At 39.1% G+C, this 144179-nt stretch overlaps 1 protein-coding gene, 1 non-coding gene and 1 pseudogene across 4 annotated transcripts; all 3 read left to right on the forward strand.

Annotated features, from left to right (window-relative positions):
- Nucleotides 1-20286: 20286 nt before the first annotated feature.
- Nucleotides 20287-116503, forward strand: IFT81 (intraflagellar transport 81). Of its 2 annotated transcripts, XM_086347660.1 has the most exons (19): nt 20287-20371; nt 25504-25668; nt 26196-26299; nt 26834-27014; nt 32041-32130; nt 34777-34842; nt 35156-35266; nt 36348-36432; nt 42788-42951; nt 44216-44311; nt 54672-54818; nt 81478-81627; nt 88736-88864; nt 89831-89920; nt 106694-106780; nt 107804-107875; nt 107953-108038; nt 112501-112546; nt 115773-116503. In XM_086347660.1, exons 2-19 carry the CDS (start codon nt 25525-25527, stop codon nt 115953-115955), a joined length of 2031 nt encoding a protein of 676 aa, XP_086203786.1. In that variant the 5' UTR covers nt 20287-20371; nt 25504-25524; the 3' UTR covers nt 115956-116503. The 2 variants fall into 2 exon arrangements, with proteins under 2 accessions (XP_086203786.1, XP_086203787.1); XM_086347661.1 differs by lacking the exon at nt 89831-89920.
- LOC147355419 (small ribosomal subunit protein uS14 pseudogene) lies at nt 31477-31812 on the forward strand (annotated as a pseudogene). Its single transcript, XR_015144483.1, has one exon. The product of XR_015144483.1 is annotated as a small ribosomal subunit protein uS14 pseudogene (transcript).
- An 8202-nt stretch (nt 116504-124705) lies between the features above and the next one.
- Nucleotides 124706-124778, forward strand: TRNAD-GUC (transfer RNA aspartic acid (anticodon GUC)). Its single transcript has one exon. It is a non-coding gene; the product is annotated as a tRNA-Asp (tRNA).
- Nucleotides 124779-144179: the final 19401 nt, after the last annotated feature.

Raw genomic sequence — 144179 nt, forward strand, 5'->3', positions numbered from 1 at the left:
TTAGACACAGTTAGTCTTCAATTCCAGGATCAATTTGTTCCCATTTCTTTGAGGCCAGTTCTCAGAACTGTGGCAGCTTATGTCGTGGGTACAATCTGGTCATCATATAGTTAATGTCTTCACCCTGGTGTTCTAGTATATATAAGACAGGTCACAGGATGTGGCTCAGAATATTATTTATAGCCCTTGAGAAAGAACTAAAGGTCCTGGACTATGTTTAATGACTACATTATTATTTTTTGGTCTCCATTGTTTTCCTTTGTTTCTGTATTTCTCATTTCTCTAATTAAACTTATTCTTTGACTAAAGTTTTCTACAGACAAAAGGCAGACAGAGGACATGGGGTGGTGGGGGTGGGGCAGGAAGGACCACAGGGTCCTGTTCCATTTTAGAAGATGACTTTTAAAAAATTTTTATTTATTTATTTTGGCCTGTGCTGGGTCTTTGTTGCTGTGCTCAGGCTGCTCTCTAGTTGTGATGTGTGGGCTTCTCGTTGTGGTGGCTTCTCTTGTTGCGAGCACAGACTCTAGAGTGCAGCCTCAGTAGTTGGGGCTCCCAGGCTTAGCTGCCCAGACGCATGTGGAGTCTTCCTGGAGCAGGGGTCAAACCCATGTTGCCTGCATTGGCAAGTGGATTCTCAGCTGCTGGACCACGAGGGAAATCCAGAAGATGACTAAGTGAAGACCTTGGGAGGTGAGGGAGCAAGCCCTCTGGATGCCTGGGAAGAGCATTGCACACAGAGGGAACAGTGAGTACAAAGGCCCCGAGGAAAGTCATTTTCACTTGTCTTTAACTCTATTTTCCTGTCTGTTAATGGGGAAGAATAAGACCATGAAGACAATATCACATAAAATATTGGCAAATTATCAACACCTGGGTTTGCTCACACTTGAATAAGGTACAGCTAACCCTTCAATGGGGGCTTCCTAGGTGGCTCAGTGGGTAAAGAACCTGCCTGCAATGCAGGTAATGCCAGAGATATGGGTTCGATTCCTGGGTTGGAACGATCCCCTGGAGGAGGGCACGGCAAACCACTTCAGTACTCTTACCTGGAGAATCCCATGGACAGAGGAGCCTGGCGGGCTACTGTCCATAGATCTCAAAGAGTTGGATGCCACTGAGCACAGCACAGCACACAGCCCTTCAATAACACAGGAGTTAGAGGCACCGACCCTGTGCATAGCTGAAAATCCCAGTGTAACTCATAGTCAACTCTCCATATCTGTGGTTCATCCACATCTGCAGGTTCAATCAACGACAGTATTCACTATTGAACAAAGTCCTCATGGAAGTGGGTGAGGGCAGTTCAAACCTATTCAAAGGTCAACTATACTTCACAGAGCTTCAATCTGTTCACTTGTAAAACAGGAATAATAATTGCTATCAACCTCACAGTATTCTTTCAAGAATCAAATGAAATAATATACCCAGTCAGGGCCTGGCACATAGTCATGCTCAGAAATGGGTTTGAACCTAGATCAGGAGGACTTCAAATCCTGAAGCCTCCAGGAATAAAATGATTTGTAGGAGAGTCTGAGGGGTTTCGTGGCTGAAGGCCTGCAGTCGAGCCTGACACAGACTACCATATACCCTCCTCTGTGCTCCTTATGTTTTTAAGAATGTGATTTGTTTATATACTAACACCAGTCAGGGGGATTAGAGTCTGAATGCTAGCTTTTACCAAGTGACTTTAGGCAAATTTCTTAATCTCTTTGAACTCAATTTTCTCATTTGTGCCTCAATATTGTCAACAGAATTGAAGAGCATATGTGTGTCATAGGAGAATTGACAGATAATGTATATGAGTGTCAATGGCATGTGTTAGGTGCTCAAATAATTTCTTTCTTTCATTGCTTCATCCTGTGTCTGTCTGCCCAGCAAATGCCATCTGAGGCATTAAAAAACGCCACAAGATTACCTTTAATCATCCCTTCAATACATGTTGCCATGACGTTTTGCTTTGTTTTTTTTTTTTTTGTGGCAGGCATACTGCGGGCTTTGGGGTCTCACGTGAGAGTTGAGATCACGGTTCCTGTTCTTACCAGCTGTTGGACCTTGAGCAAGAGTCTTAACCTCTCTGAGCTTTAGTTTCCTGGCCTACCTTACAAAGCAGTTGTAAGGATCTGAGATAATTTTTTGTAAAGCATCCAGCATCCAACAGGACTCATAGCCTCAGGGCCAATGGAGGGCACCTTAGTATGAAGAAAAGCTTGGGAGTTCCAAGCAGTTTGGGTGGTGAGGGAAGAACAGGAGAGAAAAATCCCAGACTGTCTAGAAAATCTGAGAACCTAGCAAGACTGAAGCATAATGAATGAGTTTCTAGTCCTCATTTTTCTCCCTTTGGAAAAGGCTAAGAATCAGGAGTCCCTAGTGTTCTGTCCAAGGCTAGCTCTGTGCCCTCAGGCAAGTTCGGTTCCCTCTCTGAACCTCAGTTCCCTGGGGTCGCTCTGGGACCCTCTTCTCTTTATCCATCTGTGGCACCACTAATGACCAGTAGAGGGTAGCGGTGAACTGTGGAGTCTTTGCCTCCAAGTCTGTTTTGCTTGCCTTCTTTCTATAGTCCCACCTGGGACAAGAAAATTGTGGGAAGTAATAATAGTAATATGTTTCTCTTTTTCAAAGAGCCACATTTTATCCTCAGTGCACAGTCAGAATGAGGTCTTGCCATAGTACAAAAACGAGAAAGCAGAACCTCAGAAGCATAAGAAATTTAATCAACAGAAAATTTTGGTCATACCACATCTGAAATTTAGAACATTCCAGTGCTAGAAACAGCTTTGCTGTATGTCTTGTCTGCTTAGTATTGATAACTTACTACCTACTTTATGGTTCAGGAAATGTTTTCTGATCCTCAGTATCAGGGGATTCTCCTCTTGTTCTCCCCAGCTTACAGATTAGCAAACTGAGGCGTCTAGAGGTTATGTTATTTGGCTTAGTATTTTCTTAACTTAAAAGCACCATCTGAGAGACTGTTTGGTAGACTCCCAAAAATATTAGCTTAACAACTATAGACATTGGTGTTTTGCAGCAGTTTTCATATGGTGGGACCTAGTGGGTTCAACTCTAGATATTGCTCGTTTTGCAAAAGAAATTAAGCTCCTCTCGTTGTCTCAGCATCTCTACAGGTTATCAGCAATTTCACATGGCACTAGAAACTGTTTTAGATCAGCAGTGGTACTCAAAAGAGGCTATCAAGTGATACACCTGTCCCAAATTCCAGATTCTGATATTTACCCTCAACCACCCTTTTGGCCTTACCCCGTGGCATGTGGGATCTTAGTTCCTTAACCAGGGTTGGAACCTGCACCCCCTGTGCTGGAAGCACAGAGTCTTAATCACTGGACCACCAGGGAAGTCCCCAGATTATCACTTTTTGGATGGGCCTTTTATTGTATGCGTGTGCAGTGTCTTTAACAGACCCCTGGGTTGGTTAAGATGCTGTAACAGAAAAGCACAACTCACATGCTTAAACATTAAGGAAAGTTTTTACTTCATACAACAAGTAAACTCCAAGTTGGCACATGCAACAACTCAACATTAGCAGAATTATCCTGCCTCCGAATATCAGTAGTGCTGAGGTTGAGAAACCCTGGGTTGGACTGATCAGTGCAGGGCTTGGGGCTGGAATCTTCTTCCATGAAGCTCGTGGCAGTGAGGAAGAGGCAAAGGACACCGCATAAAATCGAGGTTTGGAGAGTCTGAAGGAGGAAAGGAGGACTGGCTTTGGGGAAGGGAGTGGACAGTCTCTAAGCCCTGTTGCTGTTATTACTAACATGGCTTCCAGTGAGCTCCAACTAGCTCTTACACTATCTGTGCCCTGTTGCGGGGAGTTAGGAGGCGTATCAGAATTAACCTTTAGTCCTTGCCTTCACTGTGCTTATAGTCTAGATGTTTAAACCAGACTCACATTACTGCCTTTTATCATCATCTTTTTCTTAATTGTAGAAAATACTGAAAGGAATTAAGAAAAGCCAGAATCACCCATAACCCATCAAAATAGCTACCACTAACATTTTTGTTTATTTCATTCTAGTCTTGACCCCGCTTTCTAATTATCACAATTCATGTAAATTATCTCTGCATTCATTCATTCAACAGCTATGGAGTTGAGTGCGTGTATGTTTCATTCAGATCCTCACTGTATTAGGAGTTCCCAGAAGAACAATTTCACTGAAGCCCAGAATGCTTGAATAGGTGAGGCTTTACCTGGGTCTTGAAGTCAGTTTGAATGAAGAAAGAGCGTCTGAAGATGGCCTTCCAGTGAGAGGAAGGGAATGACCCAGGAAAAAGGCAGGGCAGGTGGGAGTAGAGAAGAAAACTGATGCATATTAGGAAGGCTAGAGGGAAGGAGTCACTGGTGGGGAAGAGCCTAGGTGTAATGAACATGGTTCTTTGTCCGTCTAGAACTCATCTCCTTTCTGATAACAGCACCTGCTTTTCCTTTGGGGCATCTCTCCTCCACTGTCAAACAGAAGCTTCTGTTTGGTTGTAGCTAACCCACCCCCTTGTTTGGAGGTGGTCAATCAAAACACCACATTTCTCTGGCCAGTGATTGGCTCAGGGGTGCATGGCTAGATCAGGCCAATCAGGATCAATGAGACTTAGTTCCTGTTTGTCCCTACTGGTCTCAAAAAAGCAGCTCCTTTTCCATTGGATTGGAAAGTAACAGATGAAGCTTATCTTGCCGTTTTGAGTGGAATGGCTGCCTGAGAATAAAGGCAACACAGTAAATCGTCGATAAAGAGAAATGGAGAAGGATTGACAGAGTCCTTGGGACAACATTTGAGCTCCTACATCCAGTTATGCTTAAAGCCTATGGCTCATTTGGATTAGCTCATTAGTTACATGAGCTAATAACTTGTCTTCTTGCTTAAGCTGGTTTCAGCAAACTTTCTGTCTTTTGCAACTAAAAGCTGTAAAACACTTTGCAGCCTAAAGTAATGGATAAAGTATCAAACTTAGAGTCAGAAGGACTTTGCTCTGCCACTAAGCAGCTGTGTTCTTGGGCACTGCCCTTCACCCCTCTAAGACAACTCCTATCAAAAATGGAGAAAATAGGACTTCCCTGGTGGTTCAGTGGATAAGATCCACCTGCCAATTCAGGGAACACGGGTTCGATCTCTGGATTGGGAAGATCCCACATGCTCTGGGGAGTGGGCCACAACTCCACATGCCCTAAAGCCCATGCCCTGCAACAAGAGAAGCCACTGCAGAGAAGCCAGCGCACCATAGAGAAGAGTAGCCTCCACTCACTGCAGCCAGAGAAAACCTGTGTGCTGCAACAAAGACCCAGCACAGCCAAAAAAATTTTTTTTTTAAATAAAGAAGTATTTTTTTAAACTACACTTAAATAAATGGAGGAAATATGAGCCTCTTGGGTTATTAGAAGTGAATGACAGTGCTTTGCCAACTGAAAGGAAATAAAAATGTAGAGACCTGTTATAAAATTGCAGGGACAATTTTAGGAAGAAGATTTGAGAAGGGCTAAAAAAGGATGACAAGCTTAAAGGTAAGCTTGGATGCTACGGGCAGCAGAAGATGATTTAAGTGACTGATATAGGAGCAGGTACAAGAAAGAACGTAGGGTTCCTCGCCTACACTCTCCGCTTCAATAGGTGCATGAGACGAAGGAATGTCATTCTGTGAAGAACGGCAGCACAAAGGTGATGGTAATCAGCAACTGACAGCAGCTTCATGGTAGGAAGTGACGGGCACTGTGACAAACAGGTCAGTGCACGTCCCATCTGAAGGAGGCAGCCTCTTCTCAACTTCAGCCAGTCTGCCATACAGTATATCCCGATTTCCTAAAATTTCAATGGAACCCAGAAATCCAGACAGTCCCAATGAATAGAACTGAGTGTCACTGGTTTTGACTCTTCTCTTCCTGAAATATCTCAATGTTGGTTTGTTTGTTTAGCATTCTGTGAGCCAAAGACAACTAGTCTATCTGTCAGACTTAGCCCTGGAGGTGCTAGTTTTTTGTTTCTTGGGTAGATGCCAAGATGAATCTTAGTGGGAAGGATGAGAGGGTGGCTAGTAGGGAGATATCTGTACAAAACAGAAAGTTTGTGCAGGAGGAGCTCCATCTTCTCTTGAGAAGCAATTCTGTGAACATCTGTTGAATCCTCACATGAACCTTATGAGATAAGGCAAGTTAATTCTATTACGTGGATGGGGAAACTGAGGCTCAGAGAGTGCTCACATCCATAGACTACAAACTGGACCCTCAAGGCTGCACTCTTTACCTCCTCACTGATGGTACCCAAGTTGAGGCTGACTTCGAAGTTCACCAAGAAGCTCAAGACATTGCAGAGAAAAAGGAACCCTTTTGTTTCAAGGATGCCCAGCTGGAATTGTTACCCACTGCATCTCCAGTGCCTTTTCAATCTCCTTGTCTTAAGGAGAATGTAGCTACTGGGCAGCACTTCTCTGAGGACGTGGCAGCCATGGAGCGCACCGCTCAGAGCTCCTTCAGGAGAGCTCTGCTTTGAAGAGCATGGTTGACTGACAGCACTAGTTACCCCTCTGGATCCACCATGTTCATGCCAAGGTCATACCTCCCCGGGGCTGCTCCCAGACAATGACGGTGCTAGTGAAGCCTCACTGCTGCCTGACCTGGAATCCCTCTTCAGCTGACTGTGGCTGGGGAACTCCCGCTGAGCATGGCCAAAACTTTCTTAGAACCGTGCTGCTGTCCAAGGCTCTTCCTACCCTATCCTCCCGTCCCCTTCTCCTGCCAAAGGTATCAGACCAGCCTCACAATCTGAACAGTCTCTTGCCTACCCTCCCTCCCTTCCCCTTTATCCTTCATAGGCATAAATAAATAAATCCTCAGTACGTCTCTTGCAAATCTATGCCCATCTTAGCACCTGCTTCTCAGGGGATCTGAACACAGATGACTTCCATTTTGTGAAATGAGCCAGTGAAGTCTACAATCATATAAATCGAGAGTCATCTGTTAGAACAAGGAAACAGGGTTTTGCACTGTAATGATTAGGCCCATGGGCTTTGGAATCAGAATGATCAGGGTGTAAGCCCTACTCTCCAGTGGTATGACCTTAAGGAAGTTTTATAACCCACTCTGAGTCTCTACTTCCTCATCTGTTGAAAAAAGTGATTCTCAAAAAAAGAAGTGATTCTCAACCGAAGTGATTTGTCCCCCAGGAATATCTGACAATGTCTAGAGGTGTTTTTTGGTTGTTACAACTGGAGGAACTGGAGGGGGGTGAGTATCGCTACTGATGTCTAGTGGGTAGAGGCCAGCGTGTGCATGCTAAGTCGCTTCAGTTGTGTCCGACTCTGTGCAACCCCATGGACTGCAACCTGTCAGCGCCTCCATCCATAGGATTCTCCAGGCAAGAATACTGCATTGGGTTGCTATGCCCACCTCCAGGGATCCTCCTGACCAGTGTCTCCTACATCTCCTGCACTGGCAGGCAGGTTCTTTAACCACTAGCGCCATCTGGAAAGCCCTGGGTAGAGGCCAGGGATATTGGGAAGTATCCTACAGTGCAAAGAGCAGTCTCCCCAACAAACACACAGCAAAGAATAATCCAACCCCAAATGTCCATAGCTCTGAGGCTGAAAACCCTGTATGCAATGGAGATGGTAAGGGTAGCTAATTCTAAAAGCTGTTGTAAGAATCCAGTGGGATCATATGTTCAATATCTGTCATTTCTGTTCCCCTCAGTTCAGTTCTGTTCAGTCGCTCAGTTGTGTCCAACTCTTTGTGACCCCATGAATCGCAGCACACCAGGCCTCCCTGTCCATCACCAACTCCCAGAGTTCACAAACTTACGTCCATCGAGTTGGTGATGCCATCCAGCCATCTCCCTTGTAAACTCCACAATGGCAGGGACCGGATGATTCAAGATCAACATTCGGTATCACTAATGACTAGAACATGGAAGGTACTAAGTAAATTATTATGAATTAAAATACTTATCAGATGAGTGCAGATCAACAAATGGTAACTGTTATTATTATTGATGTTATTATTTTTACAATTATCATCATCATCAACACAGTCTTTTCAGACCTTGGCTCAATGCATGGGGCATAACTGGTCCTCAGTATTTGTTGAATGAGTGAATGAATGAATGAATGAAAAGTGAAGGGTTATTTACTCATTAACTGCTAATTTATGTGCTTTGGAGAGATATTGGAAACTCTTGGGAAATAAGCCCAGTCTTTTTTTTTCCAAAGAGGAATTTCTGTTCGTCAAAGAAATGACTTGAGAGGATTGAGACCTCAGCCAGCCAGAGTCACGGGCCTGACTCAAAGTCATGTAGAGTTTAGGACGCACATCTTGCTTGGCTTAGGCAAAAAAGGAAAACGGGCCAGGTTTTGTGCGAACTTGCTGTGAAACAAGAGCTGTTTTCAGGGCTCAGGAACACGCTCTGTCCCATGTTTAATTTCTTCCATCTGTCTGGTATCTGACCTCTGCTGCCCTCTAAGCCATTGCCACATATTGTCTGCGCACGTTCCCATATAAGGTGATCTCTCTCTTTCTTTCTCTTCCTCTCTTCCCCTCTCCCTCTCTTTCTCAGGGTTGGGCTGCCGCAGCACTTCCTCCACCCTGCTCTCTCTCAGCCTTCCCTGGCAAGCTCTGCAGTGAGGATGGATGGCTGGAGAGCGGGAAGGGGCAGGGGGCTGCCAAGGAATGTGGCAGGTTTATTTTTGTTCGGGCTGCATTCTTTGCCAGGCCTGCAGTCCCCAGCCACTTGGGGATGTCACATGCCGATAAGACAGTGGGGGGTGACTGAGACCTGTGGCTCAGATCTGCAACACCCCAGGTGTGAGACATCGTCACGGAATGGGGAGGGCAGGGAGTGGGGTAGGCAGGGACTCTGAGGTCATGGGACTTGCCTCTTCCCACTGCCCTGTGCCTGATTCCCGGAAAGAAGTCTAATCCTTCAGAGAAGCAATTGCAGGAATTGAGATCTGTAACCACGTAGGCCGATCTCTGGGCAAAACCCAACATCTGTGGCTGAGTGGAGAAGAGCCCGGTGTCAGGGTGAAATTATTAGCTGTGTGACCTTGGGTAAACTGACTGACTTCTCTGACTCTCAGTTTCCTTATCTGTCAAAATAATATCAACAAATCTACTTGATAGTATTCTAGTATCATAGTGTAATGTAAACTTCATGTGGCAGCAATTATTATCTATTTTGTTCACTGTTGTTTCACCAGCACACAATAGCAGCTCAAGTGCATTAAACAAATTAAGTGACATAGTTCTTTTAAATGCTCAGCATCCAGTAAATGATAACTTATTATTATTCAACAACAGATGCTTATTAAGCACCTATTAAGAGCCAGGCCTTGATAGGTACTGGGGATATAATGGTGAACAAGACAGACAAGGTCCCTGCCCTCAGAGAGCTTATATTCTAATGGGAGAGATATGTAGAAAAGTAAATTAAATTCTGAGAGTACCAAGTGCTATAGAAGATATTTAAAAAAATGAATGTGGAGAAGTGTGGAGTTTTAAAATATATGTATTTACTTATTTGGCTGCGTCAGATCTTAGTTGTGGCATGAGGGCTTCTCTCTAGTTGTGGCGCGTGGGTTCCAGAGCAGTTGGGCCCAGTAGTTGCAGCATGCAGGCCTCATTGCTCTATGGCATGAGGGATCTTAGTCCCCTGACCAGGGATCGAACCCAAGTCGCCTGCACTGGAAGGCGGATTCTTAACCACTGGACCACCAGGGAAGTCCCAGAGTGTGTTTTTTTAAACCTTTTGACCGTGACTCACAGTAAGAAATATGTTTATTGTGTCACCCAATGAACACACATGCACGTTTACTAAGCTGAAATAAAACTTTCACATAGTTGTGGTAGATTGTCTGTGAAGATGTCTACCAGGAATCTGGCGAACATCATTCCTGGTATGCACATGCCACTCCTGAGTCAAGAGGTGGAGTCTAGAGAATTCCCTGGTAGTCCAGTGGTCAGGACTCTGCACCTAATAGGGTCCTGTGACTAAGCTTTGACCAATAGAATGTGATGGAAATGACACTGTACTTGTTCTGGGCCTCAGCTTTAAGAGGCCTGGTGGCTTTCACTTTTGTGCCCCTACTATACAACTGCCATGTGAAGAAGCCCAGGTTAGACCACTGAATGGTGAGGGACCACAAGGAGAAAGAGAAAGTCCACTTGAGGGAGAAATGGTAGCCAGTACTGAGGCCTCAGAAGGAATGTAAACCATCTTGGATGTTCCAGCCCCCTCCCAGCTGAACTCAGTAACATGGTGACCCCAGGAGATACTACACGGAGCAGAAGAACTGCCCAGCTGAGCCCAGCTGACTCACAGACTTGTCGGGGGGAAAGGTGTTGTTTTTAAGCCAATAAATTTGGACTGGTTTGTTATGCAGCAAGTAATATTTCTGACCAAAGAAGCATTTGCCCTTGTTCTGTGTGATATGTTCTATTTCACTTCATTTCAGTTTTTTAAAATTTTAATCAAGACCCATTAACCCAGGTTTACCTGGTGGTCCAGTGGTTAAGAATCTGCCTCGCCGTGCAGGGGACACCCATTCCACCCCTGGTCAGATAAGATACCACATGCCCCGGGGCGGCTAAGCCCATGTGCAACAACTACTGAACCTAAGCGCTTGAGCCCAGGAACCGCAACTACTGAGCCTGTGTGCCGCAACTACTGAAGCCCACACGCCCTAGTGCCCATGCTTTGCAACAGGAGAAGCCACTGCAACGAGAAGCCCGCTCACTGCAACTAAGAGTAACTCCCTGCTCTCTGCAACTAGAGAAGGCCCGCACAGCCACAAAGACCCAGCGCAGCCAAAAATAAATTTTTCTTTTTTTTTAAAGAGCTGGGCATCCCCCTTTCTTAAAAAAAAAAAAAAAAAAAGGCCCATTAAACTGATTTCAATACCCACTAGTAATGGGCCATAACCGACAGTCTGAAAAACACAGTGAAGGAAAATGACCCATAGATGTATCACTTTAAGTAACGGCATCAGAAAAGGCCTCCCTGAAAATCTAACATCTGAGCTGTGATCTGGATGGGGAGAAAGAGCCAGGCTGGTGAAGATCTGGGGAAAGAACAACCAGGCGCAAAGGTCTTGAGATGGGGACAGGTTTGGTGTGTCTGAGCAACTGAACGGAAACCAGTGGTCAGAAGAGCAGAGAAAGAAGGGAAGTCTAGTGTGAAATCAGACCTTATACCAGGCAGCACCTGAGACTTCAGCCATTGAGAGCAAACAGCTTGGAAGATGTAGGGTGACCTCCTAAGGGCCTAACTGCCCATCATTTTCTTTAAAAAATTGAAGTGAGATCCATGTAACATAAAACTAACCTTTTTAAAGGGAAAACACAGCAGCATTTGGTACATTCACAATATTGTGCAACCACTACCCTGGTCTGTTTCCAGATTTCCATCACCCCAAAGGAAATCCTGTCCCCAAGAAGCAGTTGCTCCACAATCTCTCTAGTTCCCAGCCCCTGGTGATCACCAGCCTGCATAGTGTCTCTACAGGTTTGCCTTCTCTAGATATTCTGTATAAATGGAGTCATACAATAGGTGGCCTTTGGTGTCTCTAGCTTCTTTCACTGAAAGTGTTTTCAGGGTTCATCCCTGTTGCAACCTGTATCCATACTTCATTTCTTGTTGTGGCTGAATAATATTCTGCTGTGTGGTTATACCACCAGTTCTTTAGCCATCCATCCATTTGCCTGTCATTTTGATTCTATAATTTCATCTGTAGCACTCTTATAGACCTTGATTTGACGTCATCAGCCCAGAAAGGAGAAAAGGTCTTGGCAACATGAAGAAGCTTCATGCCCTGCTGCTCCTGGCCTTTTCTTGTCCCCTCCCATCAACGTTTTCCTGCATGATTCTGAGCTTTCTGATGGCCCAAAATGCAGCTTCACTGCTGGTTACCCTTAAATACTCCCCCTGAATTCTATAAATACACCAACACTCAGCTGGGAAAAAAAGAACTTGAAAGGCATCTGAAATGAAAATATACTTTTTTCCCATCATCAGCCAAGCATTTTCCCTCCATCTTCTCTCTCTCTTTGATTCCAGGATAAGTGCTTGGATTTCAAACCATTAGCCCTACCTGGGAAAGAAAAGAACTTCCTTGGCAAAGCCCTCATAGGCAGAGAAAGCCAGACAGCGTGTTAACCCTGGCCCTCCCACACAGAAAATCCCTTTGCCTCACACAAAAAATCATTTTGCCTCATCAGTGTGATTTATGGTCCTTCTTCCAGACTCCACTGATCTGGTTTTGAGCCAGTTTAGCCAGGCTGGTAACAATGGCTTTGGGATCAAGCAGACTGGTGTTCGAATCTTGTGTGACCTTGGGCCTTCTATTAACTCTCCAGGACTCAGTTTCCTTCGTTACAATGGACTCTGTGGGAGAGGGAGAGGGTGGGAAGATTTGGGACAATGACATTGAAACATATAAAATATCATGTAAGAAACGAGTTGCCAGTCCAGGTTCTATACACGATACTGGATGCTTGGGGCTAGTGCACTGGGACGACCCAGAGGGATGGTATGGGGGGGGAGGAGGGAGGAGGGTTCAGGATGGGGAACACATGTATACCTGTGGCGGATTCATTTTGATATTTGGCAAAACTAATACAATTATGTAAAGTTTAAAAATAAAATAAAATTTAAAAAAAAATGGAAAAAGCAATACTGTCCTTGCAAATCTATCATGAAGGTTAAATGAGATGATGTGGGTGTGGGCAGTGTGCAGAAATGAAATTAGACCTAACTCAAGGAGATGCCTGGAACTTCAGCTGGAGAATCAGGGCAGCTTGGCCATGTGGAGGTGATTTGGTTGACCTGACAAGGCCTTTCTGCCCATCATTTTGATTGTATAATTTGCTTTATAATTCAGTCCATCTGCCCCTCCAGATCTCCACCCTGCCATTTTCTCCCTTGGAAGGCCAGTCTACATGGATAATCTCAAGTGGTTGCCTGCTCCTTTGGTTCCCTGTCAGGTTTAGCCAACAGGAGGCCAAGCAGGAGATCAGAGGGTGGGAGGAGACTGAGGCCAAGACTGGCTGCACCTAGAGGTTGCTCCTCTTGAGCAACCTTACCCCCACAGGGGCCGGGTTGGGCTTCTGGTACCTGGTCCCTTCTCTCGCTGCTTCAGGCTTAGGGACGCATGACTGCCTTTGTTGCTGGATGTTTGTTGGTTTCCCTAAACCCTGCCCACACCTTTATAAATAGTCCTTTGTTAAGCTCTCCACCATTGCCCAGAATGTGCCATCTTTATCCTGCCAGGGAACTGACTGATACAGAGGTCACCCATTTTAGTTCACGTCTCAGATTTGTTGGAGGAAGTATGTTGTTTGATAATCAGCTGAAATCCAACTCTGAGCCCCCATTCTGTCAGTGCTGAGTTTCTCTGCCTCACACAGTTCCTGGGGGATGCCAAGGTTCTGGGTTTTTTGCCGTGACAAAAGCCTCGGGGAATCACTCATAGTCTTTTGTCAATGGCCCATCACGGTGACTTACTGTGAGGTCACCCACCCATCATCCTGGGGTGCCTGGTCCTTTTAGGTCCAATGGAATTGATGCTTCCATGGGACAAGACCTGGGACAAGGTAAGCTTAGGTCACACTGGAAGCCACCAGATGGATGAAGTGGCCTCCTTGCGGGTATTTCCACCTTCTTAAGAGCTATCCCAAACCTACCACCTGTGCTGCTTTCCCAATCTTCTCAGCATCTCTCTTCTCTATTCTTACTCTGAACTTCCCTGTCTGCACTCACCCTGAGGACAACCAGTATAAGCTCCCCTAAAGACTTCAGACCTTTATGAAAGATGTAAGGGCAACTTCTAATTTTGGCCTGTAAAACTCAAGGTGATGCAGATTGTTTCAAGAGGAGGGGAAACAGAAGGAGTACACACATAAATTAATATTTTAATAAATTCTGACACATACATGAATTATTTAACAAAGTTCCTAACATACAGTAAGCACTCAATAAGTGATGCTATACTTATTATTTGAGCCCAGTAAGAATGTTAGGTGCATTTTATATTTCAAGCCATAATTATAACCAAGGAACTAATATGAATTGCATATTATTTTGGCTTCTCTGCATTCCCCATTAATCTCACAAAACCCATTTTAAAAAAACCATGTGACAAAAATGTCGTACCAGGCATGCACTTAATAAGATCTCTGGAATCTCATCCATTCAGTTTAATGTTTCACATATGATTTACCTTTTAACCTTTCAGGAAAGCACATTCTGCTACTAAACATACCCACAAGATTAAATTGCCAGAGCAGAGACAATTTAGCCTCTCTGCAAAACTGAATAGGTTTCCATTTAATTTTAATTTCTTTCATCTCCAAATAACCTAGATGGCAAAGGCATTAAATGGATAACATTAATGGATAACAGAATACCCCACTTCCGAATTTGTTCCTGTGTCTGGGTCATTTTTCTCCGGTTTAAGAGAATGAGATAAAGTGGGCAGTATGCAGAGTAGCCCCAGATGGGATAGCATCTTGAAAACTGGCATTCACTGAATACTCATGAAGAATCCAGAAATATCTCATGGTCAGAATGAAAGGTCTAAATTTAATACCCAAAACAGAAAATTGGCTTGGCTTCCCTGTACTCTGCACAGGAAAGTTCTTGTTGGAAAGTTCTGAAATGAGAAGGGGCTGGAGACATTAAGTTCATAGCATTGTCAGATTTTTATGGGGATGTTGAGGGTCTGCTGTTATCCCAAGATCTCATTTGGCCCATGCTGGCAGCTTGCATTGAAGGAAGATAATTTGTTGGAAGGAAATCAGGGAGAAGGTTTACACTGATACACAAACACCCCACAATAAGTACAGACTCATTTCTTCCTCTTCTGGTTGTGCTTACCCAGCTTTTAAGATTTAACCACCTTCCCAGACCACCTGAACAGGACATCTGTTGTTCTTGTTTGAACAGTATCTATACCTCTGGTAAGAAAATCCAGCCCTTTCTTTTGGGAAACTGCCCTTACCCCATCTATTACTATGTTTATCAGAGCCATAACAACTGATTCAAGAATGATCAGACACACTTAAGACCATTGAGAGTTTGCCCTGGGAATTTTCTGGAACCATGGAAGCAAAGATCCTCCTTTTTTTTTTTTTTCTCCCCTACCACACTATGTGACTTGTGGGGGAATGGCTTGTGGGATCTTAGTTCGCCGACCAGAGATCAAATCTGGGTCCGTGGCAATGAGAAGACCAGGGAATTCCCCTAAAGATTCTTTTATTGAGGTTGCTAGGTTTGAAGAATGTAAGCCTCTTGCTACTAACAGCCCATTCAGAGAAAAGTGGGAATGAGAAACAGTTAAGACAGAGTGAGAAAGAAAGTTAAGATGACATCATTGAGCTCCTAGATCAAGCCATACCTGATGGTAGTAATTTCCTTGGACTTCACAATTACATGAAATAATGACCAATCTCCTTATTTTTAATTTAATATTAAACTCAGTCTTGAAAAGGCACTTGACTAAGAGTGATTTTTTCCCCCTCTGAATAACCAGAGCAGAGGTGCATAACTGTTGATGGACCTTGTAGTATCTAGGTTAAATAAGGGAGCTAGAAGGGGCAGCTTCCAGTTTCTCTCTCATCTCCTCCACACTTCTTCCCACCTTCTCCTCCACTGGAGGCTGGTGATAATACCAAATAATAGCATTTTCTTATTAGGGGACTTTGAGAAGCAGATTGGGAATTTTAGTGCTTTGATAGCAAGGGAAGAGTAGGTTTCAACAACAGTCTGTTTTACAACCAAAAACTCTAAAGAATCTACACCTTGGGTCCTATAGTCTGCAACAACGAGCAACCAAGAGGCCAAAATTAACAATAATTGAAAGGAAAAGACAAATCCAAGAAAGGCCACCCCTTCATTAACCCATGTCCCCGATGTGCATACACTGCTTACCTGATTTAGCCAATGGAAGTGCTTTATCCATGAGAGTGGAGGTATGTACATACATGTTCATAGCAACACTGTTTATTGTAGCCAAAAAGTGGAAACAATCCAAATGTCTATTAATAGATAAACAGATGAACAAAAATCCATACCATGAAATGTTATTCTGCCATAGAATGGAAGTACTGATATTTGCTGCAATATGGATGAACCTTGAAAATACTGCAACTAAGTGAAAGAAACCGGACACAAAGAACCACATACTTTATGGTTCCATTTATATGAAATGTCCAGAAAAGACAAATCCATAGAGAAGGAAAGCAGATGGATGGTTTCCAGGGGCTGAGAAGTGGTGGGTTGTTTTTTTTTTTAATTGCAAACTGGGAGATAATGGCTAAAGAGAATGGGGTTTCTTTCAGGGACAGTGAAAATGTTTTGGGGTTGGATAGCAGTAATGGTTGCACAACTTTGCAAATATGGTAAAAGCAATGGAATCGTATACTTAAATGAGTGGATTGTATGTATGTGGGCTTTATCTTAATAAGCTATTAAAAAGAGAAAGGGTCAGGGTAGGAGCAGGAATCTCTCAGAGAGGCTGTCTCATGTGACTGGGACTTCCTTTCACTTATTAAAAATGTCAACTATAGTTCAGCCAAGTGGCATCTTCTTTACAGGGAAGACTCAATATAGAACCTAAGGGGAAAAAAAGAATACATGTGGGTGGCTTAACTTGGGATATAATCAGCAATGCCTTCATAGTTGTGAAATTATTGCTGATAGGTTCTTCTTGGATCCCTCAGTGAATCTTTTTATCTTAAATGAATCAAAGGATGGTTGCAAAATCTTCCTTTGTCCTGTGTGTGGGCCTGATAGATAGGCGGGGACCGAACATGTTCAAGGCCGCTCTATGCCTGTCTTCTTTGCTTCTAGTTGGAATAATAACTTCCCAGTATATGGATCCCAGGCAGCATGCAGACTGGCTTCAAATTCTTTCCTGTGTTTCAAAGCAATCACATTAAGCATAAAATCAATTCAAGTTTGAGTACAAAGAGTAGATTCCATTGCTCACTTGAATTTACACAGGATTGCATTCTTTTTAAATATCACTTTATTTCTTTATTTACTGGCTGGGCTGGGTTTTTGTTGCCACGTGGGCTTTTCTCAAGTTGTGGCAAGCCTGGTACGAGGGTTTCTCATGGGGGTGGCTTCTCTTGTTGCGAAGCACAAGCTCTAGGACCTGTTGGCTTCAGTAGTTATGGTCCCTGGGCTCTGGAGCACAGGTTCAATAGTTATGGCACACAGGTTTACTTGCCCTGAAGCATGTGGGATCTTCCTGGACCAGGGACCAAACCCGTATCTCCTGCATTGGCAGGCAAGATTCTTTACCACTGAGGTACCAGGGAAGCCCAGGATTGCATTCTTATAACTGACATGTATAGTGTTTTCATAATAGCAGCAGTAGGCAGAGAAGGAACTAAAAACTACTGGAAAAGTCACTCATCTTTGTATAGCCTACATCCGTAGACTATAGAAGGAGCAAATCTAACTGTATCTTTTATTTATTTTTTTAAATTTAAAAAAAATTTATTTAATTGGAGGCTGATTACTTTACAATATTGTAGTGGTTTTGCCGTACATTGACATGAATCCACCACGGGTGTACATGTGTTCCCCATCCTGAACTCCCCTCCCACCTCCCTCCCCATACCGTCCCTCTGGGTCATCCCAGTGCACCAGCCCTGAGCACCCTATATCATGCATCGAACCTGGACTGGTGATTCGTTTCACATATGATAATGTACATGTTTCAATGCCATTCTCCCAAATCATCCCACCCTCGCCTTCTCCCACAGAGTCCAAAAGACTGTTCTATACATCTGTGTCTCTTTTGCTGTCTCACATATAGGGTATCTTTAAAAAAAAAAAAAATTGGTGGGGGGTGGTAAGATGTCTTTATCTTGGGCTTCCCAGGTGGCACAGTGGTAAGGAATCCACCTGTCAATGTAGGAACCTCTAGTTCGACCTCTGGGTTGGGAAGATCCAACCCAGAAGGAAATGGCAATCCATTCCAGTATTCTTGCCGGGATGATCCCATGGACAGAGGAGCCTGGTAGGCTTCAGTCCATGGGGTTGCAAAGAGTTGGACACGACTGAGCAACTGAGCATGCATGCATGTACTTATCTCTTCTAATGTCAGGCACTGTTCTAATCTCAAAACCCATATCAACTCACTTAATCTTCACATCAACCCTTTTAGGAAAGAATTATATGGCCACATTTTATAGATGAGGAAATGAAATCTCAAGTGAAGCCATACAATGGCAATCCAAGCTCCAAATTCAGGTAGCCAGGAAAATCTCCTAACATACCCAATAGGGTCAAGTAATCACATCATCCCTTGTATGCATCTTTTGGGCTTCTCAGGTGGTGCAGTGGTAAAAGAATCTACCTGCCAGTGCAGGAGGTGCAGGAGACATGGGTTCGATTCCTGGGGTGGAAAGATCCTCTGGAGAAGAAAATGGCAACCCACTCCAGTATTCTTGCCTGGGAAATTTCACGGACAGAGGAGCCTGGAGGGCAATAGTCCGTGGGGTCGCAAAGACATGACAATGGCATGCATCTTTTATTGTTGTTTACCATCCAGAGTTAACTTTTCAAGGTTAACTGTCCAGAGTTAACTTTTCAAGGTTTTCAGTGTTGCCTTCTTTAACTAGTCTTGAGCATCTGTGAGCTGGGACCTGTCTTTAATTTCTCTCCAAGCGCCCTGCAGCCAGTGATGTACCCATCTTGGAATGTTCTGTTCCCTCTGCCCAAAAAAACCTCTCCCCTTTCTTGTTTGGCTACTTTTTACTGACCCTTAAACATCTTTTTGTCTGATGGAACCTCTCCTGACAGTACAATCCCTTCAGCTCCAAATAAACTCAAGACCCTTCATCTGGACTCTCCCATCATTGGATCCTTCTTTATAGCATTTATTGTTGTTGTATTGGTGTTGCCCATTTAACTGTCACTCTTCCTGCATAGACTGTCAGCTCCATGAAGTCAGGGGCCAGGTAATTCCCTGCCCTCCATTGCATTCCCAGAAGCCAGCACAGAGCAGGGCATACAGGAGATGCCTAATATGGAATTTGTTTTGTTTTGCTTTATTTTGTAAGTCTGATGCTAAATCCGTAGTTGGTTTCTTCCAAGATGTTTGAGCGGGCTATTAAGTTTTCAGAGGGTGAGGAGTTTCATTTTTTTCCTTCTTCTTCTCATTTCTTCACTGCCAGCTGACATCACAAAGTACAGTGGTGTCCATTCTGATAGGCGCAGTTCAAAATACCATTCACCAACTAAGTTCTTTCCTAACACCAGTTAGTAAAATCCTAGGGTTCTGTCTGCTTCTGTAGACTTCCTGGCCTCCTCTGTGATCTGGGCATTAAGATCTCCTCTCCCCTATCTCATAGAATGTGAACTCCTTGGAAAGGTAAGGAGGACTTTATTCATTTCTGCAGGGGCCTAAAAATAGGCTCTCAGAAACCAAAGAGCCTTAGGCCATTTACTTTTTTTTTTTTTTTTGGTTTCTCTCCATATTAAATTGTGGAAGAAAAAAATTAATTCCCAATACAGGCTATGTGGCCCAATAATGTGACAAAGAAGCAGAAATCTCTATGATGAATGTGTCTTTTGTTAATCCCACCGGAGACTCTACAATTATTCCATGTATAACCCAATTCGGAGATATTTATGTCAAAAATCTAAATTTGAAGCCCAGGCCAAATGCTTCCTCAACCCAAATCCTGCTGGCCCTGCCTCAAAGAAGTCATCACCAGATGTTTGGTGAAGGAAGGAGGGAAGGCAGGAAAGAGGGAAGGAGGAGAGAGGGAAAGGGCACAGGAATTTAAAATGGGTTAGTAATGAAGAGGGGCTTCCCTGATGCTTCAGGGATAAAGACCCTGCCTGCCAATGAGGAGACGCTGGTTCGATCCCTGGGTCGGGAAGATACCCTGGAGAAGGCGATGGCAACCCACTCCAGGATTCTTGTCTGGGAAATGCCATGGACAGAGCCTGTCCATAGGGTCGCAGTCCATAGGGTCCAGTCCATAGGATTGCAGAGTCCGCAAGACTTATGGACTAAACAACATAATAATAATGAAAAGAGTATTTCGTAAACTGCAAACTGCAGGACATTTGCGAAAGTTTATTGCCACCGTAACAACTCCTAATTCTCTAGGCTGTCTGCAGTGGCTCAGAACCTGCGAAACGCTTTGAACTTGGGCCCCGCACTCTCCGCATTTCGCATCCGGAGCTTCGGCTTCACTGCGCGCGCCCGCCAAGGGCCTCGCGGAAACGCGCCAACCCTCCCCTCCGGAAGTGACGTGTCCACGGCCTAGCAACCGTTGCCAAGGAGCTCGTCTCTAGGAACCCACTAGAGCCTGGATGCCTCGTGTGGGGGTAAAGTGGTTTCGTGAGGAGAATTTGAGGTAACGTCGCCAAGTCGCGGTCGGAAACTCCCCTGAACCCCGGAATAGGAGAGAACTTCCTCCCCCTTCCCTTTCGCTTTCCAGTGCGGCACCTCGAGAGTGGAGGGGGTCGCAGCAGTTAAACCCCCCACTTCGGGGGTCAGCTCCTGTGGGGCCTCGCAGTGATCCAGGCGGCTCCCCAACAAGATGAACCGTAGGGGAGCCCAGAGCAGCCCTCGCGAGGTGCCTGGGTCAGACATGGGATCTTCTGTCCCCTCTCCCGAGCCCCAGGGGCGGGAAGCGGCGGGGGAACTATTTTGGGGAATCTTAGGAGGCTCGTGCCAGCCTGGGACCCGGACAGCGCTGATTCTGTCCCGAGTTGTGCCAGATAAACGCACGTCCTGGTTTTAATTCTCCCCCACCCCCTCGGGTTCTTATGTGGGTGAGTGCTTGTGAATTAGTGAGGCGACTTTCCGCTGGAACAGGGAGAGTAATTGCTTTTGCTAATTTTAGAGCGGAGAACCCACTGGGCATAGACAACCTACCTATTCAGTACATCTTTGTCCTTAGCGGGTGACCATCTGAAAGCTGGTGGGCAGCTAGGAGTGAAAATCAACTGGTTTCTTTTCCTCTCCTAGTAACGTTTTATGTGTTTATCCTAGTATTTTGGGTTTTGGAAGGGGAAAAAAAAATATATGTGTGTATGTGTTATGTTTTATATACATACAATTTTTACATATATATAATTTCTAAAGAATGAAAAATTGAGTATATCCATGTGTGGAGGTTGTGACGTGAACTTTTACTTAAAATACACAGTGGAAAATTTGCATCTCCAGTGTGGATTTTTATTTCTCTAAAGGTTTTCCTTTTATAGCTTAAAGGAAACCTTAAAAATTTAAACCACATTGGTTATCCTTTTTTTTTTTTTTACCATCTTTTGGCTTATTTTTCAAAAATAATACAATCATTTACTCATAATTTTATCTTAATTATGAGAAAATGATGATACTTGTACATTTTGATGTTTTCTAAGTATCCAACTCTACCTACCCAATTTAAAAAATCTGTTTCAGAGCAAGATGCATGCAGCTCCAACTAATGTCTTAAGTAAATTAGCATCTCTTCATTTCATGGTTAAAAACTATTAGGGAACACTGAAATATCTTTTTCCTTATTTCTTTTTTTTGGCAGTTCACTGTTACATTCATTTTTTAAAACTGCTACTCTAAAAAACTGCCTGTCTGCAAATTTCTACCACTTTCCCCCATACTAAACACATGATGTCTGTATGCAAGAAACACTAGAAGCCATGGTTAAGTTGTTTCAGCCATTAAATAATCAGATAATCAATTTTAAAAAGTTACAATCTTCCTCACTACCATCTTGTTTAGGCTTATGCTTATTTTCTGGCCTTGGGCCTGTGAACAAATTCATTCTAGTGGAAGAAGTCGCTGTTTTATATGCCATATTCAAAGATAGAATTAGGCACAGATATGTCTTCAGGTGGGCTTCCTGGTGGCTCAGAGGTAAAGAATCCATCTGCCAATGCAGGAGACTTGAATTTGATCTCTGGGTTGGGAAGATCCCCTGGAGAAGAAAATGGCAACCCACTCCAGTATTCTTGCCTGGCCTTGAACAGGGCTTGAAAAATGGTAAGGTTTTGCACCTCTGGAGATGGGGGAAAGGGAAAACAGCCCTAGGCAGAAAAAGCAGCATTAACTGAAGGCAAAGGTGGAAAAACTATGTAGGGAGTAGTGCTTATTTCTGTCAGCTGAAGTTTGAAAGGATGTAAGGAAAAGAAATGCAAAAAAGCAAAATGGCTGTCTGAGGAGGCCTTATAAATAGCTGTGAAAAGAAGAGAAGCAAAAAGCAAAGCAGAAAAGGAAAGATATAAGCATCTGAATGCAGAGTTCCAAAGAATAGCAAGGAGAGATAAGAAAGCCTTCCTCAGCGATCAATGCAAAGAAATAGAGGAAAACAACAGAATGGGAAAGACTAGAGATCTCTTCATGAAAATTAGAGATACCAAGGGAACATTTCATGCAAAGATGGGCTCAATAAAGGACAGAAATGGTATGGACCTGACAGAAGCAGAAGATTTTAAGAAGAGGTGGCAAGAATACACAGAAGAACTGTACAAAAAAGATCTTCACGACCCAGATAATCACAATGGTGTGATCACTCACCTAGAGCCAGACATCCTGGAATGTGAAGTCAAGTGGGCCTTAGAAAGCATCACTACAAACAAAGCTAGTGGAGGTGATGGAATTCCAGTTGAGCTATTTCAGATCCTGAAAGATGATGCTGTGACAGTGCTGCACTCAATATGTCAGCAAATTTGGAAAACTCAGCAGTGGCCACAGGACTGGAAAAGGTCAGTTTCATTCCAATCCCAAAGAAAGGCAATGCCAAAGAATGCTCAAACTACCACACAATTGCACTCATCTCACACTAGTAAAGTAATGCTCAAAATTCTCCAAGCCACGCTTCAGCAATGTGTGAACCGTGAACTTCCAGATGTTCAAGCTGGTTTTAGAAAAGGCAGAGGAACCAGAGACCAAATTGCCAACATCTGCTGGATCATGGAGAAAGCAAGAGAGTTCCAGAAAAACATCTATTTCTGCTTTATTGACTATGCCAAAGCCTTTGACTGTGTGGATCACAATAAACTGTGGAAAATTCTGAAACAGATGGGAATACCAGACTACCTGACCTGCCTCTTGAGAAACCTATATGCAGGTCAAGAAGCAACAGTTAGAACAGGACATGGAACAACAGACTGGTTCCAAATAGGAAAAGGAGTACGTCAAGGCTGTATATTGTCACCCTGCTTATTTAACTTCTATGCAGAGTACATCATGAGAAACGCTGGGCTGGAAGAAGCACAAGCTGGAATCAAGATTTCCGGGAGAAATATCAATAACCTCAGATATGCAGATGACACCACCCTTATGGCAGAAAGTGATGAGGAACTAAAGGGCCTCTTGATGAAGGTGAAAGAGGAGAGTGAAAAAGTTGGCTTAAAGCTCAACATTCAGAAAACTAAGATCATGGCATCTGGTCCCATCACTTCATGGGAAATGGATGGGGAAGCAGTGGAAACAGTGTCAGACTTTATTTTTTTGGGCTCCGAAATCACTGCAGATGGTGATTGCAGCCATGAAATTAAAAGATGCTTACTCCTTGGAAGGAAAGTTATGACTAATCTAGATAGCATATTCAAAAGCAGAGACATTACTTTGCCAACAAAGGTCCATCTAGTCAAGGCTGTGGTTTTTCCAGTGGCCATGTATGGATGTGAGAGTTGGACTGTGAAGAAAGCTGAGTGTCAAGGAATTGATGCTTTTGAACTGTGGTGTTGGAGAAGACTCTTGAGAGTCCCTTGGACTGCAAGGAGATCCAACCAGTCTGTTCTAAAGGAGATCAGTCCTGGGTGTTCCTTGGAAGGACTGATGATAAAGCTGAAACTCCAATATTTTGGCCACCTCATGCGAAGAGTTGACTCATTGGAAAAGACCCCGATGCTGGAAGGGATTGGGGGCAGGAGGAGAAGGGGACGACAGAGGATGAGATGGCTGAATGGCATCACCAACTCGATGGACATGGGTTTGGGTGGACTCTGGGAGTTGGTGATGGACAGGGAGGCCTGGCGTGCTGTGATTCATGGGGTCGCAAAGAGTCAGACACGACTGAGCAACTGAACTGTAATGAACTGAACTGAAGGTAACAATTTGGAAACAAAACTGAGGAATGCTAAATTGAGCTTGAGTTTCCCAGGTGGCGCTAGTGGCAAAGAACCTGCCTGTCAGTGCTGGAGAGGAAAGAGATGTAGGTTTGATCCCTGGGTCAGGAGGAACAGAGGAAGGCATGGCAACCCACTCCAATATTCTTGCCTGGAGAATTCCATGGTTGGAGGATCCTCGTGGGCTACAGTCCATAGGGTCGCAAAGAGTTGGACACAACTAAAGTGACTTCAGTCAGTTCAGTTCAGTCGCTCAGTTGTGCCCAACTCTTTGCGACCCCATGGATTGCAGCATGCCAGGCTTCCCTGTTCATCAAACTCCTGGAGCTTGCTCAAACTCATGTCCATTGAGTCGGTGATGCCATCCAACCATCTCATCTTCTGTTGTCCCCTTCTCCTCCTGCCTTCGATGTTTCCCAGCATCAGGGTCTTTTCCAGTGAGTCAATTCTTTACATCAAGTGGCCCAAGTATTGCAGTTTTAGCATCAGCTTCAGTCCTTCCAATATGTGAAGAGCACATACTGTTTAGTCCCTAAGTCATGTCTGACTCTTTCATGACCCCATGGACCTCTAGGCTCCTCTGTCCATGGGATTTCCCAGGCAAGAAGACTGGAGTGGGTATCCATTTCCTTCTCCAGGGGATTTTCCTGACCCACATCTCTTGCATTGGCAGGTGGATTCTTTACCACTGAGCTACCTGGGAAGCTCAAAGAAGGCATACCTAAGGCTGAAGTTTGTAACCTCTACCCAGCTTCCCTTGTGGCTCAGCTGGTAAAGAATCCACCTGTAATGCAGGAGACCTGGGTTTGATCCCAAAATCCCCTGGAGAAGAAAAAGGCTACCCACTCCAGTATTCTGGCCTGGAGAATTCCATGGACTATATAGTCCATGGGGTCGCAAAGAGTTGGACATGACTGAGCAACTTTCACTCACTCACCCAGCTTCAGTTGATTGTGGCCATATAATGGGTCCAGGGTTCCCAGATCTGATTATCTAGAGAATTTGGAAACTTGGATTAATGTGGGCTGCTAATTAAAAAAAAAAAATTGAAGCATGTCTATAGGCTGAGTTTTACCCCTGAGTAGAAATTGTGGAGCTGAATGGAAGAAATGTTAATGTGGGTGGGTTTTATATTCACTTGTCCATGTTAATTCAGATGATTGCTATCAGATGCATATACAAAAACGTGTTGTTGAATATTATCAATATGTACTATAGCGTTCCTAATAAAGTCCGCATACTCTTTGAACAAAATAACTCTTTTCACAGCATTTTGTATTCCATGTAGAATATATTCCATGCCTACTTCCTATGAACTTAATATTGACCTTCTGGTGACTATATTTTGTTAATACAGAATTTTTGTTTCCAATATTGAGGATTTTTTTCCTGTATTTTTACTGTTTAGTTTAAATTATAAGACCTAATTATGAGTGATCAAATCAAATTCATCGTGGACAATCTCAATAAGGAACCTTTTAGGAAGAACTATAATTTAATCACATTTGATTCCTTGGAGCCAATGCAACTATTACAAGTTCTCAATGATGTTCTGGCTGAGATTGATCCAAAGGTAAGAGTTTTCTTTTTCTCTGTGATGAAAAGGGTGGCAAGAAAGCAAGTTTCTGCCACTAAATATCTGTAACTTTGGGGCAAATTATTTAACCTCTCTGGGCCTAGTTTTCCATTCCTATAAAGTGATAGTAGATGATCTTTAAAATTTCTCTACTAGCTCAAAAATTAAATTACCTCCTTGTACCTTACTTAGAAATTATTTGTGCAGTTCCAAACATAAATAGATTTGGTTCCGGAATGAAAATGCTTTTACAAAAGGTTTTATTGTGTTGCAAGTTAGCTCATGTCTCATATACACTGGTCTTTTCCACTGGAGACTTTCTTAAGCTTGGCATTCTTAGTATGAATCCTGATCTAGCTTGTATGTACCCTCCCTTGGAATCTGGAAGCCTCCATACTTAATCTGTTTTATGAAGAGACCATTGTGACTGTTATGCTCTAGCAGAACAATTTTGTCAGTGAGTTTCAATATTGTACTTTGCTATATTTGCATAATAACATTTTTTCAATTTCTTTATTTGTTAGCAAGTTGTTGATATCAGAGAGGAGATGCCAGAGCAAACAGCCAAAAGGATGTTGAGCCTTCTTGGTATCCTTAAATACAAACCTCCAGGAAATGCTGCAGACATGTAAGGAGCTGACCAAGTGTTGCTTTCTTAGAGCTGTACTTTAATATCCAAACCTTCATAGTCAGTCTTTCTGACAATGCTTGTTTTCCCTAAGTCAGTGGCCTCATGAAATCACTGGATTTCAAAATAATCTTGATTTTTTTAATGTTATTTTGTCATGTAGGAGTCTTAAGTGAGTCAGTTCTTTCTCTTAATCAAAAAAGTCAGGCAAATCCATGTTTCTATTTTATCATTTATCTGCCATCCTATACAAAAGCTACAATTTAAACCTGTCCAGTCAGTGAAGTGAAGTATTAGGGCTGACCAGTTAATGGTTCCAAAACAACCTCCTCATATATTCCAGTGATGTATTAAGGGACTAATTTTATGATTATTGTCAATGTGCAGACTTACTTTAGAATAGCCTTGGTTTTATCTTTTTAAAATAGTCAAGGAAAAGTGTAAATTGGATTTGAGCAAATATTAACTCTTTTCAAGGTTTACTTATAAGCCTCTGTGTGTGTGTGTGTGTGTGTGTGTATTTTCTTTTTATAGGAGTACCTTTCGTCAGGGTCTGGTGATTGGAAGTAAACCTGTAATTTACCCAGTGCTCCACTGGCTTCTTCAGAGAACTAATGAACTGAAGAAAAGAGCATATTTAGCTCGTTTTTTAATAAAACTTGAGGTACCAAGTGAGTTTCTCCAGGATGAAACCGTGGCTGATACCAATAAACAGGTATACAATATATAAATGGTATTTTTAAGCTATATGTAATGACTTTCAAGGTTTCAAATATATATTGATCTCACTTTAGTTTATTTGCTGTTTCTGTATTTCCATTGGATATAGTATTATCCAAAAGGATAAATTATTATCAATAATTTTCACCTGTAATTACTCTATGAAAATATTGACTTCTGAACACCAGTACCTTTTTGGTGATAGAGTATGTGGATAGAAAAAATCCTGAAATTAGGATTTTAGAATAATTTATTACTTAGGAATTGTGCATAGTTAAATGAACTTTTTGACCAACTCAGTACCATGAGGGTGGGGGTTCAATAAAGGGCATGTGGACTTTCTTTGTACTGTTTCTTACAACTGAATCTGCCATTACCTCAAAAGTTTAACGAAATTTTTTAAATGTCCTTGAATGAATAAACACATGGATTTAAAAAAAAAAAAAATTGTGGGTAGATAGGATCCTGGGCTTGGAACTGCAGAATACTTTGTTAATTATTTAGGTGATATATAATTTGTCATCCAAATCATAATAATTACACCAGAGCAAAAGGTATAAATTGGCACTATACCAGGTGAATTGGGACTTGTGAGCACCTTCAAAAATTGTGTGTAGGCAAAGAAGCCGGGGTTATGATCTCAAAGGATGTCCTAATCAGGCAAAAGGTAGAGAAAGAACCAGGAATTTGCAATTTCAGTTTACTTTCCTCACCAGAGTGTTGATGTGATATTGGGTTTCTGGCCTTAAGACGTTAAAGCTCTTCACTATACAGGATTTTGGCTGGTCAGGCTCCTGGTCCTGGGATTTCAAAGCATGTTGCTGATTGAAGACTGTCTAAACCACTCTATGGAAACAGACTATGGAAGTTAGAGAATTTAGGCTTGAGATTTAAAAGAAAAAATTTGCTTCTCTTTAGCATTTGTACTTTTGTTTTATAGTAGGTCTTTAGACCAATTTGTGCCAGTTTGTTGTGAATTTTAATAGTTTGTCAATCTGTCTCTCCCAGTAGATTTATGAGATCTCTAAGGACAGGTGTCATGTCTTATCCATCTTTGTTTTCCTCCAGAATTTTGTAGGGTTGCTTCTGTATGATATGGCTCAAAATTTGGTTGAGTTGAAACAATCTACTAAATGTTTTTTATCCATGTATTTTGTTATTTTGGGTAGCCATGACGGTAACTCAAAATAGAGTCAGTATTGATCTCTTAAGACATTTCAAGGGTTGAAAGGTTTATGCAAATAATTACGTCAAATAATACAGTAGACGCCTTGAGAAAGCACAGCACCATTGCAGCCCCTGCCTTTGAAGGCTTTACACAATGTAAGCAGTAGAGAGTGTACACATGAACTATTTTCTCCTCCCTACCCTCCCCTATCAATAAATCTGATAGAAACTAATTCCTCTGAAGGAAGTTTATTAATAGTTTTTATCAACCATGGCAAACTAATTATTAATGGAAGAATTAATAATACTAAAGTCATATTTGTTCTTGAAACATGTTTGAAGTGTATGTATGAAATGATTTACATGTTTAGCCAGTCTTTTAGCGGAGAACCTAATAAAAAATTCACATTGCCTTTCTAAATGAAGAGTTTTAGAACGATTGATTTATAGACTTGCAGAATATATGTCAAGAAAAAATATTAATTTTCTGTCACTATCCACAAAAAAACCTATTTTAAAAAATTTGGGGGTAAGTGTTGTGACTTTTTTCATTCCTTTAACTGCTTTTTTATTGAACACCTGTATTGGTTAAGTACGATGCTAGGCCCTAGGAATACAAAAGCCTCCACAAGTAATATGATTCTTATCCTCCTGACTGTCAGTGTCCAAAGGTGGAGACAGATAGTTCAGTCGCTCAGTTGTGTCCAACTCTTTGCGACCCCGTGAATCACAGCATGCCAGGCCTCCCTGTCCATCACCAACTCCCGGAGTTCACCCAAATTCACGTCCATCGAGTTGGTGATGCCATCCAGCCATCTCATCCTCTGTCGTCCCCTTCTCCTCCTGCCCCCAATCCCTTCCAGCATCAGGGTCTTTTCCAATGAGTCAACTCTTCGCATGAGGTGGCCAAAATATTGGAGTTTCAGCTTTATCATCAGTCCTTCCAAGGAACACCCAGGACTGATCTCCTTCAGAATGGACTGGTTGGATCTCCTTGCAGTCCAAGGAACTCTCAAGAGTCTTCTTCAACACCACAGTTCAAAAGCATCAATTCCTTGACACTCAGCTTTCTTCACAGTCCAACTCTCACATCCATACATGACCACTGGAAAAACCATATCCTTGACCAGACGGACCTTTGTTGGCAAAGTAATGTCTCTGCTTTTGAATATGCTATCTAGATTAGTCATAACTTTCCTTCCAAAGAGTAAGCGTCTTTTAATTTCATGGCTGCAATCACCATCTGCAGTGATTTTGGAGGCCCAAAACATAGAGTCTGACACTGTATCCACTGCTTCCCCATCCATTTCCCATGAAGTGATGGGACCAGATGCCATGATCTTAGTTTTCTGAATGTTGAGCTTTAAGCCAACTTTTTCACTCTCCTCTTTCACCTTCATCAAGAGGCCCTTTAGTTCCTCATCACTTTCTGCCATAAGGGTGGTGTCATCTGCATATCTGAGGTTATTGATATTTCTCCCGGAAATCTTGATTCCAGCTTGTGCTTCTTCCAGCCCAGCGTTTCTCATGATGTACTCTGCATAGAAGTTAAATAAGCAGGGTGACAATATACAGCCTTGACGTACTCCTTTTCCTATTTGGAACCAGTCTGTTGTTCCATGTCCTGTTCTAACTGTTGCTTCTTGACCTGCATATAGGTTTCTCAAGAGGCAGGTCAGGTAGTCTGGTATTCCCATCTGTTTCAGAATTTTCCACAGTTTATTGTGATCCACACAGTCAAAGGCTTTGGCATAGTCAATAAAGCAGAAATAGATGTTTTTCTGGAACTCTCTTGCTTTCTCCATGATCCAGCAGATGTTGGCAATTTGGTCTCTGGTTCCTCTGCCTTTTCTAAAACCAGCTTGAACATCTGGAAGTTCACGGTTCACACATTGCTGAAGCGTGGCTTGGAGAATTTTGAGCATTACTTTACTAGTGTGTGAGATGAGTGCAATTGTGTGGTAGTTTGAGCATTCTTTGGCATTGCCTTTCTTTGGGATTGGAATGAAACTGACCTTTTCCAGTCCTGTGGCCACTGCTGAGTTCCAAATTTGCTGGCATATTGAGTGCAGCACTGTCACAGCATCATCTTTCAGGATCTGAAATAGCTCAACTGGAATTCCATCACCTCCACTAGCTTTGTTTGTAGTGATGCTTTCTAAGGCCCACTTGACTTCACATTCCAGGATGTCTGGCTCTAGGTGAGTGATCACACCATTGTGATTATCTGGGTCATGAAGCTCTTTTTTGTACAGTTCTTCTGTGTATTCTTGCCACCTCTTTTTAATATCTTCTGCTTCTGTCAGGTCCATACCATTTCTGTCCTTTATTGAGCCCATCTTTGCATGAAATGTTCCCTTGGTATCTCTAATTTTCATGAAGAGATCTCTAGTCTTTTCCATTCTGTTGTTTTCCTCTATTTCTTTGCATTGATCACTGAGGAAGGCTTTCTTATCTCTCCTTGCTATTCTTTGGAACTCTGCATTCAGATGCTTATATCTTTCCTTTTCTGCTTTGCTTTTTGCTTCTCTTCTTTTCACAGCTATTTGTAAGGCCTCCCCTGACAGCATTTTGTCTTTTTGCATTTCTTTTCCATGGGGATGGTCTTGATCCCTGTCTCCTGTACAATGTCACGAACCTCCATCCATAGTTCATCAGGCACTCTATCTATCAGATCTAGTCCCTTAAATCTATTTCTCACTTCCACTGTATGAAGTGAAGTAAAATGAAGTGAAGTTGCTCAGTCGTGTCTGACTCTTTGCGACCCCGTGGACTGTAGCCTGCCAGGCTCCTCTTTCCATGGGATTCTCCAGGCAAGAATACTGGAGTGGGTTGCCATTTCCTTTTCCAGGGAATCTTTCAACCCAGGGATCGAACCCGGGTCTCCTGCATTGCAGGCAGATGCTTTATCCTCTGAGCCACCAGGGAAGATACCCCTCCACTGTATAATCATAAGGAATTTGATTTAGGTCATACTTGAATGATCTAGTGGTTTTCCCTACTTTCTTCAATTTAAATCTGAATAAGGAGTTCATGATCTGAGCCACAGTCAGATCAGATAAGTAACTAGCAATTACAAGTTTATATGATATTTACTCTGATATCATGGTACTCATATAGAATAGGTACAGGGCTAAAGAAGGCTTCTTTGGGGATACTGAGATCTGAAGGATGAGTAAGTTATCCAGGAAAGGGATGAGGGAGTCATAGAGTGTTGTTCTCAGACGGAATAGGGTGCGTAAAGTGATGTGGATGGAATAGGATGTGTAAAGTGAAAGTGGACTATACCAGGAATTTAAAGAAGGTCAAGCCCTTTTACTTCATTGCAGCCGAGAAGGCAACATGGGTCACCAGCAGCTCTACTGGAGCCATCCGAGAAAGTTCGGCCAGGGTTCTCGCTCTTGCCGGGTCTGCTCAAACCGGCACGGTCTGATCCGGAAATACGGCCTCAATATGTGCCGCCAGTGTTTCCACCAGTATGAGAAGGACATCGGCTTCATTAAGTTGGACTAACCAAACTTCCTTAGATGGCTCATCCAGCACATCAACCTTAGGTGGAAATAATACTAGCTCTTTGTATATAAAATAAAAGTTTTCAAAACTTCAGAAAAAAATAAATAAATAAAGAAGGTCGACATAGCTGGCATATGGAGTGTTGGTTAGGAAAGTAATCAGGGAAGTCTTTAGAGGCCAGATTATATACACCAAAATTTTTGTGTCCCGTATGAATATTTAAGGATATATTTTAATGGTGTTATATACTGATTAAATAATAACTATAAGTTAGTAGATGACCTGATTAAGGAAACCTACTGGATCTAGTCAGTTTATAATTTTTTAACTTGTTCTTTTAGTATGAAGATTTGATGGAAGCCTTTAAAACTTTGCATAAAGAATGTGAGCAGCTCAAGATATCTGGATTTTCTACAGCAGAAATAAGAAGGGTAAAGAAAAAACAATAATGATTTTGGTGGGGATTTGAATTAAATTCAGAATGTCTTAAGACTATAGAAACTAATGATAGCAAATGGCAAATTTTCTTTTGTAGGACCTTTGCTGATTCTTTGCTGATTCTTTACCGAAGAAATTAATGAGGCCAGGGTTAATTCATAGTTAATTCTTATGTTATTATATACTATATATATATATTATATATATAAATTATATATATAATGTATATACTATATATAGTATATATATTATATACTATTGTTATATAGAGCACTTTGTTGTTGTTCAGTCACTAAGTCATGTCCGACCTTTTTGCAACCCCATGGACCAGAGCCCACCAGGCTCCTCTGTCCATCGGATTTCCCAGGCAAGAATACTAGAGTGGATTACCGTGTCCTCTTCCTGGGGATCTTCCCAATCCACAGATCAAACCCAAGTCTCCTGAATTGGCAGGCAGATTCTTTACCACTGAGCCACCAGGGAAGCCCGTATAGATCACTGCCATGGATTAAAAGTAATTATGTTTTGGGTCTTTATCTAATATATATGTGTATACAAACACACACACACATATATATATGAAGTCTGTGTCATAGAAGAAAGAAAAATAGAAGGAAAAAAATCTAATTGTTAACATTGTTGCACTATATCCTTTTGGATTTTGTGTGTGTGTGTGTATGTATGTATGTATGTATTTGGGATCACACTATACATAATTATTTGTATCTTGTTTTTTTAATCATTGCATTGTGAATATATTCCCATTGTTATCTTTCTACAATGTGATTTTCAATGAGTAAATAGTATTCTATGGTATGGATAGTTTTACAGTTTTTGGTGTTTTGTTTTCATAATTTGCTATTATAGATAATGCTATAATTTATCTTCTACATAAATTTATTTTGGGCTATCTGTGATTATTTCCTTAGAATAAATTTCTAGAAGTAGAAAGCATATGAGGATTTTTATGTCTTTCTTGATGCATGTTATTTAGTGTTCTCCAAAAAATATTTTTGTACGCTCACCAGACATATAAGTTCTTTCTCTAGAAAATTGCTAATTCTCGCTTTCTTGAATTTTATATTTTTAGAAATAACATCTTTATCTTCTCAAACAAGAATCATTAGAAGTTGCTTCCTCAGGGAGGCCCTTCCCTGATTCTCTAGATGGATTAGTTCACCCCAATTCTTTTTGTTTTATAGCACTCATTGTACTTAAAATTATTTTAATGTCTGTCTTCCCAGACATTTTAAACTCTGTGAGGGCGAGGACCATGTCTATATATCTTATTTACCACAATATCCCCAGTCCCCTGCATGTAGTATGTCTCCAGTAAGAGTTTATTGACTGTATTAGAAATGAAAGATGAAGTCACATCTAATAGAAAAGAAAGACCCATAAGTAGATACTTATCACGAAGTATGGAATAAGGGTGATAGATACCCATCTACTGTTCCTCCATTATGCCATGTGAGTAACCAGAAATGATAAAATAACCTAGAGTCTGTGATTTTAATTTTATTAATTATTACCAGAGTGTTTTTGAATATATTCTTTGTAAGGAAATACGATTAAGCAAAAAATAGAAACTAATTCACTTAAAATCTCTTGGTCTTGTGATAACTTTTACTGCGATTTTAGTGACTATATGTAAACTTTTTTCTTGGTATTGTATTATATATAAATGTCATAGTCTGCTTTCAAGTAATGCCGTATCATGACTTCTTCTCATGTTATCCAACATTTTTCTGAATAATTTTTAGTAACTTTCATTGTGTTGTGCCATAATTCACTTAGTAGTCGTTAGACATTTGGGTCATTTCCAAATTTTAGATATAATTAGCATCTATGAGAATCCTTATAGATTCCCATGGGTAAAATTACTGATCCACAAGGTATGTACATTTATTTTAAGACTTTTGAAATTATTCTTCAGTGCAATATCACCAATAGTAACAGTCCCTGTTTCCCCAGATCCTGGCAATCCTGACCACCATGTGTATTTTTCCTTTCATTATTACTGTGAGAGTTAGCCTGTTAGTTTTTGGGGTTTAGCAAGGATTTTTTTGCTTGTTTTGTTTTCACTAGAAAATATTGTGGAGCTGGTGGAATTTTTTTTTTTTTTGAAATCTTTTATTTTTAGAAAGGGAATTGGTTAATTGACAAAACCAGACACAAATTTATATATTGAAAACACCATAGCCTTAAAAATAATTTCCCTGGAAAACTGACAGAATATAAAGTCTGGTGTTTAACAGAGCACATGGGACGTCAGCAGCTGTTGCTCATGATTTTAGACCTGCACACTATCCATTATAAAAAGTTTTTGACAAACCGTGTGTCCATATTGGAATTAGAACACAAATGGGCTGGTTGGCAGCTTCACCTTACTATTTTATAACCTGTTGCTTTTCTAAATGAATACCAAGCTACCAAATAAATTACTCTGCATAAAGAACCCTGGAGAGGAAGGGCGGGTGGTAAATAGAAATGCACTTCTTCCAAAAGAGGATCTTTGTTTCTTACTGCTCTGGTTATAAGTGATGGAAGTGCTAAATGTGTAATCATATAAAAACCTTATCTGAATTCTACAGACAAAGAATATTTTTTCTTATAATGTCTTCTTGACTGCTTTTTAGGATATCAGTGCAATGGAGGAAGAAAAGGATCAGCTTATTAAGAGAGTTGAACGTTTGAAGAAAAGGGTAAGGCAAGAATTAGCACTGTAAAACTTTGACCCTCAGTCCCAAGAACTTGCAAAGAATTAGGAATTGCAAGTAAAGATTAAGCAAGACATAAGTGTACATCTGAAGAGGGAGTCAAATAACGTGAACGGAAAGGGAATCTCCCTAGGCAGTAGCCCAAAGCTTTCAAGGACCGGAGTTTGAAACTTTAGTGTCATCTCTAGGGAATGCTGTTTACCAAAAGGAAATGATAAGTGAATGTCTGAGTCACATGACATGCTAATGTCTCTCTTAAATCTGACAGTAACATATACTACTTATTCCCTTACTGTAGGTGGAGACAGTTCAGAATCATCAGAGGATGCTGAAAATAGCAAGGCAACTTCGAGTTGAGAAAGAGAGAGAAGAATTTCTTGCACAACAGAAACAGGAACAAAAAAATCAGGTACCCACATAAAAGTTTATATTGTCATGATGAAAGAAATAGTTCCTTCTGATCATTCAAGTGTTAAGAGGAAGATTTTTAGAATTGAGGACGTTCCTGTTTCCCTTTGTTAACATGATGAAATACTCTTTTTAAGAGTATTGCACAGTACCAACAGCAAAAACAAAACCATCTTTTGGGTTTCTATTCTTCATGCGTATCTATGCACTATCTCTTGGGCTGTGCTTAACTCATGTTGTTCCAGCATTACAGAATATCCATTGTAATGTTAAGCAGTAAGATTAACTGTTAATAGAACTTCTAGAATCTCTGCTGCTGGGTCACTTCAGTCGTGTCCGACTCTGTGCGACCCCATAGACGGCAGCCCTAAAGGGTGTCTTAAGATTCAGACTGTATGAGAATGTCTATTTTATTCCATGAATCATGGTATTTTTTATGTTTTCCTCCAGTGGCAAATAAGCAAATCATGAAAAGACTCAAAATCACATATACTCCACATTTTTAGATTTTGCCTTAAAGAAAAAAATAATTTGGCCAGAAAGTATTTATTTTATTTTATTAAAAATCTATCTTAAAACTGAGTGGACTTGTGTATTAGAATGATATTTCAAATCAGCTTCATTTCCTACTAAATGGGCAGTTTAGGTTTTTGGCTCTTCTGGATCTTGGCTTGGCATCATAATATTAGTGCAGTAAGCTGCATTTGCCCGTGTCCTGAATGGTTACTTAGCTTCACTTTCTGATTCTCAAACATCATTTCTGAGAATGTTAGCATTCCTTGGAATTGAGAAAACCATGTTCTAACAGAAAAGCCTAGTACAAATATTTCTTTAACATGCATTTTTCCTTGATCACCAAATTCAACAAATAACTAAATAAAACATTTCTGAAAGCTTTTTAAGTTTTACTTGAAAATGTATTGAGCAAACCAGTTACATTTTTGGCTTAGCTTAGTAATTTCTTAGTTATTATTTATTTTCTTTATAAGAATTATGTAGAATTTGTATTTTTCATTGCTTGTCTATATAAATGGTAGGTTTCAGCAGAATAAGCAAGTAATAGATGTAATTGTATTTTAAAGCTATTTCATGCAGTGCAGAGACTGCAAAGAATACAAAACCAGCTGAAAAGTATGCGACATGCAGCAGCAGATGCGACACCTGAAAGTAAGTGGAAATTACTGTATGATATAGGTGATCATATTAGTGAGAATATTAGTTTGAATCAGTAGTCTTCCTTACTAATGGGAATTGATTATTCTCAAGCGATACGTCAGCATTTTGGGGCATCATTTCCTAGCTAGTAAGGGACAGCCTGGTGAAGACACCCTTAAGTGTTCACCTAGGGTCTTTTAATTCCCTTTCAGTGTTTTGTCAGAGAGTGAAGGTAGTGGAAACCATGGTGGAGGGAGGCTCTCTGGTGTGTGAATGTATAAAATACTTAGAATGGATGCTATGAAAAAGTTGGACAGAAAAAGTGTAAATATCATTTTATAGCCAGGGCTGTAAAGAAAAAGAATAAAATGCTAGAGCCTTAAAACTGAGTGCTTTTCATATTTTGGGTTGTGCCAATGAAATGGGTATCTCTGGCTCTGTTATCACATTAGCTTTATATAGAGGATGGATGGCAGGAGAAGAAGGGGGCAACAGAGGATGAAATGGGTGGACGGCATCATCGACTTAATGAACATGAGTTTGAGCAAACTCTGGGAGATAGTGAAGGACAGGGAAGCCTGGCGTGCTGCGGTCCATGGGGCTGCAAAGAGTTGGACATGACTGAGCGACTGAACAGCAATCCCAGATTATACCACCAAACCCATCCTAGGCATTTTTAAAACCATCCTAGGTTTTTGTTCATCAGAAGGGAGATGATGTAAACTGACAGAGCAGTAAAAAATTCTCATTTGTACTGGAGAAATATTTCAATGTAAAAATCCAGCTCTTGGAGGATGTTTTTCAAGCGTTCTAGGAAACATTCTACTCTAATATATAATACATAGAATGACTATAATAAAAAAGACAGTCAATAACAAGTGTTGACAAGGTTGTGAAGAAATTGGAACCTGCATACAGTGCTGGTGGAAATGTAAAATGATTCATCTACTTTGGAAAACAGTTCGGCAGTTCCTCGAAATGTTAAACCTAGAGTTACCATGTGATTCAGCAATTTTATTCCTGGATATCTACCCAAAAGAGTTGAAAACATATGTCCACACAAAAACTTGTACACACATGTTCATAGCAGCATTGTTCATAATGTTGTTCAGTTGCAAAGTCATGTCCAGCTCTTTGCAGCTCTGTGGACTGCAGCACGCAGGCTTCCCTGTCCTTCACTTTCTCCTGGAGTTTGCTCAAATTCATATCCACTGAATCAGTGATGCTATCTAACCATCTCATCCTCTGCTGCTCTTGGTTCTCCTCTTGCCTTCAATCTTTGCCAGCATCAGGGTCTTTTCATAATAGCCAAATATAAAAACAATACCAATGTCCCTAAACTGATGAATGAATAAACAAATTATAGCATAACCATACAATGGAATTTTATTCAACAATAAAAGGAATGAAGTATTGATACATGCTACAATGTGGATGAACTCTCAAATCATCCTAAGTGAAACAAAGACAACTTATTATGTGACCCCATTTGTATGAAATTTCCAGAATAAGCAAATACATAGAGACAGAAATCAATGATGAGTGCCTAGGGCTGGGGAATTATAGGCGAGGACAACTGTGTTGGTTGGTGGGTGGGTGACGGGGATAGGAGACTGCTAGTGGGTATAGAGGCTTCTTTTGAAACCTGATTGAGATGGTGTAAAATTGATTGTGGTAGTCATACAATTCTGTGAATATACTAAAAGCCATTGAGCGTATGCTTTAAGTAGATGAATTTTATGGCTACATGGTAAATTATATCTCAATAAATCTGTTAAAGAGATAATATAGTACTTCCTTGATTCTAGACACATGGTCTTTAACATTTTAATTGTTTTTGCAGTTGGGGTATATCTTGCACTTTATGTATACATTTCACAAGGTATTTGTTAATTTAGTTGATGTCTTATAATTAATTGCATCTTAAAATCAAAGAAATATGGCACATGTAATTGATATGTAAGAAACCACTATAGTATTCCCCATAAAATGTATGGTTAATACATGTTAATTAATGACTTTCCATAGAATCTCTTGGGCTTCCCTGGTAGCTCAGATGGTAAATAATCTGCCTGTAATGCAGGAGTTTGGATCCCTGGATCCCTGGATTGGGAAGATCACCTGGAGAAGGCAGTGGCTACCCACTCCAATATTATTGTCTGGAGAATTCCATGGACAGAGGAGCCTGGGACACAACTGAGTTGTTTAACCATATGAAATCTCTCACTCCTCTCAGTCATAAATTCAGATTCAAGCAATACCTGGAAGTTGCTGTGCATGAAGTTGTTGGCATCATTTGATTCTTTATTCACTAGGTTTTCACTTTTTAGGAGAATGTTTAGGACAAAAGAAAATAATTTTTAGTGCTTTTTTACTCCTTAGTACAGTATACAGTATAACTTTTTAGTATATGTTCTCTGGATTTGATGTAGGTTCCTTCACATCTTTAGTGTAAAAAATTAAGATAAATCTTCAAAAGAAATTCATTAAATTATACACATTTAAAAATGTGTGGCAAAACCAATACAATATTGTAAGGTAAATAAATAAATAAAATAATCTGTTTAAAAAAATGAATATCAACAAAAAATTTGTTTGCATAGTCTATCTTTGCTAAGAAATTTTTAGAACTTACAATTAATAGTGAATTTTTGAAAAGGAAAGCAATGTGTAGAAGAATTGAAAGATTTAGTAAGCAGAAAAATAACTTATTGATCAGCACAGTTTACTACAATTTAAAATGTTAGCTTGAACATGTGTTTCTTCAGTGTCTGTTATCCTCAATTTTATTAGGTTAAATATTTCATGCTATTATGGTTTAATTCTGGTAACTAAGAATATCCAAAGGTATTTATAGTGTTAGTAATATTTCATTTTTTATTTGAGCAGATAGACTTTATTTTGCTTTGGCTTTATAGACTAAATAGAATTTTGAGGTCAGGAAATACATATTTAGTAATAAAATGGACGAATAAAATTTGTTCTCTTTGGGGGCATCTCTTGAGATGGTTTAGTAGATTCTGCTAAATAATAAAATCAGTTGTATTGCTAAGTAGTAATAGAAATAATTGGCTCAGAATCAGTCCATTAATTCAGTGTTTATTGAACATCTGCTCCATGTCCAGTACTGTGCTAAGTACTGGGAATAGAAAGGAAAGCTATGTCTGTTAAAGTGCTCACAGGCTAATGGTGAAATGACAAGCAGTAGACAATGATAATGCAGCATGACAAATAAACTGATGGAGCCAGCTTCGATGAAAACAAAGAGGCAAAGCACACCAAGCTCCAGCACGTCTGTTAGTTGCTCAGTCATGCCGACTCTTTGCAACCCCTGGACTGTTACCCGCCAGGCTCCTCTGCTCATGGAATTCTCTGGACAAGAATACTGGAGTGGGTTGCCATGCCCTTCTCCAGGGGATCTTCCCAACCCAGGGATTGAACCTGGGTCTCCTGCATTGCAGGCAGGTTCTTTACCGTCTGAGCTACTCTCACACAGAGTCAATGGCTTCCTGGAGGTGTGGTGATTGAGTAACTTAATGCTGCAGAGGTGGAGGAATGGAAGACATTCCATGCTAAAGCACAGTGACTGAAACAACAATGCTGTGGGCTGAGCAGATGATGGAGGAAGTAGAGATAAAAGGCCAGGCTTATTCTGACTGCTTGTCTTTGAAAAGAAGGCAAGGGAGGGAGTGTGGGAATGATTGAGAAATCTGTGCATAGATTGAGGGACGGTAGTGGTGTAGTGGTGTTTACATTACTGAAGAGTCGGTCAGACCAAGGAAGATGTGAAGATTTGGGAGGAAAAGGTGAGAACCGGTAGCAACCTTTCCTGTGTGCTCCCATTGTATCCCAGGTATGTCATTGAATGTTCTATAGCAGTTACCATAACATGTTAATTGTTGGCATGCCTGACTGACTCAGCTAAACTCTGGGCTAGTCACGAAGTCATAATTATTCTATTTTCAGGCCTTAGCACACAGATTTGCACAGTAAGCATTTAGTAAATAATCTGTTAAATAGTTGGGAGGAGGAAGTAGAGACCGTAACCCTGCATAGGAAGGAAATTATCTTTTCCACAGGTAGGAGGGGAATCAAAGAAGAAAGAACTGCTAAAAATATTGAAATAAGGTATTATTTGTGCAATATGTGTTTTTTGTGGGTTGACAGGGAATGGGGAGCAGGAAGTTCAGTCCCTGCTTTGTTGACATTTTTCTGGGAAGCAGAGTCTTAAGGATTATATTCAGCAGACTAGGAAAAGAGTAAATTAAACAGATGTTCAATTGCTTCAGGTATTTAGTTTAATAAGGTCCATCTAAATATTTTAGTAACAAAAAATGGCTTACAAAAAATTCTATTTGCTTAAATAACATGAAAGTATTTTTAGTGTCACAGTGTAATTTGTATTTTTTCCAAGTAACAGCCATATTATAAAACATTCACTGAAGTTAATTAATCTTTATATTCTACATATTCCTGAGATTTGTTATATAAAAGAAGCTTCTTATTCAGTTGTAAAAGGATCAGCAAGATGTTTTCAGAGGGTTTTTAATCACAATGTTTGCTGAGATCTTAGTGACCTTATATTTATCTCATTAGCATGTTTTTATCGAACTTTTTGTTTTGTATTGGGGTATAGTCAATTTACAATGTTGTGGTAGTTTCAGGTGAACAGTGAGGGGACTCAGCCATACATATACATGTTCACCAGGATTTTGAAAGATAATTTTTTTAAAACTGCTTAGAAATATGCCCACTTTTCAAAGTATAAGTTAAAATTTTTAAGAGAAGGATTTAAAATGTGACAGAAACTGTTTTTATGTTGACCTTATCTCAGCTTTACTGAGGTTAAATGGATATATTATAAACTGCAAATGTTTAGAGTATACACTTGTTAAGTATTGACATATGTGTACCCTGATGAAACTCTCACCTTAATCAAAATATAAATATTGCTATATCCATCACTGTAAAGCATTTCCTTTGTAATGTCTCATTCCTGTCCCTCTCACCCTCCTCAGACAACCATTGACCTGCTTTCTGTTACTATAGATTAGTTTGTATTTTCTAGAATTAGGAACTTTTTTAAACAGGCAAAATAATATTTAAGAATTTAAAATCTTTTAAAAACATTTTAGACTTTATTTCTTGCATCTCTGGATTATATGTGGTATGTTTTAAGAACTTGAAGATGGAAAAACTGGTCATCTAACACCCAAAGAAGCCAGGGTGTAGAGTTAATTGGAAACCATATAGGAATGATTGCCTAATTATAGTGATTCATGAAACACTCTCTTCCCTTCCATTCCCCAGTCCCTAAAAAAAGAAATGGGAAATTGTAGGGATGAATGGAAAACTCATGAATTTGCCATTAATAAATTTTTACCCATTAATACATGGTTAGCTCAGGAAAACTAAAAATAATTTTAAGGCTTTGGTCCAAATTTATTATGCAATCTACGTACGTAGATTACTTAAACCGGAAATCCAGTGTTTTAAAAAGTCAAGCCAGAATTTGTAGATGTGTAATGGAAAGATCTGAAATAAACTTTTTAAAGCTCTTGAGGCTGGGAATTTATAACAAAATCATTATTCACTGAAAATCTGTGTATGTGTACAATTGTGCTCTCTGCCAGAATAAGAAAACTATCAAATCTTAAAAATATAATTTAAGTTGTCACTTAACTGTAAACTTAATACTTTGTGAAATCAAAACTACCAAATGTGGAAAACTGAAAATGCTTATGAATGTAGATAATTTCTCTTTTTCAAAATTTAACTTGTACCTTTAATAATGTCTTCATTAGTTTAAACCTAAAAATTACGATATATTATTACTGTTATTATTACTGAAGTATTAGAATAGAAATATAAATTGCATAAGTACTGCAAAAGAAAAAGAATAAATGGCTACTTACAGAGGAAGTAAGCTGGATTAGATTTCATTTGTGTTGTCATTTGGTTCATGGGTTCCTTAAATACATAGAAGACAAAATATGATCCAGCAATATATTTGGCTCTGTAAATGTTATTTTTGCATAATGTGGAGTATAAAAGAATTAGATAGTAATTTGGGAATATCATAATATTACTTTTTCTGTAATTTAAATATTCTTCTATGTAAATTGTCCTTTATTATCATTCTGATTAACCTCAAAAAGTATCAGTGGCCAATCCTTTATTGTTCTGTAATGGCAGCCCACTGCAGTATTCTTTCCTGGAAAATTCCTTGGACAGAGGAGCCTGTGGGCTACAGTCCATGGGGTAACAGAATCAGACCTACTCTCTCCAGGTTTTATGTTTTAAAATGTAGAAAGCATCACTGTACCTACTCTGTTGGGCTGAATAATCGCTTATTTAATTTTCATAGGTTTAATGAAGAGGCTAGAGGAGGAGATAAAGTTTAATTCATATATGGTAACTGAAAAATTTCCTAAAGAATTAGAGAACAAGAAAAAAGAATTACATTTTTTACAAAAAGTGGTCTCAGAGCCTGCTATGGGCCATTCTGATCTTCTTGAACTTGAATCTAAAGTAAGTAACAATCACCTTTTTTTTATAAGCTCCCAATTTTATCTCATCTCCAGTCCCATGAAAATTATGTGAACTGCTTCTATAGTGTTCTGCTCTTGACTCTGAAATTAACCTGTGCTAAGAGTTGACAGCTCTTATAAGGAATTGTTCTTTATGAGAAATTATAACACATTATGTTGTTTCTTAATCCACAACTGATTAGGAAACTGGGTAACTTGGAGAAATAAATTAATGCATATGGTTGACTCATAGGTTTATATGTTTATAATATAATAGTTTAGATGACAAATTTTAAAAAATATTTTAAATGATTACTTTTTATTTCCAAAAATAATATAGCAATTTTGTACTTAAAGCTAATGTTTTTTATTAGCTTTTTATACCTGCTTTGGAATTATTAAACTTTCTTGTAATGTTCATTGAAATCTAATATCATAGTATTTTTGTTTCTTAAAAGTAAAATACTAATCAAGTGTTTATTTATTTAAATAATAATTAAATATCATGAAAATTGATTGAAGGATTTTGACATTAATAGGCTTAATAGCCACTGCAGTTAAATAGATAATTCTTTTAATTTATGTATAGAAATTAGTTGTCCAACTCAGATTTGGCTTAAATTTAATGTTATAGGATTAGCAGGAAAATTCTAGTCTTTTCAAAGGATAGTTATACTGAAAGTCATATAATTAAAAAAAAACTTATAGGACTATATGCTTCTGTTGCCTTTATTCAGTTTTATTACATTTGAGAAAAGTTTAGATTAATGAACAGGATAAATGACAGCTGTTATAGAATCACAGATCATTCATTCAAACAGAAAGCGTTTTTAGATGTCATTCAAGTCAACTCTCAGCTGGATTCATAAATTCCTTGTACTAAATCCCTGGGTAATATTAGTCCAGATCTGTTTTATCACTTAATTACTTGAAAAGTCACAGCCTAGGTGAAGGGATAACTTCAGATTTTTAGAAATTGTCTTTCAAAATAATTTAAATACTTCATGTAGAATAGGATAATTTAGACATGGATGGTTAAATCCATGTAACTAATCCAATTCTGTAAATATGTAGCATGAACCATGAAATGCAGATTGTCTCAAAGTAATTGTAACAACCCATCAATGGTATTAATAGGACTGATCCTCCTATCAAAATCACTGATAATAACAACTATCAATTCAAAGCTTTGATTGACCAGATGTCCCTTAATTTAGGTAATCATAGCCATAGTTTTAACCTTTTTTATTTTCATACTGTTTTAGATAAATGAAATAAACACACAGATCAATCAGCTGATTGAAAAGAAAATGATGAGAAATGAACCAATTGAAGGCAAACTGTCACTATATAGGCAACAGGTAAGACCTCTCTTTTTGACTCACAAACCCATGTCTCCTGCATTGCAGGTGGATTCTTTATTGTCTGAGCTACCAGGGAAGCCCAACAACACACTTAAGTGAAGTGAAGTCGCTCAGTCGTGTCCGACTCTTAGTGACCCAGTGGACTGTAGCCTACCAGGCTTCTCTGTCCATGGGATTCTCCAGGCAAGAATACTGGAATGGGTTACCAGTTCCTTCTCCAAGGAATCTTCCCGACCCAGGGATCGAACCCGGGTCTCCTGCATTGGAGGCAGACACTTTAACCTCTGAGCCACCAGGGAAGCTAACACACATAAGACCACTCTTTTTGGCTCACATACTTTGATCTGTAATCTTGTTGGTGAATATCTTCATAAACATATAGTCTTAAAATGAGAAGGAAGTAAAGAATAAATGTTCTTCTGTCATTGTTAATCTCCAGATTAAATCAGAGAATTTCTGGAAAAGCCACAAAGATGCATGTTCAAGTCTGAAATCTGATATATCTGATAATGCTCAGCTTCCTCAGTTCAGTTCAGTTCAGTCGCTCAGTCGTGTCCGACTCTTTGCAACCCCATGAATTGCAGCACGCCAGGCCTCCCTGTCCATCACCAACTCCTGGACTTCACTCAGACTCACGCCCATCGAGTAGTGATGCCATCCAGCCATCTCATCCTCTGTTGTCCCCTTCTCCTCCTGCCCCCAACCCCTCCCAGCATCAGAGTCTTTTCCAATGAGTCAACTCTTCGCGTGAGGTGGCCAAAGTACTGGAGTTTCAGCTTTAGCATCAGTCCTTCCAAAGAAATCCCAGGGCTGATCTCCTTCAGAATGGAATGGTTGGATCTCCTTGCAGTCCAAGGGACTCTCAAGAGTCTTCTCCAACACCACGGTTCAAGAGCATCAATTCTTCGGCGTTCAGCCTTCTTCACAGTCCAACTCTCACATCCATACATGACCACTGGAAAAACCATAGCCTTGACTAGACGGACCTTTGTTGGCAAAGTAATGTCTCTGCTTTTGAATATGCTATCTAGGTTGGTCATAACTTTCCTTCCAAGGAGTAAGCATCTTTTAATTTCATGGCTGCAATCACCATCTGCAGTGATTTTGGAGCCCCCCAAAATAAAGTCTGACACTGTTTCCCCATCTATTTGCCATGAAGTGATGGGACCAGATGCCATGATCTTAGTTTTCTGAATGTTGAGCTTTAAGCCAACTTTTTCACTCTCCTCTTTCACCTTCATCAAGAGGCCCTTTAGTTCCTCATCACTTTCTGCCATAAGGGTGGTGTCATCTGCATAACTGAGGTTATTGATATTTCTCCCAGCAATCTTGATTCCAGCTTGTGCTTCTTCCAGCCCAGCGTTTCTCATGATGTACTCTGTATAGAAGTTAAATAAGCAGGGTGACAATATACAGCCTTGATGTACTCCTTTTCCTATTTGGAACCAGTCTGTTGTTCCATGTCCAGTTCTAACTGTTGCTTCCTGACCTGCATACAAATTTCTCAAGAGGCAGGTCAGGTAGTCTGGTATTCCCATCTGTTTCAGAATTTTCCACAGTTTATTGTGATCCACACAGTCAAAGGCTTTGGCATAGTCAATAAAGCAGAAATAGATGTTTTTCTCGAACTCTTTTGCTTTTTCAATGATCCAGCAGATGTTGGCAATTTGGTCTCTGGTTCCTCTGCCTTTTCTAAAACCAGCTTGAACAACTGGAAGTTCACGGTTCACATATTGCAGAAGCGTGGCTTGGAGAATTTTGAGCATTACTAGCGTGTGAGATGAGTGCAGTTGTGTGGTAGTTTGAGCATTCTTTGGCATTGCCTTTGGGATTGGAATGAAAACTGACCTTTTCCAGTCGTGTGGCCACTGCTGAGTTTTCCAAATTTGCTGGCTTATTGAGTGCAGCACTTTCACAGCATCATCTTTCAGGATTTGAAATAGCTCAACTGGAATTCTATCACCTCCACTAGCTTTGTTTGTAGTGATGCTTTCTAAGGCCCACTTGACTTCACATTCCAGGATGTCTGGCTCTAGGTGAGTGATCATACCATCGTGATTATCTGAGTCGTGAAGATCTTTTTTGTCAGCTTCCTCAGTATCTGCCAACTGTGGAGAGAGCGTGAAATTTGATTTTTTTATGTGAATGCTTACCTCAAGTGATAGAAATAAATATTTAAAATCTTTGATGAACTAAAGTCAAAGTGTTAGCAGCTCAGTCGTGTCCGACTCAGTGATCCCATGGACTGTAGCCCACCAGGCTCCTCTGTCCATGGAATTCTCCAAGCAAGAATACTGGAGTGAGTTGCCATGCCCTTCTCCAGGGATCTTCCCAATCCAGGGATTGAACCTAGGTGTCTCCTACAATGTAGGCAGATTCTTTACTGCTTGAGCCACAAGGGAAGTCCTAATGAACTAAAGGCAATATACTTTTTCAGGTTTAAAGTTAGCTTGAAATAATACAGAATAAATTAAATTTTAGAGCTAAGGCATTTATCATTTTATACAGAAGTATTAAACCATGAGGATATATATTTTGTTATGTATTGCTAGACAGAAGATTCAAATGACAGCCAATTTGAAAATACTGAGCTACATAACAAAGCATTATTCAAGGATGCTAGAATTTTTGGAAAACCTTTTTATAATGGAAAAATTTGATCATATACAAAGGTAGAGAAAATAGTCTAAATAAATCCTTGTGTGTCCTTCAGCTATAGCTATTATGGCCATTCTTATTCCATCTATAGCCCGCAGCCGCATCTGGATTATTTGAAATAAATCTAAGATTTCATATTATTTCACATGTAAATATTTCAGAATGTATCTCTGAAAAATAAAAGCTTTTAAAAAGCTTAACAACATACCATATTTAAAATTTTTAATAATTCCTTAATACTGGCAAATATCCAGTCCATGTTCAGATTTCCTGATCTCTTTTTCTTTTCTTTTTTTTTTTTAGTTGCTTTTTTTAAGTAGGATCCATACAGGATTTATACATTGCATTTTTAATGTTTGATGTTTAAATATCTCTTAATCTATAGACTCTCTTCCTTCCTTATTTATCCATTTATTTAATAATTTTTTTGTAATTTTTTATTGAAGAAATTTACTTTTCCTATAGCATTTCCCATAGTTGATGTTTTGCTGATTGCAACTGAATGGTGTCCTTTTAAAATGTTCCTCTGTGTCTTGTATTTCCTATATATTAGAACTAGAAACTTGAACAGGTTTTTTTTTAAGAATACTTTCTAGTTGGTATTTTGCCATTCCCTGGAGTATAGAGGAGTTGAAGTTAGGCCAGCCTCTTTTTTATCTTTACTTTGCTGTCAGACAGGACTATTCTGACCAATATTTGTTTATAGAAAAGCAGTCTTGCTCAATTATTTATGGCGAGCAGTCTTTTTGATATAGCTTCTCTGAATAAGACTAAATTCCACGATATTCATTCCTGCTGAGTAGATGGCCTCATATCAGAGCAGAGAAGCACGGCTCATGATTGGAATAAGACATCGGCTCCTCAGAGAACAACTTTAGAGTGAAAGAAATATGTAGAAGAGTATATAAAGCTCTATCCAGAAAATATTGGGAAATTATTATGATTCTTTTCTAAGCACTCTTTCACTGACTGCTTAGAGGATGTTTGTCCTGCAGGATAGAGTGTGGAAAAGAGCCAGGATGGTTAGGTTAATCTCTCTGTGGTTTATGACATCCCACAGTAAACCCCACTTCCCACTTGTTTACTCTGGAAGGAAAAGCCCCACCCACTTTAATGTGATGGTCCCTGGCCTCCTGTAGTGTGACCAACTGTGGATATTCTTCATCCTTTTAAATTGACCCATGACTAGACACTGGAATCTGTGTCTTGAAAGTGCAGGGTTGTCTATTCTCCTGGGAACGAAATCCCCTAATGACATCAACATTATTCATCATTTGCTTTAGTCCATATGTTACACACAAGTTTATTATTATACTAAAAATAATATTATATATACATATATTCATATATTTCCATCCTTAGAGGAAGAAGAGCATATTATACACACTTTTGTTCACAGTGCTTTTTTTCTCGATATATGCTGTTGAATAGTATAGTAGAATAATCTTTATTCCTTTATAACTTTGTTGAGATACAATTCGTATACTATACAATTCACCCTTTTAAGGTGTAAATTCAATGATATTTAGTATCAGAGCTGTACAACAATTACCCAATCAATTTTAGAACATTTTTATCATGTCAAAAAAGAAACCCTGAACCCATTAGCAGTCACTTCCCATTTTCCCCCACATCCTCAGCCCCAGTCAACTACAAAAGACCAAACTAGCTCTGTAAATTTCCCTGTTGTGGACATTTCATATAAATGGAATCATATGATATGTCGTCCTTTGTGACTGGCTTCTTATACTTAACATACTGTTTTTAAAGTTTCTTCATGTATGGTGACTCAGACAGCAAAGAATTTCCTTCTGTGTAGGAGACAGGGTTCGATCTCTGGGTCAGGAAGATACCCTAGGGAAGGGAATGGCAACCTAGTCCAGTATTCTTGCCTGGAGACTTCCACAGGCAGAGGAGCATGGCAGGCTACAGTCGATAGGGTTCCAAAGAGTCGGACATGACTGAACAACTGACACTTTCGCTTCATGTTGTTAACATGTATTTCTACATGCTTAAACCTTTTTATTACTGAATAGTATTCCATTATACAGATATATCACATTTTGTTTTTCTGTTCGTCAGTTAATGAGCATTTGGGTTGTCCCTACTTTTTTGGCTATTATAAATAATGCTGGTAGGAATATTCTTATACAGGTTTTTGTTTGAAAATAAATTTTCACGTCTCATGAGTATACTTGTAGGAGTGCAATTGTTGGTTCAATGATAATTCTGTCTGTAACATTTTGAGGAAATGCCAGACTACTTTCCAAAGAAGCTATACCACTTTACATTGCCACCAACAGTGTATGAAGGTTCTGATTTCTCCACATTTGTACCAACACTTGTTATTATCTGTCTTTTTTGTATCCACTGTAGTGGATGCTTATTTCTGTTCACAGACATACTCCATTGGGTATGGAGTGGGTATATCACAGTTTATTCAACCAGTCCCCAGTTGATGAACATTTGGGTTGTTGCCATTCTTGTGCTGTTGCCAATCATACATCAATAAATAGCTTTTTGTTTATGTCTTTGCATTTTTTGTCAGTGTGTCTTTGGGATATAGTCTCAGAAGTGAGATTGCTACATCAAACAGTAATTGCGTATGTGAGTTTGCTAGATATTGCCAAATTTCTTTTCATAGGGTTTTAGCATTTTACATCCCTGTGGCAGTATATGAGAGTGCCTATTTCCTTACAGCCTCACAAGTAGAGTATGTTGTCAAACTTTTAGATTTTTGCTATCCTTGTAGATAAGAAATGGTATTTTATGATAGTTTTAATGTTTATTTATCTTACTATAAATAAGTTTGATCATCTTTTCACATAATCTTACTATAAGCAAGGTTGAACATCTGTATTTTCATATCACGTGTATTTTCATTTTTTAAACGGAGAATTGTTTAAAGGGTTTGCACTAAAGATTTCCCTCTCATAAAATTTGTTTGATAAAAATATTTGTACTATTTCACTGGAGAAGACAGTTTGGCTAATGTCTTTCTTAAACTAGTACAGTCGTGGTTCATTTAAGGAAATCCCCCACAAGTTGCTAATGCTACATTATCCATAAATGCTGCATTTATGGCTAAGAGCAGCCATCTGGGTTGTGTAAACATTTGCATAATTCTGGTGAATCAGATGTTTAATTTTCAATCTGCATTTCATTTATTAGAATGCCCCAATTATAATAAGTATTTTAACATTTTATTTTAAAAGTATGGATATTGAATTTAGATAGGATGATCTGTATTGTAGTTTTGGGAATAAAGCATTCTTGTTTTATTCCTGTGAAAGGAAACCAACCATACAGAAAAACAGCAGACTTAGTGTTAGCTTCTGGGTTTACCTAGAAGGTATTTTCATTAGCATTTCAATGTTAGTTGACAAGATTTTAATATTTTTTTTATTACTATTGCATTTCTGTTTCTCTGCTGATATATTCTATATTTTGCCTTCCAAAATGCTTTAAGGTTGCTATTTAATGCACATTGCAGGGGATTCCCTCATGGCGGTGCGGAGTGGTTTGAACTTGGTGCTTTCGCTGCCGGGGCCCAGGTTCAACCCCTGGTAGAAGGAAATGGCAACCCACTCCAGTGTTCTTGCCTAGAGAATCCCAGGGACAGCGGGGCCTTGGTGGGCTGCCGTCTATGGGGTTGCACAGAGTCGGACACGACTGAAGTGACTTAGCAGCAGCAGGGAAGATAAGATCCCACAAGCCATGTGGTGCAGCCAGATACATATATAAATATACATATATGTGTATATTATTGTTGTTGTTTAGTCGCCCAGTTATGTCTGACTCTTTGTGACCCCATGGACTGTAGCACGCCAGGCCTCCCTGTCCCTCAGCATCTCCCAGAGTTTGCCCAAGCTCATGTTCATTGCATCTCATCCTCTGATGCCCTGTTCTTCTGCCCTCAATCTTTCCCAGCATCAGAGACTTCCAATCAGTCGTCTGTATGCATCAGATGACCAAAATACTGGAGCTTTTGCTTCAGCATCAGTCCTTCCAGTGAATATTCAGAGTTGATCTCCCTTAAGATTCACTGGTTTGATCTTACTATCCACGGGATTTTCAGGAGTCTTCTCCAGCACCATAGTTTGAAGGCATCATAGTTCTTTGGCATTCTGTCTTCTTTACGGTCCAGCTCTCACAACCAAATGTGACCACTGGGAAGACCATAGCCTTGACTATATGGACCTTTGTTGGCAGAGTAATGTCTCTGCTTTTCAACGCTCTCTCTAGGTTTATCATTGCTTTCCTGCCAAGAAGTACGTGTCTTCTGATTTCATGGCTGCAGTCACCATCTGCAGTTATTTTGGAGCCCAAGAAGAGGAAATCTGTCACTACTTCCACCTTTTCCTCTTCTGTTTGCCATGCAGTAATGGGGCTGGATACCATGATCTTAGTTTTTTTAATATTTAGTCTTAAGCTGGCTCATTCATTTTCCGCCTTCACCCTCATCAAGAAGCTCTTTAGTTCCTCTTTGCTTTCTGCCATTAGAGTGGTATCATGTGCATATCTGAGGTTATTGATGTTTCTCCTGCCTGTCTTGATTCCAGCTTGTAACTCATCCAGCCCAGCACTTCTTGTGATGTGCTCACAAGAAATAGATTAAACAAACAAGATGACAGCAGACAGACCTGTTGTACTCCTTTCTCAATCTTGAACCAATCATTTATTTCATACAGGGTTCTAACTGTTGCTTCTTGATCCGCATACAGATTTCTCAGGAGACAGGGGAGATGGTCTGGTATTCCCATCTCTCTAAGAACTTTCTTTTTTTCCCACAGTTTGTCATGATCTACATAGTCAAAGGCTTCAGCTCAGTCAGTGAAACAGAGATAGATGTTTTTCTGAAATTCCCTTGCTTTTTCTATAATCCAGTGAATTTGATCTTTAGTTCCTCTTCCTTTTCTAAACCCAGCTTGGACATCTGGAAGTTTTTGGTTCACATAATGCTGAAGCCTAGCATGCAAGATTTTAAGCATGACCTTATTACCATGGGAAATGAGTGCAATTGTCTGATGGTTAGCACATTCTTTGGTACTACTCTTTTTGAGAATTGGGGTGAGAGGATTGACCTTTTCCAGTCCTGTGGCTCCTGCTGGGTCTTCCAGATTTGCTAACATAATGAATGCCAAGGGCTTCCCTGGTGGCTCAGATGGTAAAGAATCTGTCTGCAATGCAGGAGACCCAGATTCGCTCCTTGGGTCAGGAAGATCCCCTGGAGAAGGGAATAGCAACCCATTTCAGTATTCTTGGCTGAAGAATTCCATGGACAGAGGAGCCTGGTGGGTTACAGTCCATAGAGTCACCAAGAGTTGGACATGACTGAGCAACTAACACAGCTATCTGGGGCCAGCATCCTACATTTTCCCATCCCTTTGTCCTTAGGGAATGGCAGCAGCTATATTGCAGGCATTGTTCTGCAATGAATGCCAAACCTTGATGGCATCATCCTTTAGGGGTTTGAATAGTTCTGCTGGAATTTCATCGCATCTACTAGCTTTATGGCAACCCACTCCAGTACTCTTGCCTGGAAAATCCCATGGACAGAGGAGCTTGGTAGGCTGCAGTCCATGGGGTCGCTAAGAGTCGGACACGACTGAGTGATTTCACTTTCACACATTGGAGAAGGAAATGGCAACCCACTCCAGTGTTCTTGCCTGGAGAATCCCAGGGATGGGGGAGCCTGGTGGGCTGCTGTCTATGGGGTTGCACAGAGTTAGACACGACTGAAGCGACTTAGCAGCAGTAGCAGCAGCAGCTTTATTAACAGCAGTGCTTCTTAAGGTCCACTTGACTTCACACTCCAGAATGTCTGGCTCTTGGTGACTAACCACACCATCATAGTAATCCAGTTCATTAAGATCTTTTTTATACAGCTCTTCGATGGATTCTTTTCATCTCTTCTTGATCTCTTCAGCATCTACTCGGTCTCTACCATTTTTACCCTTTATTGTGCCCATCTTTGGGTGGAATTCTTCCTTGATGTTCCCAATTTTCCTGAGGAGATCTCTAATCTTTCCTTTTTTGTTGTTTCCTTCTATTATTAAGCATTGTTCATCGAAGAAGGCCTTCTTGTCTCTTCTAGCTATTTTTTGGAACTCTGATTTTAATTGAATGTACCTTTCCCCTCTCTCCCTTGCTTTTTCACTTCTCTTCATTCTTCCGCTATTTGTAAAGCCTCCTCAGATAACCACTTTGCCTTCTTGCTTTTCTTTTTCTTTGGGATGGTTTTGTTTACCGCCTCCTGTACAATATTACGGACTTCAGGCACGTCGTTAGCTAGATCTAGTCCCTTGAATCTATTGGTTACCTCTACTGTGAATTCATATGGATTTAAGGCTGGCCTAGTGTTTTTCCCAGCTTTCTTTAGTTTAAGCCTGAATTTGCTGTGAGAAGCTGATGATCTGAGCCACAGTCAGCTCCAGGTCTTGTTTTGCTGACTGTATGCAGCTTCTCCTACATCTTTGTCTACAAAGAATGTAATCAATTTGATTTTGGTATTGACCATTTGGTGGTATCCATGTGTAAAGTTGTCTTTCGTGTTGTTGAAAAAAGTATTTGCTATGACTTGTGCATTCTCTTGGCAGAATTCAGTTAACCTTTGCCCTGCTTCATTTTGTTCTCCAAGGCCAAGCTTGCCTGTTACTCCAGGTTTATCTTGACTTCCTACTTTTACATTCCAATCCCTGATGATGAATAGAATATCTTTTTTAGGTGTTAGTTCTAGAAGATCTTCCAGGCCTTCATAGAGCTGATCAACTTCAGTTTCTTCAGCATCGGTGGTAGGGGCAGAGACTTGAATTACTGTGATATTGAATGGCTTGCCTTGGAAACAAACAGAGATCATTCTGTCATTTTTGATGTTGCACCTAAGTACCATATTTTTGACTCTTTTGTCGACTATATGGGCTACTCCATTTCTTCTATGGGATTCTTGCCCACAGTAGTAGATATAACGGTCATCTGAATTAAATTCACCCGTTCCCGTCAATTTTAGTTCACTGATTCCTAGGACGTCGATGTGTATTCTTACTGTCTCCTGCTTGACCACATCCAATTTTCCTTGATTCATGGACCTAACATTCCAGGTTCCTATACAGTACTGTTCTTTGCAGCATTGGATTTTACTTTCATCAGCAGACACATCCACAACTGAGTGTTATATCTGCCTTGGCCTAGCCTCTTCATTCATTCTGGGTCTATTGGTAATTCTTCTCCATTCTTCCCCAGTAGCATATTGGATACCTTCACACCCAAGGGACTCATCTTTTGGTGTCATATCTTTTTGGCTTTTTATACAGTTCATGAGGTTCTCATGGCAAGTATACTGGGATGGTTTGCCATTCCCTTCTCCAGTGGATCACTTTTTGTCAGAACTCTCTGCTAAGATCTGCCCATCTGAGTGGCCCTGCATAGCATGGCTTATAGATTCAGAGTTATGCAAGCCTCTCTGCCATGACAAGGCAGTAATCTGTGAAGGGGATATGTGTATATATATGTGTGTGTGTGTGTATATAGCATACTCATACTAAATATAAAACTTGTGATAGCAGGTGGTAGGGCAAAGGAGAAGTTAACCTGATATTGAAAATTTAGCTCAGTCAGTAAAATCTAAAAAATACATAATTTCAGAAAATAATAGAAAGTTGATTGTCTCATTTTACATTCTTATTTAATGCTTAATTAGGCATCTATCATTTCTCGTAAAAAAGAAGCCAAAGCTGAGGAACTTCAAGAAGCAAAGGAAAAGTTAGCCAACCTAGAGAGAGAAGTGTCAGTGAAGACAAGTCAGACCCGTGAATATGACGGCACTGAAGTTTTGAAGGGAGATGAGGTAAGTTGAGATATCTAATGGGACGAGAATATGGTTATTGCTTTTGTTTGAAACCATTAATGTTTTTTACTTTTTAGCTTGTCAGTAATGGGATATTCATCATGTTGATGTTTGGTAGAAACCAACACAATTCTGTAAAGCATTTATCCTTCAACTAAAAAATAATTTTAAAAAAGAAAGATAAAAAAATAGGAAGTTCATTTATTTTATGAAACTTATTTATTTAAAACTGAAAACTCTGCGACTTCCCTGGTGATCCAGTGGTTAAGACTCCATGCTCACAATGCAGAGGGTGCAGGTTCAGTCTCTGGTCAGGGATCCCACATGTGCAACTAAAGATCCTGCATGCTGCAATGAAGATTCTGCATGCCGCAGCTAAGACCTAATGCAGCCAAATAAATAAAATAAAAATAAATATTTTTTAAAAATAAGAATAAAACTGAAAGCTCTTTTCAGTAATACTGAGATATGCTTGATATATAATGACAGAGATTTTAGTGATTTTATGAAATAATGTTCCAAATTTTCACTTTTTAAGTGGATTTATATTGGATTTATTATAAATATTAGGTTATAAAAGTGAAACCAAATGAGTAGGAACTGTCAGGTAAGCAAATATTCATATTTTTTGATAAATATAATTCCATAAAGAGCTGAGAAAGTATTACTAAGTTGCTTCATCAATAATGTGTACTTGGCCTGTGGGACTGGCATCATTAAAATGACTTCATTTAAAAATAATTACAAATTTAAAAAATATAATTATGTCTTACATTGCTGTCTCTTTACATTTGGAACAATGATTTGGCAGCTCTTATTTTACTTATCCTTCTGTCAGACTCATGAAATGAGTAGGACAAGTAATATTGTCATTTATAGATGGTGGAAGTTAAGCATCAAAAATATAAACCCCATCTCCTTTTTATGAAGTTATCTCAAGAAAGAGTAAATAAATGAAGCAAAATATCTTGCCTTCAGCTCAGTGCTTTTTTTTTTCTTTTAGCAAAACAAGTGATAGGTCATATTTTAATTCATAAACATTGCATCTCTTTACCACCTCTAACAGCTTTTTTATGTTATATTAGCTACTGCTGCTAAGTCACTTCAGTCGTGTCCAACTCTGTGCGACCCCATAGACGGCAGCCCACTAGGCTCTTCTGTCCCTGGGATTCTCCAGGCAAGAATACTGGAGTGGGTTGCCATTTCCTTCTCCAATGCATGAAAGTGAAAAGTGAAAGTAAAGTCACTCAGTCATGTCCAGCTCTTAGCGACCCCATGAACTTCAGCCTACCAGGCTCCTCCGTCCATGGGATTTTCCAGGCAAGAGTACTGGAGCGGGTTGCCATTGCCTTCTCTGATATTAGCTACTAGTTCTCAGCAAAAGCTACTTTGAAAAGCTGCTCTGGTCCAGACCTCATTTTTGGCTTTGAAAAGTTATTGAATTCATACTGTTACAAATTGGCAGTGAATCTTCACTATGCCAAACACAAATGAATTGTTTGCATAGCACCACTTTCCTCTGGGGCTTTTGATTGTAGCTTCTCTATATGCCTTCTAGTTTATTGGGGAGGTAGAATTCATAAATCAACACCTGATTGAAAAACTTCTTTGGATTTTAACATCCACTTCCAGGGGAATTCCCTGGCAGTTCAGTGTTTAGGACTGAAGGCTTTCATTGCAGGGGGCATGGGTTCAATCTCTGGTCGGGTAACTGAAGACTGCCTGCCGAGTAGTGAAGCAAAAAAAAAAAAAAGACATTAACTTACAGATTGCTTTAAGAAATGGGAGTGTTTTACACCTAAAACAGCTGGAAAAAGAACTTAAAAACCCCAAAATTAGCAGAAGGAAAGAAATCATAAAGATCAGAGCAGCAATAAATGAAAAAGAAATGAAAGAAACAATAATAAAGATTAATAAAACTAAAATCTGGCTCTTTGAGAAGATAAAATTGGCAAACCTTTAGCCAGACTCATCAAGGAAAAAAGAGAGAGAAGAATCAAATCAACAAAATTAGAAAAGAAAAAGGAGAGGTTACAACAGACAGTGCAGAAATACAAAGGATGATAAGAGACTGTTATGAACAACTATATGGCAATAAAATGGATAACCTGGAAGAAATGGACAGATTCTTAGAAAAGTTCAATTTTCCAAGACTGAACCAGGAAGAAATAGAAATTATGAACAACCCAATTACAAGCACTGAAATAAAAACTGTAATCAGAAATCTCCCAAAAAACAGCCCAGGACCAGATGGCTTCACAGGTGAATTCTGTCAAGCATTTAGAGTAGAACTAATGCCTATCCTTCTAAACCTCTTTCAAAAAATTGCAGAGGAAGGAACACTTCCAAACTCATTCTACACAGCCACCATCACCCCAATACCAAAACCAGACAAAGACAACACTAAAAAAGAAAACTACAGGCCAATATCCCTGATGAACATATATGCAAAAATCCTCAACAAAATTCTAGCAAACATAATTCAACAACATATTAAAAAGTTCATACACCATGATCAAGTTGGGTTTATTCCAGGGATGCAAGAAATCTTCAATATATGCAAATCAATCAATGTGCTACACCATATTAACGAACTGAAAGATAAAAACTATGTGATAATCTCAATGGATGCAGAAAAGGCCTTTGACAAAATTCAGCACCCATTTATGATTAAAACTCTTCAAAAAATGGGCATAGAAGTACCATTTACTCAACATAGAAAAGGCCATATATGATAAGCCCACAGCAAACATAATTCTCAATTGTGAAGAACTGAAAGCATTCCTCCTAAGATCAGGAACAAAACAAGGGTGTCTACTCTCACGACTATAATTCAACATAGTTTTGGAAGTCCTAGTTACAGCAATCAGAGAAGAAAAAGAAATAAAAGGAATCTATATCAGAAAAGAAGAAGTAAAGCTCTCACTGTTTACAGATGACATGATACAGATGACAAGAAAACCCTAAAGATACTATCAGAAAATTACTAGAGCTAATCAATGAGTTTAGCAAATTCACAGGACACAAAATCAATACACAAAAGTCACTTGCATTCCTATATACTAACAATGAAAAATCAGAAAGAGAAATTAAGGAATCAGTCCTATTCACCATTGCAACAAAAAGAATAAAATATCTAGGAATAAGCCTACCTAAGGAGACAAAAGAACTGTATACAGAAAATTATAAGACACCCATGAAAGAAATCAAAGATGACATAAACAGATGGAGAGAGATTCCATGTTTCTGAGTAGAAAGAATCAATATTGTAAAAATGACTGTACTACCAAATGCAGTCTACAGATTCATTGTGAACTCTATCAAATTACCAAAGGCATTTTTCACAGAGGTAGAACAAAAAATTTCACAATTCACATGGAAGCACAAAAGACCCCTAATAGCCAAAGCAGTCTTGAGAAAGAAGAATGGAGCTAGAGGAATCAACCTTCCAGACTTCAGATTATCCTGCAAAGCTACAGTCATCAAGACAGTATGGTACTGGCACAAAAACAGAACAATATAGACTAATGAAACAACATAGAAAGCCCAGAAATAAAGCCATGCACCTATGCTGCTGCTGCTGCTAAGTCACCTCAGTCATATCTGACTCTGTGCAACCCCGTAGACGGCAGCCCATCAGGCTCCCCCATCCCTGGGATTCTCCAGGCAAGAACACTGGAGTGGGTTGCCATTTCCTTCTCCAATGTGTGAAAGTGAAGTCACTCAGTCGTATCTGACTCTTTGCAACCCCATGGACTGCAGCCTACCAGGCTCCTCCGTCAATGGGATTTTCCAGGCAAGAGTACTGGAGTGAGTTGCCATTGCCTTCTCCACATGTACCTATGGGTACCTTATTTTTGACAAAGGAGGCAAGAATATACAATGGGGCAAAGACAGCCTCTTCAATAAGTGGTGCTGGAAAAACTGGACAGCTACATGTAAAAGAATGAAATTAGAACACTTCCTAACACCATACACAAAGATAAACTCAAAATGGATTAAAGACCTAAATGTAAGACCAGAAACTATAAAACTCTTAGAGGAAAACATAGGCAGAACACTCGATGACATAAATCAAACCAAGATCCTCTATGACCCACTTCCTAGAATGATGGAAATAAAAACAAAAGTAAACAAGCAGGACCTGATTAAACCTAAAAGCTTTTGCACAACAAAGCAAACTATAAGCAAAGTGAAAAGACAAGCAAAGTGAAAAGACAACCCTCAGAATGGGAGAAAATAATAGCAAATGAAACAACTGACAAAAGATTAATTTCTAAAATATACAAGCAGCTGATACAACTCAATACCAGAAAAACAACCCAATCAAAAAGTGGGCAAAAGATCTGAACAGACATTTCTCCGAAGAAGACATAGATGGCTAACAAACACATGAAAAGATGCTCAACATTGCTCATTATTAGAGAAATACGAATCAAAACTACAGTGAGATATCACCTCACACCGGTCAGAATGGCCATCTTCGAAAAGTCTACAAGCAATAAATGCTGGAGAGGGTGTGGAGAAAAGGGAACCCTCTTGCACTGTTGGTGGGAATGTAAATTGATACAGCCTCTATGGAAGACAGTATGGAGATTCCTTTAAAAAGTAGGAACAAACCACCATATGACCCAGCAATCCAACTCCTAGGCATATACCCTGAGGAAACCAAAACTGAAAAAGACACATGTACCCCAGTGTTCATTGCAGCACTATTTACAATAGCTAGAACATGGAATAAACGTAGATGTCCATCAACAGATGAATGGATAAAGAAATTGTGGTACATGTACACAATTGAATATTACTCAACCATAAAAAGTACCCATTTGAGTCAGTTCTAATGAGGTGGATAAATCTAGAGCCTGTTACACAGAGTGAAGTAAGTCAGAAAGAGAAAGATAAATATTGTATATCAATGCATATATATGGAATCTTAGAAAGATGGTACCAAAGAGTTTATTTGCAGGGCAACAATGGAGAAACAGACATAGAGAACAGACTTATGGACGTGGGGAGAGGAGAGGGTAAGATGCATGGAGAGAGTAACATGGAAACTTACATTACCATATGTAAAATAAATAGCCAATGGGAATTTGCTGCGTGTCTCAGGAAACTCAGAGGCTCTGTATCAACCTAGAGGGGTGACTAGGGATGGAGAGGGAGATGGGAGAGAGGGGATATATGTATACCTATAGCTGATTCATGTTGAGGTTTGACAGAAAACAACAAAATTCTGAAAAGTAGTTATCCTTCAATTAAAAAAAAACCCAAACCAAGAAAAAAAAGAAATGGGAGTATTTTAAATGATACTTGGAAGCCAACAGAGTGTGCTTCATGATATCCTTGCTATCCAGGAAATAAAGATTAATTATGCAGCAACTTTGCTTTATAAGAGAACAGTCTATCTCCTAGCATTTTTATCTTTTCTTAGGAAAATACTGCCTGTTTGACAAATACCAATTGCTATGGCCATATTTGGCACTGAATAGTGGTTATAACTCAGTATTAAATATTCCCTCTATGCAAATGTGATGGAAAAGAACCTCGTGCCAAGCTATTAGCTTTTATCTTTGACAAATTATAGTGAATAGGAAAAGTATCTGATGACAGAAAAGAGCACATTTTTTAAGGGGAAAAAGATAATTTTGGATATGGATAAGGTCAACTTAATTTTTAAACAATGTTTGGTCAGAAACTAGAACAAATCAAGTAAATCATTTGGCAGTTACCTAAAAGAACAGAAGGTATTGGGGAACATTAAGCATAATTTTATTAAGAACAAATCTTGGTAGACCAATTTTGTTTTCTACTCTGATAAAGTGGTAGACCATATGGACAAAAGGGAGGAAGTTTGTTCTACTTAAAATTATATAATACAGCTGGACTTCACTGAGGTTTCATTTGGTATCACATGGTAATTGCCAAAAAATCATGTTCTTTGCCACCCATCTGTTAACACAGTTGGTGAGAGGGTATCAAGAAATGGTAGCATGGTGTTCAAAAAGAATATTGTGCCCAGAGTCACAAATAGAAGAATGAGGAAAGGTAGGGCTAACATTTATTGAGCAACTTTTATGTAAGGCTCTGTGCTAGATGATTTGCAAACATATATTTCCCTTCTTCTTGAGAGAGAGATTACTATTATTTCCATTTTTACAACTAGTTGAAACTCAGGAAAATTATAGATTTACACAACTAATAAGTGGCCACGCAGGATCTAGGTCTCTCTCACATGTTCCTGTTGACCTTAAGCAAATCACTTCTCCATTTATAAAATAATGGATGTCCAAGCTTCTGAGAAACTCAAAGGCTAAGTCAACATGTAACATCTGGCATCCAAAAGTGATCATTCCTCTGGGACCCATGTTGGTGCACCTGGAAGAGGCAGGGTGGCAGACTAGTTAAGTCATGGTCTCTATAACTTGGTCTGAGTGCACATCCTGGCTTTCTCAGCCTACTTACTAGCTGGGTGACCTTGGCCAGCTTCCTTAATGCTTAGAGAGAGTAAGTAACTTGCCTGAAGTCACACAGTGAGTTGCAGAGCAAGGATTTGAATCCAAATCTGAATGCCTCTGCAGCTGTGCTCCAAAATGAATACTGAACTATTCTTCAAGGTACTATTAGAATGAGTTAATTTTAAAATTCATATTTGACTCTGAATAGGACCACATTGTACACAGTCATTAACTGGAAACAATAGTTTGCTAGAAACTGTATGACAGCCATTTATTTGGAAATAAACCTTCATTCCTTGATTGTCCATATGTAGTTGTTTGACTAATCTTTTCTTGGAAAAATTGAGGAATGTGACTGTGTTAGGATGAATGTAACAAATATTATACATATAGTAATTTATATTCCTTTGTCATTTTTTTCTTTAGAGATCATTTAGAGTTCATTTTTAAAATTCAGTATCAAAGTGTGTATTTTGATGCTTCCTACTGCCTTTAAAGTCAATATTCCAGATGTTACATTTTGTCTAAGAATTTTAGCTCTTCTAATTGCAGATGACAAGTGCTACAGGCATTTGTTCTTTACTAGATTTTTCATTTGTGTTCCTTTGATTTTTCTTATTAAAAAAGATGGGGACCTCCCTGCCCGTCCAGTGGATGAGACTCTGTGCTCCCAATGCAGGGGGCCTGGGTTCAATCCCTAGTCAGGGAATTTGATCCTGAGTGCTGCATCTAAGACCTGGAGCAGCCAAATAAATAAATATTTTTTAAAAAACAGGTGAAGAGCCTAAAAACACTTGTTTTTTTCCTGATACTTTGGTTAACAGTTTATTTTCAATGATTTACTTGGCAATATATAGGGGTAAGCACAGCAAAATCTTATTCTGCCAGACTTCTGACATAGGTAGGAATTTCTTGCACAGTTGGAAGTATCTTCTTAGTGATAGAGATTTTCTTGCCAGTCTCGTCTATCTTGATTTCTTTCTCTTCAAACAAGTGTTTGGTAGGTGATAAAGAGGTTAAGTTTAGAGACTACAGTTTTTAACATAGCTGAAAATTGATAATAATAATGAGTCTCTAACTCTCCTTTATATTTTGAAGTTTTCTGTACTGGATTTAAGTACATAAAGTACATACATAAGTACATAAAGTAGAAGTCTCACTAAATGATATTCTCAAAGAATTTTGATTGCTTTCATCTCTGAGAGAAGTAACCCCCAAAATGCCATGGAACTTTGCCCTTGATCCTAACCTGCTTATTATTCTCATCAGTAATTTAAATTAATAATGTTTATTATGTAATTGAATGTGCCAGACACTATATTAGGTTTATTATGTACATTATCTCATTTATTCCACTGAACAACTCTATGAGATAGGTATGATTATTATTCCTAGTTTTTACAGATAAGGAAACCAGCACACAGAGGACTTAGGCTAACTTATCCAAGGTCATATTGCTAGTAAGTTTTGGCACCATGATTTGAATTGAGGTAGGTCGCACAGAGTCAGACATGACTGAAGCGACTTAGCATGCATGCATGCATTGGAGAAGGAAATGGCAATCCATTCTAGTATTCTTGCCTGGAGAATCCCAGGGACAAAGGAGCCTGGTGGGCTGTTGTCTATGGGGTCACACAGAGTTGGACACAACTGAAATGACTTAGCAGCAGCAGCAGTCTAGCTCCACAAACCTTAATAATTTTCACATGGCAGAAAGCTAGAAGGAACAGTCAGTCTGAGACAGGTGATAGCATTATAATTCAAAATCATCTTGGTAGTTAGGAGCCTTGTACTTAAGCAAACAAAATGCCATTAATGGGATTATAAATAATAATAATGTAGAATCTGAGTTTTATCTGCAGCTCAAAAATTATCCATTAGTTGTTGTTGCAGCCTGTATGGGAAGGGAGTTTAGGGGAGAATGAATACATGTATATGTATGACTGAGTCTCTTTGCTGTCCACCTGAAACTCACAATACTGTTAATCAGCTGTGCATGTATGCTCAGTTGCTTCAGTTGTGTTCAACTCTTTGTGACCCTATGGACTGTAGCTGTTAATTAGCTATGCTGCTGCTGCAGCTGCTAAGTTGCTTCAGTCATGTCCGACTCTGTGGGACCCCAGAGATGGCAGCCCACCAGGCTCCCCTATCCCTGGGATTCTCCAGGCAAGAACACTGGAGTGGGTTGCCATTTCCTGCTCCAATGCATGAACATGAAAAGTGAAAGTGAAGTTGCTCAGTCATGTCTGACTCTTCGAGACCCCATGGACTGCAGCCTACCAGGCTCCTCCGCCCATGGGATTTTCCAGGCAAGAATACTGGAGTGGGGTGCCATTGCCTTCTCCCGTTAATCAGCTATACTCCAATATAAAATAAAAAGTTTAAAAAAATCATCCAGTTGTAATGCAGCTTTAAAAAGACAAAATGCTGAGAATTGCCCGACAGTCCAGTGGTTAGGACTCAGTACTGTCACTGCCAGGGCCCCAGATTCAATCACTGGTAGGGAAACTAAAATCCCATAAGCTACCTAGCTTGGCCAAGAAAAAAATTTTTTAAATTATACTCTGTTAATAAAAATGTAATATCCCATTTATGTGAAATTATGCTTAGAATATTATTTTACATTTTTGGCATCATGTTTTAAGAAAGACATAAAAACAAGCCAGAATCCAGATGAAGGTGACCAAAACAAATGAAAAGTCTGGAAACATTCATGTAAAGAATTCATTATGAATTAGCTGAGAACAAAAAGCTAGGATTATGGAAGGATCTGCAGAAAAGAGTTAAAACAGTGGACCTGAATCTGCTATTTTTAGAAAAACTTGCTTGCAAGATTGGCCCTTGGCTGGCATCTAGGAAGTTGGATTTTAGAAGAATTCCCACCATTCCTTGATAAGAGTGGCTCACGTGCCTAAACTATATGTACAAAGAGTGTGGTTTATGTTGAACACCTGCTTTCCTTCTTGGAGTCTGAAATTTTGGTATGGGCTAGGCAGAATATGCCTACGTGATCAGCCCCCAGTAAAAACTCTGGGCTCTGAGTCTCTAATGAGCTTCCCTGGTTGGCAGCATTTCACACGTGTTGTTTTACCTCTTTGTTGGAGGAATTAAGGGAGAAGACTCTTGGAAGCTTGCCCCTGGTTTCCTCCTGACTTCACCCCATGTGCCTTTTCCTTTTGCTGGTTTTGCTTTGTACCATTTCACTGTAATAAAGCACGGCCAAGAGCATGGTTTTATGCAGAGTCCTGTGAATTCTCCTGGCATATCATTGAACCTGGGGGTTGTCTTGGGGGCCCCTGATTCAGATGGATTAGTATTACTCTTGTTTTGGGATGGAATGTTCTTGCTAGATCTATTAAATCCATCTAGTCTAATGGGTCATTTAAGGCCAGTGTTTCCTTATTAAATTTCTGTCTAGATGATCTGTCCATTGATGTAGGTGGGTGATAAAGTCCCCTACTATTATCATGTTACTGTCAGTTTCTCCTTTCATGTTTGTTAATATTAGCTTTGTATATTTAGGTTCTCCTGTCTTGGATGCCTCTATGACTGTTGTATCTCCTTGTTGGAGTGATCCCTTTATCATTATGTAATGTCCTTTTTCTTTGTTTTAAAGTCTATTTTGTCTGATATTAATGTTGCTACCTCAACTTTCCTTTTGTTTCTGTTTGCATTGAATACCTTTTTCCATCTTCAGATCAAGTTGAATTCAACAACATAGTGTACATCATACACCATGATCAAGTATGATTTATTCCAGGGTATATAAAATAATAATAATAAAATAATATTTTGAAAATCAGATTGTGCAACTAATATCTGGATACATTTTCATGAAATGAAAAGCAAACAGCATACATAAAGCAGAAGTCCCCATTGATTACCTTCTACCTCCAGTCCTCAGACTCTTTGTCAGAGAGAAACCACTGCTACTAATTTTGTAAACCCTTTTAGTCCTTTCTTTGGAGAGAGACACAGATTGGATAATACTGCTTTGTGGGTTTTTTAAAATGTGAATGGTATTGTACTGTGTGTGTTGTGCGACTTACTTTTAATAACATGTGTCAGAAATTTTTCCACGTAAGTAAACGAAGAGGCTTTTCTCTAGAGGTTTAGAAAATCAGCTCTGGAGGCAGAACACCTGGGTGCAGAACTCAGCTTTGCCACCTCTCAGCTGTTCAACCTAACAGCTAATGTCAGTAGTTACCTAACTGCTCTGTGCCTCAGTTTCTTTATCTGTAAAGTGGGGACAATAATAGTACCCACCTTGTATGGTGGCTGTGAGGGCTAAATGATTTAATATAACTAAGCAGTATACAATAGTGGCTGGCTTATAGGAAGTACTTCATAAATACAAACTACAGTTATAATAATTATTGTCATGTACAAAATTTAATTGCTATATTGTGTTCTATAGAATGTACAATTTTTTTATTCCAACCAAGAGTGTACAAAAGGATCTGTTTCCTCTGTTATTTAAAACAGCACTTGATCCTCATTCTTTTGATTTTTTTGTCATTCTGACAGTATTATGTTTTAATTTTCGTTTCTCTTAAGATTGAACAGCTGTCCACATACATGTTTGGTCATTTATATTTCTTCTGTCATTTGCCCTTTTATTGTCTTTCTTCATTTTTTTCTAATGGAGTGAATGTTTTTTATCTCTTTATCATATTTTTACCTGGATTTTAGTTGTTAATCTGGATAATTGTTCTAGTCTGTCATCTATCTCTGAACTTTGTATATGCTGTCTTTTGTCACACTGAGGGTTTCCTCTCCTTTTTTCCAAACAGTTTTATTGGTATATAATTTATGATAAAGTACAAATTGTTGCTGTTGTTCCACTCTATGATAACTTCATATATTGGAACAGAATTTTAGTAATAAATGACCTTGGTTTTCCATAGTTTGAGGTACTATAAAAATGTTTACATAGAATTATCTTGCTTTATGCAAAATTCAGTGTCAGAGGAGATTTAAAAAGTGTTAGAGCAGAGTATAATAGTAAATGTTCATAATTATGAATCTGAGTTGTCAATAAAAGGTTGATGTGATCAGTACGATTTTAAGATAACAAAGCTGGAATAGCATCTCTCCCAGTAATCATACCATGTTATTATTTTCCCAGCTCACACCCCACAACCCTGAAACATTCCCATACCACTCTGTTCACATGTGTTCCAAGATGTGCATGCTCAGTCACTCAAGTTATGTTCAACTCTTTGCAGCCTCATGGACTGTAGCCCTCCAGGCTCCTCTGTACATGGGATTCTCCAGGCCAGAATACTGGAGTGGGTTGCAATGTCCTCCTCCACATGGTCTTTCCAACCCAGGGATTGAACTCATGTCTCCTGCATTGACATGCCAACTGTTTACTACTGAGCCACCTGCAAAGCCTGTGTTCTAAGATACAGCTCATTTAAGATCACTTGTTAAATTTCTGCCTCCCCTAAGAAACCAGTAAGCTCCATTATGGCAGGGCCATATCTCTTTTTCGCCACCATTTACTTAATAGCTGGCATGTAATAAACACTTGGTAAATGTGTAGAAAACCTGAATAGAAGTGTATAATCTAATCTACATACAGATTTTTTCATTAGAAAATTGATAATATTTTAAAATGTTACGGCACTTCAATTGATAAGAAAAATTATTTTTATAAAGTCTTCATCCTAACCATAGTTGTTTATTATATGAAGTTATTTTTAAATACCTGATCAAAAACCTAAATTTGCCATTTAATACAGTAGTCCTCAGTCACTTCTTTTGTTAAATATGATCTTTACCCTTTCACGGGCAATAATCTGAGCTTGGTGACTTTGTCTCACTAAGGGAAGAGCAGAGAATAGAGGCTGTCCCTAAGGTAGTATTGCCACATGGCTTCCAATCTTTACCATCTCTGCCACCTTGATATCTCTGAATGTCTGCTTTAATTATTTGAAAAGCAAAACAAAAAACTAGCCACAGTGATTCAGTGCTAGTACCCTTCTCGGAGCTGTCATTCAAATGAATGCATGCCTTTTGAATCTGAACTTTTTTTATAGCAACAACTGAACCTTTGGTTAAGGTTGCATTGGCATTTCATGCATTGAAAGATCACTCCTGGTTTATGGTGTACGGGTTTAGAGTTCATTATATTTTCTTTCCTAACCGTTAAAAGAAGCTCAGCTGTTTTGCAGTTAATGGCTACTTTAAAAATGTGCTTGATCAAATAATATGTATAAGTAGCTTTAGAAAGAACCAACCGGCTCATTCTACAGCTACTGACGGAAATCCTAGAGCTAAATTGCAAAGATTATGAAATCTTTAAATACTTCAAAGAGAAGCACAATGAAGATAAGGGAATCCTGGCAAGATTAGCTGCAGCTGTCAGATCCTGAAAAATTAGGAATCAAATTTTGACACTTGTAATTGAATCATCCACCCTTCTAAGTGAGTCCAGGCAAACTTGTGATATTTTTAGAACCTTTCAAATCACATTACCCTCTTTAGAGTTCATAGCAGGACTTGAGGCCCCTAAAATTTCCCAGGAGATGGAACAAAACAGAATCAAATAAATTTGCCTCATTTCACTGCAATAGAAGGTAGACTATTATATATGCAGTCCATGTAATCCCACATCTTTAACTCCAAATGTGAAAACTTTTCATAGAAAATTTTTTTGAGAGTTAACTGCTTGGACAGCAGTTGAAAACCCCATTAGAGATATAGTAACAGCTGTGTGGTGGTGATTTGATTTATAATAGAAGCACGGAGACCTTGGATGATATGATTAACTGTGTTTCCCAGATGGATATTCCTATGCCACAAGTTTTTATTAAGACAGATTTCTACTAGCATATATCACATTGCTTATTATAGACCCTCCCAAGAGAATCAGCACTTACCTATCCACTACCATATGTAGGTAATTATGTTGTTTACGCTTGGCTTAGTGAGATTTTCTAATTTAAAGTTGAAAACATAAAACTAACAGGTTGGAAAAGGTTAGAATAGTGTTTGCATGTCTATATTTATATATTGCGCTAGTTACGATGAGTGATTTGAAAAGACTAACATTTTAGCAGAAAACAAAGGTTGCTTAAAACATTTTTTTTCTTGACTTAAAACAAATAACCACTCTGATACCAGACTTCAGGGAATCCAGATGATTTATGACATGAAGCATGACTTGAAAAGATGGCCTTTTCAGGTTTTCTGCAAGTCTGAATTCAGACAGAATAGAAGTGGGCAAAAAATTATGGCCATTTGGGCATATTCATTCTACTCTTGAACAGTTGGTGTTATCCATCTCACATATAACTTTCTTGGGCCTATTTCTATAGTTTTCTATGGCTAAACATCATTTGATAAAATAACTGACAAAGATGTGATTTAATTAAGAAATGGATAATATCATGTATGAAACGAGTTGCCAGTCCAGGTTCGATGCACGATACTGGATGCTTGGGGCTAGTGCATTGGGACGACCCAGAGGGATGGTATGGGGAGGGAGGAGGGAGGAGGGTTCAGGATGGGGAACACATGTATACCTCTGGCGGATTTATTTCCATATTTGGCAAAACTAATACAATATTGTAAAGTTTAAAAAAAAAAAAAAAGAAGTGGAAAATAGCATGGATAGTGCACTAACAGGATTTGAGGACACAAGTATTCATTCTAATCCAGTTTTTTTCTAACTTTCTGAACTTCGGTGAGTTGCTTTAATTTCTAAATAGGTTTTCTCCTCTGTAAAAGGAGGAATAGTGTTAAAAAATAGCTCTTTGTGATTCTTGACCATATAAAGTGCTTATTATACGGTTGTCTTATAAAGTCTTCACAGCTTAAGCACTGTGAAAATAGCTTCATGCCCGATATTGAGTTGGAAATTTGCAACAGAAGCAGCGATTCTTGTTTCCACATAAATATCCAGAATGATATCTGGAATCCAGTAATACTTTTGAGTTCCAGATAAGCTTGAAAAATATTTGTAAATGATTACATACATAGGAAAATAAACTGCCTTGTCCTTTAAAAAACTTGCTCAGATTTTGACCATTACTATTAAAGGTTCCAAAACATATTAAATGGGCAAAAGGAAAAAGAAGATCTGTCAAATTCCATTTTGATCACAAAGGAATTGAGTCTGTAAAATTGGTCCTGAAGCCAGAATCTAGCACTATTAAAACATTAATCTTACTAATCTCAGCATCTGAAATGATGACTGCTCTTTCATAGATGACAAATTTAGATTACAGTTGTGTATTGGACCAAATGATTAGTAATAGCTGCTATAATGGGCCTTCCTGCACAGTGGCAATCTTTATAGTTTACTTTCATGACAAATTGACTTGATTGGCCTGCTCTATGTGGTGCACTTTGAAAGCTTTTTCCTTAATGTTCTAAGGATTTATTGTTTATCTTGTGCCAAAGTTCCTTCAAAATATTTTTAATTTTTAAATATCTAAGAAATAAATCTCAAAGAATTCACATATGACCCTACATACCCAACACAACATTTATCTTTATTTCTTCATTCTTTCCCAATCTCAGTTTATAAACATACATACAAAAATTTTAGTTGTACTCAGAGTATGTAGATTTGTAATTTCTTGCAGTAGTGATTGTTCTGTTTTACTTCTAAAGAGCACTATATTACACCTAGATCTTTACTCTTCTGTTCGTCCTAATTATTTGACATTTCTTTGTTTCTTAGTGTTTAAAAGGAATAGTAAATTATCTCATCTTCCGTGTAATCTTTGTTGTTATTGTTCAGTCACTACGTGTCCAATTCTTTGTGACCCCATGGGCTGCAGCATGCCAGGCTCATCTGTCCTCCACTATCTCCCAGAGTTTGCTCAAATTCATGTCCATTGAATCGGTGATGCTATCTAACCATGTCATCCTCTGCTGCCCCTTTCTCCTTTTGCCTTCAATGTTTCCCAGCATCAGAGTTTGTTCCACTGAGTCGGCTCTTCACATCAGATAGCCAAAGTATTGGAATTACAGCCTCAGTAGCAATTCAAGCAAAATGACAGACATTATTAATCATTATCCATCATTCAATTTTGTAGAACATTAGTACATTTTATGGATCTTATTTAAATACCTCCCCAAGGTCACTTTAAGTGGTGTAGCAAAGATTTGAAATTGTTTCTCTGATTGCAAAGCCCGTGATCTCAACAATTCTCTGAACTGCTTCTGCAACCCTGTTGTACTTCTCCTAGGACTTTTAATGATTAATTTATAAGTTTATAAATTTTTGCCCAGATAAGTCATTATAACACAATTATGAGTAAATTTAATTTTTAATACTCAGAGTCTATTCAAATTAAAGTCTATCAGCTGTAAGGTTTTTGTTGGTGATGGGCTTTTTTGAGGTGGAGTGTTCTTTTCATTATAATTTTTTAGAGTAACACAAATATGTGGTTTAAAAACTAAAACAGGGGACTTCCCTGGTGGTCCAGAGGTTAAGAATCTGCCTGCCAGTGCAGGGGACACATGTTCAATCCCTGGTCTGGGAAGTAAGATCATACATGCTGCAGGGCAGCTAAGCCCATGCACCAGGACTACTGAGCCTGTGCACTGTAGAGCCAGTGCTCTGCAACGATAAGCCCACACACTGCAGCTAGAGAGTAGCCCCCACTCACCACAACCAGAGAGAGCCTGTGCGCTGCAATAAAGACCCAGTGCAGCCAAATAAAAGTACCACAGTACTACAAAGCTCATAATGAAAATAATGATACCCTTCCATGCTCCCAAGTCATGCTTCCTGGAGGCAACCACTTTTAATGCTTTTAGTTGTTTCTTCTAATATTTACCTTTGTATTTCTAAACAACAAAATTTCTTGATTTTTAAAAAAATTTTGGGCAGGCTATGACCAACCTAGACAGCAGAGACAATACTTTGCCGACAAAGGTCCATCTAGCCCAAAGCTATGGTTTTTCCAGTGGTCATGTATGGATGTGAGAGTTGGACTATAAAAGAAAGCTGAAAGCTGAAGAATTGATGCTTTTGAACTGTAGTGTTGGAGAAGACTCTTGAGAGTCCCTTGGAATGCAAGGAGATCCAACCAGTCAATTCTAAAGGAAATCAGTCCTGAATATTCATTGGAAAGACTGATGCTGAAGCTGAAACTCCAATACTTGGGCCACTTGATGGGAAGAACTGACTCACTGGAAAAGACCCTGATTCTGGGAAGGATAGAAGGCAGGAGGAGAAGGGGACAACAGAGGATGAGATGGTTGGATGGCATCACCAACTCGAAAATGGACATGAGTTTGAGCAAGCTCCAGGAGTTAGTGATGGACAGGGAAGCCTGGTGTGCTGCAGTCCATGGGGTCACAAAGAGTTGGACAGGACTGAGCAACTGAACTGAACCATAGGAAATGAGGATTTAGCTCTACATTCTCCATTTCCTGTCTACCCTCCATATCCACCCTTATGTTCTTTATAGCCTCCCAATATAATTATAATTTCTGGTTATGTCACTATTTACTATATTCATTATGATGATTGTATAAACATGTTGTTTACAGCTAAGCCACACAGCATATTATGATTACATATCCTTTCTTGTACACTTTTTTTCTTCTTAATACTGACCTCATTTTTTTGTTTTTGTTTGGTTTAGTTTTTTATATACCTATCACTCACTTAACTCTAAACTTTCTGGTAGAACTGTACAATTTCTCAGTATGGGATTATGGTCATCCACAGTAATCTAGTAATTATATTTCTTAAACCTTGGGACTAATTCTTTCTGGAGCCCCTCTCATTCTTCTGTTCCAGTGTAGGGAAATTAATTTCTAGGCTTGCTATACAATGGTAATCCCAGGCTTCACAGTTGTAATCCTGAAAATTTCTTTTACCACTCTTGTTTTGGATCTCCTGTTTGCCAAACCTCAAGTCTTCTCTTCCTTGGTTTATTTCCTTGTTATAATAGAGAATGTTCCTGAAAATAGGAACTTGGATAATACGTTTTTGTGAATCTTGCTTGTTTCAAATTGTCTTTATTCCGTCTTTATACATGATCAATAATTTGACTAAATAATGAATTCTGGTTGAAAATCTTTTTCCCTGAGAAATTTGAAGGCATTATTCTATTGTCTTCTGGTATTCATTGGGCTTCCCTGGTGGCTCAGTGATAAAGAATTGCCTGCCAATGCAAGAGACTAAGAGACTCAGGTTTGATCCCTGTGTGGAGAAGATCCCCTGGCGGAGGGCATGGCAACCCACTCCAGTATTCTTGCTTGCAGAATCCCATGGACAGAAGATACTGGGCGGCTACAGTTCAAAGGGTCCCAAAGTGTAGGACATGACTGAAGCAACTGAGTATGCGCACACTCGCTAGTATTCATTGTTGGTATCTGAGGCTCTTCTGATTCCCAGTCCTTTGATGTGATCTTTCATTGTTATTATTGCCATTTACCTCTTCTTGAAACTTTTAGAATCCTCTCTTTATCTCTAGTTTTCTAAATTTTTAAGATTGTATACTTAAGTATAGCTCTTTCTTTCATTGAACTGTGCATTCTGTTCGCTCTTCTAATTTAGAATCTTTTGTTCTTCGGTTTTGGAAAATTTTCTTGTATTATTTCTACCTTTTTTGTTTCTGTTGTCTTCTGGAACTCATTGGTTAGATTTGGGACCTTCTTGATTGATTCTTTAATGTTTATTTACTTTCAAAATGTTTAATTTTTTAAAATTATGTTAAGAATAGTGAAAGTTCGTGTTTGTGTGTGCATGTTGTGTATGAAAGGCATCCCTTATGGCTCAGACAGTGAAGAATTTGCCTGCCATGTGGGAGACCTGGGTTCTGTCCCTGGGTTGGGAAGAGCCCCTGGAAGAGGGCATGGCAACCCACTCCAGTATTCTTGCCTGGAGAATCCCCATGGACAGAGGAGCCTCAGTTCAGTTCAGTGGTTCAGTCGTGTCTGACTCTTTGCAACCCTGTGGACTGCAGCACTCCAGGCTTCCCTGTCCATCACCAAAAAACTTTGTGCACATCAGGACTCAGGAGAAAGGAGCAGTGACCCCACAAGAGACTGAGCCTGTGAGTGTCCAGCAGTCTCCGGCAGAGGCGTGGGTGTGGCCTGCTGTGAGGTCAGTGGCACTGAATACAACAGTCCTGGGAGCCTTGGGGCATGCTGGCATAAGTCCTTTTGAAGGAGGACTGCCATTGCTGCCATTACCCCTACCATAGTTTGGCCTCAGGCCAAACTACAGGGGGGAGAAGAGTTCTACCCATCAACAGAAAATTGGATTAAAGATTTACTGAGCATGGCTCCGCCCATCAGAGCAAGGCCAGATTCCCCCACAGTGAGTCCCTCCCATCAAGAAGCTTCCACCAGCCTCTTATCCTTATCCATCAGAGGGCAGACAGAATGAAAACCACAATCACAGAAAACTAACCAAACTGATCACATGGATCACAGCCTTGTCTCTCTCAATGAAACTATGAGCCAAGCCATGTAGGGACACCCAAGATGGATGGGTCATGGTAGAGAGTTCTGACAAAATGTGATCCACTGGAGAAGTGGCAAACCACTTCAGTATTCTTGCCTTGAGAACCCCACAAACAGTATGAAATAGACAGGGACAGAGGAGCCTGGCGGGCTACAGTCCATGGGGTTGCAAATAGTTGGACACGCCTGAGTGACTAAGCACATACTTTTATTACTCAGCTTAAAAAAACAACACTTTTGAGATTCCTTTTATGCCTCTACCTTATCCCTGCCTACAGCCTGAAGCAGGCATCTTCACTGCTCAGAGGAGTTCAGGGTTCCCGTTCTCTGGGTGGAGGCAGCCATCTAGGGTTCCCACTGCTGTGGCCAGGCTTGACTGGGGCCATCATTCCAGAGCTGGGTGAGCTTCTGACCCTGTTTACTGCTTTCCTCCAAGCACACACTGTAAACAGTACTGACAGCTGGGGGCAATCTAAGCAAAGGGACATTTAAATGTTTTGCCATTCCTTAATAAAAACACCCAGAAAAGAAAAGCAAGCAAGTATAACCTCTAGATAGAGAGGAACTTCTCACAGACACTTTGCAAACATCACACATCCTCTTTCCTCGCTGCAACACCTAGATTGTCTTCTGAGAAAGATCACAGATCTTGGTGAAATCTACTTAAGAATAAGAACAAGTGAAAAGATCTTTTTTCTACCTGTTTCTCACGGGAAAGGGGGGGAAACCAATGTGGGAGCTGTCAAAGAGTCCTCGGAGCTTTCCTGACTGTCCCCATAGCAGGACTCTGGCCTGGCAGTCAGGAGACGGGGGTGAGGAGTTGGTGTGACTGTGGAAAAAACGCTTCCCTTCCTAGGCACCATCGGCACAAGGAGGTGACCCCAGTGTTCCTCTGTAGAGGTTGGAATTAAACAGGAGTAGTAGGAGGTCTTGGAGAAGACAATGGCACCCCACTCCAGTGCTCTTGCCTGGAAAACCCCATGGACGGAGGAGCCTGGTGGGCTGCAGTCCATGGGGTTGCTAAGAGTCGGACACGACTGAGCGACTTCACTTTCACTTTTCACTTTCCTGCATTGGAGAAGGAAATGGCACCCCACTCCAGTGTTCTTGCCTGGAGAATCCCAGGGACAGGGGAGCCTGATGGGCTGCCGTCTATGGGGTCACACAGAATCAGACACGACTGAAGCAACTTAGCAGCAGCAGCAGCAGCAGCAGTAGTAGGAGGTCTCAGAGAAGGCAGTGGCACCCCACTTCAGTACTCTTGCCTAGAAAACTCCTGGACGGAGGAGCCTGGTGGGCTGCAGTCCATGGGGTTGCTAAAAGTCGGACACGACTGAGTGACTTCACTTTATCCCATCCAGTTTCCACCCCTCTCAGAGGTTACTCCCATCATGAGTTAGGTTTTTATTCTTCTGTGATTTTTATTTACTGTTTGACAACCCATTTGTATCCCTAAACAGTATATTATTTAGTTTCCCTAAGCAATACTACTAATGGGAGCATTCTCTGTTTATTCTGTAACTTGCTTTTTTGGCTCTACATTATTTCTTGAACCTATAATTGTTTATTTTGATTGTATATACTATATTGTATGAATATAAAACAATTAGTTATGGCATGTTTTCCGACTTTTTGGTATTGCAGGTTTTTATCAATATTATTATGTATGTCTCCCTGTGACTATGAGCAAGGATTTTTGGAGGGTAATGTTTCCTAACTTTTTTCACAACATGGCACTTAAAGTAAATAGTTACTGTTTAGCATACTGAGATCAAAGGACAAGGCTGCTTATAGCTGAGGATGACTGGCCTGGGATTTCTTTATAATATCTTGCCCAGCTGCTGCAGAGGCTAAGTTGATTAATATGTGGGCACACCTGTACTGTTTGTGCCACATGAGTGTCCTGGAGCACACCCCATTTAGGAAGACCTGCTCTGGAGCAGTGCTTCTCAGAGTGTGGTCTGAAGACCTGTTCTAGTACACAAACCGTTAGTTACTAATCCACAACCATGTAAATTAGGAGGAAGCATTTAGGAACATCGAAATAGGAGGTCAAGAAACACCTGGAGTAACAGGCAAATTTGGCCTTGGAGTAAGGAATGAAGCAGGGCAAAGGCTATTAAAGTTTTGCCAAGAGAACGTACTAGTCATAGCAAACACCCTCTTCCAACAACAAAAGAGAAGACTCTACACATGGACATCACTAGATGGCCAACACTGAAATCAGATTGATTATATACTTTTCATGCAACCAAAGATGGAGAAGCTCTTTACAGTCAGCAAAAACAAGACCGGGAGCTGACTGTGGCTCAGATCATGAACTCCTTATTGCCAAATTCAGACTTAGATTGAAGAAAGAGGGGAAAACCACTAGACCATACAGGTATAACCTAAATCAAATCCCTTATGATTATACAATGGAAGTGAGAAATAGATTTAAGGGACTAGATCTGATAGAGTGCCTGATGAACTATGGACGGAGGTTCGTGACATTGTACAGGAGACAGGGATCAAGACAATCCCCAAGATAAAGAAATGCAAAAAAGCAGATGGCTGTCTGAGGAGGCCTTACAAATAGCTGTGAAAAGAAGAGAAGTGAAAAGCAAAGGAGAAAAAGATATACCGAAATGAATGCAGAGTTCCAAAGAATAGCAAGGAGAGATAAGAAAGCCTTCCTCAGCGATCGATGCAAAGAAATAGAGGAAAACAACAGAAAGGGAAAGACTAGAGATCTTTTCAAGAAAATTAGAGATACCAAGGGAACATTTCATGCAAAGATGGGCTCGATAAAGGACAGAAATGGTATGGACCTGACAGAAGCAAAAGATATTAAGAAGAGCAAGAATACACAGAAGAACTGTACAAAAAAGATCTTCACAACCCAGATAATCACGATGGTGTGATCACTCACCTAGAGCCAGACATCCTGGAATGTGAAATCAAGTGGACCTTAGGAAGCATCACTACAAACAAAGCTAGTGGAGGTGATGGAATTCCAGTTGAGCTATTTCAAATCCTAAAAGATGATGCTGTGAACGTGCTGCACTCAATATATCAGCAAATTTGGAAAACTCAGCAATGGCCACAGGCCTGGAAAAGGTAAGTTTTCATTCCAATCCCAAAGAAAGGCAATGCCAAGGAATGCTCAACTACTGTACAATTGCACTCATCTCACACGCTAGTAAAGTAATGCTCAAAATTCTTCAAGCCAGGCTTCAGCAATATGTGAACTGTGAACTTTCAGATATTCAAGCTGGTTTTAGAAAAGGCAGAGGAACCAGAGATCAAATTGCCAACGTCCACTGGATCATTGAAAAAGCAAGGGAGTTCCAGAAAAACATCTATTTCTGCTTTATTGACTATGCTAAAGCCTTTGACTGTGTGGATCACAATAAACTGGAAAATTCTGGAAGAAATGGGAATACCAGACCACCTGACCTGCCTCTTGAGAAACCTGTATCCAGGTCAGGAAGCAACAGTTAGAACTGGACATGGAACAACAGACTGATTCCAAATAGGTAAAGGAGTACGTCAAGGCTGTATATTGTCACCTTGCTTATTTAACTTATATGCAGGGTACATCATGAGAAACGCTGGGATGAATTAAGCACAAGCTGGAAGCAAGATTGCCGGAAGAAATATCAATAATCTCAGATATGCAGATGACACCACCCTTATGGCAGAAAGTGAAAAAGAACTAAAGAGCCTCTTGATGAAAGTGAAAGAGGAGAGTGAAAAAGTTGGCTTAAAGCTCAACATTCAGAAAACTAAGATCATGGCATCCAGTCCCATCACTTCATGGCAAATAGGTGGGGAAACAGTGGAAGCAGTGGCTGACTTTATTTTTTGGGGCTCCAAAATCACTGCAGACGGTGACTGCAGCCATGAAATTAAAAGACGCTTACTCCTTGGAAGGAAAGTTATGACCAACCTAGACCACATATTAAAAAGCAGAGACATTACTTTGCCAACAAAGTTCTGTCTAGTCAAGGCTATGGATTTTCCAGTAGTCATGTATGGATGTGAGAGTTGGACTATAAAGAAAGCTGAGCGCAAAAGAATTGATGGTTTTGAACTGTGGTGTTGGAGAAGACTCTTGACAAGAGTCTATTGGACAGCGAGGAGATCCAACCAGTCCATCCTAAAGGAGATCAGTCCTGGGTGTTCATTGGAAGGACGGATGTTGAAGCTGAAACTCCAATACTTTGGCCATCTGTTGTGAAGAGCTAACTCATTTGAAAAGACCCTGATGCTGGGAAAGATCGAAGGCAGGAGGAGAAGGGGACGACACAAAATGAGGTGGTTGGATGACATCACCGACTCAATGGACATGGGTTTGGGTAAACTCCGGGAGTTGGTAATGGACAGGGAGGCCTGGCGTGCTGCGATTCATGGGGTCATAAAGAGTCGGACACGACTGAGCAACTGAACTGAACTGATAGACACTGAACTGAACTGATAGATTTGGTACTGTATAAACATTTTTATTATTTTATAAAAGTATGCAGTTTACAAACAATTAGAAAGTTTGAAAAACTGGTCAATCACCATAGAAAAGTGTGAGAAACACTGCTGTTTATGGGAGTGGTGGGGGATGGGAGGTACATGATCAACCTTAGTAGCTATGCCCAGTTGACTTCCAAATTATGGTTCCAAATTTATATCCCTCACTGTCAGTGGTGTATAGGTGTTCTACTTCCTCCACATCTTCAACAACACTTAGTATGGAAGGGCTTTTTATTTCTACTAATCAGATGGGCATTATAATGGTATCTTACTATGGTTTTAATTTGCATCACTGACTATAAATGAGGTCAGACATCTTTTAATATGCTTATTGGCCACTTTGGGTTTTGTTTTCTATGAAGTGACTATTCAAGTATTTTATCCATTTTTCTATTGGGTTATTTGCCTTTCTCTCATTGATTTGTGGGTTTAATTTATGTATTTTTGGATATAAATTCTTTATTGGATTAACATGTTACAAATATATTCTTCCGAACTTGTGGCTTATATTCTTAATCTCTTAATATATATTTTGATGAACAGAAGTTCTCAATTTTAGCAAAGTCAAGTTTATCAACATCCATTTTCAATGTGTGTTTTGTTTCAGAAATCCTTTCCTATCTCAGTAATCATAGTGATATTGTCCTATATTCTAGATTTTTAGTTCTCATTTTCACATTTAAGTCTATATAATCCAGTTGGTATTGATTTTTATACATTATGAAGTAAGGGCTCCATTAATTGAGCATTTTATTCTTTTCTTAAATTGAAGCATAGTTGTTAGTTTCAGTGTTAGTTTATTGTATAGCAGAATGATTCAGTTACACATATATTTTCAGATTCTTTTCCATTATAGGTCATTATAAGATATACTCAATTTATCCCTGTGCTATAGTAAATCCTTGTTTTTTATCTGACCCTGACTACTTTTCCCCTAGGTAGTTTGTCTAGTGAATGTCAAATAACCAATCAACATAGAGCACATTGAGTAATCAGTAGGTTTGTTCTTTCACAAAACATTTATAGCTTTTAGCTTTTAAAAATAGTTCCAGAGCACAGCAAGACAGAGAAAGGGAAGATTGGCCTAGATAATACAGAGGATAGCAGATGAACAGGATTGATTTCATTTTGGGCACTTTGCCCAGGACACTTTTAATAGAACATATAGTTACTCTGAGGATTCTGAATTTGTGGTTGTGTCAGACTTACACATTTATTCTTTTAAAGGAAAAATTGCAAGTTATTAGATTCTAGGTACATTGGTCTGACTTAAATTTTTTAAAACAGTTTCTGTAATCCAGCCATTGATAATTTTGCTGTGTGTGGGCTAGATTCCTTAATATTAAAACTAACTCAATCATGGATAGAGAAATATTTTGAACTTCCTTCTTCTAAATCACAATGTGTTCGTCATTTCTTTCAAAGTTTAAGTCATTTAAAAAGATGTCTAAACAATGAATTAGCGGGTTATTTTTATGTGAAGAATTTTTAATCTTACTGGTTTTAAGGACTTTCTTTGCATATTCAGGAATCAATCAAGTCTTTAAGGAAAAAAAAAACAAACCTTAATTTTAGAAATGTTCTCCTTCCTGTTTTGCTACCTTATAGTTTATTGGGTTGGCCAAAAAGTTTGTTTGGATTTTTCCATAACATCCTAGAGAAAAACCCAAACTAACTTTTTGACCAACCCAAGAGAATTACTGACCTTGGATTTAGCCTATTTTTAGGAGGTAAAATGCCACATGGTAATAGAGTTTGCATTAAATAGTGGCTTTGAATGAATTTTCCTTTTTTTCTGTTTTCTAAAGCTTCAGTAATACATTCATTTACTTTTATTACTTATAAAATTATTTATTACCCCCCTAATTATCCTTATAAAGAACTGGGCATTACAAAGGTTAAGATTATTAAAGAATTTTCACACTGTAGGTAATATGGAGGTTTACTTTTGTTTTGAAGTGATACATTTAAGTATAATAGGCCAGATTCTTACTATGAACATTTTTAAAAGAATGTAGTTAAAAGGTTGGAGCAGAAAAATTATTTTATGTAGTAAAAAAGAAATCTGAAAATTCTTAGTACTAATGGTGCATAAGAGAAAGTGATTTTTAAAAGTATTCTGTTCTGTTTTAGAAATACCAGAAAATTTTTGCATTTGTCTCTTATATTGAGCAATACTTTTAATGAGCCAGTGCCTCAGGACCTTTACACCTGCTGTTTCTACTACTTGGAATGCTCTTCCCTGCTTCTTTTTCCTTTCTCTAACATACTCCTGCTACTTCAGTCTTGCTTAAATTATTTTAGAGAAATTTGTCATAACTCACCTCTCTAAAATTCCAACACCCCCCCCCCCACCTTTTCTACCTTGGTCCCAACCCAGGTTAAACTCCTGTTATTTATTTTCAGGGCCCCTTCACTGTTTCATAATGTTCATTGTGGTTGTGAACATCAGTTCAGTGTTCATTTTCCCCACTACTTCTTAAGTTTGTTAAGGGCAGGATACGTATCTTGTTTAGAGTTGTATTCTCAGTGTCTGCCCAGTGCCTATGTAATAGTTAATAAGTAGTACTTGATAAATAAATTCCTTTAAATATTCATTTCATGTGCTTTTCTGAACTCTAGTTGGTATTGTTTAACAATGGAGTCTTTCCATTAGAGTAGTTACAATTATTAGTAGGTCAACAGCTGAATTAAGCAACTATGAGTTCCCACTAATTTGGAGTATTTTTAGCTTTTGAACATTTGGGATGAGTTTCAGATGCTTCTTAGGGTATATGGTCATAGTACCTTTCTTAAATGATAAATGGTAACTGCAAATGTTGACTGTTCTGCTTGGTTATATTAATCCCAGTAGATCCAGGGTCACCAAAATAGTACAATGCGTAAGAGATAAAATGATAAGACCATAGCCAGAATTGGTCTTCCACTTTTTTCTTCTTCTTTTTAACCTGTTTAACTTTTATAGGATTGAAGTTGCTGTTTTCCAAATCCTTATTGTAAAGCTCACAATGAATAGCTTTTATATAAGGATTTCCAGTATTTAATGGGTCCAAAAAATCAAAATGTACACAAAGTATTTTAATTAAGCAGTTAGTCTTTCCAACTTTTTAATAAAACTAAGTTATTGTTCTGTATTTGTGACACGCATGTTGGACAGTAGAAAAGAAAATGTTTGTAATACGTTGAGGTTATATATAATATTTAGCAACTACTTTTCTACTTATTAAACTACACATTGTGTTCTTTTGCAGTTCAAGCGATATGTCAGTAAACTTCGAAGCAAAAGTACAGTTTTCAAAAAGAAGCATCAAATAATAGCTGAATTTAAAGCTGAATTTGGTCTCTTGCAGAGGACAGAAGAACTTCTTAAGCAACGTCATGAAAATATTCAACATCAACTGGTAATACAAAATTATATTGGGGTTCTAAAAGTACAAATGCCTAGAAGTTTATAAGTTATAGCTTCATACTGAAGTCATTGTTTTTATTAGAAAAACCATAAAATTATTCATTTTTGCTGATTAATTATTGAGGTGATCTTTAAGCTGATTCATGTACTTTACTGTAACAATGAGTGCTTTTTTATCTGTGCTGGACTTTGGGATAATTAATAGAAGTTGAATTGCAAGTAGCTTTTTCTTTTGGATAGCTAACTAATATAACAAAAATAATCATACCAGGAGATTGACTGTAATTTATTTATTTATCATGGCCTACTAGTCAGAAATCTAAGCAGCCACTTCCGTGGAGCTATGGAAAGATGTATTCAGGGAAGATTCTATATGGAAGTTTGCCTGCAGGCTTGGTTCCCTGTATGTTTGTGCCTTGGTTGTCAAAAAAAGTTCAACCCAGAGAAATCTCTCTAGCAACAAAGCTGTTCTTGTTGTGGGTGCCAGTTTCTCTGAGTTTTCTTGATTTGGCTTTTTTTTTTTCCTTTCACCCATGTGGAAATTATGTCATCATATGATGTTGGCTTGCATGCATGCATGCTAACTTGATTCAGTCATATCTGACTCTTTGTGACCCCATGGACTGTAGCCCACCAGGCTTGCTGTCCATGGGATCCTCCAGGCAAGAATATTGAAGTGGGTTGGATGTTGGCTTACCAGCTAGCAATAATCTGTTAGAGGTTAATGAAATTTCAACCAGTTGTGGTTAGCTGGCAATATGAACTTTTCTGTCTCATGCTGTTGAATATTGTTTGGTTCTAGGGAACTAAAGATTGAACATTTACAGACATCAAACATAGGTTCTAATAGCAGTAACTTTTAAAATTGATATGTAGCAACTGCATTATTGCTCACTTCAAAATACTTTCTAATTTTCATTGTGATTTCTTTGACCTATGGTTACTGCTTAAAACCAAACATTTGGGGATTTTCTAGTTACCTTTCTGTTATTGATTTCTAGTTTATTTCTGCTATGACCAAAGAACATACTCTGTGATTTCAGTTCTTTGAAAAATTTGAATGTTGCATTATGGCCTAGCATGTGGTCTATCTTGATCATTGTTCCATGCACAGTTGAGAAGAATATATATTATGTTGAGGATGGTGTTCCATATATGTCAATTCAGTCCAGTATGTTAACCATGATACTCAAATCTTCTGTGTTTCTATTGACATTTTCATCTGCTTGTCCCATCAATTATTGAGAAAGATGTTTTACAATATCTATGCTCTTTCTCTTTTTAGTTCCATCAGTTTTTGCTGTACATCTTTCCTTAAGCTTCTTAGAAGCACAGCCGGAGAAGGGAATACTTGGTACAAGTGATTTTCTGAGGGAGGGAGTACCTTCAGAAGAAAGGGAATGAGGGAAACAAGTGGGGCAGTAGAAAAAGCCAAATAAGGGTGTATTTTTTAATTTTATTTTTAATTAGAGGATAATTGTTTTACAATACTGTGTTGGTTTCTGCCATACATCAACATGAATCAGCCATAGGTATACATATGTGAACATTTGGGCACAGATTGTACCATGGAGTTGATTCCACCTTGAGGCAAGGGGTCTGGCCTTTTATACTCCCATATCAGTCAGTCATCAGCTGTGGTAGGGTGATGAAGCCTAGATGAGGCAGCTCCCATTGGGCAAAGGGAATGTTCTAAAGAAGGGGCAACTGTGAGGCATTAGCAATCAGCACTCATAGCAGCTTGCAGATAAGGTCTGAGTGGTGCACCAACAACATCCTCTATAACCCATCCCTTGCACTGAGATCTGCTTGTTTCTCATGTTAAAGTCACTCCATCCTGGTATTTCTTCTATAGGATTACAGTTGGTCAAAATTTCTAGGAAAATTTAGGAGAGTTTGTGGGACAAATTAAAACTCTCTTTGCTGCATTTGGTCCCAAAGACATAACTAATATTCAGTATCTCCTTTCTCTACCATCCATCCTAGATTCCCCACATGTTTAGCTAGTACCTCCAGTGGTCTAGATGACTTACTTGGTGGGATGACTCAGTCCCTCATTCCTCAGAGCTATGAGATTCTAGTAACAATGCCCTTCTCAGGTTGTGGTTGCTAAACCTACCCATTTACTGGTAAAACTGGGTAGGAGAGTACCAAGATATGCCATAATGGATCACATGAATGCCAAGTATATTCCTATCTGTCCCCCATTATATAGCACCATCAGTATAGCCTTAAGGTATCCTGCCAATAAATCACTCCTTCTTTTGCCCACTGGTCTTTGGGCATGAGGAGCCCATGCGACAGGATGGTGGCCAGAGGATTAAGTTTAGAGGGCCTGTCAGTGTGCCTTCTGGTAAAAGCAAGTCCATCTGGAAATTAGAACATTTATACTCACAGAGCCTAAAGTTGTGCCTCTTCTGTTGTGGGCATTCTCTAGTGGCTATATACATGTGATGAAGAGATCTTCACATTTAGTGTTAATTCTTATAGCTCAGTCCACATGCCTTCTCCCCAGACCTCCTTGTCCGTAGTCATTCAGTCTTGCTCTCTTGTTTCCTCCAGGCCCCTGACCAACAAGCTAAGCCATTTGTCACTGCCCAGAGGATACAAGATAATCTGGGGTTTTAAGATTCTCAAGTGAATCTATCCAGTTATCCCCCTTTCAGACTCAGCACACATTCTCTTCCCTATCACAGCCCTGACTTTGACATGGGATATATTCAGCCTTCTATGAAGTTTTGCCAGGATTAAGTCCTGTCCCTTGTTTTCAGCTTTCTCTGCTCTGTAGCCATAGGAAATGAGGGTTTCTTTAAACCTTCTAAGGAAGTTCTCTGACCTTATTGCTTTGCATTAAATCACTGATTAATGGATTTGAGCCTGTCAGTTGAGCTTAGCAACAGCCACCCTGACTGTTGCTAAGTGACTATTTATTTATGCTTCTCAAATACCAGCAACATTGCACCAGCTAGTACCTTCCTGTGATCGTTCAGGTCCTCCAAGAAGCATCATCCAGATTGGTTTAAATGTACAAGAGATTTATGAAGGAAGTATTTGTGAAGGGTAGAGGGAATTGGGCAGGAGGAGGCAGGGAAAGATGTTAGGCTCTAATGCAAGTCTGATATCTATGAAGGAAGAAGGAGGAAGGAAGATTGGGGATAGGATATAGGATATTTTAAGGACATTTTCGTTAGGAAGATGGGGACTTCCTGAGCCAGTCACCAGTAAGAGGAGTTCCCTGTCAAGAAGGAATGGGTTAGCTGCTGGTAACAGCCTGGGGGAAGCATGGCCTTGGTATGAACATGATGGTAGAGACAGAGGGCCAACAGTAATGGCTGTCATTCAGCTTTGTTCCTCTCTTTAAGGAGATTCTCTTTAGCAAACTCTCTTTAAGGAGATTCAGGCAATCCATTGTATGACCACTATAATCACTTCCACCTATTTTCTGCCTTAGTTGACAGGTCTTAACAATTGTACTGCTATAACATGCCCAAGACTAATATTACTCTACTTGCCCCCAGTCAGAGGGCCCTCTGCCTTGTTCATCCAGTTGAGTGATCCAACCCTAGAAGCCAGGTTTGATCAGGTTCTCTAGAAGCAGAATCTGAAACAAGAATTCTTGTTCTTCTTCACATGATTAATTCAGTGAGTGCTCTTAGGAGAAAGGAAGTGAAGGAAACAGGATGAAGCAAAGAGGAAGAAGTAGATTCAGTTGGAGTCCAGTTTCATGCTGATTGCACAAGGAGCTCTGAGCATAAATTGCATCACAAAGTTGGTCTCATTTTTAGGCAAGAGGGCTGCCCCCTTTGGGCCCCTATGTCAGTCACTTGCTGTGGATCCTCTTAACACTCAAGAGGTGGTGTGACACAGTTTCTGTTCAGCCAAGGGTACACTTTGAGGAAGGGACAACTGTAAACCATCAAAATACCAATTCTCACAAGATCTAGGGGCTGGGTACACTGACACAGTAAGCAGTTCAGGGCAGAGCAGCCACAGTATCCACTGCAGGTATCCTGAGATTAGTCCATGTGAATTTATTATAGTTACCTTCCTATTGGCAGTGTTTGACATGATAGACAACTCCCTCTTCCTGTAAAATTGTTCTTTACTTGTCTTCTGGCACACTACACTCTCCTTGTTTTTCCTTACTAACACTACTGTTCCTATTCCATGGCTGATTTCTTCCCACTTCTTCAAAGCCTAGATGTCAGAGTCCCCCAGGCTTAGGCCTTGGATCTCTTCTCTGCCCTCAGTCCCTTGGTGATCTTATTCTCTTGTGGCTTTAAAGACATTGGCTGTGCAGACAACTCACAAATTTGTATCTCCAGCCTAGATCGCTTCTCAAATTCCAATCTTGTGCATGTAACATCTTGAACTGTCTATTGGATTTCTACTAGAGAGTATAGGTTTTTTTTTTTAACACATCCAAACTTAAACTTCTGACCTTCACTACTCCCTCACCTGTCCTCCTGAGTCTTCCTCATCTCAACAAATAGCAACTCCATTCTCTCAGTTCTTCAGGCCAAAACCCCCTGGAGTCATCTTTACCCCTCACTTTCCTTCATATCCTAACCTGTCATAATATCTTCTTGGAGGGACTTCCCTGGCAGTCCAGTGGTTGAGAATCCACCTGCCAGTGCAGGGAACTTGGATTCAATCCCTGGTCTGGGAACTAAGATCCCACATGCCACAGAGCAGCTAAGCCTGTGTGCCACAACTACTGAGTTCGAGCTCTAGAGCCTGTGAGCCGCAACTACTGAGCCTTTGTGCTGCAGCTACTGAAGCCCGCATGCTGTAGAGCCTGTGCTTCACAATAAGAGAAGCCCACAGACCACAACTAGAGAGTAGCCCCGGCTTGCTGCAACTTATAGAAGCCCAAGTGCAGCAATGAAGACCCAATGTAGCCAGGAATTATATTTTAAATGTGTACATATATATATATATATATATATATATATACACACACACACACAGACACACACACACACAGACATATCTTGTTGGATCTATCTTTAAAATATATACAGGACCACTTCTCATCACCTCTGTTGCCCCCATCTGCTTCATACTACCATCATCTCTAACTTGAATTATTGAAATTGTCTTCTGACTGATTTCTCTGCCCCTCCGCTTGTCCCTCTATAGTTTGAGCTCAGTCAGCATAGATGTTAAAGTTTTCACTTAAAAACTCCTTTACTCTGAACCTTCCAACAAGTCTCCCATTCTATTTAAAGTAAGTCCAAGCTCTTTCACTGGCCTAAAACACAACAATATAATTTATCATCAAAACTAGGACACTTTTCAGAATGCAAAGGACAATAAATGTAAACTGATACTGTCTCAGCTAACCAGCTAAGTCCTATATGATCCCTCCCCTATCTCCACCTCTATTTTAAGCTCCCCCCCCCCCGCCCCCGTCTAGTTGTTTATTGAAAGGGCCAAGCATGCTCTTGTGCTGGGCTGTTCTCAGTCATGTCCAAGGATTGTAGTCCCCCAGTCCCCAGGACTATGACCCCAAGGACTGTAATTCACCAGGCTCCTCTGTCTGTGGGATTTCCCAGGCAAGGATACTGGAGTAGATAGCCATTTCCTACTCCAGGGGATCTTCCCAACCCAGGGATTGAACCTATGTCTTCTGCACTGGCAGGCAGATTCTTTACCACTGTGCCACCTGGGAAGTCCCCAAGTACGTGCCTACCTCATGTCTTTTGCACTTGTTGATCCCCTGGGTATCTCTATGACTTGCTCCCTCACTTCCTTCAGAGCTTCACTTAGGTGTCATCTGCTCAGGGAGACCTTATCTAACCACCTTGTTAAGATTCCAACCCTACTCTTCCCTCACACTGTATATATTTTAGTTGTTTACCTATTGCCCATTTGCTCTCACTAGAAGTTAGCTCTGTGAGGGAAGGGATTTTTTCCCCTGGTTTTTTCTTTTTTTCACTGCAGTATATGTGGTGCCTAGAACTGTGTTCTTGTTCAGTTTCTAAGTTGTGTCTTACTCATTGACTGCAGAACACCAGGCTTCCCTGTCCTTCACTTTCTCTCAAAGCTTCCTCAGGTTCATCTCCATTGAGTCAGTGATGCTATCTAACCATCCATTCTCTGCCACCCCTGTCTCCTTTTGTCTTCAGTCTTTCCCAGCATCAGAGTCTTTTCCAATGAATCAGCTCTCTGCATCAGGTGGCTAAAGTATTAGAGCTTTAGCTTCAGCATCAGTCCTTCCAGTGAATATTCAAGGTTGATTTCCTTTAGGATTGACTGGTTTGATCTCCTTGCAGGCTAAGGACTCTTAAGAGTCTTCTCCAGCACCACAATTCGAAAACATCAATTCTTTGGCACTCAGCCTTCTTTATAGTCCAGCCCTCACATTCATACATGACTACTGAAAAAAACCATAGCTTTGACTCTATTGATCTTTATTGGCAAAGTGATGTCTCTGCTTTTTCATTCGCTGCCTAGGTCTGTCATAGGTTTCCTTCCAAGGAGCAAGCACCTTTTAATTTTACGGCTACAGTCACCATCCACAGTGATTCAAGAGCATAAGAAAATAAAACCTGTCACTGCTTCCACTTTTTCCCCTTCTATTTGCTGTGAAGTGATGGGACCAGATGCCATGATCTGTGTTTTTTGAATGTTGAGTTTTAAGCCAGCTTTTTCCACTCTCCTCTTTTGCCCTCATCAAGAGACCATTTAGTTCTTCTAAAGAGCCTAGATCTGTACTTGGCACATTAATAAATACTAGATCAGTGAGCAAATATGTACAGTTTTTCACTTGAGATCATTCATTCACCAAATATTTAATGAGTGCATCCTGTGTTTTAGCTTCTATGCCAAGTACATAGCATTATGCTGAAGTCTAAAATTATAATTACTTCCTATGCCCCTGAAGATGCTATAGTAAAATTTAGTATAAGTTTATAAAATATAAAGGAATATAATTATTGTTGAAGTCAATGAAGATTGTTGACTAAATTCCTTTATTTTACTTACAACTTTATTGTTATGTATTAAATCTATATACTTCTTAGGGAATCATCAAGGTTAGACATCAGTTTTGTGGACTCTTGTTTTTTACGCCTATTTTTATTCTCTACTTTCAGCAAACTATTGAGGAGAAAAGGGGTATATCTGGATATAGTTATACCCAAGAAGAACTAGAACGAGTATCTGCTCTGAAGAGTGAAGTTGATGAAATGAAAGGACGAACACTGGATGACATGTCTGAAATGGTGATTACACAGGCTTTGTTTTACACATAGGCTCTAAGGCAGATATTTCTGTGTTTGTTCTGTTCTTCAGTACAACATTCATTTCTGTGTATTGTTTCATTATATTCTTTCATCTGTCTTTATCACTCTCTTAAATTTTTCCATTCTTAGGAGGTTGTTCAATTTGTAATACTTTACATGTTTTGTGGTTTTTGAAGTGTGTAAAAGTTACATAGCATTAAAGAAATATTTAAGATAAAAAATTAAGTTTTCCCAAATTATACTACTTAACTTAATACAGTTATTTCATTTTTGTGTACGTCCTTAGTTTCTTTCCATGTTTAGGACTGCTATTTAACCAGAATGCACAGGTAGAGCTTCATCAGACTTTAAAATGTTGAAATCTTTCATTATTTATTGGTAAATAGCTGCTGCCCCAAACTCTGAGTACCTACCTCCACCTGTCTTGTCCACATTGTTCCCAGAGCCCTCTGGATTTCACAACATTCTAACTCCTAAAAAGATTAACATTTTGCACAGCAGATGCCTCCAAGACCTGATTCATCTCTACGGCTGGTGTCCATTGTGATTGGTCATTGCTATACCTTTTGGGTTATTAAGTAGTTTGACTATCACTTCATCCATGTTTATGTGCATTTTATATAACCTACATAATTTACATACTTTTTAAACTTAATACAGAGTTGTATATTAGCAACTTTCTAATTTCTTTTATCCTTCAGCTAGATTATAAATATTTTCCCATAATAGTTTGCAGTCTTAATAATTGACATTTTGAATAGTTACATCATATTCTGTCTTACTGAGAAGTCAGTACTAATTAAATGACTTCCCTTTCGTTGGCATTGAAATAATTTATAGTTTTATTCACTTATATTAATACTTCAGTAAATGTCTTCGTACATATAGTATTTTAGTTCTTTTGAACTCTTTTCTTAGATGTCATATATTTTGTTTAAATGGCAGGTAAAAAAACTAAATTCCCTGGTATCTGAAAAGAAGTCAGCTCTAGCTCCAATTATAAAAGAACTACGACAATTGCGTCAGAAATGCCAAGTAAGACAATTTAGCTCTGTGATACTTTTAATACTCTCTCATGTTCAAATGTATTAGTTAAAATCCTAGATATTTTACTTGGATAATTCCTGGCAAACAAATCATTATTTTTATATGATTCTGTGAAAGAGAATAATAATGTGACCATCAATGGTTTTTGTTTAGTTTATGTTGTTTGTTTTGTCATAAATTTTTGCACTGGGGAGAGAAGGAGAAGAACGAGTTTAAGCTAAAGTCAGAAGTGCAGCCAAATGAGATTTGTGCTTTAAATAATGTTCATGTCAGAGCTATAAATATGAAGTCACATTCTTCAGTGGCCAGGTGAAAGTTCAGAGTGTGCCAACAAGTGGTGACAAGTTAATGTTAGATTAATGAACTTGCTTTGCTGGGGAGCAGGATGGGGGGCAAATCATGATAACTTATGCTTAAGTGATGAAATACAGTTACTTGGAAGCTAATTCTAGACACTGCTTTAAAGATAAACTGTAAGAAGGTAAATGCCCAGATCGGGTGGCCTTCACCATTTGACATTAACAATTGTTATTTTATCATTCTCCATGAAGTAATTTTAGGTTTGAATGTGAGCAGTACTGCATGTGCCTAAGGATGAACTATAAAACTCTTCATAAATGCTATCCATCAGAGACAAGAGAACCACAGTGAGAGATCACATGGACCTTGAAATCAGATAGACATTGTTTCCTTTTTTATAGAAAATGCCATGGAGTCTGAGACACGTTTCAGTTCAGTTCATTTGTTCAGTCGTGTCCAGCTCCTTGCGATCCCACGGACTGCAGCACACCAGGCCTCCCTGTCCATCACCAACTCCCGGAGTCTACTCAAACTCATGTCCATTGAGTCAGTGATGCCATCCAACCATCTCATCCTCTGTCGTCCTGTTCTCCTCCCGCTTTCAGTCTTTCCCAGCATCAGGGTCTTTTCTAACGAGTCAGTTCTTTGCATCAGGTGGCCCAAGTATTGCAGTTTCAGCTTCAGCATCAGTCCTTCCAATGAATATTCAGGACTGATTTCCTTTAGGATGGACTGGTTGGATCTCCTTGAAAACCACAGTTCAAAAGCATTAATTCTTCGGTGCTCAGCTTTCTTTACAGTCCCACTCTCAGGTTGGTGACAGGTTTAGTGACTTGTCCAAATAGAGGAGGAAATGAGAGAGTTGGAGCTTCACTCTAGCATCTCTAGCATATTTTACATCTTCTGCTTATTTCATTGTACACTCCTGCTGTCACAAGGGAAATGGAAGAGAAAAGTCCCAGTCCTCAGGACTTCATACTGTAATAGGAGAGGTGGAACAAACACAAAAGAAATTAGGAAACACAAAAGAAATTAGGAAAAACAAAAGATAACCCAACTTAAGAACAGTATAGAAAAAATATAATCAAAATCATACTCCTAACTGATGAGGAAATAGGAAGGAAATGAAGGAAATGAGGAAATGATTGTCAGGAAGAAAAGTTTCAGAAAGGAGATTAAAAGAAAAATTGTAGGTTGAAGATATCAAGAATTATTTTCATGGGTATATTCTAGTAATTGATTTTCTTAGTGCTTTTCTTGTGCCAGCAACTTGCAGATAAAAAGTGAAAGTCACTCAGTCATGTCCAACACTTTGCATGCAACCCCATGGACTGTAGCCCACCACGATCCTCTGTCCATGATATTCTCCAGGCCAGAATACTGGAGTGAGTAGCCGTTCCTGTCTCCAGGGGATCTTGCCAACCCAGGGATCGAACCCAGGTCTCCCGAATTGCAGGCAGATTCTTTATTGTCTGAGCCATCAGGGAAACCCAAAGGGAACAGTTATATGTATTTCTAGTGATGAAAAAATTTCTTTATAATAGTATTAATAAAATATAGTAAAAGTAAATGTTTGTAAAGACTGTGGCTCAGATGATGAACTCCTTATTGCCAAATTCAGACTTAAATTGAAGAAAGTGGGGAAAACCACTAGATCATTCAGGTATGACCTAAACCAAATCCCTTATGATTATACAGTGGAAGTGAGAAATAAATTTAAGGGATTAGATCTGATAGACAGAGTGCCTGATGAACTATGGACGGAGGTTCATGACACTGTACAGGAGACAGGGATCAAGACCATCCACATGGAAAAGAAAAGCAAAAAAGCAAAATGGCTGTCTGAGGAGGCCTTACAAATAGCTGTGAAGAGAAGAGAAGTGAAAAGTAAAGGAGAAAAGGAAAGATATAAGCATCTGAATGCAGAATTCCAAAGAATAGCAAGGAGAGGTAAGAAAGCCTTCCTCAGCGATCAATGCAAAGAAATAGAGGAAAACAACAGAAAGGGAAAGACTAGAGATCTCTTCAAGAAAATTAGAGATACTAAGGAAACATTTCATGCAAAGATGGGCTTGATAAAGGACAGAAATGGTATGGACCTAACAGAAGCAGAAGATACTAAGAAAACGTGGCAAGAATACACTGAAGAACTACACAAAAAAGAGCTTCATGACCCAGATAATCATGATGGTGTGATCACTCACCTAGAGCCAGACCTCCTGGAATGTGAAGTCAAGTGGGCCTTAGAAAGCTTCATTACGAACAAAGCTAGTGGAGGTGATGGAATTCCAGTTGAGCTATTTCAAACCCTGAAAGATGATGCTGTGAAAGTGCTACACTCAATATGCCAGCAAATTTGGAAACCTCAGCAGTGGCCACAGGCCTGGAAAAGGTCAGTTTTCATTCCAATCCCAAAGAAAGGCAATGCCAAAGAATGCTCAAACTACCACACAATTGCACTCATCTCACACGCTAGTAAAAAATGCTCAAAATTCTCCAACCCAGGCTTTAGCAATATGTGAACCGTGAACTTCCAGATGTCTAAGCTGGTTTTAGAAAAGGCAGAGGAACCAGAGATCAAACTGCCAACATCCACTGGATCATGGAAAAAGCAAGAGAGTTCCAGAAAAACATCTATTTCTGCTTTACTGACTATGCCAAAGCCTTTGACTATGTGGATCACAATAACTGTGGAAAATTCTGAAAGAGATGGGAATACCAGACCACCTGACCTGCCTCTTGAGAAACCTATATGCAGGTCAGGAAGCAACAGTTAGAACTGGACATGGAATAACAGACTGGTTCCATACAGGAAAAGGAGTATGTCAAGGCTGTATATTGTCACCCTGCTTATTTAACTTATATGCAGAGTACATCGTGAGAAACACTGGGCTCGAAGAAGCACAAGCTGGAATCAAGATTTCAGGGAGAAATATCAATAACCTCAGATATGCAGATGACACCACCCTTATGGCAAAAACCTAAGAGGAACTAAAGCCTCTTGATGAAAGTGAAAGAGGAGAGTGAAAAAGTTGGCTTAAAGCTCAACATTCAGAAAACTAACATCATGGCATCTGGTCCCATCACTTCATGGGAAATGGATGGGGAAACAGTGGAAACAGTGTCAGACTTTATTTTTTTGGGCTCCCAAATCACTGCAGATGGTGATTGCAGCCATGAAATTAAAAGATGCTTACTCCTTGGAAGGAAAGTTATAACCAACCTAGATAGCATATTCAAAAGCAGGGGTATTATCTTGCCAGCAAAGGTCCGTTTGTCTAGTCAAGGCTATGGTTTTTCCAGTGGTCATGTATAGATGTGAAAGTTGGACTGTGAAGAAAGTTGAGCACCAAAGAATTGATGCTTTTGAACTGTGGTGTTGGAGAAGACTCTTGAGAGTCCCTTGCACTGCAAGGAGATCCAACCATTCCATTCTGAAGGAGATCAGCCCTGGGATTTCTTTGGAAGGAATGATGCTAAAGCTGAAACTCCAGTACTTTGGCCACCTCATGCGAAGAGTTGATTCATTGGAAAAGACCCTGATGCTGGGAGGGATTGGGGGCAGGAGGAAAAGGGGATGACAGAGGATGAGATGGCTGGATGGCATCACTGACTCAATGGACATGAGTTTGAGTGAACTCCGGAGTTGGTGATGGACAGGGAGGCCTGGCATGCTGTGATTCATGGGGTTGCAAAGAGTCGGACACAACTGAGCGACTGAACTGAACTGAATAGTCATACTTTATTGCATTTTTTACAAATTAAGGATTTGTAGCAACCCTGCGGTGAGTAAGTCTGTTGGTGCCATTTTTCCAACATTTGCTTACTTCATGTCTTTGATTTTGGTAATTCTTGCAGTATTTCCAACTTTTTCATTATGTTTGTTATGGTAATCTGTGCTCAGTGATCTTTGATGTTACTATTGCCAAAAGATTGACTTCCTGAAGGCTCAGGTGATGGTTAGCATTTTTTAGCAATAAAGTATTTTAAAATTAAGGTATATACGTTTTTTAGACATAATGCTATTGCACACTTAGCAGACAACAGTATAGGGTAAACATAACTTTATATATACTGGGAAACCAAGACATTCATGTGATTCACTTTACTGTGATATTCACTTTTTTGCAGTGGTCTGAGGCAGTATACAGTCAGCAAAAATAAGACCAGGAGCTGACTGTGGCTCAGATCATGAACTCCTTATTGCCAAATTCAGACTTAAATTGAAGAAAGTAGGGGAAACCACTAGACCATTCAGGTATGACCTAAAACAAATCCCTTATGATTATACAGTGAAAGTGATAAATAGATTCAAGGAATTAGATCTGATAGACAGAGTGCCTGATGAACTATGAATGGAGGTTCGTGACATTGTATTGGAGGCAGTGATCAAGACCATTCCCAAGAAAAAGAAATGCCAAAGGTAAAATGGTTGTCTGAGGAGGCCTTACAAATAGCTAAGAAAAAAAAAGAAGCTAAACGCAAAGGAGAAAAGGAAAGATATATCCATTTGAATGCAGAGTTCCAAAGAATACCAAGGAGAGATAAGAAAGCCTTCCTCAGCGATCAATGCAAAGAAATAGAGGAAAACAATGGAATGGGAAAGACTAGACATCTCTTCAAGAAAATTAGAGATACCAAGGAAACATTTCATATAAAGATGGGCATAATAAAGGACAGAAATGGTATGGACCTAACAGAAGCAGAAGATGTTAAGAAAAAGGTGGCAAGAATATACAGAAGAACTGTACAAAGATCTTCATGACCCAGATAACCATGATGGTGTGATCACTCACCTAGAGCCAGACATCCTGAAATGCAAAGTCAAGTGGGCCTTAGGAAGCATCACTATGAACAAAGCTAGTGGAGGTGATGGAATTCCTGTTGAACTATTTCAGATCCTAAAAGATGATGCTGTGAAAGTGCTGCACTTAATATATCAGCAAATTTGGAAAACTCAGCAGTGACCACAGGACTGGAAAATGTCAGTTTTCATTCCAGTCCCAAAGAAAGGCAATGCCAAAGAATTCTCAAACTAGTGCACAATTACATTCATCTCACATGCTAGCAAAGTAATGCTCAAAATTCTCCAAGCCAGGCTTCAGCAATATGTGAACCGTGAACTTTCAGATGTTCAAACTGGATTTAGAAAAGGCAGAGGAACCAAAGATCAAATTTCCAACATCCATTGGATCATCGAAAAGGTGAGAGAGTTCCAGAAAAACATCTACTTCTGCTTTATTGACTATACCAAAGCCTTTGACTGTGTGGATCACAACAAACTGTGGAAAATTCTTAAAGTGATGGGAATACCAGACCACCTGACCTGCCTCCTGAGAAACCTGTATACAGGTCAAGAAGCAACGTTAGAACTGCACATGGAACAATGGACTGGTTCCAAATCAGGAAAGGAGTACATCAAGGCTGTATATTGTCACCCTGCTTATTTAACTTATATGCAGAGTACATCATGAGAATTGCTGGACTGGATGAAGCACAAGCTGGAATCAAGATTGCCAGGTTAAATATCAATAACCTCAGCTACACAGATGACACCACCCTTATGGCAGAAAGTGAAGAACTAAAGAGCCTCTTGATGAAAGTGAAAGAAGAGAGTGAAAAAATTGGCTTAAACTATGGAGAACAGTGTGGAGATTCCTTAAAAAACTGGAAATAGAACTGCCTTATGATCCGGCAATCCCACTGCTGGGCATACACACTGAGGAAACCAGAATCGAAAGAGACACGTGTACCCCAATGTTCATTGCAGCACTGTTTATAATAGCCAGGACATGGAAGCAACCTAGATGTCCATCAGCAGACAAATGGATAAGAAAGCTGTGGTACATATACACTGTGGAATATTACTCAGCCATTAAAAGGAATACATTTGAATCAGTTCTAATGAGGTGGATGACACTGGAGCCTATTATACAGAATGAAGTAAGCCAGAAGGACAAACACCAATACAGTATACTAATGTATATATATGGAATTTAGAAAAATGGTAACAATAACCCTATATGCAAGACAGCAAAACAGACACAGATGTATAGAACACTCTTTTGGACTCTGTGGGAGAGGGCGAGGGTGGGATGATTTGGGAGAATGGCATTGAAACATGTACATTATCATATGTGAAACAAATCGCCAGTCCATGTTCGATGCATGAGACAGGATGCTTGGGGCTGGTGCACAGGGATGACCCAGAGGGATGGGATGGGGAGGGAGGTGGGAGGGGGGTTCAAGATGGGGAACATGTACATCCATGGCAGATTCATATCAATATATGGCAAAACCACTACAATATTGTAAAGTAATTAGCCTCCAATTAAAATAAATAAATTTATATTAAAAAAAAAAGAACTCATACTCATACTACACCAATAACATGACTCAGTGAATCACTTCGTGTTGGCTTCTCACTGTTCCTGCCACAGCCATGTGTCTGCCTGTGTGCTGGTTTTTTTCCTCCATTTTTTAGTTTCTCCTCATTCTTTGGATTGGCATAGTTGTAAGCTTAGCTTGCTTATGGCTCCTCAGTGTTCACATCTCACACTGTAGCCTTTCTCTACATATGTGTTGAAGTTGTGAACTTATAATTCCCATTTTCTCTGCATTTTCTAATTTAAATTCCTGGCGCAGTGCCTCTCTTTGAAGAGCAGTTTTCCATGCCAGACCAACTCAGAGATTACTGCTATCTTCAGGTCAGATCAAGGATCCATCCTTAGTTGAACCGGCTATGCTTGTGGGTAAGGATCAGAAGAAAGGAGGGTAATATAGAACTAAGTATGGCTGCCTAGAGAATTTTCCTTCTGGAGAAGCTACAGAATCAGGCAGACCCTAAATAACCTTAGGTAGATGACTTCATCTCTATATTGTATCCTCACCTGTAAACCAATCCCTTCTTAATAGAGTGGTTGTAAAATTATGAAATAACACATGTAAGGTACTTTGCAATCAGTTCAGTTCAGTTGCTCAGTTGTGTCCGACTCTTTGCGACCCCATGGACTGCAGCATGCCAGGCCTCCCTGTCCATCACCAACTCCCGGAGTTCACTCAAACTCATGTCCATCTAGTCAGTGATGCCATCCAGCCATCTCATCCTCTGTCATCCCCTTCTCTTCCTGCCCCCAATCCCTCCCGGCATCAGAGTCTTTTCCAATGAGTCAACTCTTTGCATGAGGTGGCCAAAGTATTGGGTTTCAGCTTCAGCATCATTCCCTCCAAAGAAATCCCAGGGCTGATCTCCTTCAGAATGGAATGGTTGGATCTCCTTGCAGTCCAAGGGACTCTCAAGAGTCTTCTCCAACACCACAGTTCAAAAGCATCAATTCTTTGGCATTCAACTTTCTTCACAGTCCAACTCTCACATCCATACATGACCACAGGAAAAACCATAGCCTTGACTAGATGGACCTTTGTTGGCAAAGTAATGTCTCTGCTTTTTAATATGCTCTCTAGGTTGGTTATAACTTTCCTTCCAAGGAGTAAGCATCTTTTAATTTCATGGCTGCAATCACCATCTGCAGTGATTTGGGAGCCCAAAAAAATAAAGTTTGACACTGTTTCCACTGTTTCCCCATCTATTTGCCATGAAGTGATGGGACCAGATGCCATGATGTTAGTTTTCTGAATGTTGAGCTTTAAGCCAACTTTTTCACTCTCCTCTTTCACTTTCATCAAGATGCTTTAGTTCCTCTTCACTTTCTGCCATAAGGGTGGTGTCATCTGCCTATCTGAGGTTATTGATATTTCTCCCTGAAATCTTGATTCCAGCTTGTGCTTCTTCCAGCCCAGCATTTCTCTTGATGTACTCTGCATATAAGTTAAATAAGCAGGGTGACAATATACAGCCTTGATGTACTCCTTTTCCTATTTGGAACCAGTCTGTTGTTCCATGTCCAGTTCTAACTGTTGCTTCCTGACCTGCATGTAGGTTTCTCAAGAGGCAGGTCAGGTGATCTGGTATTCCCATCTCTTTCAGAATTTTCCAGTTTATTGTGATCCACACAGTCAAAGGCTTTGGCACAGTCAATAAAGCAGAAATAGATGTTTTTCTGGAACTCTCTTGCTTTTTCCATGATCCAGCAGATGTTGGCAGTTTGCTCTCTGGTTCCTCTGCCTTTTCTAAAACCAGCTTGAACATCTGGAAGTTCATGATTCATGTATTGCTGAAGCCTGGGTTGGAGAATTTTGAGCATTTTTTACTAGCGTGTGAGATGAGTACAATTGTGCAGTAGTTTGAACATTCTTTGGCATTGCCTTTCTTTGGGATTGGAATGAAAACTGACCTTTTCCAGTCCTGTGGCCACTGCTGAGGTTTCCAAATTTGCTGGCATCTTGAGTGCAGCACTTTCACAGCATCATCTTTCAGGGTTTGAAATAACTCAATGTCCATCACCTCCACTAGCTTTGTTCGTGGTGATGCTTTAGCAATTCAATGACTAATACACAGAACTGTTTTTTAAAAGTTATTTATCATTATAACTATTAGAAATAGTTTTAAAGGAAGGAATACTATTGCCTTTCAAAAAAATTGATTTTCTCAGTAAAACCATATACTAGATTAAATTCTATAAAGTCATTTATTATAAAATATAACCAGAACCTGAAATTCATTTTTATGTGTTTTAACTGTATTTCTCTGTATGTCAAGTCCTTCCTGCCTGTTCCATTTCAAAGAAATATAGCTATCTCACCACCATTCCCAGATAATACAGCTCTTCAGTTATTAACATATTCATCAAATCAAAGGGGCACCGAAGTCCTGTAAGCTTTTCATTTCTGTCTTCTGCCATGTTGAAAAGTAATGGGGACAGAGTTCCAATTTTAGAAGATAGAAAGAGTTCTGCAGATAGATGGTGGTGATGGTTGTACAACAGTGTGAATATATTTAACACCACTGAACTGTGCACTTAAAAATGGTTTAAGTGGGACTTTCCTGGTGGTCCAGTAGATAAGAATCTGCCTTCCAGTGCATGGGTGTGGGTTCAATCCCTGGTCGAGGAACTAAGATCCCACATGTGGCAGGGCAACTAAGCCCATGCACCACAACTAGAGAGAAGTCAGCTTGTCACAGCTGAGACCTAACACAGCCAAAAAATAATAAATAAGTATTTTTATTTATTGTGATTATTTTCATTTTATGTGTATTTTACCAGTTTTAAAAGTTTAAAAAAAAGAAGAGTATAGAACTTGCCCACGTTTTTATTAACCATTTGGTTTTTTTAAACGTTTGAGTTCAATGACCTTATTGAGTCCCTAATGTTCATTTTGTTTATCTCCATATGTCAGTCTCCTACATCCCTGTATAGTTTATTTTTACCCAGAAACCTTTTGTAATGAAAAGTAGACTGGAAAAAAAGCCACTTCATTGACTTTGAGTTATTTCCAAATAGTAACTGAAATTCTTAATTGTTCTCTAGTTTGAATGGTATTTATTTTTAACTTGTGTAAGTATATCTAACACTTGAAACTACATGGATGTATTACATTTTTTAAATAATTTACTTTCTTTATTTATAGCTGTGCTGGGTCTTCTTTGTGAGCGGGCTTTCTCTAGTTGTGGTGGGAGGGCTTCTCATCGCGGTGGCTCCTCTTGCTGCGGAGCACCAGCTCTAGGGAGCACAGGTTTCATAGCTGCAGCTGGTGGGTTCCGTAATTGCGACTCCCAGGCTCTAGAGCACAGGCTCAATAGTTGTGACGCACGTGCTTAGTTGCTCTGCGGCAAGTGGGATCTTCCTGGATCAGGAATTGAACCCGTGCCTCCTGTATTGGCAGGAAAAATCTTTACCACTGAGATACCAGGGAGGCCCCTATCATATTGTTAAAGTGCAGGAGTACTTAAAAAATACTTTACACTTCTTGTTTTAATGGACAACTCTCAAAATTTAGGAAATTTTATAGTGAAGTATTAATATATTTCCCTTCTTTTGTATTTGTTTTGTTATAAATTGAATATTCATAATCATTTGAAAATTGGAGCTTCACAACTTAAGATGTACAGCTTATATTTATCTAAATCTTCTATAATTATCTGGAATTAGCTAGCATCTTGAAGTTTCATGTTTGTTTTTTAGAAGCTGTTCCTTAAATTATATGTAATTAAATGGCATAATACATGTAATTGCTAAAGCTAAAATACTTGTTTTAGAGTATATAATATGGTAATTATTGATTTCACTGAAATATTTCTTATTGTTTTTTCTTATAAAAGTAAAACCTGCTCTTGGCAAGAATTCAAACTCTAAAGAATTATTTAAGGGAAAGAATTGAAATTATTTCTCTCCCTACATCCCACCCCAGCACACTCCCTAGAAATAATGTTAACAGCTCTTTGTGTGTTTTCTAGAAATTTTCTGAAAATTAATGAATAGGTAATTATTTATTGGCTTCCTGAAGTTTGCTCTCCACACCTTTGTTCTACTTTCATAGAAAAAGACAAAGGCTTTTTGGGGTGAGGGGGCAGAAGTTAACTCTGACATATTAATGTCTGCTTCCTTTGTTTTCATTGTTCCTGCTATACTTTTGCCCATCTTTTGCTTTCAACTTTTAAAAAGTTGCTTTGTTTTAGGTATGTCTCTGAATAGATCTTGAATTGTGTTTTGTTATATGATATAATCTAACAGGTTTATTTTAAGAAATAAGTTTAGCCAGTTCATATTTATTGATATGCAAACGTATTTGGTCTTTGTGTACTTTATTATGTTTTGCTTCTGACTTTAAAGCCTATAAAAATAAATTCCTCTGTTCATTCTCTGTCTCTGTCTCTCTTTCATATTTTCTGGCTTGTGGTTTTGCTCTACTGGTTGTATCTGTAATGCCACCATTAATATTTCATTACTGTTGATAGTATCTATTAATTCCCACTATGAGTAGTGATGAAATTGATATTTTTCCTCCAACTTCTTCTTCCCTCTCCTTTAGCACCTCATTTTGGTCATTTGTCTTTCTTACTGTTTGCCTTTATACATGTAATATGCTTATACTATGACTTGATTCATCAGCTTTAAATTATATCTGTTGCCCTTCCCCTACCATCCACAGCAGTGGAAAACTGCTTGCTGAGGAGACCAGCTTACTCATTCTACCTTCCACCTTCATTTTCCCTTCCCCTCCCTGCAGATTTTATATATCATGTCTACATTGTCAGAGCGTATAACATTTACTTTCTGTTCTGTTACACTAGTTCTCCCTTTTGTCTTTAGTATCATACTTGTACTTGTTAGACTCAGTGCTCATTACTAATCCTCTCATACCCATTTTCCTACTTTTTATTGTCTCTCATTTGTTTTCTAGTAGAGTCCTCAAAGCTTAGAAGAACAATATTCCCTGATGAGTTTCTAGAGTTTGTTGCCTTAGATATTTCAATCACTGCTTGATTGGGCATAAAAATCATTACATCATGCTTTCTTTCCTTGAGAATTGTTAAAGAGTAGCTCCATAGTCTTCAGGAGTTAAGGGTGGCCATGGAGAGAGCTGAGGCCAACATAATTTTTTTAATGACTTGATCTGGAAAAGAATATATTTTCCAGTTGTTGAGTACTGAGTTCTCCATGTGTTTATCAGATCAAGGCTGTTGAATGTGCCTGTTCAAAAATTCCTGGTGAATGGGGACTCCTGGTGTAATGGATGTAGAGTTTAAGTTTTGCAAGATAAAAAGAGTTTTGGAGATTGGTTGTACAATAATGTGAATGTTTTAGTACTTCTGAACTGCAGCCTTAAAAATAGTTAAAATAGTTAAGTTTTAGATTATGTGTATTTTACCACAATTTAGAAAGAGATTCCTGGTTTTAAAAAAAAAACAAAATAAAACTTCCTGGTAAATTATTCATTTTATCATTATTTTATGACTCTATTCCTTGCAGTGCTTTTTATTTAAGGGTCTTATTTTGTTTGCTATTAATATAAGTGTGCCAACTTTCTTATGTTTAGTATTGCTTGGTATGTCTTTCTTTAATTTCAGCTGTCTGCATCCTTATTTTTGTCCTTTATATGTCTCTTAAATATCATATAGGGGATTTTGTGTAGGTATAGTTTCTTACATCCAGTTTGAGAACTTGTCTTTTAATTAGTGAGTTTAGTCCCGTTTATATTTTCTCTTATTATTGATACTTTGGAATTTATTTCTGTTTTGCACATCCTATTGACTGTGCTTTTCCTATGTTTCTTTTTCTTTTTCTACTTTCCATTGTACCAATCCTGTTTTCTTTATCTTCTTTTTTCCCTTTATTTCCTTTTCTATTCCTGTTCTGATATTGTCTACTCTTATATTTTTAGCACACTTTTCTTGCCTAAAGTTAATCAGCTGAACAATTGTTAATCTCCTGAACAATACAAGGGCCTCAGAATGATTTCATACCCTCTCTTGCCTTACACATGTGTTCCTATCCTCTGGTATTTAATTTCCATTTTATTTCTTCAACTCTAAAAGTGGCTGTCATGGTGGTCATTACTGTTATAATAATTACTACTTCATACAGTCTTTTCCTGTTTAGATTTACCCACATATTTAGCAATTCTTACCATTGCCTCATGTACTTTATTCCTTGCTTCTGGATTCAGTTTCCTTCTTCCTGAAATGAAATTTCCTTGTTTTGTTTTCTTTTAGTAGTTCTCTCAGTAAAGAATCATTGCCGAAAGTAAACCGTCTTTGTTTTTCCTCCTCAATAGTCACTTGGTCAGAAAAAAACTATTTTCATTGCTTTCTCTTTTCTCATGTTGAAGGATATGCTATTGATTTAATTCTCATTTCTTTTTAGGTAATGTCTTCCCTATAATGGGTTTTAATTTTTGTTGTTATATTCACTAGTTTGTTTTAGACTCCACATATAAGTAATATCATATAGTGTTTGTCTTTCTCTTTTTGACTTATTTCAATAAGCATAATACCCTCCAGGTTCATCATGTTGTTATAAATGGCAAAATTTCTTTGTTTTTAATGACTGAGTAGTATTCCATAGTGTGTGTGTGTGTGTATCTCACATCTTCTTTTTCCATTCATCTCTTGATGGACGTTTTGGTTGCTTGCATATCTTGGCTATTGTAAATAATACTGCTGTGAACATTGGTGTGCATATATCTTTTCAAATTAATATACTTTCTTTGGATATATACTCAGAAATGGAATTGCTGGATCATATGGTGGTTCTGTTTTTAGTTTTTTGAGGAACCTCCACACTATTTTCCATGGTAGCTACATCAATTTACATTCTCACCAAATGTGTACAAGGGTTCCCTTTTCTCTACATCCTCATGAATAACAAATTATTTGTGGTCTTTTTTGGTGGTAGCCATTCTGACAGGTGTAAGGTGATATCTCACTGTGCTTTTGATGTGTATTTCTCTGGTGGTTAATGATGATGAGCGTCTTTTCATGTGCTGTTGACCATTTGTATGTCTTTGGAAAAAACCTGACTCTTCAGGTCTTCTATTTTTCAACTGGGCCTTTTTTTTTTTTTTTTGATACTGAGTTGTATGAGCTATTTATATATTTTGGATATTAACCTTTTATCACCAATATAATTTTAAAATATTTTCTGCCACTCAGTGGGTTATCTTTTGTTTTGCTGATGGTTTCCTTTGCTATGCAAAAGATTTTAAATTTAATTAAGTTCCATTTGTTCATTTTTGCCTTTGTTACCTTTGTTTTAGGAGACAGATCCAAAAAATATTGCTATGATTTATTAATGTTAGAAAGTGTTCTACCTATGTTCTCTAAGTTTTATGATTTCTTACATTTAGGTCTTTAATCCATTTTGAGTTTATTTTTGTACATGGTGTGAGAAAATGTTCTAATTTCATTCTTTTACATGTAGTTGTCCAGTTTTCCCAGCACCACTTATTGAAGAGACTGTCTTTTCTCAATTGTATATTCTTTGTCATAGATTAATTGACCATAAGTGTGGGTTTATTTCTGGGCTTTTTTTCTGTTCCATTGATCTGTGTGTCTCTCATTGGTGCCAACATCGTACTGTTTTGATTACTGTAGTTTTGTAGTATAGTCTGAGGTCAGGGCATGTGGTACCTCCAGCTCTGTTCTACTTTCTTAAGATTGTTTTGGCTATTCAGGGTCTTTTGTGTTTCCATGCAAGTTTTATAATTATTTGTTCTAGTTCTGTGAAAAGTACCATTGGTATTTTGATAGGGATTCCCTTGAATCTATAGATAGTTTTAGTATTTTTGTCTTTGGTGTTGTCCCATTTCACTGACATGATCTAACTATAGATTTAGTGTTATTTGCTCTGCTAGAATTCGTGCTTTTTGTCTCATTAATTCTGGACATATTCTACATGTCTTCAAATATTCTCTCCCCTGGTCTTTCTAGTCTGTTCTTCAGCAATTTTGTTAAATATATGTCAGATGTATTTATTCTGTTCTCTGTTGTTTAACCTCATTTTCATTTTTTCATCTCTTTGTCTCTTTGTGATGAATTTTTGATAATTTCTTCAGCTCTGTTTTCTAATTCATTCTTTTATCTCCTGAACTAATATTATATTTATGTCACCTACTTAGTTTTTAATTTCAGTGACTTCTTTTTCATTTTTGTCTGTTTTTTTACTCACTGTACCTTTTTCAGTCTTTTGTTTTCAGTTCCTCCTTTAATAAAATATTAAGTATGCTTATTTAATAGATTTATTTCTAGTATTCTCCTGCTAGAGGAGGTTTACTCCTGCTGTTTTATGTATTCTAATTCTCACTCATAATGGATTGATCATTCCCTGCATATTTATAGTTTTGGATTGTGAGCTTATGTTTAGTAGGGTTTTGTCTCTGGAATCCTGGCAGCTAGGACAGAGGGTTTGTCCCTCCAGGGTGTTTTTGCTGTTGTTCTGCTGATATTCTGTGTTCTGAATGTCACAAGTTTGGAGCTAATTTTGAGTTAATGTCTCAGCTTGGAAGTTCTTAGATCACATACATAGGGTAAATCCAAATCCCAAACTTGCTGAGGACAGGCACCTTTGTTCCATCTGCCTCTGAAGCAACATAGCTACATTTACTAATCGGTTTGTCCATCAGACTCACAGACAAAAAAAGTCCTTTGTCTACTATAGTATCTTCATCTCATTTACAGGCCCAGCAGCTACCCAAGTACATAGCCTCTATTGCCCCTTCTCCGATTTGGGGTATGTGTGACTGTCAACCACAAGAGCCTCAGATGTCTGTAGGTCACTTTGATACATAAAAGCCATGCCATCTTTTTCCCACCAATCTTTTATACTTTGCTAGTCACCCCAACCCAGATGCAGTCCCATCCAGCAATGGAAGCACCACACAACATTACCCAGTAATGTTAACTCTCTTGTTTCCAAGGAAACTGCTATGTAAAACCAAGGTCATTCCCAGGCTGGCCTGATGTTAACCCTTTACTCGCAGATTTAAGGTCTTTGCCCTGCCTAGCCATTCTAATCATTCTGTTATCAAGATTGAATCCTAACTCCCTTCATCAAGGGTATCCACAGGCTGTCATCCTTCGTTTCTAACTCTGGTAATTCATTTTACTTCTTTGAGAGTTCAGTTAGCTCTCAATTTGAAAGGATGCTAACCCTACCTTATCAAGCATTTGTTGATACTTTTAGCATTTCTAGGTGTTGGTAGCAAATTTTCAGATTATCTGCTTCAAAATATTACATTAGAAAAAAGCGTAAAACTACTCAAACAGCCTGAGTTCAAATTCTAACACCTCTTTCCAGTCATATAATCTTTTGCAAGATACTTGTCCTCTGTGAACTTTCTCTAAGCACAATGTGGGGATATTAGTATGTACCTTAAGGGGTTGTTGTGAGATTCAGTTATTGTCAAGGGTAAAGCTCAAACAGCCTTAACATGGTTTACAAAGTTCTGATCAGGCCTCTGCCAAAGTCTTCAGCCCCTTCTCACACTTCCCAGACGTGCTCCAGTATAATAAACTACTTACACGTCCTAAATTGTCCTTCTTTTCTCTAATCTTCCAAGACTTCATACATAGTGCTCCTTTTTTCTGAACACTCTCCTCCTTGTCTGTCCCTTCTAACTATTCTTACTAATCCTTGGTACCTCAGCTTAGATATCAGTTTCTCCAGGAAGTTGTCCCTACTGATCCCCAAGCCTGGGTTAAGTCCAATGAGAGTTGCATGTGCTCCTGTAACACCTTGCGTTTGTCTCTCGTAGCAGTCAGCCTGTTTACTTGTCTGAGCATTACTTGAGAGGAAGGAATTTTGACTCTTTTGTTCACTCTTGTATCCCTAGCTTCTAACAGAGAGCCTGGCACACAGCTCAATACATGGCAGCTATTCTTTTATCAGCACCTTCATCTGTCATAATGCTCAAATATCTGGTTGTTGTATAAATAACTCGTTAGTATGCCAAGAAGCTTAGAGTTAAGTTACAAGACTGACAAGGGCATGTATTGTTTCAGAGTCACCTTTTAGGCCTTCGTTTTTTTTTTATTTATTCAATCAATCACTCTTTTCATATTAGGAGTTAACCCAAGAGTGTGATGAAAAGAAATCCCAGTATGATAGCTGTGCCGCAGGCCTTGAAAGCAATCGGTCCAAATTAGAACAGGTAAGAAGATAGTTCTTATTTTAACAACCTAGCAGAAACTGACTTTGTATGCATGTTTTTACTACACCAATGTCAAAAGATTCCCAGATCTTTGCCCTCATGCCTTGAGTCTGTCTACCAAGTTGCAGAGATTTTTATTTCTTCAGACTTGATGTACACACCCTAAATTCTCCATCTGCACCCCTACTGCCAGAGTCCAGGCCCCATCATGTCTTTCCTTGATTACCACAGTAACCTACAACCTCCTGTCCCCTCCCACACTTGCCTTTCCTTAAGGTTTATTCTCCATAGAGCAGCCAAAGAAACTGGTACAACACTTAAACCACCTTCTACCAGCTTCCTGTTGCACTTAAAATCTAACTTCAAAACTTTGGTTTTCAAGACCCTACCTGCTCCATGAACTTCATATCCACATGCTCTCCTCTTCACCCACAGACCCCAGACATACTAGCCTTCTTCTTGTACTTCAAACAGGCCAAGCTTGTTTTCTCCTCAGGGGCAGATTTGCATATATTCTTCTCTCTCTGGGATACTCTACTGCCAGCTCTTTGCCTTTCTCTCTCTTTTTCTTTCACCATTTTAGGTCTCAGCCTAAATGTTACCGCCTCCTAGAGATCTTCTCTAATCACCTGTCTAACTTCACCCACTCAGTACCCCTATCACATTGTACTGCAGAATTTTCTTCATAGCACTTACCCCATCTGAAACTGCCTTCATTACACATTTCCTTGTTTATATCTGTCTCCTCTACTTGAATGAGAGCAGGGACCTGTCTTGTTCGCTTCTCTGTCCCCAGCACCTAGCACCAAGCTAGGCACACAGTAGTTACTTAATAACTGAACTTACAGGTTGTAGAGTGGTATGCATGGTCTCTAGAAAAGATTGCAACCTAGTCTGATACAATAAAGTTTTGGCACAGAAGAGGAAATACTCTGATAGTATTTCTTTTGTTGTACATTTGGCTATCCTTTCTGTATCTAATTATTCTTTTGATAATATTGCGCATTTAAAATTATGTTTTAGGAAGTCAGAGGGCTCCGTGAGGAGTGTCTTCAAGAAGAAAGTAGATACCATTATATAAATTGTATGATTAAGGTAAGACAAAGAAAATTGGATCAGAAACTTTTCTGAGATTTTTCTGTATCAAGGACTTACATAGTCTTCCCACTTAGAACCTAGAAGTACAACTTCGTCGTGCTACTGATGAAATGAAGGTGTATGTCTCCTCTGATCAACAAGAAAAAAGAAAAGCAATTAGGCAAGTAATTTTGTTGTTTTTATATTGAGTTACTTAATGTTTTCATCTATAGAAGATAAAATGGAATTATACAGAGTACCTAAATAAGCAAATAGTAAGATATTATTTAGAATTAAATCTTGTTGAACATCCTCTGGGTAGTCCAGCCCTCCTGACTAAGTAAGAATATGGGGAGGGAGGAGGGAGGATGGTTCAGGATGGGGAACACAGGTATACCTGTGGCGGATTCATTTCGATATTTGGCAAAACTAATACAATATTGTAAAGTTTAAAAATAAAATAAAATTTTAAAAAAATCTAAAAAAAATAAAGTGGAAAGCATTCAAAACTTGAAAAAAAAAGCATACATATAATTTTTCTTGTTTGCTTGCTTTTAATTGTGGCAAAAGACATAAAATTTGCCATTTTAACCAATTTTAAGTGTATAATCAGTTGTATTCATTACATTCAAAATATTATGTAACCATCACCACTATAGATTACCAAAACGTTTTCATCACCTGAAATAGAAACTCTTAAAGCCATTAAGCCACTTAATCCCCATTACCCCCTCCTCAGGAATATGTTGGGCTTCCCAGGTGGCTCAGTGGTAAACAATCTGCCTGCCAATGCAGGGGACACAAGAGACATAGGTTCAATCCCTGGGTTGGGAAGATCCCTTGGAGTAAGAAATGACAACCCACTCCAGTGTTCTTGCCTCGAAAATTCCATGGGGTCACAAAGAGTCAGACACAACTGAGTATGTATGCATGTAGCATTACATATAATTTCATAGTTGCTTTTTTATAAGCACTAAATTTGGTCTATTTTTAAAGTCCCACATGTCCTGGACTCTGGTCATTGGTGTGCTCATTGTTGCAGTGTGAGCAGCTGCAATTCAGCTAGAAATTCTGTGATTGCAGAGTGCCAGCCTTTGAAACAAGGAATGTATAAATACTACTAGTCCTTACATGGTGATTTTTTCTTTTTGTAATCCTAGCATACTATAACATAATAAATGCTGCCTTAAAAATGCATTTATAGTTGAATTGCTAGCTTTGAAAAAAATGCAGTAGTGAACAAGATAAACTTTCTTTGCCCTTTATCACAATTCAAATGCTTTGCTTTTACCATTCAATAAGAACTCAAATGAAGTGTAGGATTCACATTTATTCAAGATTGCAGTTGAGATTTTTAGTAGCTTATACATTGTTATTCATGACTCAATAGACATGAGTTTGAGCAAACTCAAGGAGATAGTGAAATGGGAAAACCTGGCCTGCTGTAATGCATGGGGTCACAAAGAGTCCGACATGTCTTAGCAACTGAACAACAGCAGTACATTTATATTATAAAAAGGAATCTAAGAAATAGAATGTTTTGCAAAGTCTACATTTTTTAATATAATGCAAGCCAGGCTGAAAATATCCTATAAATAGGATATTATTTTTAATACTCTAGCATATTAAACATACTGAATGTATTTATTCAAATTCTTTTATTGCATGTAAATTTTGCTCATTAAATCTATGTAGTCAATACTAATGTTCACTTATGTAAGAAGTAATTTTGTTCTTGAAAAATAAAAGTTTTAGAAATTGTTTCTTTTTTTTTTCTCTTTTTTTTTTTTTTTTCCCTAATTTTATTTTATTTTTAAACTTTACACAATTGTATTAGTCCTGCCAAACATCAAAATGAATCCGCCACAGGTATACATGTGTTCCCCATCCCGAACCCTCCTCTTCTTCCAAAGTTATCAATACAATTAGTAACAAAGGAAACATTGCTCCTGAGCTATTGGTTTTCTGATCTGAGCTATTTTTTTTCTAGATATTCCTCTTCATCGTTTTTATTTATTTATTTTTTTGGCCACACAGTGCACCATGTGGGATTTTAGTTTCCCAACTAGGGATGGAACCAGTGCCCCCTGCACTGGTTGGGAGTGAGAAGTCTTAACCACTGGCCTTCCAAGGAGGTCTCCATTATTTTAAAAATCATTGTAAATCTTTACCATTCCTCAGTTTTCCAATATAAAAATATTGCACCCTGACTAGAGAAGTACATGATAAGAATATTTAGGAATAAAATGGAGTTATACTCTAAACTCACTGATATATATTTAAAATTTATTACTAGTGTAGACACAATATTTTTGATGTCATTTCATTTTCTACTTTTATGGTACTTTCTGATAAGGCCAAAGGTCTAAGAAATTAGCTTGTTTTTGAAAGATCACCTGTAAAATGTAATTTTATTTAAAGAGGCAGGATGTTATATATCAAAGTTCTAGAAAGGGACTCAATAAAATTTTGTTTCTAACCTGATTTTTCCAGTTCTAGTTTTGTGACCTTGGATATATCACTTTTTCATCTATAAAATAAAGAGAACAATATATGCCATAGGAGCTCAAGTTCAATGTAATGTTTGCAGCAGTATTTTAGAAATGATATAGTATGAGTTCCTGAAGAGTGAGGACTCTGTCTGTCCCTGTTTTCTTCTTGAAATCCCAGGACATGCTTGGTATAGGACAGGTGCTCTGTAATTACTACTTGAATAAATCAATTGAATAAAATTACATATTAGTGTTGAGCATGCGCCTATTGATTTCTTAATAAAATAGAAATGGAAATCCTAAAACAATTTGGACATTCCTTAGACCTGGGGTAATAAATGAATTATTTAAAGTTCTCTTAATTATAATCATACATTATTCTGAGTAATATGTCATTTATATCCTCTGAGCTGTTTTTCACTGGAGAGCTAGGAAGGCAAATAACATTGACTTAGTGTCTCATAAATTTTATGGGCAAAATGAAGGTTCATCCAGACTGGGTCTGTTCCCTTTCGCTTTTATTCTTTTTTTTTTTTTAATTTAATTTTATTTTTATTTATTTATTTTTTTTAATTAATTTTATTTTATTTTTAAACTTTACATAATTGTATTAGTTTTGCCAAATATCAAAATGAATCCACCACAGGTATACATGTGTTCCCCATCCTGAACCCTCCTCCCTCCTCCCTCCCCATACCATCCCTCTGGATCGTCCCAGTGCACCAGTCCCAAGCATCCAGTATCGTGCATCGAACCTGGACTGGCATCTCGTTTCATACATGATATTTTACATGTTTCAGTTGCATTCTCCCAAATCTTCCCACCCTCTCCCTCTCCCACAGAGTCCATAAGACTGTTCTATACATCAGTGTCTCTTTTGCTGTCTCGTACACAGGGTTATTGTTACCATCTTTCTAAATTCCATATATATGCGTTAGTATACTGTATTGGTGTTTTTCCTTCTGGCTTACTTCACTCTGTATAATAGGCTCCAGTTTCATCCACCTCATTAGAATTGATTCAAATGTATTCTTGTGCACAAATTCTACCTTCACTTCATCTCTGTAAGGACTTCGGGTACTTCTGATTGCCATTCTTTTGTTCTAAAGACGTTAACCTCCCTTTTTTACACCAATGCAAATCTATCTTCACTTAAGCTGCTAGAGTTTGTCTTTGTGGTTTATGATTTCGTAGATTCCCAATTTTGTGTTATGTAATTTCTTCTTGAGTACTGCTGTGTAGCTTTTCACAGAAATATAGTCTTTTTCCATACAAATTTGAGGTCTAAAGTTTCTCTTCTTATCATTGGTTCCGTTGTCCTCATTCTTCAGTCTTTGTCCTTAACACTTTAAATCTCACTTTTTGTCTTAAAATATAATTATACTTTTGTTTAAAAATACCATATGATATGATTTATATTTTTTACATTAAAAATTTATAATTTTTTAGCGTACAAAAGAAATATTTATAAAAACAAAGAGTAACCATTATCAAGTATAGTACACAAAAATTAAATGTTGTCTACATTGCCATACCTCATTTATCTAGAATTCTGTCCAGTTTAGTATTTATAAATCTACCTCATTCTTTTTTCACAACTCTGTATTATTCTTTTGAATGCATGTACCATAATTTATTTAAACATTTCCCCATCTATCAACATTTAGTTGGTTGTAGATTTTTACTATTGTAAGCAATGGTGAAGTGAATAGTCTTTGCTTTTATTTTTATTAAGTTTTAAGAGTTTTTCTATAGGAAAGCTTTGTAGAAGTTGGATTGCAGGGTTAGATGATATTTATTGTGGTTTGTTATTTTTTTAATGTGTATTCTCTCTCTGTTCTGCAAGCCTCTTCCAAAAAAGTGTAATTTAAGCAAATGTATTTCTATTGTTTTAAGTGTAGATTAACCACAAATAGTACTTAATTTCTTACATGATATTTTGCCTTGTTTTTTTTTACTTATATTATTATTTATTAGATGAACTGACTAAAGATTAGAAAAGGGACTATTTGATAATGAGTTTCATTCTGACTCTAGTACTCTAAACTGTATTATCTAATATATTTAGATAGATATGTTGATTTATAATTTAGTTGTATGATAAAATCAATTGAAGTAAATGTAAACTATATCATTATATTGACTTCCTAGGGAACAATATACCAAAAATATTGCTGAACAGGAAAATCTTGGAAAGGTAAGAATATTTGTTTGTTTTTTAATGTGTGCATAATTCAGGTTTACAGGACACGGTTATGTCATTGTTAGTTTTTTTTAAGGTTATAGGGGAAATTAGAACTTTCTTACTCCCTTTCAAAAATGAAGACTCTTCCTTAGAAATTTATTTTTATAAAACTGAAGGCACATAGATTTGGGGGGAAAGGGAGAAATCTAGTTTTAAATAAAAAGTTCATGCATAACAAAATGCCACGTGTAATGAGTGAACTACAAGTTTCACATTATTCCCAGGTATCTCTGTTTATAAGATAAGTATAAACTTACACATCTATTTTATTTAATAAGCACAAAGCTCTTACTATGAGCCGGGGCCTGGTCTAAGTCCTTTACAAACATTGACTCAGTTAAAAATAATCGAAAAACTTTTCTTAAGAAACTCACTCCCTACCTGCCAGTCTTATATGAGGACTACTAAAAATAGGAGTGTATGATTGAGCTTTGTTTTTTCAGTTCTCTAAGACACTCCTAGTGGAAGAGGTGGTAGGGGCCTTGACCATCAGGATATAAATGACTAACTGATTTCTCTAATTGATTCTAATCTTCAATGATTTTAAGACCATGTTACATAGTGAATGCTAACCATGCTTCACTATATGCCATTTTATCTGTTTCTTACTGAGTTTCACTACTGAAAATTGAAGTTTCCTCTTAGTTTTTCTAGTAGGAGTATCCAGTTTGTATTATCATTTGTTAGGAATTGTTAGCTGCAGTTTTTCTTTTAAAATACTAACTATATGTCAGTGTCTCATTTCAGTGTTCAAATATTCTTGAGTCTGCAGCCTGGAAATGATTTTATATAAATATGGGCTTTTCTGTTCTAAAAGTACAAATTAACAATATGGCTTTGCTTCAATCAATATATTGTACAGTTTAGCTATTGGATACTTTCATGTTCAAATGTATGTATTTGAATCAAGTTGTACACACATTTGTACACTATTTTAACTAGATATTTGGGGGGCTTTAGGATTTAGTATGATTGTCAATAATAGACTTTCATCCAGATATTTCTTAAGTGAAGTAATGTACTTTTTCATATGAAAATATTCCTCCACATCATTTGTTTAGTATCTGAATGGATGTTGTATATAGAGAAATATTTGCCAAACCTTGAATCCTTTCAGAGACTCAAACTTAATGGCTAAATATGATTATTCTTTCCCCTCCCAGTATAGTGTTTTATTATATTGCAAGATTTGAGGAGAAAGCAGTAGCAACAGTCTGACATCAAGCATGTTTGAGCAAAATGAGCCATTGATTAGCTCATGCCCTGATTGTCTGGCTGTATCACTTAAGAAACAAAGCTTCTTGATCCTCTCACTCTTAGAATAGATCTAAATTTTCAAAGCAAACACAGAATATACCTAGGCTTTCAAACTCACAATAGCATAAGTCTTCCAAACCAGCAGACTGGACATCCACAGACCTCCTCAGGCCAGCTTGAGTTTCTGAAATTAGACCAAACTATAGCGCTACAATTCACACTATCGTATACTAGACTTTGCCTTACCAAGTGCTGTGGAATATGATGCTCAAAGTTGTAACTTTCCCTCTCCTGTACCACCTCCTCCTTTTAAGAAGAGTGAAATCTGTGACAAGTATTTTTTGTGCATTACAACTATCCATAAAATAAATCTGTAGTACATGACAGTAACATTAAAAATAAATTACAAAGTCAGTTGTATTCATAAAGTTAAAGGTTTCAAACACATATGGTTATGAAGCAAATTAAATTTAATATTTTTGATACAGACAATGCTCGCATCCTGTCTTTGGTTCTTTAAATAGCTTTTATAGGTTGTTAGGATTTTTTAGAAAGAAATTATTCCAATAATATAAGAAAAGTTACAGTTAAGTAGTACCTTAATCTTAAAATCATGTTCAATACTCTTAAAACTCTTGATCTGACTTACTACTTTTGTTTTAGTTTATGAGGATAAAAATATTTGTTGTAAGATACTTTATTTGTAACATAGACTTAAATAGATGTATTTGCATGCCAGGCATTGTGTCAAAAATTTGCTATTTATATTTAAATTATATTTTCTTTATTCTGTTTTGTTTTGCTATCTGCTGTTAACTTTGCTTTTCTTAGCCATAGGTGGGAAGGGCAGTCTTTAATAAGCATTTTGAATCTGGCCTCAGTTTAGTTTAGCCTCTTATTTGGGCAAGTACCGACCTCTGGCCTTCTCACTTGTGTCCTTAGATCAACTGTTAGATCAACCCTGCATACTAAAAGAGGAAAAGATGGGGATGTTCCCATGTAATCTGTTTGTGTCTTTGCTTGTTTTTCTGCGCTTCTTGGTGATTACTGTTACTCTGTGCTTCCTTATGTGTGTACTGTCATCTCTGTTTTTCTCTTCTTTCCTTTCTACTTTTCTTTCCTCTCATTGTCTCTCTGACTTTGTGCGATCTTTTCTTTGTCACTCTTCCTTGATTTGCCATAACACAGAGCCAAAGAACAGTTCACAGTTTACTTAAAAATGTTCCTATTCCTGTTTATGATTTTAGCCAGTAAGTAGAACAATATTGGAAGGTGGAACTATATATGTGGGCTATTAGTAACAAAAATAATTATGATAAGGATCTGAACCTTTTTAAAATATCACTGGACCTTCTCCTTGAAGAATATTTGCATACAATTTGATTTATTTGGGCATAGAGCATACCCTTAGAGTATACTGATTCAGGAAAGAATATAATGTTTAATAATAATAACATATATAACACATGATAGTTTGTAATTATTTCTATATCTATTGTCATGTGAAAAAAATAGTATTATAAAGCAGTTACTTTTATAATTACTCCTGTTATTAACCTTAATTGACAATTGAACAAACTACAGTCCAGAGAAATTGTCTTCCTTATGGCTAGTGACAAAGCCAAGGCTGGAACTCAAGTCTTCTGACTTCCAAAATCTGCACTTTTTATATACCATGATACTGCTCCACTTTCCTGATTTCCTTTATTTTCCCCTTCTTTTCTATTTTTCTGTCCTTTTTAGCTTCAGGTTGTCTTAGATCTATCGTAAATTTAATTAACTTTTATCATCTTAGCTTTCATATATCATGTGGTTTAGCTATTATTTATCAGATATACAAAGCATACCATATTCTTCTGATTAGAGCAGTAGAAGTAAATCCCTATATGATATTTAATTACTCTTATTTTTTTTATTCTAGAAACTCCGGGAAAAACAAAAAGCTGTACGAGAAAGTCATGGTCCAAATATGAAACAAGCAAAAATGTGGCATGATTTTGAACAATTGATGGAATGTAAGAAACAGTGCTTTCTGAAACAACAAACCCAAACTTCCATTGGTCAGGTAATTCAGGAGGGAGGAGAGGACCGGCTGATACTCTGAGTTCATGTGCCATTGTTTGGGGCGTTAGTTGATGCTGCTAGCTATAAGTAAAATCCCATGATGTGTTTCTTTTTTTTTTGAAAGTGATTTGTTCAACATTTTGCTTTCAGATTAGCCATTCCCTATTAAGTTTTCATGGAAAATAATGCTAAGGTAGATTTAGGTTTTAAAAGGTTCTAATATGAAAAAGAGGCTTTTATTATTTCGCTTAGTTTATACATCAGTGGTGTCTTCTGTTTTATAAGACAAGAGACTGAGTTTACTATCTGTAAATGTAAACACATGTCCATTAAGAAACATGTAAGTTTTTGTTTGAACATAATAACCCAGTGGCTTAATGTTTTTCTTAATCTTTTTTTAACTTTAGAGAAATCTTTTAGGAACTAATATCTCTTGTTTTGAAGAAACATTTATCTGAAGTTCAGCAATTCCTACAGTTTCACATCAGTTTCTTTTTCTTCTGTACAATTCAAGAACATTTAATATTTTGAATCACATATTTGTTCTATTTGTATTGTTTTCAAGGCAAATAAAACTTGGTGCACATATCATGGCTATTTAAAATTTATATAGTGTAAATTTTAATCTTTTTTAAGTAAGTATTCATGTATAGTACTGTACTAAATTTAAGATTATTGCTTATTTTCACCAAAAATCTAACACAGTAGGTTCTGGGCATTATTTTAAATATAAGAAACTGTCAGAGTGCCTCCAATCTCTGCTTCATCTGGACAAGGTATCTGAAGATGTCTTTAATTTTTCCTTAAAGATACTAAATTCATATGCCACCCTTTACTTCATTTCAGTTTCAATATACTTTTCAAATTTTCTTTATTTTAGATTTGAAAACTCAGATTTCAAATGGTTAGCATGTCCTTCTTGGGTTTGTTCTTCTTAGCTTTCCTGGAGAAAACAAAGCAAAAACATTTTGATGAAAAATATTGTTTTTCCACCCTTACAAAATATACAAACTTGATTAATGGCCTTGGGTGTCTGTTCCCAAATGTGTCCTACCCTTTTTTTGTCTTTCTTGATAATTAGAGAATCTCATTAGCATGGAAATTACTTACATTTCTAGGAGCTATCACCAGAATAGATGGGATCCATTCGAGTATGGAAGAACTTACCAGGAAAGTATTGAAACTTCTTTTAACATATTGTAAGAAAAAAATAGAGAAGTATTTCAATGTTATTAAGTGGTTTGGATCAGGTCCTCAGCTTACTTTGGCTACTTATTTGGACAAATTTCAGTTATCAGAATTCTTACTTGGCCCTTAGATCAACTATTGGATCAACCATGTACTAAAAGAGCAAAGACTGTGTTCAGTGTGTGGAAACAAACCCTTACTAATTCAGTAATCAGTTTTTGGACATTGTATTTGTTCAGAGTTGGCTACTGGCTTGTTATTTTTAAGCCAGTAGTAAGTGATGTTCCTTTTAGAGTATGAATTCCTTTGCAAATATTTGAAAAAGACTAGATGCCCTTCCCAGAAACAGCATTTTATTCCCCAAAGGAATGTCAATTTGTAAGATTATTAAGCCTAGTGACTAGTTTTTTCAGTCTTTGCTATCTTTGGTGCTCTTAATTTTTAAAATTGTTAGCAAGAGATACATCAAGGAATGCTTAAAATTCTGATTTGATTACTGCTTGCTTTCATTCCACACAGAAAGAGTATGTGGATTAAACACTAAGGCAGCTCCAAAATTATTTTATTCACTGAAGCAGAACATCATTACTACTTCAAGAAAAGCAAATTGAAAAAAAGACCTAGAAGTGCAAAGCTATTTATAGTTTTTATGCAGCATTGGACATTTAGTAACATAGCTTAATGGGTTTTGTACAGTGACTTTCCACTCGTTTTATGATTTGATTGGGACAGTAAAAAGCTTTGACTAACTCTGACAGTTTTTGACAGATGGCACTTACAAAAGAAGAGCTTATTACATTTTTCCTTCAGGATTGATACTTTAGCTGGCTAATTGATGAGAATGACTAATCATTTTGGAAAATAATCTTGTCTTCCACATGATGACCCAAATAAAGGAAAAAAATGTAGCCTGTGAAATCTGCTTCTATGTTCACAGATTTTCTCCTCCTAGGACCCAGTATTGCCAGCTGTTGCATGGGACTGACTAAACCATAAATTTCAAAAAGCCACTGCCTATCTTGCTTCCTGTATTAGTTAAGGAAATAATCCAACTTTAAAGGTTGTCCTTTAAGAAGAATTTTATAATATAAAATTTTATAGAATTTTATAATATAATATCTTTTCTGTTATAAATCTGTTAATAACTGAATCTAAGGTCATGTGTTTTCCAGGTCTAGAAAGTGTTAGCAGAATTACCTTAGAGCATTGTTCAGAGGCACATGGAGATTAAACCAAATCTTAGGAAATTGTAGAATATTTAACTTTCTTCTTTAGATTAGTATTTTACATCATATTGCTTTAATACAGTGGACAGCAGCAATAAAAGAAACCATTTCATTAAACTATCAAGTAATTAGTTTATATAACATATATAATTTGGGGGGAAAATTTTAAGCTCTGTGAATTTTCCAGGTGTCTTTCTTAAATTTTTAGGCTAAACATGATACAGAGCACTTTTTGGTAATTTGAGTAAGAGACTGACTATGTTCCTTAAACTAAAAATACATGAACTTGCAGAATTCTTCTGCAAATTGAAAATATATGTACAAATGGGGAAATTGCCAAAGCTGCCTTTACAAAAGCAGCAATCAAATTTGTATTGAAACAATGACTTTGTAGGGATATGTGTGTCTTATAGAAACCTCCTTATCTTACACAGGCTTTCACCCAATGTTAGTGACTAATGAGTGTGAATCTCAGACTTGTTTCTACAAAAGGTTCTAGGAGCTTACATCATTCCTCTTGCTTGGCACCAAGGAGTGTTTAGCCTTAGGGAGTGAGTAACTTGGCACCCTGATGATTAACTTTCATTAAACTTGGTTATTTCAATAACTTCTCCATTGTTGTAGTAAAGGTGAGATCTAGATTATATATACAATGAATCCTTCTTTTTTAAATAATCCACGGCAGCCAGGAGAGAAAGTTGCACTTTTATTAAATATGTGATTGCTTCCCTATTCAGGAGAACTGCTGGCCTGAGCTCCTCCTTCCTTTCCTTTTAATGAGAGCAGTTTAATTAGAGCTGTTTGATGTGTGGCAGCCAGGCATAAGGTGAATGTTTTGTCTGGGGAAGATAGAGATCATTTAAAGTTATGTGTCTATTTTCAATCTTGGACCTTTCTGTCTTAAGACAGTCTTAAAAAGAAAATATTGTCTGTAACTGTCATTTAGTTTCATCCAATCCTTGCGAAAGAAATAAAAAACTAAAAAACAGAATCCAAACAAACATTTTTTTTTAAAGACTTGGACAAACGTGTTGTCTGCTCCCATGCTCCCTCTTTTGGCAAACTGTAAGTACTGTCTCAGCAAACAGCGATAATTTCACAATTTCCTCTCTAGAATTGCTGAGAGACTTGAGTCACCAAACGTGGTTCACTACTGTGGAAATGCATTGTTCAGAACACAGAAAGAAATTTAAGATTTCTGCTTTTCTGTGACAGTATTTGTTTCCGCCTCAGTTCAGAGTGTGAACTGCAGGTTCCTGGCAAGACTGCTATTTAACATTGCATGTGAGAACCTGGTAAATAGGCAGAAAATCTTGGAGCTTGAAAGGAACCTCAGAATGATTCATATGGTCATTCATTAGATTGGGACCTTTAAGGGATCTCTTTCAGCCTCTCTCAGTGCAGAAATCAGGACAGGGGTGCTTGTGGCAAATGGCTTTCCAACCTCGGTAGAGTAACTGCAATGCAGTTCACTCCTCACGAGGGAGCCGGTCCCATTGTTAAAGAGCAAAGACTGATTGCTTTATTGGTTCTAGAAGCAAAGCCAACTTACAGAGGAAGGGGATTTCTTTAAACAGCAGTTCGGCAAAGCCAGATTGAACAAATTTTGCTCCCTGAAAAAAATTTTACTTCAGGGGAGTAATATTGTGGTTATTATAATAATCAGAATCGTGAGAATGATGAAAATATAATGATGCTAGCAGCTAGTCCATTAGTAAGCACTGATTATGTACCACACACTGTCCTAAGTGCTTTATGTGTATGAGCCAGTGTAACTCTCAAAATAACCCTATGAGATGGATACCATTATCCTCACTTTATACATGAAGAAACTGAGGCACAGAAAGGCTTTTACAGTATTACACAGCTAATAACTGTAGCAGGTGGAGCCAGGGTCCAAGACCTGCGCTCTTAACTACTGTGCTGTCCTGCAGTGTGACCCATGGTTGTATGTATCCATAAAGGTTGCTGTCCATTTATGAACTGCAGTATATGTGAAATTTTTTTTTGCTTTTATAATGTATTTTCAATACTATATTTCCTCAACTGTAGCTGAAAAACAAACTTCATTACTTTACTAAATGATTAAAAATAAACTCTGCTGGGACTTAGGTGGTGGTCCAGTGGTTAAGAATCCACCTGCCAGTGCAGGGGACATGGGTTGTATCCCTGCTCCAGGAAAATCCCACATGCCTTGTGGCAACTAAGCCCATGTACCACAACTGTGGCATACAGATTGCAACTACTGAGCCTGTGTACAGCAACAAAGACTCAGCACAGCCAAAAATAAATAAAATAAATCAATAAATATTTTAAAGTCAATAAACTCTACCAACCAGATTAGGGAATTATAGTAAAAATGATGGTCGAGTAAATGCATAAAAGAAGGGAGTAATAGTTTTAGGTAAAGAAAGAATAGAAACTTTATAGGTTATAATTTAAAAGTTTCTCTGTGAAGAGTTTCAGTGTGGGATGATGAAAAAGTTCTGGAGGTAGATGGTGATGAAAAAGAAAAGAAAAACAACTTTCTCTGTGAAAGTCTTAAACTCATATATGTCTCCTGTTGCTGGACGTTTAGATCGATTCCAGTTTTTTACTTTATAAACAATGCTGCCATCAAACTTTAAGATTGAAATAAGATAAAATATTAAGCAAAACCACAATATTTCATCAAATCCAGAATTCATTGAATAGTTTTATGGACTTTTCTCATCTCATCTATGAAAATGCCAAGGCTAAACCAAAGATATTAACAAGATGTTACTTGATTAACTGGAGAATAAAATTGTAAGTTCATTCATTTATTTATATGTGAATATTTAATTTCTGCATGCTTGACACTATGCTACATGCTAAAATAGAAAATGAACATGACCTGGTTTTTTCTCTCAAAGAGCACACAGTCTAGAAGATTCTAATATTAAGCAGCAAAAAGAAAAGTTTTTTTTTTTAATGTATAAAACAAGGAGCTCAGAGGAAGAAGCAGTTAATTTTGACATGGGGGGTTGGAGAAAGATTAATGGGAGAGGTGGGACTTGAGCTGGATTTATAAGAATGAATTAAGATTTTGATAGTAGAAGACAAAGGCATTTAAGTACATGACATGTTCAGGAAATGACAAGTCTAGAATGGCTCAGTAAGTTACCTAGTTGTGTGAGGCCAGGGTAAGGAGTTCCTAATATGGGCTAAGCTCGTGTGCTCTGTAATTTGACATGCTGGGCACTCAGCTGGACTCCATGAAAGGTGCAGTAAAAGGATAAGACATGGCCCCTGTCATTAACCAGACTAACAGTACGATACAGCAAATATGTTGAATCCTAAAACCTAGTGCTAAATTTTGTGTGCTGTCGAAGTTCAGTCAAAACGGACTGCTGCTGCTGCTGCTAAGTTGCTTCAGTCGTGTCCAACCCTGTGCGACCCCATACACAGCAGCCCACCAGGCTCCCCCGTCCCTGGGATTTTCCAGGCAAGAATACTGGAGTGTGTTGCCATTTCCTTCTTCAGTGCATGAGACTGAAAAGTGAAAGTGAAGTCGCTCAGTCATGTCTGACTCTTCGCGACCCCATGGACTGCAGCCCACCAGGCTCCTCTGTCCATGGGATTTTCCAGGCAAGAGTACTGGAGTGTGTTGCCATTTCCGTCTCCCAAAATGGACTAGGGAAGACTAAAAGGTCAAAGGGGAGTCCGGGAGGTTTCATCAAAGAAGAGGGAATGATCTGGGCCTGGAAAGATGAGTAAAATTTGGATAGGAACCAGCAATTGAAGCAATTTACAGCACTGGATTATCAAACAGATATACCCCAATATTTGATATTTCAGAAATCAAAGAAGTTTTCATAAGAAAAATCAAAACTCAGACTTCCTTACACTCTCTTTAGAGTTTAGGGTCTCTAAAAGTTTCAGTTTAGCTTTTTGGAATGCCATCAACAGTACTAGTCCAATGGGAAATCAGAGGGGAGAAAAACACTGTGGGCTGGAGCAATCTGGGCAGACTGGAGAAAGAGATGGTACAAGTTTAAAACCACTCTGGAAGCATGGGTAGAATTTGGCTTAGGGAGGAAACAAGAGCTCCACGGGGATGAGGAAGCCCCAAGAAAGGAATACCCTGAGGTACGAGCCAGGCAAGGCTGCAGAGAGTAAGAGAGTTAAAGCTGGAAAAGGAGTTGGAAACCAAATCGATGAGCTTTTTTGAGTTGGTGCAGTTGTTGGAGCTGTTCTTAATATCCTAATTCCTTTTGGACCCTTGATGAAATGAGAGATTCACTGCATTGTAGGGAATCATAGATTATCATCTCCACAAGAGACTGCTATCATGGACTAAGTTTGATTTGTTTTTTATGACAAAAGAGAGCAGTATAGGTAATAAGTCAGTTGTTTGTTTCATTATCTTTGGGGGAATATTTTTTTACACTAACTCAGAGATTCAATATTTTATTCTTTGATTCAGTTTACAACTCTTTGTCATCTCATTTGTACAATCACTTTTTTGTTTCATGTCACATTTTCAGATACGTAGAAAAGATTTGCTAATTTGAAGGAATTTAGATGAGAAACAGAATATTTTAAAGTTACAGTTTTGTTGAGAGACATTTTTATAAGTTTATTTGATCTTCTATGTATCCAGAAATGTGAGAAAAAAAATTCAAAGCTGGTGTTTAACAGTCCTTGATTGCTTTTTCTTGAGAGTAAGAAAAAACTGTTTTATGTTGTAATAATTGCCAAGTAGCCAAGGAGAGCCTCAGCCCTTGAAGAGACCCACTTGCTAGTGACTTGGCAGTGTCAAACAAATGTTCAACTTTTATTCTGACACTTCTTGAAGAATTTGATTGAAACTATATATGTCCAGATAACACTCAGCAAAGTGCCCTTCTTGCATTTGTTTCAAGATATATTTGGAAACAAGAGAGATGACCTTGGACTCAGCTGCTTTTCCAATTTAGGACTTCTCTCTGGGTCTACTGAATAATATTCCTGAACATTGAAAATTCAACGAATGGAAAAACATTTTAGTTACTATATGCCATAAGTCCTGTGATAGAGAATTTTTTCCCCCCAGCAATATGTTCTGCCTCTAAAAGAATGATATATTTAGACTGTAAGCTCTATATTAGCTTTCTAACCATCTACTTCAAAATACATTTAGGAACACATTTGCTTTTCATCAGAGTGCCTTTTTTATAATCTAAATCGAGCTGTCCTTGCTTTTTAAAATATTTTAGCATGTAAGAAATTTTGAAAAAAAAAAAATGAGCAGTTAACCCTTCGCCTTTGCCTTTTGGCATTCAAAGTTTGTTCAGAAGCCAGGGTTCATTGTAGCTTGATGTCAGATCTAAAAGAAGACTTCGGAGGCTCTGACATCCCCGTCTAAGGTTATTGCCACCTGTCCAGATGACAATAGAAGTCCTGCTAGTCTAACCTCAAGCCTGAAAGCCAAGGTTAGCTTCCAAATGCATCTACATTTAGCCCATGGAGATGGATGGTTTTAACTGTCATTAAAGCGATATTCTTTCAGTTACCATTTGCATATTTTGGAGGTTTAAGCAGTTCCATTTTTAATCTGTTGTCACAGTCACAGGACAAGACTTAGGTAACCTTTCTGATAAAGCAATTTTACTTTTAAGTAAATAAATAACTACGAGTTATAGTTTGATCATTGTCCTCCATAGCATATTATCAGGGAGCATAACGCTTTTTATTTTCACATGGTTTCCTAAGCTGTCATAGTCAATCAGAGCATTTATAGAGATGATTATGTTGTTAGCAACAGCCTCCAGCATGCACAATTCATTAATCCCCAGTAAAATGTTGTGTTACACACATGCACACATTTAACATGCACATGTAGAAATAGGAAGACACATCATATTATAATACTTCAAAGCATATCATGTTCTTGAGCATTCTTTGTCACTTGATTTTTTAATTTTATTTTATTTTTAATTGGAGGATAATTGCTTTACAATATTGTGATGATTTCTGCCATACATCAACATAGTCAGCCATAGGTATACATATGTCCCCTCCCTCTTGAAGCTTCCTCCCACCTCCTTCCCCATCCCACCCCTCTAGGCTGTCCAGAGCACTGTCCTCGGGTTCCCTGCATCCCACTGGCTATCTGTTTTACATATGGTAATGTATACTTTCAGTGCTACTGTCTCAAATCATCCCACCCTCTCCTTCTGCCCCTGTGTCCGAAAGTCTGTCCTTTATGTCTTGTTGCTTGATTTTGAATCAAGTATTGTATCAATTGTGAGCCACAAGGTGAGTGATTTTGCAACTGTTAACACTTAAGCTACTTTTAAAGATGATGGGTACTATCAGATAACAGATTGATCTTAAATTTTTAATTGTTATAAATTATTGCACCAGCAGGAATTCCCTGATGGTCCAGTGGTTAGGACTCCCTGCTGTCACTGCTGAGGACTCAGGTTCAATCCCTGGTCAGGGAACTAAGATCCTGCGAGTTGCCACACAGTAACTGATAGCTCAGTTGGTAAAGAATCTGCTTGCAATGCAGGAGACCCGGTTCGATTCCTGGGTCAGGAAGATCCCCTGGAGAACGGATAGGCTACCCACTCCAGTATTCTTGGGCTTCCCTTGTGGCTCAGCTGGTAAAGAATCTGCCTGCAATGTGGGAGACCTGGGTTTGATCCCTGGGTGCTACCCACTCCAGTATTCTGGCCTGGAGAATTCTATGCAGTCCATGGGGTCTCAAAGACTGAGCAACTTTCAGGAGGATCACCAAAAAGAATTATTATACCACTGTTACTTTGTAGTTTCCTAATTCAAAACTGGTGACCTTTTTTAATCGAACATTTACTTCTTTATAAAAACAGGTTTTGCATGAGTGTGGGTATCTTGCATACATTTCCATTATTTTATTGATGTTGAACCAGATCAGTTGCTACAGTCTCTTCAGTGCCCTAATTATTATAGATAAGAGCTCATTGTACCCAAGCTAATTGATTCATAGGATAATCAGTAAAGTTCGCCTTTCCTGGTTCCAGAGAATCCTCTAACCTCACAACTTTTGAACTGCATTTTTTAAAAATACGAAAGAGGAAAATAGGTGATATTCTACAAAGTGTTCCTAAGATCTGTAGTGCTCAGGGAAGATTTTAATGAGGGAAAGTCTCAGAGAAAAAGTAATTTTAAATAGTACAGAGATTAAATGTGAGTTTTGCTGAATGTTTTCATAAAATATTATCTTTCAAATGTATGTTTTCTCATCCATCTTCTAAAAACATATATAAAACTTTGAGTCAGAGTCAGAATGAATATTTCTACATGGTGTTTGTTTATTAAGTTTATGTTTCAGGAGCTCTTTTCTCTACCCAAGTCTTCCTATTCTCTGGTATTCTTATGTAATTCGGACCACTGTTGAGTTCAGTAAGTGTTCATTGCTCAAGACTTAGTATTTCTCTGCCATTTTCCTAAGACAGGAGAGATTTCTAGCAACTACAAAGTAAATATATTTCTCTAAATTCTCTTGATCTGTGTCTTCCATAGATGGAATTCATATCCAGCTGTCTGCAGATTTATATAGAATCTGGTTTATCCAAATATTTGTAGTACCATCAAATCAAGGATTTCTTTCTTTTTTCTTATCATGCCTGAATGTCTTACCTTGATCTTGTTCTTACAGAATCCAGATGTGTTGATTTAATGAAGGGAGATCTAACACATCCCTAGTTAAAACTCGGTTTAACGTCTTTATTTATTTTCTGTCTCAGATCCTTTCCATCATTTTTTTTCTCCCTGTTTATGTTTACCATTCCCTTACTATTCAAACTTTTTATTTTATATATTTACTTGACTTCACCAGGTCTTATTTGCAGCATGTGAGATCTTTAGTTGCAGCATGCCACCTCTTAGTTGTGGCATGTGGGTTCTAGTTTCCTGATCAGAAATCAAACCCAGGCCCCCTGCATTGGGAGTGCAGAGTCTTAGCCTCTGGACCAGCAGGGAAGTCCCTCAGATTTTTTTCTGATGCTATCTCAAACATGTATTCTCTTACTACTACTAAGTTTACTTTTAGAGCATTTCTCAAAATATTTTTCATTTAAAAAATCACGCACTGTGATAATGATTTTACAACTCTATGAATATGCTAAAGAAATAACGAATGTGTACATACACAAAAATCACTTTAAATTGGTGAATTGTACGGTGTGTGAATTATGTGCCAATAAAGCTGTTAGAAATACAAGCTCAGTGTAACAATTTCAGATAATATCAGTAGTTTAAAAAAAAAAACCCTCACCTGTCTCAGTTTTCTCACTTCTCAGACATGTTTCCACAGTTAGGTTTTAGAGTATTCTTCCAGACATTTTAATTGCATACACAAACACGTGTATGTATTTACAGCCTTTTAAAATTATGTACAAAAAGGGTTATATTCAGTATTCTGAAACTTGCTTTTTGCACTAAACAGTAAATTGTAATCATATGTACATATGGAGCTATCTTATTCTTAATAGTTTCAGAGTATTCCACTATATCCACTACATAAATATAGTACAGTTTTACAAGTTCTTTATTGAACATCCTTCTACTTATATCTTTGCACTGTTGTGCAAGTATATCTTCAGAGAAAAATATCTTAGAATTGTTGGATTCAGATTTGCATTTAAATTTTTAGATAGATATTTTAGATCAGTATTGCCAAATCACCCTGCAAAAAGCTGGTGACAATTTGTAATCCCATCAGTCATGTATGACAGTGCCTGTTAGCTGTCCCCTTACCTATGCTATGTATATTAGCTTCATAACATCTTTGTCAATATGATAGGTTTAAATAATTATTTTAATTTGCATTTTTAAATTATGTGACGTTGAGTTTTTACAGTCTCTTTTTTAGTTGCTTAAGTAATGTTTTTTATAATTTTATTTGTTTATTTTTGGCTGTTCTGGGTCTTCATTGCTGCACCAGCTTTTCTCTAGTTACAGCAAGAGGGAGCTACTCTTTGCTGCAGCAGCATGCAGGCTTCTCACTGCAGTGGCTTCTCTTGTTGCAGAGCACAGGCTCTAGATGCTCTGGGCTTCAGTAGTTGTGGGGTGTGGGCTCAGTAGCTGTGGGTCCTGGGCTCTAGAACACAGGCCAAGTATTTGGGGCCCTGGGCTTTGTTGCTCCAACATGTGGGATCTTCCTGAACCAGGGGACCGGGAATCAAACCCATGTCTCCTGCATTGGAAAGCAGATTCTTTACCACTGAGACACCAGGGAAGCCTCAGTAGTAGTTTTTTTCCTAAATGAGAAGTCCATAATGTCAACTGTAGAAATTTTGAATACAGAAGATAATTAAAATAACCTGTAATCCCACCACCCAGGGATTCTCACCATTTACAATTTTATTTCTAGTCTTCTTTCTGTGAAACTTATCTCATGATTATTTTTAACATTGGTAAAGGAGCTTATTTTTGTATTTAAAATACAAAGTTTACAAAATGAGGTTATAATACAGCTGCTTAGAATACTGCTTTGAGCTGTTTTAATCAAGGTGCTATATAAATATTCAGTGGACTGAGCTCCCCTCTGCCAAGCTTTTGGGATCAGCTAGTGGAAAAATCATTAGCATTCTTTCCTTGACACTGTCCTGTCACTACCAGGGCTCAAACTGGAGGCGATTTCCTAGGAGCCAATAGGTCTCTTAGTGGAGGAAAAGGAGCTGTATAATCCCTTAATGGCATGGAAGATAGAGGAGTCTGAATATATATAATCATTGTTCTCTCTCACACACACATAAAACAGGAGATGAGATTAGTGAGCCAGGGTAAGAACCTTCAGGAAGTATGGTAGACACCTGGAGAACAGTAAAATATGTAACAGACAGGGTCAGCCAATTAAAGGTACAAGTCCTGTATGGTAATCACACGTATCCTTACCTGATTCTCCTTTGGGGCTGTACAAGCATGGCATGCAGAACTGGTTTCCATTCACAGCTGCATTTCCTGTACCTACTTGCACATAAGCAACTTTGATCACTAAATACTAGTTAAATGAATAATGAATGAGTGAAAGTAAAAGAGAGTGACCTTAAGTAAATCACTTAATTGCTTTGGACCTTAGTTTCTTTCTCTGAAAACTTCAAAGGAAAGTCACCCTTCAGGTAGAGCTTACTGTAGCAACTGCCCGAGTGTCATCTTGATTAACCAGATACAGAGTAAAATAAATATAACATAGCTCTATAATTAGAAATAATTGCCAGTATGATCTGGAGACTCTGACATCTTAACCACTGCTTCATTCTCATTATTTAAGAGTATGTTGTATAATTCGAGTGTAATACTAGAAGACTCATCAGACTTAGGATGAAGGTTATAGAAAATGACTGTTATCAGGCCTTTAACACACTTAGAAATGCATATGTATGATTATTGTCTAAAAGCAGAGAGGATAACTAAGGAATGCACATAGGCCCTATGCAAATTGGGCTTAGCCAGGAGTGCTGTTTGTTCTGCCTGAAGTCTTCACTCTGGTCCTTGGACCTTCCTTTGACCTTCCTTATCTTTTAGCCACCGCCATTTTGGACTCCTTTTCCCTATTCTACCTACCTAACAATGTCATTTTGTTCCTTTATTGGTGTTGCTGTTTGATAATTTTATTATGAAATCACCAGATTTTTCCATCATAATGGTGTATTTGAAATTAATAAATGCCCAGTGGAGCGAAACTTGGAAATTTTGTAAATAACTTGTTTTCCAACATTGTTTCCCCCAATAGTTATGGCATCTACCGATGGTGATTGTTCTGTAGAAGTTTTAAAATCTGCCCATTTATTTTTAGGCAGATCTAAGTGGTTTTTTTTCCTCCTTGAGTTTGAAATGGTGACTGTTTCCTATTTTGAGAAGATGTTGGGTAAACTTTGTCATTTTATTTTTGCTTTTGAACCTAGACTAATTAAAACATACTTTTAACGTTCTAATTTATAGGTTATATACTTTGTAATTTTTATCTTTAGTGGAAAACATTGCCAAAGCTGCTTAAATAGTTGGGTTTAATTTTTAAAGGCTTGTGGTATAAAAGCTGTATCAGAAGTTCCTGGAGGGCCTGTATTTTCCATTCCATAGGTCTGGAGTAGAGCCTGAAAACTTGCATTTCTCACTAGTTTCAGATGATGCGTCTGGTTCTGGAATCACAGATTGAGAAAGGAAACGGCAGCCCACTCCAGTATTCATGCCTGGAAAATCCCATGGACCAAGGAGCCTGGTGGGCTACAAGTCAGACATGACTGAGCAACTTCTGTGTGTGGCTTCTTTAGGCCTTTCTCGGCAATTTCCTTGTAATTATTTGGGCTTCCCCCCACTTGTTTGCTTTCTCTGGTAGACATGAGAGTAGTGTGGATATAGAATAGTGGAATTATTTGAAGTTTGTATTAGTTGATTTTGGTTAATGTTGGAAAAATTGTGGGAATTGGCTAACTTACCGAATCAGATCAGTTGCTCAGTCATGTCCAACTCTTTGCGACCCCATGAATCGCAGCACTCCAGGCCTCCCTGTCCATCACCAACTCCCAGAGTTCACCCAGACTCACGTCCATTGAGTCAATGATGCCATCCAGCCATCTCATCCTCTGTCGTCCCCTTCTCCTCTTGCCCCCAATCCCTCCCAGCATCAGAGTCTTTTCCAATGAGTCAACTCTTCGCATGAGGTGGCCAAAGTACTGGAGTTTCAGCTTTAGCATCATTCCTTCCAAAGAAATTCCAGGGCTGATCTCCTTCAGAATGGACTGGTTGGATCTCCTTGCAGTCCTAGGGACTCTCAAGAGTCTTCTCCAACACCACAGTTCAAAAGCATCAATTCTTCGGCACTCAGCCTTCTTCACAGTCCAACTCTCACATCCATACATGACCACAGGAAAAACCACAGCCTTGACTAGACGGACCTTTGTTGGCAAAGTAATGTCTCTGCTTTTGAATATGCTATCTAGGTTGGTCATAACTTTCCTTCCAAGGAGTAAGCGTCTTTTAATTTCATGGCTGCAGTCACCATCTGCAGTGATTTTGGAGCCCCCAAAAATAACGTCTGACACTGTTTCCACCATTTCCCCATCTATAAAAAAAAAAAAAGGAATGCACATAGTACAAGTATGGAATAGTTGGTCACTGTTCTCAGAGTGACCCATTGTACATAATTGTAATGAACATCTGTCCTTTTTGGCTTATCTTGTATCAAATTATCATAGACAGTTCCAAGCAATGGTTACATTTTGGAGTTAATGTGATGAAACTTTTAAAATCTATGAAATATTTTATGTATTACTCAAGATAGATTCTATGACCTTTTAAGTTTGTTGAAAGGAAGCTAAATTAGCATCACCTCATAGTTCTTAAGGAAGGTTCCTTACCTTCCAAAATTTCAATTTATTTAGAAACAAATTTGAATAAAACTTACGTAAGCAGAAATATCTCTTAGTCCATGCCTCTTTAATGTAATACCATAAAAATACTAGCACATAACCTTTTTTTTTCCTATTTGTAATCAAAAGCAGTACATAATCAGGCAGGAACCAGGAAGTAAAAATAATCACAAAATTAAACCAAGTGATCTGTTTTCATTATACCCCAGCAGGAGTAAAAGGTAAAGATAAACACAACCAGCAAGTTTCTTTATCAAATTTGAAAATTCTTTCCAAGTCAGTCATATCTTAGTAGAATAAAAATGAAAATTTATTAAGGCTTATAACTCAGCACTGTCCTATTTTAATTTTTTTAAATTATGGGAAGAATTTGTTATTGTTCAGTCGCTAAGTCATATCTGCCTCTTTGTGTTCCCTGGACTGCAGCACACCAGACTTCCCTGTTCTTCACTATCTCCCAGAGTTTGCTCAAACTCACATCCATTGAGTTGATGATGCCATCCAATCATCTCATCCTCTGTTGCCCCCTTCTCCTCCTCTGTCGCCCCCTTCTCCTCCTGCTGTCAATCTTTCCTGGTATCAGGGTCTTTTCCAGTAAGTTGGCCCTTCGCATCAGGTGGCCAAAGTTGGAGCTTCAGCTTCAGCATCAGTCCTTCCAGTGAATATTCAGGGTTGATTTCCTTCAGGATTGACTGATTTGATCTCTTGCAGTCCAAGGGACTCTCAAGAGTCTTCTCCAGTACCACAGTTCGAAAATATCAATTCTTTGATACTCGTCCTTCTTTATGGTGAAGAATACATAACCTAAAATTTACCATCTTAACCACCTTTAAGTTGGACTATAAAGAAAGCTGAGCGCTGAAAAATTGATGGTTTTGAACTGTGGTGTTGGAGAAGACTCTTGAGAGTCCCTTGGACTGCAAGGAGATCCAACCAGTCCATCCTAAAGGAGATCAGTCCTGGGTGTTCATTGGAAGGACTGATGTTGAAGCTGAAACTCCAGTACTTTGGCCACCTGATGCAAAGAGCTGACTCATTTGAAAAGACCCTGATGCTGGGAAAGATTGAGTGCAGAAGGAGAAGGGAACGACAGAGGATGAGATGGTTGGATGGCATCACCGACTTGATGGACATGGGTTTTGTGGACTCTGGGAGTTGGTGATAGACAGGGAGGCCTGGCGTGCTGCAGTTCATGGGGTCGTAAAGAGTCGGACATGACTGAGCAACTGAACTAAACAGAACTGAACCACCTTTAAGTGTATGGTTTAGAAAATTCACATTGTTGCACAGTAGATCTCCAGAACAAACTGAAACTCTATACCCATTAAACACTTAACTCCCCATCCTTCTTCTCCCAGCTGGCAACTGCCATTCTACTTTCTGTCTCTGAATTTGGATATTCTAGGGTCCTTAAGTAAGTAGAATCATAAAGTATTTATTTTTTTGTGACCAGCTTACTTCACTTAGCATGTCCTCAAGCTGTAGTATGTGACAGGATTTCTTTCCTGTTTAAGGCAGGCCATTGTCCCTTTTTTTTTTTTTTTTGGCTATGCTGGGTCTCTGTTGCTGCTTGAACTTTTCTCTAGTTGCAGAAAATGGGGGTTACTCTCTAATTGTGGTTCCTGGGCTTCTCATTGCGATGGTTTCTTTTGTTACAGAGCATAGCCTCTAGGGGACTTCAGAAGTTGTGGTTCTCAGGCTTGAGAGCACAAGCTCAAAGGTTGTGGCACGCAGGATTAGTTGCTCCGCATGTGGGATCTTCCTGGATCAGGGATTGAACTTGTGTTTCATGCATTGGCAGGCAGATTCTTACCACAGAGCCACCAAGGAAGCCCCACTGTCCTTTTCAATGTCATTTTTATGGTACAGTCTATTTTACTCTTAAACATCTTTGCAGTATTGTCTATTTTAATGTCCCAGACCTGATCAAATACAGAATGATGAGAAGCAAGTTGAAATACACATTTTAACTTCCAAATTATCTTGTCAAGAAATCAAAAGAGGTTATAAAGTGATTAAACAATGTAGGGCTTAGTTTGAGAAAAACGTTAAAGACTTTTTGCAAGCCCCTTGTATTGAAGGGGCTTTTTCTAAAAATGTATTTGACCTATTACAACTTTTTTTAAAGTATCTTTAAAAAAATCTCTGCTGCTGCATTATTTTTTTCTTTCCAGCCTGCAGATATTCTTTCTAAGTTCTTCGACTGAGTTAGCAGTATTCCTATTTGTGAATAACACTTCTCCTGCATTCTGTCATAGCAACAGCCTCATGTTCCCACAGTTCATTAAGATATTGTTAGATCACAGAACCTAACAATAATAATTTTTTAAAAAAAGAAGCAGTTCATTCATTTTCAGTCTGCCTACCTTAATTTTGTAACAACTTTATTGAGATGTAATTCACATACACACAGTGCACCCATTCAAAACCTCGGTGATTTTCAGTGTATTTCTAGAGTCGTGCAGCCATTACTCCATTCATTTTGAGAACATCTCAGTGCCCTGAAAAGAGACCCTGTACCCATTAGCAGTCCCTCCCCATTTCCCCCAGACACCTCAGTCTGGGAAATGACAATGTCTCATTTAATTGGTACCATGTAATATGTGGTCTTTTGTGTCTGGCTTCTTTCCCTTAGTATAATGTTTTCAAGGTCATCCATGTCACAGTATGTATCATTACTTTTTTTTTTTAATTGTGGGAAAATACACATAGCATAAAATTTACCATCTTAACCTTTTATTTTTTGGCTGTATGGCGTGTCTTACAGGGTCTTATAGTTCCCCAGCCAACCAGGGATCAAACCTGGGCCCACAGCAGTGAAAGCATGGAGCCCTAACCACTGGACTGCCAGGGAATTCCCTTAACCATTTTTATCTATTTGACCATGCCAGGTCTTAGTTGAGGCACGCAGGATCTCTGATCTTTGTTGCAGTATGCAAGATCTTTGCTTACGGCATGTAAACTCTTAGCTGCAGCAGGTGGGATCTAACTCCCCAGCCAGGGATCTAACACAGACAGCCTGCATTGGGAGCATGGAGTACCAGCCACTGGACCACCAGAGAAGTCACCCTGACGGCTAATATTCTTATATTTATTGGCCATTTGCATATCTTCTTTGACAAAATGTCTATTCAGATCCTTCCTTATATTTTTATTTGTCCTTTTAAAATATTTATTTGTATATTTGGTTCGTTGGTTGTGCTAGGTCTTAGTTGCAGCTTATGGGATCTAGTTTCCTGACCAGGGGTTGAACCTCAGCTCCCTGCTTTGGGAGCATGGAGTCTTGGTTACAGACTTCCAAGGAAGTCCCTTCCATTTGTCTTTTTAATTAATTAATTAATTGGACTGCACTGAGTGCTTTCTTTTGTTGCGGCGAGTGGGAGTTGCAGAGGCTTCTCACTGCGGTGGCTTCTCTTGTGGCAGAGCACAGGCTGTAGAGCATGTGGGCTTCAATAGTTGTGCTGCATGGGCTTAGGTTGCCCTGTGGCATCATGTGGAATCTTCCAGCCCTTGATCAAATCCCCCTGCACTGGCAGGTGGATTCCTAACCATTGAATCACCAGGAAAAGTCCTCCATCTGTCTTTTTCTTGTTGAGTTGTAGGAGTTTTTATTCTAAATACAAGTCCCTTGTCAGACATATGACTTAGAAATGTTTTCTCCTGTGCTGTAGGTTGCCTTATATTATACTTTCTTAATGGTGTCCTTTGAAGTACAAAGATTTTTTACTTCAATGAAGTCAAAGTTACTTTTTCTTTTGACACTTGTACCTTTGGTGTTATATCTAAAAAGGCTTTTGCCTAACCAAAGAGCACAATGATTTACTCCTATTTTCTTCTAAGAGCTTTTTTTATAGTTTTAGCTCTTGTATTTAGGTCTATGATCCATTTTTAGTTAATTTTTGAGTATGATATAAGGAAGAAATCCAACTTCATTATTTTGCATGTGGATATCCATTTGTCCCAGCACCATTTGTTGAAAGGCTATAATTTCCCCAATGAATTTTCATAGTGCGTGCTGTGTGCTGTCGCTCAGTCTTATCCAGCTCTTTGCGACCCCATGGACTGTAGCCTGCCAGGTTCCTCTGTCCATAGGATTTCCCAGACCAGAATACTGGAGTGGATTGCCATTTGCTTCTCCTGCATTGCAGGTGGATTCTTTACCATTGAGCCCCTGGGGAAGCCCCTGAATTGTCTTAGCATCCTTATTTAAAGTCAGTTGATCATAATTGTGATGGTTTACTTCTGGACTTCTCAGAGTTAACCTTATAACGAGGTTCTGGTTCCCATCTGATCCTTTGCCCTGGGTACCAGTCTTCCTGTCTCACTTCACCTCACCAGTATCTGTATCCTGTCATCCCTGTGTATGCATAGTTGTAGCATAAGGCAAGGAGACTCAGGGGCATTGGTTATTTTTCATGTAGGACTAATACAAGGTTGAGGGACAGTCAGTCAAACCCAAACCCAGGGGACTTCCGTGGTGGTAGACTTCCAATGCAGGGGACATGGGTTCAGTGCCGGGTCAGGGAAGGAACTAAGATCCCACATGCAGTAGGGCAGCTAAGCCCAAGTGCTGCAGCTACTGAACTCTCGAGCTCTAGAGTCCGCACTCTGCAACAAGAGAAACCCGCGTGCCACAACTAGAGAGCAGCCCCTGCATATTGCAGTGAAGACCCACTACAGCCAATAAATAAATAAATAACTTAAAACAAAATCTGAGTACATTAGTAGCCCAGATTTTAAAAAGCACTAACCAGGGAATTCCCTGGTGGTCCAGTGGTTAGGACTCTGAGCTTTCACTGCCAGGTGCCCCCATTCGATCTGTGGCAGAGAAACCAGCCCCCTGTGTGTCAAAGGGCAGTAGAACGGTGGAGTTTGTGTAGAGCTGGTCAGCATCACACTGAGCTGGGGCATCTGTAGATCTGGCTCTGAAGCCAAAGTCACCGTTTCAGTACAAGCCAGTGTGATCCCCTTGCGGTGAGCTTGGAAAGTCTATTAGATTTGCTCCTAAAGTTAGATTTCAGATTCTCACAGAAGAATGGTCGGAGAAGGCAATGGCACCCCACTCCGGTACTCTTGCCTGGAAAATCCCATGGACGGAGGAGCCTGGTAGGCTGCAGTCCATGGGGTCGCTAAGGGTTGGACACGACTGAGCAACTTCACTTTCACTTTTCACTTGCATGCGTTGGAGAAGGAAATGGCAACCCACTCCAGTGTTCTTGCCTGGAGAATCCCAGGGACGGGGGAGCCTGGTGGGCTGCTGTCTATGGGGTCGCACAGAGTCGGACATGACTGAAGAGAGTTAGCAGCAGCAACAGCAGCAGCAGAAGAATGGTAGAGGGAGGGGGAGAAGGGACAAATGAGAGAGAAGCTAGAAAAAGATTTGTTTTGATGGTAGAAAAAAATGAAACCTCGTCATGAGTTTACTTAGGTAAGGTAGAGTGTACATACCTTGACCTGACAGTTGTTTCAAACCCCTGACTACCTTCCAGATTCACACATACACACACACACATACCAGACATACAGAGCAGTTCCTAGCTCTGTTCTGGTCTGGAAAATCTTTCCCCTGGGGCGTCAGTAGCTTGCCATGTGATGACAGGCTTAATGGTTTGATATCTCTGCATTCCACTGAGACCACCTACCCAGAGGCCACACCCTAGTGACCTGGTTCACCAGGACCCAAGACTAAGCATGAGGACAGGAGGGCAGCGCCAGTCTAGGAGTAGGGGGAGCTGTGTTCTGGTTTGGGCAAATCGCTTCCACTTGCTGGGTGACCGTATCCATGTTGCTGCCCTTTCCGTAGTACTCAGGGTCCCAAAATATAAAATGGGGGCCAGATCAATGGTTCTTATCTCCTCGAAATGTCATAAGACAGAGTGAGTTGCTATCTTCCAGTACTTATGCTTCTAGGAGGCACAGAACTGGGGAAATTCTGTGCTTTTCTCTCTCTTTTTTTTTTTCTGTTTTTAAAATAGGGTTTCCTAGGCACTCTATGCAAACCCTAGGAACACATTTAATCAGCGAATACTCTGGAAAAAAGCAAAACTGCTCATAAAAGAAGAGAGCCTTGAAATTTCTGAAGTGTTTCCTTCAAAGAGGTCTAAGAGATTCTCTTCTAGTTTCTGGCCAGCTTCCTGGAGTAGAGAAATAGAGGTGGTTCATTTTTCCTTCTGCCAGTTTGCCTTTCTGGTCTGCTCTGAGTGATGCTGATTGGGGTCGGGCCACAAGTTAAGGGAGAAAACCACATCTCAGCTGCTCCAGTCTGCCTACTGGATAATAGATTGATCAGCCTGCAGTGTTAATGGGTAAAAATAAAAGAGCAGCCTTTTTTGTTTTTTTGTGATCTTTGGCTGTGTTGAGTCTTAGCTGTGGCCCAGGGATGGTGCAGGGCCTCTGTAGTTTTGGCATGTGGGCTCTAGAGCGCATGTGCTCTGTAGTTTGCAGCATGTGGGCTTAGTTGCCTCTCAGCATGTAGGATCTTAGTTCTTCAACCAGTTCCTGCACCCCCTGTATTGCAAGGTGGATTCTTAACCACTGGGCCACCAGGAAAGTCCCCAAAGAGCAGCCTTTTTATTGATTTGAGTTTAATTGTGAATCAGCCCACCTGATTCAGTGCCCCTTGATGATCTGGTCATCTGTGGTAAATACATCAGGAAGGAACCACCTTGGTTTCCCAGTCATCTGCCTGCAATACTAGAGTGTGGAGGACCCAAGAACTAATGGAAGGCTTCTTGTCCTTGGAAAAGATCCTTGGATTTTCACCTGCTATATTAGTGACCTGTTGTTGCTGTAAAAAATTATCACAAACTTAAAACAACACAAGTGTATTTTCTTAACTTTTTTGGAGGTCAGAAGTCTTATGAGGCTAAAGTTAGGGTGTCGGCAAGGCTACGTTCCTCCTGGGGCTCTTGGGGAGAATGCAACTCCTTGCCTTTTCCAGCTTCTGGAGGCCACCTGCATTCCTTGGCTTGTGGTCCCTTCAACTGTCTTCCAAATGCATCATTCTCACCTTTCCTTCCATCATCACATTACTGTCTAACTCTGAGCTCTGCCTTCCTGGCACAGGACGTTATGGTTGAGCCTGAGCCCTCTTCTTTCTTGGGTTTCTAAGGACTTCTCAGGAATAGAAGTTGCAATCATTGTCAGGGCTGGGAGCTAGTAGGGCAGTACATTGATTAGAACCACTGTAACTTTCGTAGGACAGGAGACAGCCTGATATTACAGGCTTTTTGAGCATCCTCCCTTCCCTCATAAAGGTGTTGATGACCATAGAAAGAACTAAGTCCAGTGTGTGTGGATTATAAGAAACTCGGTGAAGGGCGAAAGCTGGCAAATGAGCTAACATGACATAACAGCAGCTTAGCCGACAGCTTTCTCCTTCACCCCAGTTTTGGAATTACTTCCCCAAGATACCACCATGCTTTCAATCCTTCAATGCCTGTATTTTTAGTTTGGGGTATTTTCTATTGTTTGAAGGTTGCCTTGTAACCCATTTGCCTGGAGGATTTAAACAATATAGAGTTTCTTTGCTGAGCAGCAACAGTAGCCAAGAGAGACCGAATATAAACTTTTAAGTCTATTTTCTCAGAGTTCGTACATCAGCAATGGCTTTAAACAGAATAGCTCATGCCCCCTGGCTTGCCTCTCCCTGGGGGAGGGGAGAAGGGTGACTAGTGGAGAACATTTTGTGTTCTCTTATCTTTCATACTAGTGGACGGGGATAAGCACCAGAATAGGAAAACAAAATATCTGGCTATTAATATACCCTAAGTCCTCTAGCACATGGATTGGATTTGTTTATTTGTGAAAGAGAAGGATGCTTCTCTCTGACCGTGGGCTCCCCTGCCAGCTGGACGGGAACTAGCAGGCGTAGTGCCCTCCATAAGGTGAAGGGGATAGGCAACCGGGGCGTAACTTCTTACTCCAAAGAGCAAACTTTCAGACTTTTTCTCAAGAAAAATTGACGTTCCGGCCCAACCTCCCTCAACCCCCAGCAGCATCATTCCGGGAAACTAAGAAAGAAAGGGGAAAAAGAAGGCAGATTTACCCTGAACCAACCAGAGAGTACCCCCACCTGCCCACTAGACATGTGCGTTCCTCACCCTCCTCGTGTCCAGCCTGGGGAGCCAGAGGACTGGAGGACCTTGCTGGAAGAAAGAACACGGTTTCCTCAGAACCAGCACTTAGCTGACAGTGCTGACAGTGAGCACGGCAGCAACAGGAGCATTTCCCTCCCCAGAGGACAAGCCCTGCAAAGAGGAAGGCAGTCCTGCTGAGCTCAAAGTCAGGGGCACTGACCTCTAATCTGTTCCCTTGGATCCCTTAGCGGTCTGAATGAAGGAGTGCCCAGAGTGGATAGTTTTCTAGAGGAGTAAATGGCTAGTTAATGATAAGCCTTCTAGCTGGGAGAAAGCCAGAAGGGAATAGATTTCTTTCAGGAGCAGCACACGCACGCCTAGGAGCCCTGTGCCTGCCGTGTCTGGACAGAGGTTCAGAGCGCCCTTCGGCTGCCAGAAGAGGTCTCTGCTTGCCACCAACAAGGGTCAGGCTTTCTGAGGTCCCTGAGAACATTGTGATTAGCAGGAGTGCCCGGCGGCCACGGAGAGAAAGAAGAGAGCCTTGGCAGGGTCCACCCTCTCCCAGAGCAAACGGGGACAAAGGTCAGTGTACTTACAGCTGCCTCTCCCAGCCTGCCCGCCTGTCTGCCAGGCCAGATGCCCCAGGTTGTCCCGGCATTGCTACACGATGTAGGAATCTGTCATCTCTGTGCCTGCTGGGTCACCCATTACCCCAGATCCAGTTCCCAGGCAGGGATGGTTAGAACAACCTGAGCAGAAGCAGAGGAGTTGGCATTCAATAGCTTTGTCCTGTCTTTACCTGTTCGGTTGGGAGCAAAACCACAAAACCACGTTTGTTACGTTTGTTATGGGCATGATGCTGCTGTTGTGGAATAACCATGAGAAGAAAGAATCTGTGAGCCTCCCATGTGAGAGGAGGGCTCTCTGTGCAAACCACAGCGCTTCAGACACTCTTAGAATGTGAACACACTGTCTTTGATTTCTTATCCTCCATTTCACTGCCAGCCCGGCATGTCTGAATTTGTCTCTCCGTCAGCAGGTCTAAGTATCCACTGGGATTCTCTGTGAGAATTTAAACAAGTTGGAGGCCACTGAGGTTGCCAAGTATAACCAGGTCTGTCCCAGATTTGGCTTAAGAGTGAGCAGGAGACAGAAGCCTTGTGTGTTGTGAAATCACTGAGGCTCTAGTGCACAGCCCTTCTTATTTGGGATTACAATTAGAATTGCTATCATGTGTTTGCCTTTCTTCTTTGGCCCTCAAACAATGACACGATAATATAGAAGCTAATATTCAAGGCACTGAACTAAGCACTCTCCTTGAATTATCTCCCTTAATTGCCACCTCAAACCCACAACATGATTCCTCATTTAATGGTGAGGATCCAGGTTCAGCGAAATTGAGTAGCACAGTTAAGGTGATCTGCTGTATTCCTCTGGCATTATGACTTGCTGGCACCCTATTCTGAACATAGAGGAAGAAAATATGAGGACAAGTATTTCTGAGGGCTACAGTTGTGTACAGGTTTCTCCGAAGCCAGGGCCGTCTTGATTTATGTTCCGTGGGGCCATCTGAGGAAGTTGTTTAGCTTCAGAGGTGATAGATGAGGGCTGGGTCACTTCTGTTTGCAGAGCGAGGGTTGAAGGGTAAGTCAGGACAACATTTCTTCTCTGGTCCCCATCAGGGACTTCACAGGCCAACCTCTGTGGCTGTGTTTATATCATTATTTTTAAGGCACCAGCACAACAGCTCTAAGCTCTCTCTTCCTTTAGCCATCCTCCACGTGGAAAGAAGCCAAATGGGAGAATTTCCCCAACCATTTCCCTTCAGTGCAGCTGGTACCAACTTGAAACCTAAGACATTTAATGCTGCAGCCTACTGAAGCCTGGCTAAGCCGTATTTCTTTAGACACAGCGGGAAGCCATTCCACGCTCTAGTATCCAGAACCAATTCAGGGCCCAGGGGGGCTCTGCTTCCTTGGTTTGACCCCAGGAGGTCAGCTGGCTGATGAAGCCCATCAGAAGTACTCCTGTAGTTTGGGACTGTCAGCTGCAACTTACTAGAAAAGAGGGGAAAGGATACCCAGGATTTTCATATTTAATTGAAAAGTAGTGTCTTTGGGAAAGGCGGCTGGTAAAGAAGTTCTGAGAGAGCTCCCTCTACTTGTTGCTGACAGAGGGGAGTGTCGACCCAATGCCTTGTCCCACCCTTACTAGGATTCCTCCAGCTGCTTCAGAGCCATTCATTATCGTTCATCCTGGTGGATGGAACTCCACTATGAATAGACAGTGTTGGTAGTGAACCCCTGAGTCGCCTGCCTGCCCCCACAGGCCACAGGATCCTCCAATCTGATGGCCCAGCATGCTGACCAGAGTCTGGTTCCATCCCCCACCACTCAGACCGCACACATCATTTTGCTCCATTCTGCACTTGTGAATTCCACTCCCTGGCAACTGGCACTGGCTCTCCCCTCCCAGTGCCCTGATATCCTCTGGTTAATAAGCAGCTCACATAAAGACACCAAGAACTATTGCAAGAGGGGGAGAAAAGCTGAGGCTCTCCGAACACAGGCCAGGAAGCCCTGGACTTGGCCCAAGAACTTGCTGGCTGTTTCTGTTCTCTGCCCTTTGGTAGCCGTGCTCACAGGTTGTAGAAGGAAGAGAAGCATGAATGCTTCCTCTAAAGCTGTAGTGGACCGTAAAGCACTATGGTGTTTGTTTAGCAATGAGAGACTCTTGCTGAAGCCTGAGGTCCCTTCCTGGAGGATATTAGTCCTCTCCAGAAGAGGAGAACTTTCTGCCCTTTATCCTTTCAAACCTATTTCTAGAAGAGTCTTAGGTCCCTGTTAATGAAAGCACTAAGCTCTCCCCACTTCCTTTTCTCTCCTGTCTGTCTTCCTGAGCTGCTCAGGTGGCACTCTTCTTGCCCTCACCTTCATCTGCCATACTGTGCTTTATCCCCCAAGATTGGGAGGTGTCCTTGAGACGTCCCTGTGGAAGGAAGCAGTGGGAGCATGTGCCAATCCCTGCCTCATTGCCACTGAAGTCTGAATCCAATCCTTCCAGGAGAGTTGGAGCCCTCTCCCTGGGCCTACCCATTGTCAAGGTCCTGGTCACCTTTAAAGCCTCCTGCAGGGATTCCCACTGCCAACGGATCCTTTTCTGAAGCCCAGCACTGTGACATTTTAGCCTTGGAAATCCCTAGACAAATATGTCTCACTTAATCCTCACCACGCTGGCCCTCGGTGGAGACTCCCGCTTGGCCAAACTTAACAAGTACCATTAGTTCTTGCAGCAGACGTTCCCCGTGTTCCAGGCGTTGTGTTCAGGGACTGGGAGAAGGATAAACAAGGTAAGGTCCCTGTCCTTGAGGATCAACCAGCTATTAGAAAAGACACATGAAACAGGAGCCCCTCCCCAACCCCCAAAACACCTCATACCCTGTGTTCCTTTACTTGCCCAGGCTCTCCAAGACCCTGCTCTCTCACCATTTATCTGCTCTGTAACGTTAGCTCAGTTGCTTACTCCAAACCTCAGGTTGCTCATCTGTAAAATGGGTTTATTAATAGTATCTACCTTGTAGAAATATCATGAAACCACTTCTTGGTAAAGCACAAGAAAATAAGTGCTGGATGTGAAGATAACACTTGCCAGGGACAGTGGTCAAAGCAGGGAGGGCTCGATTTGAACCCCAGTTTCCCCACACCCCCCTGACACTGTCTGCTTACGAGCAAAAAAACCATTCTCTCTGAGCATCAGCCTCATGGGCGATAATTTACTTCGTTGGAGTAAATTAGTTGATACATGTGAAAATTCCTCCCTCATAGCAGTTCAACATATTAACCCCTTGAAACTTCTTAAGGATCTGAAGACCCTGAAGCTCCAGGAATCCAGAAGAGGGGGAGGAAGATGCTAATGCCTCCTCTAGCGAATGTCGAATGTCGCCCACTCTCCCCATTAACCCTTGAAGCTTGCCCCTCCCCAGTTTGATTCTCCCGAAGCCAGAAAGACTGCTCCGTGACCAATTGTGTCCCTCCCTCTGTCCTCTGTGCCTCTGTACTAAGTACCTGGAGGCCCTTGTCCTGTCCACACTCAGGCGTCACTCCGCCTGAGATAGCCATTGAGCTCCTCTAATCTTTCCCCACAACTCAATCTCCCCCTCTGCTCACCCCCCACTTCATCCCTTGTTCCCCTAGCTTCTTAATCAAATTAAGGGAAAGAAGAGGATTTAGATAGGGTTACTAAATATATTCTTGTTCAGGGGGAGGGAGAAACAGAGGACTTTGGAGGAGGAGGCATAGTGTGAAATTCCTTAATGGAATGTGCTCAGAGAGCCTCCTTTCTCTAGAATAAGCCCCAGAATCGCCTATCTGGATAGAGTTTTCTCTTTGGCAAAGTGCTTTCACAAACATTATCTCATTATGATACAGGCCCAGGTGGCAGAGTGCCCACTCCCCGGAAAGGTCTGCTGAGGCCATCATGCCTCACAAGCTGCTGTGACCCTGGTCTATATATTTCACAGGACACCCTGGCCCCACAGGGGTGACTCGGCTTTCTGCGGAGCATGACACCCCCAGAGAGGCCACTCACAGCTGGAGGTCACAGTTTTCCCTTCTGTGTGCTTCCCACATCAGATTCAGAATCTTTGACAAATTTTACTTAAAAAAAAAAAAGATAAAACATTTATTGTAGAATTTTTTGAAAACACACTAACTTATAAAAGAGAGAACAAAAACTACTGTAGATTAGGTTGTAATCTACGACCTAACTGCTGGTAATATTTTGAGGTAGCTCCTTTAAGTGTTTCTGAAATGCAGTTTGTGTATATGTGTGCATTTGCAAAATGGGATTACAGCTACATGCATTATTTGTAGTCTGCTTTTATATTTAATATTATTTTTGTTTCCCATTTCATCAGAAATTCTTCTAAAATATTATTTTAAAATAGCATGAACTAGACATTTTTTCCTTATTAAAAAATTACACGTCTGCTATGAAATAATCATTGCTCATATTGGTTGAGTCTCTTGAATAGCCAGAAACCCTGGTCGCATAAACACATTTAATTCTCATAACAGCTGTCCTGGGTAGATATTGATAAACCCATTTTACAGGTGAAGAGACTGAGACTTTGGAGAGGCAAAGAACTTGCCCAACTAGCAAAGACTTAAAATATCCATGGGATTTCACACACATTTTTGGACCAAACTGCCTATACCAATGACCACATTCAATGACTTATACCATATTGTCCAAAGTGGATTAATTATAATTAACTATTCTCTTTTTGCTGGACATTTCAGTTTTTTTGTTGTTATAATGAAGCAGTGATCATCTTTGCACATAGTCATCTTTGTTCACATCTCTTGTTATTTCTTTAGTCATTTCCTAGAAGAATGATTGAATCATCATTTTC

The sequence above is a fragment of the Bos grunniens genome, chromosome 17 (genome assembly GCF_055505025.1).
Source record: "Bos grunniens cultivar Pamir isolate PY7600 chromosome 17, Bosgru_T2T1.0, whole genome shotgun sequence".
Lineage (NCBI taxonomy): Eukaryota > Metazoa > Chordata > Mammalia > Artiodactyla > Bovidae > Bos > Bos grunniens.

What these genes read in the sequence shown, in the direction of transcription:
- IFT81 (XM_086347660.1), top strand. Translation starts at nt 25,525, where the DNA reads ATGAGTGATCAAATCAAATTCATCGTGGACAATCTCAATAAGGAACCT. An exon ending in CTACAGCAGAAATAAGAAGG is followed by an intron (nt 32,131 to 34,776) that starts GTAAAGAAAAAA and finishes ACTGCTTTTTAG; the next exon opens with GATATCAGTGCAATGGAGGA. An exon ending in ATCGGTCCAAATTAGAACAG is followed by an intron (nt 106,781 to 107,803) that starts GTAAGAAGATAG and finishes ATTATGTTTTAG; the next exon opens with GAAGTCAGAGGGCTCCGTGA.